The sequence below is a fragment of the Sceloporus occidentalis genome, unplaced genomic scaffold (genome assembly GCF_023333645.1).
Source record: "Sceloporus occidentalis isolate IW3139 unplaced genomic scaffold, rSceOcc1.0.p SCAF_19, whole genome shotgun sequence".
Lineage (NCBI taxonomy): Eukaryota > Metazoa > Chordata > Lepidosauria > Squamata > Phrynosomatidae > Sceloporus > Sceloporus occidentalis.
Genome location: NW_028316999.1, coordinates 2,572,941 through 2,713,925, shown reverse-complemented (window position 1 = coordinate 2,713,925; position 140,985 = coordinate 2,572,941). Strand labels below are relative to the sequence as shown.

Below are 140,985 nucleotides of genomic sequence, written 5' to 3'. Positions count from 1 at the left end.
GATGGAAAAAACTATGTATTCATGTTTTTGTTACTGTATATTAATTTAGGGATCGATCAGACATCTAGTTAGAAATAGAGACAAGGCAGTTAGTGACACGATTTAAGAGGAAAGGAAATCAAGTGAGGATAGGTAGATCTTGAGTGTTGTCAATATACAGGTACTAAAGGTACTAAAGGAGGTAGTGTAAAGTGAGAACAAAGGGGGTTCTATGGGCACTTTGAGGTATACCAATTGAGTGGGAAAGAAGAGAGGAAGAGTTACTGCAAATGGAGATGCTGAAGGTGCAATCAGAAAGGTAATATATCTTTATCTCTTCTTCGCATTATATCTCCTTCTCTTCATCTCTCATTCTCTTTATCTATTCCTTTTCTTCTTACCTATATCTATTCCTACTCATCTCCCCTATTTCTGCCCATCTATTCCCTTTCTCTTAATCTTTCCTCTTTAATCCTTCCCTTCCCTCATTATCTCTGACATTTCTCTTTATCTCATCTGTCACTTTTCTTCCTATCTCTCCACTTTCTCTTTATCATTCTCATTATATGCCTTTCTCTGTATCTCTCCTCTTCTTTGTTTCTTCATTTTCTTCCTAACTACCTCTATTCCTACAGACCTCAGTTTCAGTGCTCCATCACAGCTTTCAGCATCAATAGACAGGACAGTTTGTGAGGGATCAGTGAAACTAAGGTCCATTAGGAAAAGACCTTGGACTCCCTTTTTTTGGGCCTGTTAGAGGGACCTCTTGCCAACCGGCCCTGCTGCTTCAGTGGCGGGTAGTCCAGTCCGCCTCTGGAAAGAGCTGGCAGGAGGACAGACATCAATATCTGCATAAAGACACCTTGCCAAACCCTGAGTAAGAGTGTTGGAAGGAATGGAAAAAACTAAGAGGCAACATGAGAGAACAGAATAAAAGGGAATGGTCGGGGGGGGGGGTTAAAGACGTTAGTAAGTGAGCATATGCAAGAAAAAAATAAGGTCCAGAGTATGACCATCATTGTGAGAAGGGGAGTTGGTATACTGTATAAGATCAAAGAGGAGGTAATAGAAAGGAGCTTAGAGGCCACAGGACTCAAAGAGTTGTCTACTGAGATGTTGATGTCTCCACAGATGAAAAAGAGGACATCAGATGAGCCAAAGTGGGGAAGCCATGATGAGAAATAGTCAAGAAAGCTATTAGCAGGACCCGGGGGGCAATATAATCCAGTGATGCGTAAAGATTGAATAGCCGAATAGCATGTATAGTACTGTGCTTTCTGATTTAAGATGTTTACAAGGAGGGTAGATATAGCTTTCTATTGATGCCTTTTATAGTCATAGTTCATCATTTAGTATGACGATTATATTAAAAAAGTAACATAGAAACATTGGATTTGACAGCAGAAAAGAGCTATTCCACTCATCTAGTCTTCCTTTTTTTCTGAATGCGAGACTCGGGCTTTAATCAGTCCTTAAGTCAGTTTTTCTTACATTCAGGATAGTTTTATGCCTATTACATTACATGTATTTATATTGCGCCAGCAGATTCCGTAGCGCTGTCTCAAAAGAATCATTAAATAAATTAAAATCACAAACAATAATAAATTAGAACAAAATAGAAGCTGACAATTTATCCAATGTATGTTTAAAGTCCCTGTATTAGCCTCTACCACTTCTGATTGGTGGCTGTTTCATTTATCTACCACACTATCTGTAAATTAAAACTTCCTTACATTGCATCCAAGCCCCTGACACTCTAGTTTTCGATTATGTCCTCTTGTTCTAAGATTCCTCTTCCTTTGAAATAAACTTCCCTACTGTACTTTGTTAAATTCCTAAGTATTTAAATGTTTATTTTACATCTCCCATTTATCTTCTTTTTTCTCCAAGCTATAAATATTTTTATCCAGTAAACCACTTAGCAATTTTATCTCTCCTCTGAACTCTCTCCAATATGCCAATATCCTTCTGGAGATGAGGCTCCAGAACTGTACATAATACTCTAGGTGAGTTCAGACCAGACATCTGTAAAGTAGCAGAACTACCTCTCTCTCTTTCTGCTACTAATGCCTCTAGCTATACAACCCAGAAGAAGCCAGACTTTTTTTATTTACACTTTGTTTGAATATTTGTATTTGTTTTCCTCATTTGTGCCATAGCCTTGCAGTGCTGATTGCAATCTATGTGATCAGCCAGCAGGGGTCACAATCAAATATCTCAGCAGGGTCTGGACAGGAGAGTAAGTCTGGCTTCTTCTGAAATGAGAGTTTCATCTCTCATGCAGCGGCAGCGAGATGTCTCTGCCACTGCAAAAAAACAAAACATACAGTATGTAGCTTATTTTTTAATACTTTAAACATTTTGTTTTAATTTTTGCCATTTTATTTCTAGTTTTGAAATAGTTTTAATGGGTTATACTTTTTTGACTAGATATGCCTTTGGGGGTTTTGTGGACCTCATAAATGTCTCCTGTAATAAAAACGTACCCCTGATGATGTCATGGGACATCACTGAGGTCCATATAATTTTTTTCTTGTTCCCACAGTGTTCTCTCATGTTGAACACATTGTAATTAGAAAGAATGGGTATGTGTGCCCTGCATTCCTGATTACAGTTTAAGCCAGTGGTGTCCAACCTGCGGCCCTCCAGCTGCTGCAGGACTACATCTCCCATACTCCTCCGCCAGCCCCTTAACTGGGAGATGTAGTCTTGCAGCACCTGGAGGGCACCAGGTTGGACAATGGTTTAAGCAATGGGCCACCTAGGCATACCACTTTAAGGAAATGCCTGATCATATTATCAGCCTTACAGACAGTGAAGGTGTACCAACCCTACAACAGAGCTATCGGCACACAGCCGGTTATGTTGGCTTCTGATGACTTTTGCTAATCTCTTGTGTAGCAGCAGAAATCCTAGATGCTGCAAAAAAAATTAGCTCATAGTATGATGTCCTTATTCATTCTGACCATTGTTTAAGGATATCATAGTATATTCTGATACCTAAAGGTGTTAAGTGAGGTTTTTTTTAATTGTTCAGTTGGGTCTCTGACTTGAATATTATAATATAAATGCAGGCTAAGCAGGAGTCTTACCGGTTATTAACAATAGGTGTTGTGTTCATGTGCAGTGAATAACAATATAATATCCCCCATGCTTCATTCTTTCTTACCGTCATATTCTGCCAGTCTGCAATTCTGATTTCAACATTGGGAACAGGGACAGGGAGTAGCAGTGTTGTTGACGAGCATTGTGCCTGAGGAAAGAGACTGAGTGAGGTCCTGTAAGAAGAGGTAAACGAAGTTTGTACAAGTACAGTATGACATCCATGTGACTCCTTTATTGGGAGAGGAAGATGCTCCCTCACTTGTTCAACAGTGAGCTGGACAAGTTAATACACACACACAGTCTCTCATATATTTGAAGAGTTTGTTGGTAAATTAATTCCCCCAAGAATCTTTAAACTTTAAAATAATTCTTGGAACTTTTTTAATCATACTTAATAAATATGTTATCAACTGTTCTCTATGGATACAGAATTTTTCAATAAGATGCAATTAATGATTATTGTAAATGGTCATTAATGAACAGTCAGGACAGATCATGCAAATCGGTGTGTAGTGTTAAAGAGCCAGTAAACATTTGATATAACTGTAGCATCTCTGATAGAAGCCAAAGTCATACTTTATGATCTGTTGGAATTTTCAGAACATAAGGTGTATATATTAAGATACACCTAATTTTATTTAGCTGTCCAACTGACAGCTAATGCCCTGCAGAAGAGTGCTTATCGAATGATCTTCCTCCTGCACTGAGATTCAAGGGATATAGTTAATCTTGCAAAAAAAAATGTCATACTCTGCAGGGGACAGAATCATTGTCTGCAAGCAGTCTCGCTGTGCATGTCATTCTGGGAAAACAGCTTGTTACTTATTACAAGCTGTCTTTTCAAACTTTGAAGAAAGTATTAACATGAACAGGACTACATTTCACTTTATCCCAAACAGCAATAAGATTCAGCACATCCAGGTAAAGCCAGATCAAACTTATAAAATCTTGCTCCTCCCAACTTCTGCTTCTGTGTTTTTGTTCCTACCCCATCAGGTAATTACTGGATTCTTGGGGATCCTGGGGCCTTGGGCAAACTTTGGCTTTTCTTCTGGAAAACAAGATCCAGAATCTGAGCCCGTTCTAAGGACGCACAAGTACAGCCTGAGACTGCCCATGAGACTACTAGGACTGAACCAGCTTGGTTAGTCATCTCTACAGATGGCAGTCTGAGGGGCTAGGGTGCCTCATTGAGGATTTTCTGCAAGTCATCTCCACATCAATCTTCAAAGTTCTTGCCATCTGGAAAGCCCTACAGTCCTGACAGAACAGGCTCCGGGGAAGAGCTTTGAAAATCCTCTCATACAGGAGTTCCTGGCAAGGAGAACTTATCCAGAAGATAGGGAGATGGGCTGAAGAGAATGTGTCTCATCTTGCAGCCGTCTACATCAGAGGGAAGGAAAACATAACTGCAGAGTGTCTGTGCTTCCAGGAGCCTAGACCACGCTACATTTCTGAGGATTACAGAAGAATGGAGTATGCCAGTACACCTCATGCCTTCAGTAAACAACAGAAAGTTGAATCTATTCTGCTTCCTGTCAGCAGAGAGCCATCCTCTAGCCCTGAACACCTTCTCCCAGAAGTGGAACTTTAGGATGAGTTATATATTTCTCCTTCTTTATTATTATTAGTATTATTATTATCTTTTATTTATATAGAGCCAACAGTTTACGCAGCGCTTCTCACATTCAAAGGGTCTGACAAAACTAGAATTAACAGATTAAGACGAACCGATTCATCTGAGAAAAAGGATCCTGCTTACAATGGTCTGCCCTTTATATCCAAGGTAAGAAGAAAAATCCATGGTGATTGTCATAGCTTCAGATTGGACCAGAAAAATTTGATACCCAGAATTGGTGCCAGAAGAGTAGAGGTCAGACAAGGGTGTGTCCTCCGTCTGTATCCTACATACCTGAAATTGATGGCATAGTTTTCGAAAGGGAGAGATTAATTCTATCTAGTCTCTAAATTGCAGAGACCTTGATGCAAAGCAGGGAACAGATTACTAATCTACGATATGGCTAACTTTGGAGACTTTCTATACATTAAAACCTTATGTGAAATTTTTTGAACACAGAGAATTTATTTGCATGCCTCCAAAATGTATTCTCTCCTTTCCACCTACACCAGGACATTATTTTGCAGTTAGTTTGCCCTAGACCTAGGAATGAAGATCATCTAAACTATGTTTCATTTGCTGTAGCTTGGAAAGGACTTGCAGCTTCAAGGAATTTGATAGCATGGTAGCTAGTAGACTTGTGCATTCGTCTTCGGGCGAACACGGAAACGAACACGAAGAGTGCGTTTTCGTGTTCGTTCCGAAGACACACCGAAGAGAAGACGGCGGCGGTAAAACGTAGGCGAAGACGAAGACACACACCACGAAGATCTTCGTGATTGTCTTCGTCTACCATTCTCCCCCCCTCTTCTAACTTACCGCGGCTTCGCAACAGTTCCCGGAAGTGGAAATCCGCAGGTTCGCCGTCACGGGTTACAGGGCAGTGCGAATGAGCTTATTGGTCGCCTACAGGGACCTCCTCTGGCATCAACCAATTGGTAACCCCTGACAGCGAACCTATGGATTTCCGCTCCCGTTAACCCCTTCGATGCTGCGTTATCTAACACAGCATCGAAGGGGTTAACGGGAGCGGAAATCCATAGGTTAAAGGGCCGTGCAAGCGACCAATAGGCTCACTTGCACGGCCCCTTAACCCTTTAAAAAACAAAGTTAACCCCTAACTAATTGAACAGGGAGGGAGACCAGTGGTATCTGCCGGGTAAGTTGCAGCATTGAGGTTTTAAAACCCCAATGCTGCAACTTACCCTGCCGATGCCACTGATCTCCCTCCCTGTTCAATTAGTTAAATGTCCGTACGAGCGACTTTATTGTTCGCTCGTACGGACATTTAATTAATTAAACAGGGAGGGAGACCAGTGGGATGTGCCGGGTAAGTTGCAGCATTGGGGTTTTAAAACCCCAATGGTGCAACTTACCCTGCAGATGCCACTGGTCTCCCTCCCTGTTTAATTAGTTAAAGACCAGTGGCATCTGCAGGGCAAGTTGCAGCATTGGGGTTTTAAAACCTCAATGCTGCAACTTACCCTGCCGATGCCACTGGTCTCCCTCCCTGTTCCATTAGTTACATGTCCATACGAGCGACTTTATTGTTCGCTCGTACGGACATTTAATTAATTGGACAGGGAGGGAGACCAGTGGGATGTGCCGGGTAAGTTGCAGCATTGGGGTTTTAAAAGTCTGCACAAGCAACCAACAGAGTGGCTCGTGCAGACTTTTAAAACCCCAATGCTGCAACTTACCCGGCACATCCAACTGGTCTCCCTGTTCTATCAGTTAAATGTCCGTACGAACGACTTTCTTGGTCGCTCGTACGGACATTTAACTGATAGAACAGGGAGAGCAGTGGGATGTGCCGCGTAAGTTACAGCACCAGGAGCCTAAAAGTCTTTTAAAATCCCAATGCTGGAACTTACCCGGCAGATCCCACTGGTCTCCCTGTTCTATCAGTTAATAAATGATAGAACAGGGAGACCAGCGGGATCTGCCGGACAATTACGGCACAAGGAGTTTAACAGTCTGTACGAGCGACCCTATTGGTCGCCAGCAGGGGGCTCGTCTGCCATCAACCAATGGCAGACGAGCCCCCTGCTGACGACCAATAGAGTTGCTCATACGGACATTTAAACTCCTGGCGCCAGAGCGGCCTTAACCCCGTTTTAACCCCTTAACCGGGGAAAACGAAGAAAACCCGAACACGAAGAATGTCCGCGAATATTCGCCCGAAGAGAAGACAGGACCAGGCGAATATTCGCGGAATACGAAGTTTTTTTTTTTGCCGAAGACGAGCACGAAGACGAACACGAAAAGCCCCCTGGTGCCCAAGTCTAGTAGCTAGTACTGTCGATTTCAGAGACTTACAAGGCCACCAAGAAAAGAACTTTTCCCGTGAAGATCATTGCAATCGGGCTACCTCGCCATCTTGGTCTCAGGCAGCCGGAGTCTCCATGGACAAGCTTTGCAGAGCTGCATTCTGGAACAGTGTGCAGACCTTTGTGAAACATCAGCTAGAGACCTCTTGTGTAGAAGATGCAAAGTTCGGTACAGAGTGCTGGGTTGTTATTTCTTAGCCCACCTATTGGCTTTGTTATATCTCCTATGCTACTAGGAGTGACTTGGAACCAGTAAATTCTTACCTGATGGTTTATTTTCCTTGTCACTGGTAGCAATATTTGTCCCACCCTAATGGCATTTCTTTTTCTTGTTTAATTGCTCTTTTGTAGGGGGAGGTTCTGGGGACTTTATAATGTCCTGCCCTACCTGGATAGGCAGAGCTATCTCCTATGCTCTCGGAAAGTGACAAGGAAAATAAATTCACAGGTAATAATTTACTGTTTTTTTCTGGTAGCAGAAATTCCTGTGGGGACTTCTTTACATCAGATCAGGTCCGGAAGAGATTACTTTGGATCATTATGTGCTGTGCGACATCTGTCAGTGTTAGTCTACCATCTAGAATATTCATACTGTCCCTCCCTTTTTGAGTAGGTGAACATTCAGGACTACTTGGAACTAATTCAGGATTTCTGGGAAAGAATCGTTTTCCTTATCCCAAGGATCTGTGTTGCCCAACCACAAAGGTGGATTTCCTAAGTCACAAAGACTTTCTTGCCATGCTCACACTCCAGGAAGGTTTACATGTTATGGTCCGGGAGAATCATTGCCCTCCAAAAATCTCGTAGCTGAGAACAATCTGCAGTTCTATGCCATGCCTTTTGGATTTTCCTTTACCCCCATTTCCTCTCAAAATGATTTGGTGTTGAGACAACTCATCTTTGTTTATAAAAGTTTACCTATGACAAGTGATTGATGTTGGCTCCATCTCCTCTGATCTTTGCAAGCTTAAATCAGCAAGACACTGCAAATGCGTTATCACCTGGAATGGGTTTTCAACCGAGAGAAGTCACTGCCAAAGACTGACCTTTTTGGGAACCATAATCGACACCATGCAGAAGAAGGCCTCTCTATGGAGGGGTTTTGTCATCTGCAAGATCAAGTCAGGCAGGCACCTGTTGAAGTACCTCATATGTTAGATCAAACAGGTGATGGTCATGCTTGGAACTAATGACTGCCCTGATATCGCCCTTGCTTTTTCTTTCATGTCAAGTTCTGTTCACTGGTATATTTATCAGCATGTAAATAAAAAAATAGATATAACTACAGAACCATACATACACAGTCACAACTCATCTGTTACTATTCCATTCTCAATTGTCATGTTGCTACACACACAGCCAGATCACCACCCAAGTCTGTCTTGCCATCCATCCACAAGTCTCTTCTCACCACTATCCTTTGCATATACGAGGCACGATCCACATACTGCTCTAGAAGACGAGGGTGACATATCATGCTTGTTCTCATCCTTCTCACGTTGAAAATCAGAATCAGGATTATCAGAACATAGGCTCCTATAGGAAAAAATAATTTAATAATTAATGACTTGAGCATAAAACAATGTTATTGCTTTAGTAAAAGTAATTTGTTTCTAAATGGAAGAAATGATTCAAAACATTATCATCATCATTGAATCCCGTTTAATTAACCTTAAAACTCACTTCCTTATTTTTGTGCTCTTCTTACAGTTAAAATAATAAATGCTATTAAAATAACAGACATAGCTATTTCTTATTATTGTACACTCTTGTATATTGCAAAAATTCCTAAAATAAAAATAGCTTTGTAAAATAGTATGAGTGTACCCCAAAGGTCAGAACAGGAGATGTTAGCTATGACATAGCTGTCACAATTGGCTCCTGAGATTAGGACAGGATGTTGCAGGCATGTCACATAGGAGCTGCTGCAGGATGTAACATAATGATCCATTAATGTTGTGTTACAGTGAGGAACATTATCAATTGAAAAGATGGGAAAGGGCATTCACTTAATAAAGATTACTTTTGAAGATCTGACCTGATAACAAAAATGGAAATTGCAATATTAGATCAAGAGAACATGCAGTCTTTAGTCGAATTTGAAGCCTTTTATTGGATAATACAGAAAAGGATATTACCTAAGTTACATAAATGAATCATTCCAAAGAAGAAACCAATTAGATCCTGAAAGCAAATATAACTCTACATTTTTTTCTGACCCAATTAGTTGCTTTATGTACAGGGTAGTTTCTCTGCTGCACAAGACCAAAGACTTCAAGACGGGCTGGAGTCTGTGACCTGTGTGTTCAATGTAAGGAGCCTACACATAAAACTTTCTTAAGTGATCTATGATTCTTCTGTGCTATATCTTACCATCTTTTAGTGACAATTTAGCAGGTGTAAGCTATTAAGAGGGCATTCTAATGTCCCTGACACCCCCCTGTAAAGAAGAATGCATATTAACCACTTCGTGACACAGGATATATTATTACATCCTCTGAAACATGCTCTAGGTGACAGAGGACATAATAGTATGTCCTATGGTTTTTGCATTTGGCACCCTGACACCTTATCTTTCAGCATGGGTAACTTGCTGCCCACTGATCCAGTGTAACCCTGCTCGATGTGGGCGCCAGGTACAGTGGAATGACGTATTCTCTGCTGGCTGTGTCAGTCCTGTTATCACTGGAAACTATTACTTTCAAAATTGTTCCCTAAGAGCCTTTCCAGACCCTCTTGAAACATCTGATGAGGTCCCCCTGCAGGCTGTTCACAAGTACTGTGATCAGCAATGCTGTAGAATGGAGCCCTGCTTGTGGATCACTTTGTAATCAACAGAAATGTGAAAAAAAATACTTAAAGTATAGCCATATAAAACCCTTCAAAACTGCTACATGAATTGAGAGTGAAACAAGTCTCAATCACATTTTTACACACTTCAGAGAGGGCAAAGAACCGAAACTAAGAGACTCGCATTACTTGACTATCTATATGTCCAATACTCCATATTCATAGTCAAAGAGGTTGCAATCTTATTTTCGAAGAAGGCCAAAAAACTGTTGAAGTGGGCAGATATATACATTTTTTTAAAGGTTATATACCACGAACAATATACACCTTTGCTAATGTGCATGCTCCTAACAATGTTCTGTTTATTTCTAAAATTCTAACTAAACTGGTTTTGCAGAGGGGGTGGTAGCAGTGGCGTCTCCAGGTTTCATATTTAGGGGGGGCACATGGGGGGCCAGGGACCAAAGTAGGGGGGCCAATTATAAAACGGTACATATACACTATATATATATATATATATATATATATATATACACACACACATTAGACGTGCATTTTTAACTACATAATATGCACTTATCTCTTTGAAGTAAAGACTGTGATTAAAATATGATTTCAAAATAACAGCTAAAGTGACAGTTATTTTTCATTCTTTAATATTAGCCCCTGCTGACAATATATATAAATATTAGACCCTGCTGCAGATATATAGAAATATTACACCCTGCTTCCGATATATATTAATATTAACCCCTGCTGCGGATATATTAATATTAGCCCCTGCTGCGGATACATACTTATATTATACCCTGCTGCCGATATACATAGAAATTATACCCTGCTGCCAACATATATTAATATTAGCCCCTACTGCCGATATATAGTATTAGTCCCTGCAGCCAATATATATAAATATTAGCCCCTGCAGCCAATATTTATTGATAATAGGCCCTGCAGCCAATATATATTAATATTAGCCCCTGCTGCCGATATATATAAACATTAGTCCCAGCTTCCGATATATATTAATATTAGCCCCTGCAGCCAATATATATTAATATTAGACCCTGCTGCCAATATATTTGCCACACTGACTGCAGATCAGGGGAAGACAGTGAGAGTCAGTGCAGTGTTCCCTCCTTCTGACTGCACCGTTACATTGAGAGGTCCTCTCCCCTGTAATCATCCCCAGAGTCCCTTTGTCCCCTCATTCACTAAACCATAGCGCTCTTTTACTTACACCCTGTAGTTCAGGTATAGATCAAATAAACAACACATGGAAACAGCACATGCAACTGAATAAGACAAAAAAAAACTTGTATTTGCAGGTATACATAAATAATGTATGGAAACATAGCATTGCAGGTATAAACCAACAGAACACACAAACCCAGCATTGCAGGTATATATCAACTGGAAATCACATGTACACTCAGCACTGAAGGTTTAGATCAAATAATCAACACATGGAAACAGCACTCCAGGTATTGATCAACTGAATAAGACATGCAAATCCTATATTTCCATAAACATTAATAATGTATGGAAATATAGCTGATACAGATGAACAGAATGACACAAAACCCAGCTTTGCAGATATAAATCAATTGGAAATTACATATAAACTCTGCATTAAAGGTATAGATAAAACCCCCTAAATTACAGGCATAGATCACTGGTCACACACCCCAAAGCCAACCCTGGTGTCCACACTGCCCACATAGAACCTGACCAGCACCTAAGTTACACATTATGTCAACTTTGTCCCCAAACAGCTGAACGTACGCCGTTTTTGTCCCATAAAGACCTCTCCATCCCAATCTATCCTATCTACCCCCTCTCCCTCCCAAACTATCCTATCTACCCCCTCTCCCTCCCTATCTACCACATCTGCCTCTCTATCTACCACATCTGCCTCCCAACCTATCCTATGTACCCCTCTCTCCCTCCCAATCTATCCTATCTACCCCCTCTCCCTCCCAATCAATTCTAACTATCCCCTCTCCCTCCCAATGTATCCCATCCACCCCCATCTCCCTCCCAATCTATCCCATCTACCCTCCTCTCCCTCCCAATCTATCCCATCTACCCCCCTCTCCCTCCCAATCTATCCTTATCTATCCTTATCTACCCCCTCTCCCTCCCAATCTATCCTTATCTACCCCTTCTCACTTCCTATCTACCTCTTCTGACTCTCTAACCCCCTCCTAACTTTCTAACCCCCCCTTTGAAGTTCACTTACCTTGGGCTTGTCCAGCGGTGAGATCGCGAGGTCTCTGTATCCCTGGTTCTGCCGGCTTCACTGCTGGGCGCCGGATATGACGACATATACCGGCGCTCGGCTTGAAATGCCGGCACTGCGAACCAGGAAGAGGCCTCGCGGTCGCGGAGAAGAGTGAGAGGCGCCGAACGGTTGCTGAGAATTTATTCCTCAGCAACCGCTCGGCGCCTCTCACTCTCTCCTCCGGGTCTATTAAAAAAAAAAAAAAAAGACGGCGTTTCGATTGGGGGGGGCACACCGGGGGGCACAGCATGATGAAGGGGGTACATTGTGTGATTTTGGAAAGTCAAAATGCAGGCAGTGTTTTATTTAAATACGTTTAGTCACTGAATTTTATTTATGAAAGCTTCATATGGCGGCTTGCAAGAAAAATTCAAACTGGTAAGAAACTTTATTTGTTTGAAGGATTTGGTGCAGATTATATTGCACAAGCTGAATGCAGAGACACCAATGTCAAGAACCCCTTAATAAGCTTTTGTCACTATGATAAGATTAGAAAAAGCCCAGCTGTTCCTTGTTACTGAAGACGTGCTCGGAAATAGCATTGTGGGCACTTGACCTTGAAAAATAATGCCATAATGCAAACAATCAACAATTCTTGGTAACTCTACACAACATGGTGTGTAAAGTATGTGCCTACATCAGAAACATTGGTGCTCTTACTAAGAGAAAAAAATTAACTTCTAATAACGATGCAATGATTGTAGTTAAATGTATCTCTTCTTTGCATTTTATTATTTGGACTATATTTTTATTTTATACAATTATTTAAACCGCATCACCATTTAGCAGCCTCATGGACTAATCTTCAGGATTTCTTTATCCTAAGCCCAAAATTCATTAGTATCAATAAGAGCAGAAGTAAAAAGAAAAGTTCAGAGTTACTCTGCAACGTGTATCTATGTTTGTAGGGATCAGTGGTTTATATTCAGCAAAACAAAAGGAGTTGTCTTTCTACTCCTTGTAGCCTATTTAGTTTTTACAACAGCTTGTGTGGTCTTGTATAATGCATAGTTAAATCAGTGATGTTTATTAATTTAATTATGCATTATTATGCAGAAACCTGCTAGTTTTGGCCCTTTGTGATGAAAAGTGAAGAGAGACAGCTAAAACCGCAACTCTCCCTTTAGTGATTTAATTCCAGTGTGTATTTATTTATGTGAGATCTGCACGATCTTTGATATGATTCCTGTGGATGCTACTGTCAAAGAGTTTTCCAAATGCAGTCTGAATTTTGCTGTTAATGCCTAGGGGTGAATATAATTAAAGGGGTGAAGTTCCATAATTGTATATAGGAAATGTAGCAATCCTACTGACCAAACAATACTTTGTGTATGTGTACACTGATCAGCTATAACATTATGACCTCTAACAGGTGAAGCAAATAACACTGATAATCTTGTTATCATGGCACCTGTCAATGGGTGGGATATATTAGGCAGCAAGTGAACATTTGATCCTCAAAGTTAATGGGTTAGAACAGAGCAATGGAAGAAGGAGGCCTGCTCTGATAAATCACGTTTTCTTTTGCATCATGTGGATGGGTTGTGTGTCCCTCGCTTACCTGGAGAACACATGGCACCAGAATGCATCCATGGAGGCCTCACCTCCCAGCTTACAGGACTTAAAGGATCTGCCGCTAATGTCCTGGTGCCAGATACCACAGCACCTGTGGTCTAGTGGAGTCCATGCCTTGACGGGTCAGGGCTGTTTTAGCAGCAAAAGGGGGACCTACACAATATTAGGCAGGTGGTCATAGTTTTATAGTTGAGCAGTGTATATTTTTTGTGTAAATGGGCCCCAACTGATCTTTATATGGCAATGTATGTACTAAAGATATGGTCTTCAGTACTAGAATATGCAACGTGAAACCTGCAGTGATGTCAGAAATATAACTTGTACTTTCTGCTTTCAGTGTGTATCTTATTGAGCTTTCCTGTAACTTTGTTGTAAGGTTCATCACATGAAAGGCATAAAAAGTATACTAAATTAAGGATATTCCATTCCTTTCTTATGCATATACTCCTGCTCATGGTATTTAAATATAGAAGTAAACGGAGACCCTTAAAAATGTTTATGAAATCTGTATTAATACTAAAGTACTAAAGAAAGTGCAACTAAAAAAAAGTTGCATTTAGAACTCCTCCAAAGAAAAATATGGCCCGATGTTTCTTAGCAAAATAATCCTGTATTGTAAAATATATAAAATTGTGTGTTATTAGCAAACCGACAGTTACTCTACCATACATCTGAAGGTACCATAGCATATATCATATGTCATAAACTAATTCAGCACTGCTACCGTTTAGGAGACACACGTAATTCCTGTTTTGAGACACTTTGTATGGTATCTAATATTCAGATTAGCATGGAAGCTAACTCTGATAACTAAGAAGACGAAAGTGACAAGGCAAGGTCCCTTAACAAGCATTACTGGAATCATTTGCCTCTCTGCCCCTCCTGCTTCCTGACCTTATCTCTTCCAGGAAGCTATGTTAAGCAGAAGATTAATTGTTATTCTTTAGGACCCATAGCATGTTTTTCTTTTTGCTCCCTTATGTAGATTTACATTTAGAACACAAAGAAAAGATGTCATATTCTACACTGGTGTCATGCGAAGAGACAAAGTAGCAAAAACAACAGAACATTCTCCCAACATCATGAGTAGGGTTAACAGACAGGAAAAAAAAGATGGATTGCTGATGCACAAAACCAAAAGTCCACATATTGAAAGCTATGACAAATAGTGCCTAGTACAATGAGAGGTAGTACATTTTATGGGCCAACATTGAAAAAGTAAAGTTGTATAACATTTAGGAACTTAGAAGGTTCTATCCGTGAAAGAGGCTGCTGAGGTTGCACACGGTTATGTGACTACATCTATTTATAGTTATAGTGATATTTTCTCATAAAAGGTAGCGGTTTTGCCTAAAGACTCTGCTTATTGTACATAATTTTTGTTTCTTACCTACCTTGAGTTTTCTTTTTTTTAGTTTTACTCCTACTTTCATAACAGAACATCTAGATGTCTAAAAAATGTTCTTGTTTGCTTTTCTTAAACGTTTCTTCCAAAGGAAGCTCTTTATCTTTTCGCAAACCTCTAGTTGCTACTGTGTAACCATCATCCTTGGAACGGATTAGGTTTTCCCTCAAACCTGCAAATTCCTTCATCATGGGTAAGAAATTCAAAGTCTGCCTTGCTATACAACTACATTCCTTTCCTATGTGAAGTAACACCAGTCTTCCACCTGCTAGGTGATTAATTTAGGTGAATGAGAGGGCGGATAAAAAAGGGAAGCCAGGAGGGCAGGTAGCTCTCTGGCTGAGGACAAAGAAAGCCTGTCTGTGGGAGACACATTGGAGTAAAGTGAGTAAAGGTTGCTGGACATATTATGTTAAGTTGGCAGAGAGAAGCTCTCCAGCTGGTAGTGAGGGACATCCCTTGTGTAGTAAGTGCCGGACAGGCAAGCTATTTCTTTTGTTGCTGTGTTGTTATATTTCTTTTGTCTTTGCAACCTTTCTAATAAACCTGACCCTGTGTCAGATTGCACAAATTTACTGCTAATTGCCTGGTTTGAATGAATTGCACTTGTCCCTTGACCTCAGCGAGGGGCGATCCCAGACCTATCTCACAATACCTATTATATATATACACACCATCATTCAAAAGTTTGGGACCACTTACAAATGTCCTTTTGGTTTTTAAGACCAGAATTACAGAGTAGACATTGTTGATGTAAATGACTATTGTAGGGGGAAATTAGTAGACTTGGGCACCAGGAAGCTCTTCGTGTTCATCTTCGTGCTCGTCTTCGGGGGGAAAAAAATATTTGTATTCCGCGAATATTCGCCCATTCCTGTCTTCTCTTCGGGCGAATATTCGTGGCCATTCTTCGTGCTCGTTTGATCTTCGTTTCCCTCCCGGTTGCCTAGCAGGGGTTAGTACAGGGTTAACAACAGATCGGATCAGCAGCAGCTGCCGTGAAGGTACGTGTGTGCAACTCTATTGGTCGTTTCGGCAGGGGGCTGGTCTGGCATCAACGAGTGAATTGCAGAACGCACTTCATTCGTTGATGGCAGGTGAGCCCCCTGCCGAAACGACCAATAGAGTTGCACACACGTACCGAGGTGTACTGTACACAAAATGACCTAGACAAATGCTCCAAGGAACTTGGCCTCCGTTTATCATACACAGTCACACATCCATAGATGTTTAATAAAAGAATAGGGATTATTTTACATTTTTAAATTGATTTTGGACCACTTGTAATACATGCCTAACATTTGCTACCTATTTACAATGGCATACTTTGCAACCACCCAACTTTTACTGGACAGGACTGGAAAAAAGCTGGACTGTCCACCAAAATCTTGGGTGTGTTGGCAGGTATGCGGATGGAAAAATGAACTAAAAAATAGCTTAGGGTTAATGTACGGTTATGTTTAAGATTAGTAGCAGTGCACTGGTTTGGTTAAAGGTGTATTATGTCTAAATAATAATTTAATTTTAATTTTAATGGGTTTTTTAAAAAAAATTAGGGGTTTATTTAAATGTATTTTAAAGTTAGATTTATTATTTAGTACTTTATTATATTTATTTAATGTTTATACTAGTGCTACCTACCGAGCTATAACTACCTACGTGTATTTGCATACCTAGTTTAGCTAAATTAGATGGGACAGGACTGTCACTGAAAAAGTTGGGTCTGTTGGCAGGTATGTGGATGGAAAAATGTTATAGGATGAAGTGTGAGTTATAGCGTTAATGCTAGTGAGTGTAGAAGTGAAGGCCAGGACAAATAACAAGAGGAAAGGTCCTTGGGATTTGTGCATTGTACGTGTGTGTTATGTCCAGTGGCGACAATATATAGGGGGGGGCACACAAGATACCACAGTCAAACTGGGGGGCATTAATAATTTCCACCATTAAATCATACCACTGAAAAAAACACACACACATATATATATATATATATATATATATATATATATATATATATATATATATATATATATATTGCCAAAAGTAATGTGCTATGGAATGATACTTTTGTTATTGGACAATACAATACTTGATCATTCAACATGGGAAGCCTGAAGCCACAATTTAGTACGACTAATCCTTGAAATCCTTTAAACAACACAATACCTTAACTTTTGCACTAAATGATTTCAGGGCCTAATATTAGATCCTGCTGCTGATATATATGTATTAGCCCCTGCTGCCCAAATATATTAATATTAGCCCCAGTTGCCGATATATATATTAATATTAGTCCCTGCTGCCGATATATATATATATATATATATATATAAATGTATATATAAATATTAGACCCTGCTGCCGATAGCAGGTATAGATGAACACATTAACACACAAACCCAGCTTTGCATGTATGGATCAATTGAAATTCACTTGTGATCTCAGCACTGAAGGTATATATCAAATAAACAGAATCAGACATACAAATCCTGTATTTGTCTTGCGCACTCCAGGTTTGTACTAGAAACACATGCAGCCCCTCATTTGATGCGCCAAGGGATGTCGTTTTTGCAAATGTGTACTTTTTGTGGCATAATTTAACTTCCTACGTGAGCAGTAATGCCACGTCAAGGCTTCAACCCTAATTACTGACCATTCACATGCCTTTCATATCTCCATTCACTCGCAGAAGCACACACCATACTTTAAATACATTCACTCACAGAAGCACACACCATTCTTTCCCCTTACAATCCCAAAGAAATGATGGTAAAGGGAGAAAAAAAAATCACTTTTACAGCAAAAATAAGTTTTGCAGTAAAAATGCAAGGCGCTCCAGGGATGATATGGTTACTCACGTACCACACAGGCTAAATGGCTGATTTTAATAATATTTGCAGTTCATCAGGATTTCAAAAATTACCTCCCTCTACCGTTGGCTAAATTTAACCCCATGATCAAAGGGATCATAGGATTAAAAATTAGTATCGGCCATTTTTAAAAAGGGAATGTGACTTTTTATAGCTATATGATCGCTGTGGTAACATTGGCTACCACAGTGATCATTTAGCTAGAATACTTAAACTTTTTTTTTTTTTAAAGTTAAACTACTTTATGTTTAAATAATTTAATAATTTTTGTTTACATTTTATTTTTTTAACTTAATATTTTTTATTATTTTTTACAATCTATATATCGTTGGAAAGGTGAGGCGAATACCTTTCCAACAGTATATTGTGGGGGTATGTAGCTGCTTAGATGCCTGAGATACAGGCATCTAAGCAGCATGCCCCCATACCTCTTTAACTGACAATTGTCAGTTGTTAATAAAGTTGCGCGGTGACGTCATTGCGTCATTGCGCGAGACGTCACCGGGCAGATCGGGTGGCCCGGTGATGCCCTTCAGTTTGAGGGGCAGATAGCCGGGGTAGACCTCCATCAAGGTAAGGTAGTGCTAGTGACGGCATGGTGCTGTCGTTAGCACCTGACTGGGACTGCTAGCGGCGGCACCATGCCGTCGTTAGCAGTCAAGGGGTTAAAGTCCCATTGCGGGACTCTGCTGGGTGGTTACAAATTCGGCGGGGGGGCAACAGGGGGGGCAAGAAATAACCTAGGGGGGGCCTGTAGCGACGCCACTGGTTATGTCACTGTGTTATGTGTTATTTGTGTTATTGTGTGTGTTATGTTTGGTTGGTTGTGTATCAGAAGGAAAATAATGAAATGGAAATGGAAAAGGCGAATGAGTGGGCAATTGGCGACCCGCTCACCTGTTTCACCCCAGAGCAAAGCATCCAAACACTGTCAGTCTTAGACGTTTGGCAGCAGACTTCCAGAGCTCAGACACTAGGCCCTAGTGTAAGCTGCCTACTCCGGCGGAGGTAGCTGGCGTTGCCACACCGCAAACAGACGCAGCCAGGGGGGAGAAACTGCCCTTAACATTAGGGACATTTAAGGCATGACACCAGCCAGGAAGGGAACTGGCATTGAAGAGACGCTGGCACCACCAGCAGCAGCATCAGCATTGGGAAAGGCGAATGAGTGGGCAATTGGCGACCCACTCACCTGTTTCACCCCAGGGCAAAGCACCCAAACACTGTCAGTCTTAGACGTTTGTCAGCAGACTTCCAGAGCTCAGACACTAGGCCCTAGCGTAAGCTGGCCACTCCGGCGGAGGTAGCAGGCGTTGCCACACCGCAGACAGAGGCAGCCAGGGGGGAGAAACTGCCCTTACCATTAGAGACATTTGAGGCATGACACTAGCCAGGAAGCGAACTGGCAGAGAAGAGACGCTGGCACCACCACCAGCAGCAGCAGCATTGGAAAAGGCGAATGAGTGGGCAATTGGCGACCCGCTCACCTGTTTCACCCCAGGGCAAAGCACCCAAACACTGTCAGTCTTAGACGTTTGGCAGCAGACTTACAAAGCTCAGACACAAGGCCCTAGCGTAAGCTGGCCACTCCAGCGGAGGTAGCAGGCGTTGCCACACCGCAAACAGAGGCAGCCAGGGGGGAGAAACTGCCCTTACAATTAGGGACATTTGAGGCATGACACTAGCCAGGAAGTGAACTGGCAGAGAAGAGACGCTGGCACCACCACCAGCAGCAGCAGCATTGGAAAAGGCGAATGAGTGGGCAATTGGCGACCCGCTCACCTGTTTCACCCCAGGGCAAAGCACCCAAACACTGTCAGTCTGAGACGTTTGGCAGCAGACTTACAAAGCTCAGACACAAGGCCCTAGCGTAAGCTGGCCACTACGGTGGAGGTAGCAGGCGTTGCCACACCGCAAACAGAGGCAGCCAGGGGGGAGAAACTGCCCTTACAATTAGGGACATTTGAGGCATGACACTAGCCAGGAAGTGAACTGGCAGAGAAGAGACGCTGGCACCACCACCAGCAGCAGAATTGGGAAAGGCGAATGAGTGGGCAATTGACGACCCGCTCACCTGTTTCACCCCAGGGCAAAGCATCCGAACACTGTCAGTCCTTGGCGTTTGGGAACGGACTTACAGAACTCAGATACTAGGCCCTAGCGTAAATTGGCTACACCGGTGGAGGTAGCAGGCATTGCCACACCGCAGCAAGTGCAACCAGGGGGAGAAACTACCCTTTCCATTAGGGACATTTGAGGCATGATTTCAGCCAGGAGGCGAACTGGCAAAAGATGCTGGCACCACCACAAGCAGCAGCGTTGGAAACGGAAAAAGGTGAATGAGTGGGCAATTGACGACCCGCTCACCTGTTTCACCCCAGGGCAAAGCATGAAAGTCTGTCAGTCCATGGCGTTTGGGAGCGGACTTCCAGAACTCAGACACTAAGCCCTAGCGTAAATTGGCTACACCGGCGGAGGTAGCAGACGTTGCCACACCACAAACACGTGCAACCAGGGGGAGAAACTACCTTAAACATTAGAGAGAAAATAAATTAACTTTCCAAGCTAAGAGCTGAGTAACCCAACTTGGGCAGGTTGAATTTAAGAAAGGCAATCTGCTCCATCAGATGAGGTGCCATGCGTGAGCGCTGTGGACTCAGTATGTTTCCAGTCATAGAAAACACGCGCTCACTTTGAACAGTGGTTGGCAGACATGATAGAAGCTGCTGCGCAACCCATGAGAGTGCAGGCCACACACTCTTCTTTTCATCCCAGTAGCTAAGAGGATCAACATTAGGCGCAGAAGGAACTTCACAGAGGTAAAGTTTGGCCATTTCAGCAGCACTACTCTCCTTTCTGCTGCTAGCTCTGTCAGATGGTCCAACTATACTCCCAAGTGCCTCTTCCCAAAATGCAGCTGCTCCACTCAGCTGTGTTGTGCTGCTTGTGGCACTGCTGCTGCTGCTAGGAGTAGCAGACCACATCATCTCTTCCTCCTCCTGCACCTCTCTCTCCTCGGACAGCATTCCCATTTTACGCTGCCAGTCACGCACCTTGTTGACCAATTGCTCCCGGTAGCTACTGAGAACATTACATTTCAAAGCTAGCTTTCCCTTAATTCTTGGATCGCAAAGGCACGCTAGCATCATTTCGGGACTCTCTTCCATGCGTTTGCGAAGGTGTACTTTTAGCAGATCCTTCAGCTTCTTGACTATGGCTGCTACGTCAGAATGTAGAGTGCCACCTTGAACAGCCTCACGGTTTTCAAGGAACACATCCATCTTGCTGCCTAGATGGGAGAACCCTGGGATTACCTGGGCCAGACTGGAAGTGTTTGAGCTTAAATTTTCTGTGGCATCCCTGGATGGTTTAAGGACTGCCACTAGCTGGGCGATCACTGTCCAATCCTCCCTATTCAATGGAGATGTAATCCCAATATTATGCTCTGAGGCAAGATTATGGATTGCCCTCTGCTGCTCCAAAATCCTCTCCAGCATGTCTAACGTGGAGTTCCACCGTGTACTGACATCCTGACGTAGCCAGTGTACGGGAAGACCTGACCTCTCTTGCTCTTCCCTCAAAAGTTGGCTAGCCTTAACACTATGGTGAAAGTGCCCAGCGATCTTTCTGCAGCGGGACAGAACTACTGCTACCACATTAGTTCCTTCTGACATTGCTGCCTTCACTACAAGATGGATGATGTGGGCTGCACAGCGCACACCAACAATATGACCATCTCGCGGCGCTTTCACCATATTGGCACCTCCGTCAGTTACCACAAAACCAACTTCAACATTGGTGCCCGCCTCTGCTCCCACCCAAAGGCTAAACATTGCATGCAGAATATTTTGGGAAGTGTGCTTTTCATCCATCACTTCTGCATGGAGAAGGAAAGATCGGTAGCCTGCTGCAGCAGCTTCCTTAGACACACCGGGATGCCACCAGTGTGCTGTCAAAGAAAGAAAGGCATGCTGGCCGCTAGGTGCACTCCACAAATCTGTAGTGAAATGAACACACTGACCAGCAGCCTTGGAAAGCTCCTCTTTCACTGCTGCAACACAGGACCGATACAATGAGGGGACAATGTTCCTGCTGAAAGTGGAATGTGACGGAACTGTATATTGTGGAGCCACAGCCGCCATCAATTGTTTGAAAGGCTCCCCTTCGATCATAGAGAAGGATGCCCCTCCAACAGCAATGAACTGACCAATCAGTCGCGTTACTTTATTGGCCTGCTGTTTGGGCATTGACCTTTTGGATTGGAATGCCACAAATAGCTGCTGCTGCTGCTATTGGCTCAGAAGAAGCAGCTGTTGGGGTTTTTCCACGGCCACCAGCTATGCTGCCTGCACTAAGTTTTACTTCTGCATCTTTCCCCAATAGCATAGCGTTGTGTTGAGTGCTGAGGTGATGCTTCATGCTAGCACTGGTAAAATGGCCAGACACTTTCCCTCTGCTTATTAGCTTCCCACAATGTTTGCACTTTCCATAGCGCCCTTCTTCAACATTTTCAAAGTACTCCCAAATTGGGGCGCGCATAGCCTTGGAGTGCGCCTTGGGTGCTGCTTCTACTGCTCGGGGTGGATGAACAGAGGCAGAACTAGTGGTGGTGGGACTGGTGGTAACAGTACTGGTCATAGTGGGACTGCTAATTGCTTTAGCCTTCGATTTGCTAGGTTTTGCTGCTGGTGGTGATGGTGATGATCGTAGCGGAGAAGGTGGAGGCTCAGGAGAAAATTGTGCACTAGTCATTTGGACACTGCTCCCTGAGGAATCTGATTCCTGACCACTCATCTCCTCTACTTCCTCTGGCTCATAGTCTAGTTCTTCATTAGCCAGATCGAATGGAATTCCTGCTAGGCTGGAGCTAAGACTGATATTGTGGCGAGACTCGTGACTAGTAGTAGTGCGAGCAGGAAGAACAGACTCTGAACTTGGCCTCTCAGTTTCAGGCTCCTCTGCTACCTCGCTAGGTGGAGTTCCACTATGTGTAGCCCTCTCTCTAACTGTCTTTACAAAAATTTTGTAAGGACTTGGTGGCTTGCTAGAGGTACTAGGAGGACATGGTGTGGCAGTACCGGTGGGAACAGTAGGCGCAGCACTAGTGGTGGAAGAGGTGGTGGTGGTGGTGGTGGTGGTTTTCCCTACAAAGGAATGAGATCGCTTTGGTTTGGGACCCCTCTGAGTCTTGCTGCTAATTTGGCTTTGCTTGGTACCTTGCATGCTGCTCGTGGATGGGGAAGATGCTGCTTGGGGCAAAAGGCACTTCTTTTTACTCAAGTACTAGAAGTACTAGTTGTGCTACCCTTTAACTTTGAACGTGCTTCTGGTGCTTTAGGCTTTCCGTAAAAAAACATAGAGCTTGTGGGCCTAGCCGCACTACTACTGCCTGCTTTTGGTGCCTTTCCTTTACTTGATGATCCTTCAAGCAATGCTTCCCCAAATGATAAGCGAGAACTTGGTCTACTTGGCCAACTAGACTGACGCAAAGGCTGCATCTTAGAACTGGTGGTGGTGCTAGTGGTGGTAGATGGAGCTTGTCCCTCCTTAGTCCCAAAAGGAGGATCCATTTCAAATTTTGTGTTGTGTGTGTAGTGTAGTGTTTAAAAAAACTAAAAAAAAAGGGGGGGGGATAAAAAAATTAAAGACTTTGAATTTACACGGGCCTAATAGCTATGCTAAACCTAAAGCTATATTAGTATTCTAGTCTAACTCTAGGCAGACGCTCTCAAGCCCACTAAGCTAAAGTGAGGTTAAATTATATATAATATTATATTATTAATAGATTAGAATTACTTATATTAGGGATTATAGATAGACTATAGTTTATGAATTAGAAAGAATTACTTATATATATTATAGATTATGAATTAGAATTTATATTATATTATATAATATATTATAGATTAAGAAGATTAAAGATTTGAATTATTTTAGTACTACAGCTATTAGCTTGAATCTTTGCTTAGTACAGTTGTTGTCGTCACACAGTCAATTTTTCTTTAAAAGAAATGAGAAATAAAATAAAATGTCACAGCAAAACAGTTAGCTTCACTGCTTGCTGAAACACACAGCACTTATGCGGCTGCACTCACTAGCCCAACAAGTTCACTTCACTGATGGACTGAGGTGAGCAAAACACTAAGGGTACTTTTAATAAAATTGAAATAAAATGTAAAATAAATGAGAAAATCTTTGCAAAACAGTTAACGTCACTGCTTGCTGATCAAAAAAGAACACAGCACTTATGCGGCTGCACTCACTAGCCCAACAAGTTCACTTCACTGATGGACTGAGGTGAGCAAAACAAATGAAATAAAATGAAAGATTATTGACTTGGTCTCTTGCTGTTGTTAAAACAAAGCACAAACTATAGAGCTGCAGCACCAGTACTAATAAGATTAGCTGAACTATACGCTAGTAGTAATTAATTAATATTATTACGTTTATTTATAGCTAATTTAATTAACTATTAAGATAAGAATTATAGAATTATTGATATTAATGATTTTAGATTAGACACTAGTAGATGTCTTGAATGTCTACAGTACACTCTACACTAGTATACTATTACTAGCTATAGTATATATAACTGACAAATATATATATAATTTTATAATGTATTCAATTATTAATATTACTGATTTTAGATTAGACACTAGTAGATGTCTTGAATGTCTACAGTACACTCTACACTAGTATACTATAGTATATAATATATATATGACTGACAACTATATATATATAATATTATAATGTACTATTAAATTATTATATATTCTATTAAATTATTATTTATAAATTCTATTATTTAATTTATTTAAGCAGGACAGGCAGTAGGCACTAGTGCCAGCCCAGGGCAAGGGCACCCCAGTGCCACTGAGGCACTGGGTGCACTGTCAACTCAACAGCACTATACACTACAGTTGATGACAAATTAAATAATCAAATTATTATTATTAAATATATTCATTAAGTAGAACTGAAGTGAGGATGAAGTACACTGTGAGAAATGGCAGGCTAAGGCTTACCAGTCTCACACAGAACAGAACAATCTCTCTGTAACGCTCGGATGCAGCACAGCAGTGTTGCCAAAGCAGTCACAGAGAAAAATGAATGGATCTCTCAGGCAAGCTCTGGTCTTATAAAGGCGCCTTCAGAATTCAAAAAACAGCAGCACAGGCATTGGACGAGACCCTTAGCGTGACGTCACAAGAGTGAGCTGATTGGACAGACGAGATCAGCTCACTCCTGTTTGAAATTTTGGCGGCTGCTATCTTCGATTCTTCGTGGTTGTGTGTCTTCGTCTTCTCCTACGTTTTGCCGGCACTGTATTCTCTTCGGCGTGTCTTCGGAACGAACAAAAAAACGTCCTCTTCGTGCTCGTTTTCATGTTCGCCTGAAGATGAATGCGCAAGTCTAGAAATTAGTGATTTTTAATGGAATCTCTTTATAGGGTTACAGAGGTCCTTTATCAGCAACCCTTACTCCTTAGTTCGAATAGCATATTGTGTTTGCAAATCCAGGTTTAGGTTTAATAGGCTAATTGATCATTAGAAATCCCTTTCACACTTACATAAGCACATCATTAGCTGCTAATATAAGCAACGTACCCGGCCATCCACATGATGTGAAAGAAAACGTGATCCATCAGAGCAGGCCACCTTCTTTCATTGCTCCTTGGTCCAGTTCTTATGCTAACATGCCCATTGTAGGTGGTTTCGGCAGTGGACAGGGGTCAGCATAAGTACCCTGATTAGTCTGCAGCTACGCAGCCCCATACGCAACAAACTGTGATGCACTTTGTGTTCAGACACATTTCTATCACAACCAGCATTAACTTTTTCAGCAATTTGACCTACAGTAGCTTGTCTGTTGGATTTGACCACACGGGCCAGCCTTCACACCCACATGCATCAATGAGCCTTGACCACCCATGACCCTGTCGCCGTTCACTGCTTTTTCTAACTTGAATCACTTCAGACTGGGAACACACGAGATGCAGTTTTGTAGATGCTCTGACCCAGTCGTCTAGCCAATTTGGCCCTTGTCAAAGTTGCTCAGATCCTTATGCTTGCCCATTTTTCCTTCTGACACATCAACCTTGAGGATGAAAGGTTCACTTGCCGCCTAATATATCCCACCCACTGATAATGTTATGGCTGATCTGTTATGGCAGATTCTTAGATGTGTTTCACATATTGTCATAATATATTTAGACTGTTTGTTCTCTAACCGAGCTCTCAGTCCTCCAGCACAGTTCAGGACCTCTTGGAAGGAAGTTCTAGAGTAGCAAAACAAATTAAACTTATTTCAATATTGTTATGTCAAGAATCCTGCTTAAAATCCAAAGTATACAAAGTTTCCAATGATCACTAGTAATCCTAGGTGAAACATGCACCTATAAGGCAGGGTTGGCTTTGCGTTAGCCATAGAATTCCACCTGCAGGCTGGTGTTTTAACCTGGTGAGTCCTAGGAAGGATCGAAATAGCCTATAGCAAGCAAAATAGATGACAAATGAAAGTGCCCATGTAACAGTGGGTAAGAAATCAATAAATTAAATACCTAGTGCCCTTTTCCAGTGGCGTCTCCAGCTTTCATATTTAGGGGGGCACATGGGGGGCCAGGGACCAAAGTAGGGGGGCCAATTATAAAACGGTACATATACACTATATATATATATATATATATATATACACGTTAGATGTGCATTTTTAACTACATAATATGCACTTATCTCTTTGAAGTAAAGACCGTGATTGAAATATGATTTCAAAATAACAGCTAAACTGGTAGTTATTGTTCATTCTTTAATATTAGCCCCTGCTGACAATATATATAAATATTAGACCCTGCTTCCGATATATATTAATATTAACCCCTGCTGCGGATATATATTGATATTAGCACCTGCTGCGGATATATACTTATATTATACCCTGCTGCCGATATACATAAAAATTATACCCTGCTGCCAATATATATTATTAGCCCCTACTGCCGATATATATTATTAGTCCCTGCAGCCAATATATATATAAATATTAGCCCCTGCAGCCAATATTTATTGTTAATAGGCCTTGCAGCCAATATATATTAATATTAGCCCCTGCTGCCGATTTATATAAATATTAGACCCTGCTACCAATATGAATATAAATACTAGACCCTGCTGTCAATAAATATTAATATTAGCCCATCCTGCCAATATATGTTAATATTAGCTCCTGCTGCCAATATATGTATATATATATATATATATTAAACCCTGCTGTCAATATATAAATATTAGACCCTGCTGCCAATAGATAAATAAATATTATCCCCTGCTGCCAAAACATATATAAATATTAGACCCTGTTGCCAATATATTTTAAAGTGAAAAAATTGGACCCTACCCAAGCATTTCCTTGGGCCCCGCTCAATGCTCCCTTGCATGCAATCACTCCCTCCGCTACCACACCAAAAAAAATATATTTGCCACACTGACTGCAGATCAGGGGAAGACTGTGAGACTGCACCGTGACATTGAAAGGTCCTCTCCCCCGTAATCATTCCCAGAGTCCCTTTGTCCCCTCATTCACTAAACCATACCGCTCTTTTACTTTCACCCTGTAGTTCAGGTATAGATCAAATAAACAACACATGGAAACAGCACGTGCAACTGAATAAGACAAAAAAAAACCCTGTATTTGCAGGTATACATGAATAATGCATGGAAACATAGCATTGCAGGTATAAACCAACAGAACACATAAACCCAGCATTGCAGGTATAGATCAACTGGAAATCACATGTAAACTCAGCACTGAAGGTATAGATCAAATAAACAACACATGGAAACAGCACTGCAGGTATCGATCAACTGAATAAGACATACAAATCCTATATTTGCAGGTAAACATAAATAATGTATGGAAACATAGCAGATGCATATCAACAGAATTTGACAAACTATTTGACATCCAAACAACTATAAATCATTCTTTTTTATCACATTATTAAAATCCCAAAAATCAAAAAAGTTAGAAGGCCCAAATAAATTAAGGAGATTAGACATAATGGAATCAAAAATTTGCTACTGCAAACATTTTTAGATGAAAAAGTCCAGTTTTATTCAGCGCAACAAAACAGTGATAGCCTTATTCTTAATAATATTCTTGAAAACGAAATATGAAACTTCAACAAAACTTTTAGCCATTAATGCAACACAACCATCTTAGCACTGCGTCAACAAATGAACACCTCATCACAGATAACAAAATGCACACAGATAACAAAATGCATATAGCTAAGCTGAATACCACTTGGTCTCCCTTAACAGGGAAGGACTGTGAAACCAAAGGGGAATAGCGTCCTGTATAATGAAATCAAGAATTGAGTTTCACAAACTCTGAACTCTAAGTTTCCTTTTTAATAATATATTCAGATTGAAACAGAGTAAATAACACAATACCTTTACTTTTCCTCTCACTGATTTCTAGGCCTAAAAAGTTTTGTCCTCTGAAGTGACCACAAAATCTGCATAAATAAACATTACAAAGTTCTATTTAACCCTACAGCAAGTAAAGTGCCAGGAAACAGATGACCAAACACATATCAGGACAGGGTCTGCCACACTGACACCCAAATACATACACCAGGACAGGTTCTGCTGCCACATGGACCCCCACATCAGGATGGGATAACCTACTAATAGTATAAAAAATGCTTTCCACATTTCTCTGTTGTTTGTGTGTATTGCCCTCTTGTGCCCCCCCAGCCACCCCCCTTTGTTCCCCCCCCAGCCACCCCCCTTTGTGCATTTTTGCAATACACCCTTGTGTATTGGATTATTTGATGCCCCCAGCCAGCCCCCTCCCTTGTGTATTGATGCACCAACCCCTTGTAATGGTTAATATAATGGTCCACACACCCATGTGTATTAACCCCCCTGATGTGTAATTATGTCCCCAGCCACCATCTTTTTATATTATTTCATTTTCCCAATGCAGCCCCCCTTGTTAATGTCCCTCCTTCTGTCACCTCCAATATTTATTTAAAATAAAATACTTACTTTTTTGCTGGCCTTCATTCTTCCACTGTAACACCGCTGCTCTTCTCCCTCGTGCTCTTCTCCCTCGTGCTCTTCTCCCTGTCACGCAGTGACGAGTATCTGTTCCGTAAGAGCCCGCCCCCTTCAAAGGGGCGGGACGAAGAGCCCCAGTCAGTGATCGGCATGCCGGCAATCCATTAAGCGGCCAGCGGAGGCGGTTTTACAGCCACTTTGAAAGAAACTGTCAGCCGCATCGGCTGCAATTGGCGCTAGGTGTGCCGGCACACTGGGAAATGTCCCGGTTTCCCGGCGGTGGGCCGTGAAATGACCCATTAGTATAGCGTTTTGATTGGGGGGGCACACTGGGGGGCACAGCATAATGTAGGGGGGGCCATGGCCCCCTCTGGCCTCCCCCTGCTGACGCCACTGCCCTTTTCCAAATGTCTCCAAGAATGTAAGTTCCTTGATAACATTGTAAACCTTGCACTTTTTAATTCAGAGCAAGATTGTTTTAGAGGTATAGAAGTATGATGCTTTTTTAAAAAGTTAAATACCCTTTAGACTAATAAACTGATTGAACAGTACATAGCAAAGTGTCAAGTGAAATCAGTGTATAAGGCCAAGAAATATGCAAGAAGATTTAGACTGGCAACTCCCATTGAAAATATTTTTAGCTTTATTTGTAGGCTTATGGCCGGGCTGGTGTTGAAAAGGTGGCTCTGGCTTAAGGCCAGCGGCCGTCCAATGATTTGAGTGCAGATGACGATGGATATGCGTGGCCACGCTAGTGGTCGGTTGAGTATGTGGCACAGCCAGCCAGTATCCCACCGGACATTTGCCCGGTGTTGCAGATCGCCAGCCTGGGGCTGAGTAGGCTCTATAAAGCGACACTAACATTTTCAGATCTTAATATATTTTACATATATTACCTGAATGAGTCATACATTTAGCTGATTTCATGTCAGGTACTTCAAGGTAAAAAAATATACTTGCCAAAGGAATCTAGTTAATCATTAAACTCGCTAGCATACATTTTAGTTGACATGTATGCGTTTTCTGGGCTATTTGCCATGAGGCTTGGTGCCTATACCCAGAGCGAGTGGTTTTGAGAAGTACAACATTTTCATGGATTACGTACATTTTTCATCCAAGTAGCCATTTTTCCTGCCTTTTTAGTTGTGATGTAATGATCACATTAGCATATACATTATGACGCACCTACTATTATCTTCTAAATATTGCTCTTCACTTTTAGAAGAGGAATATGGAGTCAGATATATGAACTAGGGGTTGCCTTGTGATAATGAAAAAGATTAGAGAGCAAATTACAGGGTCTTTAAGATGCGTAGTGAATTTATTGCCCAGCGTATACATCCCCAAAATCTACATGCTATTGTATCCTTTAATATTTTAGGGGAGCACATGATGTGGCTAGTTCTGACATTTAAATAATTAAATAATATTGATTTAATATTTTAGGGGAGCCAAAATGTGGCTAGTTCTGACATTTAAATAATTAATTTGCTGATAACCAGCAGGTCACATGCGTTACTTTGGTTTGCAAAACGGGAAGAATAAAGTTAGTAGGAAAACAGAAACAAAACTTGACTGATTTGTAATCCACAGTACTTACGATTTACATCCATCCCCAGTGAGTTCCTATAGTGTCTCCATCATATTGCTGAAGGAAGCACAAGTATCTCAGTCCCAGGTCCATTTATACAGCCAGAGAAGATTTGTATTAGTGAATATGGGAGAATGGTAGGAATGGAAGCGAATGCAATAAAACAGAAATCAAAAAAACTTGTAGAACATAAAAGCTATAGTGATAAACAAAAACAATAAGAGATTTAAATGGAGAATTGCAGGGAGATGGCTTAAGTGTCAGCGTTTCTGACTGCAGAAATTAGAGACTTTGCAGACACAAACTCTGGACTTCTTGCCAAGCACAAGAAACATCCACATCCTGTTGTTCTGAGAGATGTCAGGGCATCGGGCAAAATGTGAACGTGGGTCCTTTGTGTGGGAGCGTGCATGTCTTAAGAGAAATCCCGGCTGTTAGGACATTGGGGGAGGAGAAAGAGGAGTAGACATCATGAGATGAATGCTGTAATGAACATCTCTTTATATGTGTTTCATATAACCACATAAAGACGCACATTACAGGTGTAATATGGGTAGCACAAGCTCAAGTACCAAATAACACACGTATGTAGACTGCGCTATGTTTGTCTTGCGCGACATCCCTCACTGGCTGTGAATTATGGACTTTCCTTGCTACAGTTATATTTAAAAGTAAGCCATCAGTGTAGTTGCATGCATCCATTAGATGGTCAAATGCTATAGGAGTTGACCAAGCAGATGGAAGGGGAGTTGGAGGTCAGTCAGTGGCCCACCAGGAATGGTCCAGTGCTGGTCAGTCCAAATGTGTCTTAATAGAAATATTTTATTTCATTTTCACAGAAGTTTCCACAAACCCAGCAAATCATTTGGTAACTGCAATCGGATTAGATGCCTTCCAATGAAAAACACACCTTAGATTTCTGCTGTCCAAAATGCTGCCTGTCTGTAATGTTGAGCTTGTAGTACTCTCAACTAAAACCATGACGCATTTCCACATCAGAACTAGCATACCAGGATCAATGATTCTTTACTTTTACATAGCGCTTGAAAGCATTCTCTTCTTGTAGCAAAACCATTTCTTTAATGTCTGATTACTTATTAAATATCACATGGTGATTAAAAAACATTTAGTGAGCAGAACGTATTTAGCCTCAGGAAGACATGGATAGCGGAAATCTAAGGTGGGTTTTTCATTGGAAGGCATCTAATCCGATTGCAGTTACCAAAGGAATTGCTGGGTTTGTGGATACTTGTGTTGTGTCGCTTTCCTCATTCTTGTAGCGTTTAAGCAGTTTTTCTATTGAATTCCCCCATAATATTCCTAGGGCCTCACAGTTTTTACAGTCACATTTAAACCACTTCCAAATGAGAAAAAAAATTGCAAAAGTATGTGTTGGTGGGAATTTGACATTCCACAGACAATCATTCTGAAAGAATGGGTTCTGGCAAGAAACAATTGGTATCTCTCCATTTTAATCATATTAAAATCATATATATCTATATAATAGATTTGAAAACCCCAGTCAGCTCCGTCCCCAGGAATCATATTTAAAGGGACCAAAACAAATTTAGTGGGACTTAATGTCAAAGTCCTCACCCCATTCCCTCAAGATTGTAAGCTTGCGAGCAGGGCTCTATCCACCTAATGTATCGGTTTGTCTTAGTCTGCCAATCCTAGTGAAACCCCTTTAATATATGTTTTGTATTTAAGCACTCCATAAAACACATCAAGGTGTGTGCAGAATAGCACGTCAAGGTTATCTCCTGTTTATTGCTTCTCTTTTTCTTTTCCTGAATATAAAAATCCCCCTAATGATGGTATTCAGTATTTTTAAGTGTTATATTGCTCAACTGGAACCTTTTTTTTAATAACTGCTTGTTGAAAGGCTAAGAGAAGAGCTATTTTCCCAACCCATTGGAGATTATTTCTTTAATCAAGATTACAAGCAGGGCTCTCTCTACCTAATATAGTCTGTCGATTCTAGTCTGGTCATACCCCTTGAATACAGGTATTGTATGAAGCGCTGCATAAATTGTTGGTGCTATATAAGTAAAAGATAAGAATTCCTTTTGAATCCTGGTAAGTGAAAATGGTAAGTGGAAAATTATCATTGAAACTAATAGGTAGACAGCATTTTAGCGTTACATGGAGATAGATATATTGGTACACAGAATTTTTGAGATTCAAAATCGGAATAACAGAACCAAAATGGCATAAGTGACGATAAACATAAACAGTACAACATACAGGCTAGCAGCTCCTATGTGTTGCTGTGTGTTGTGTAGTATAGCGGCTCCTTTGTTAAAGACTAGACTGTAAATAAATCATACATTGGGATAGAGTCCATTCTAAACAACAATTTGTACTCTGTGGTTGCCAAAAGGTCAAGATTTGAAATACCACTTCTGCAATTATATAGACTAACTGGGGCACATATTTCTGAATGTGTCAGCTAGGGAGGGGGTTATTGCAGAGTTAAGATTTGTGAATGTCTTTAATACTGCAACTGAATTCATCAAATGGGGGAAGAACAATTCTATTAGAATAATCTACTTTATTCATATTAAACCCAATTCCACATCATGTCACCAGGTGAACTGTAGAACTTGAAAACAAAGTGGTTACTCACATAGGTGTGATATACACTCCCCATGGACAAGCAGAGGAGTTAGTTGAAGAAATAAAATTGATATTAAATGTTAATGAAAAGTAAAGTTATCAATATGTAATCTCCCTGATATATACTGAACAGCCAAACAGCTGGGTCAGCTAGTAGAGACATCCTGAATTATGTGTTAGGCAATTGGTATAAGAGCCAACAACGAAGAAGGCTAGTCTTTGGGGCTCCAGTGGTCACCAATCAGTGTGGATTAACATAAGAACAATGGCTTTAGATATTAGAAAGGCTGATCTTTTTAAAATGGAAAGATATGTAGGGAGTCTTTGATGGTCTAGACATGAGACAAGGAGGCATTATTAGATGCACCAAACACATGGGCGTAGGAACCGGGGGGGACAGATCCCCCCCCAGTAACTCATGCGGGGGGGCGATAATCAAGAAATCCCCCCCAGGGCCGTAGGAACCCCCCCAATAGAAAAGACCTCGAGGTGCGGCACGCGTAAGATCGGCAGCCAGGGCATCTGATCTTAAGCGGTCCGCACCTCGAGCCCTGCTCCAACAAGAGCCCTGCTACTTACCTGTGGGAGGGTCTTCTGTACTGCACAGAGGAAGCGGAACCCAGCAGAGTTCACGTGACATCACATCCTGCTTCCTCTGTGCAGTACCAGAGAACGCAGAGGGAGGCTGCAGTGCAGGTAAGGGGGTGGGGTGGGTGTTTGAATCAGTATGCGTGATTGAGGGAATGAATCTGTGAATGAATGAGTATGAATGAATGAGTGTGTGATAGCATGGATGTGTAAGTGCTGGAACCTAGGCATGATGGGACTGTGATTGCTGTTAGCAATCACACTCCTATCATGCCAAGTCAGCCAGTACATACCGAAACCTAGCTAGCTGCCTCCCTTGTGTATTGATGCTGCCAGCAATATGGGGTCTGCACATCACTTACAGCCACCCTGTACCAGCATGTACTGGCTGCCTGGGCATGCCAAGTCATATTGCTATTTTTTTTGTCCAATTGTGGTGTGTTGCTTTTATTAAAAATGTGAGCTTTTATTATTATTTTTAAAGGTGGGGGGTTATTTTCGGTTTTGGCTAAGTGAACCATGAATGTTTTGGTCCAGAATTTTCATTTTAGTGCATCCCTAGAATAATTTCTAGGCATTTTTAATTATCCTGAGTCCTGAATTTGTAGTCACAAAACTTTCTAGTCCCAGAAATCAGTGAGAGGAAAAGTAAAGGTTTTGTGTCATTTACTTTATTTTAATCTGCATATTTTATTAAAGGCCATATTTTCTCACAGTGAAAAATAAGTGCGGCCTGCGCACGTATACAATTCTATTTAAGTGGCCCACTGCAGAAAAAACTTGGACACCCCTGGGGTAGACAGTGAGAAGGGGGGGTAGGGAGAGGGTAGCTAGTGAGAAGGGGGAAGGGAGAGGGTAGCTAGTGAGAAGGGGGGGTAGGGAGAGGGTAGCTAGTGAGAAGGGGGGTAGGGAGAGGGTAGCTGGTGAGAAGGGGGGTAGGGAGAGTGTAGCTAGTGTGAAGGGGGCGTTAGGGAGAGGGTAGCTAGTGAGAAGGGGGGTAGGGAGAGGGTAGATAGTGTGAGAAGGGAGGGTAGGGAGATTGTAGATAGTAAGAAAGTGTGAGAGCAGGGAGAGGGGGTAGATAGTGTGAGAGATGGGGAGAAAGTGGGGATCTGATGGGGGGAAATGCTGCCCCCCCCAGATTTTTAGGGGTTCCTACGCCCATGACCAAACACACAGATGAGGTAATTTCCAGGTTAACAAAAAAGGGTGATTTTTCTATAGTGTACTATTTGTGATACTACTGGCTTAAGGAGTTTGGGGTAGCGCAGGTATCGAGGAGGGGGAGGTCATATTTTTTTCCTTGTAGTGGCAATAGGATGGCAGAGTAGTTTAAAAAAAAAATACTATATTTCCTTTATATTTGTTTGCACTGTTCTCCTAAGCGGGGTCTTGCATGTACGTCTATAGAGGCATTAAGGGGTTGAAGACAAATTGAGTTATATAAATGCAGATAAATATCTAGCCAATAAATGCTTCTGTTCAGTATTTACAGATGACGGTGAAGGGGACGGACCTTAGAGACATGAGACATGCAAAGCTTTTGAAGAAGTTGTATCTAAACTTTACAAAACAAACAAATCTGTGACCTGATGGAATACATTCAAAGTTATTAAAAGAGCTTAGAGTGCCCAGGAAAACCATTAGTTATTTAACAAGTAAGTACTTCCAGAAGACTGGAAGTTGAATATTGCAGTACTACTTCACAAAAAAGTGTAGCAGGAAAACCAACTACAAACGAGTAGTTGGGAAATTAATAGAAAACATGGAAGAGGAAAGGTTTGTTAAAATCCTGAGTTGAGTTGGTATAATGAACCATTTACATGGGACATTTCTTGAATATCATTTTAACAATTTAAATATGCATTGTACAGTGTACATTCTTACAGTAGAACATCATTTGGGTTGGCCTTTCTGTGAAATTAAGATGTAAGCATAAAAATAATGTTTTTACTCTTCAGAAAATGATTATGCAAAGTTTAATTTTATTAGCATTATGATCAGAAAACAGGTAAGTCTCTATAACATTATACTCCATAAGTGAGGTTTGCAGGGCCAGGCACAAACTGGTCTAAGAGCACACCATGCAAATGCCCAGTGGGGTCTCCCAAGTACCTTTACTGCTGTTCGTGTGGCCTTCTGGAGATACTCTGCTGCACACCACAAAAATGTAAGAGTATAACATAAGTCATATGTATCCAGCAGGCAGATGCCGCAGTTCCTTTATTGAATGCGGGCATTAAAGGGCCAGGGCTTTTTTTTATTCCTAGTCCGTTCCTGACAAGTGTTATAGACACTACTGGTGCCTGCACTGTCCATTAAACGTACCTGTCAAATTAAATACTGCTGTAAACACGTAAAGCAATGCTGCATACTAATAAAGAGCAGACAGGAAAAAAGTTTTGTTTTTAGTGAGAATGCCTTTATGTAGCCCTCTCACAATCACATTCTATAACAGAACATACAAGAATATCCAGTCCTAGATACAACATAACTCTGAATCTGAATTATAGGTAGGGTTGATTCTTGAGCTCAGACATACAAAGCAAAATCACTTTTTTATTGGTGTCTGGAAATATTGGAATGATGTCTGAGCCATTGCTTTCCTTTTAACAGAGGTTTCTTAACAGAGGAGAAACAGGCGCGTGCTGGGTCATGTAACATGCTTTATTTGACCACACTGTAGTAATGGCTGCTCACATAAGGAGTGCGAACTGCACTTCAGGTAAAGGCTTTGTGCAAGGTAAGGGGAGGCAGAGTTATGCAAGTTACACTATAGAAGGAGAAAATGGTGGGGGATATAGGAGAGGAGGTGAGAGATGAGAGAGGAAGGGGAAAAGAAGGAGAGGGTGAGAGAGTGATTTTGAGTGTTAGTGTAAATGCATGTGATGTTAGTGTTTTTAAGCCTTTAATATTAAATGTGAGTGTCAGTGTATGGTGTTGGGGATAAGCCTAGGGTTAGGGGCCTCTGTCAGAGGGGGAGAGAGTGTGTATATGTATGCGTAATTGTATGGTGTAAGAGTGAGTTTGTGTTAGTGTATTGTGTTAAAGCAAGGCCAGATAGGTGATGATGGGGCGGCTCTGGGGCCTTAAGGCCAGTGGACGACTGATGACATTAGCTCAAGTAGCATGCAGTCAGCCATATTCACTAAATGTATGTTTTTTTAAAACACTTAAAATTACTTATTTTAGAGAGAAGCTGCAGCCCCAGGACTGCAGAAGAAAACACTCCCTTTGTTGGCTGGTGTTTTATGACAAAACAACAAACCATTAGCAGGAAATCTTTCTCCTGGAACACTCGCCTAGCCAGCTCTGGAAGTTGACAGAAGGTAAGTATATCATATGTCACAATGTTATGGGTTTCAGGCTGAAATAACTAGGATGTAGAAAAAAATGGTAAATGCCTATATAGGGATTCAGCAGAATTACCCCATTCATTTGCAACGGGCACCACAAAAATGTAAAGGGACAACTTAGCTAACATATGTATTAAAGTTATTTGTCCTGTTTGGCGACAAAGATGGCACTGATAAGCAGTTTGGGGGCAGTTGGGGGACTCAAGAGCTATCCGCTCCTGTGGTTTTTAGTTACGCTCCTGGCTGGCAAAGTAAGCCTTGGTAGCGGGACTGGTTGATATATATCATTTTATTTACTATATAATTGGCTTATGATATCTCTTTCAGCACCCTGTTAACCATCAAATTTAAAATAGGTCACATCTGATTTTTTTAGTTGCTTCTCAGTAGGATCTGACTTTTGTCCATTTCCTATTTCCTGTAAGCCGTCTGCAATCTGAAAAGGAAATTCATAACTGTTCCACCTAAGATACTGAGGAAAATTATTTGACTGTAAAGGAATAAATCACTAATTTTCTTATGTACCTTTGACTTTGTGCATTGAGATTAGCCATTTATATTCCATTTTTTTTCTAGGTCAGGACAAAGGTGTGTCTAAGATTATTACAGCCTCTGTACTCTTAGCAGATGGACTCCAGTGGACCTATTTTATTCCTTGCCTAAAATTAAGAGCGCGAGTTAGTGATTTTGTTTCAAGCAGGGCCAGACTGGCCCACCAGGATACCGGGAAATTTCCCGGTGGGCCGGCCAGTCCATGAGCCGATTTCAATCTCGCTCGCATCCGCTCAGCGGCTGTCAAGAGCTCCTCGTGACAGGGAGAGGATCGTCAGGTCGGAGGAAAGCAGGGAGAAAAAACACAAAAATTGAAGTATTACCAAAAAATAGGGGGTTAAAGGAAAGCAGACCCATATTCAAGGGAGGGGGGATTGCCTTGGGACATAATTAAAAATTAAATAATACAAAGGGAGGGCATCATAAAATATAAACAGGGGGTGTGTGGCCGGTGGGTAATACACATGGCAGTGGGGGGCATCCACAATAGACAAGAGTGTGCTTGGGCATCACATTAACCAATACAAAAGTGGTGGGGGTATTAATACACAAGGGAGGGGGTTAGTTGAGGCATGACATAAATCAATGCTGGGGGGCAATACACAAGGGTTTGGGGGAATAAATGCACAAGGGGGGCAATGCACAAGGTTATGTTGTGGGGGGAAGACAGTAATTACCGTATTTGCTCGATTATAAGACGAGGTTTTTTTCAGAGCAAATGCTCTGAAAAATACCCCTCGTCTTCTAATCGGGGTCGTCTTCTAATCAGACCTCAAATAGAGGTCTGATTATGAGACTAAGATCCAGATCCCCCGCACCGCTGCAGGGGACCTGGATCCTCCTGTCTCCCCCCCCACACTTACTTACCGGTGCTTCCTGCTGTATTGCCGGGGCAGCGGGTTGACGTCTACGCGATCCGCGTAGACAACGTCCGCTGCAGCCGGAAGGAGGTGTGGCTAGCAGCGGGGGTTGTCTGCGTCCGTCGCGGATACCTTCCCCGACTGTCAGAAATCAGAGTTCCCCGCACAGGTGCCGGAACTCTGATCTCTGACAGCCGGGAAAGGTATCCGCGACGGACGCAGACAACCCCCCGCTGCCAACTCCACCTCCTTCCGGCTGCAGCGGAAGGAGACGTCAACCCGCTGCCCCGGCAATACAGCAGGAATTTGGAAGCACCGGTAAGTGTGTGTGCGTGTGTGTGTTAAATGGGGGACATAGGGCATTTCTGGAATGCCTTATACCCCTATATGCCACTCTGGCACTTAGGGGGTTAAAAGGCATATTATGGGGCAGAGTGGCATATAGGGAGTTATAAGGCATTTCAGGAAGCAGAGTGGCGTTAAGGGGGCATTTAATAGAGCACTCTGCCTCCTGAAATGCCTTATAGAGTGCTCTATACAATGCCTTTTAACTCCCTTAATGCCACTGCCTCCTGGAATGCCTTATACCTCCCTATATGCCACTCTGCCCCATAATATGCATTTTAACCCCCTAAATGCCAGAATGGGATATAGGGGTATAAGGCATTTCTGGAGGCAGAGTGGCACATAGGGGGTCAAAAGGCATACCATGGGGCACAGTGGCATATAGAGGGTTAAAAGGCATATCATGGGCCACAGTGCCATATTGGTGTGGCAAGCCTGGGGGCAGATGTGCGTAACTGGGGGACAGGTTGGAAAATACAAGGAAATAAAAACAAAAAAAATATTTTTCTCAATCATAGCTTTTATTTAAAAAAATAGTTTACATGAATTAACATTTACTGGTAAAACTTTTTTCCTTTAGGGTCGTCTTATATTCAGGCTTTTTCTTTTTTTCCTAAGTTAATATTCAGATTTTGGGGGGTCGTCTTATAATCAGGGTCGTCTTATAATCGAGCAAATACGGTAATACTAAAGGGGGACCTGGCTGGGGCATCAATACACAAGGGGACAAAAATACAATAGGGGTAGTTAATGACAAAGCAATGTAGAAAATGCATTTTTTATGCTTAAGTGTGGCAGAGCCTGTGTTGGTGTGTATTTGGGTGTCTGTGTGGTAGAGCCTGTCCTGGTGTGTGTGTTTTGGTGTCGGTGTGGCAGGACCTTTCCTAGTATGTGTTTGGATGTGTCGGTGTGGCAGAGCCTTTCCTGGTGTGTATTTGGGTGTCTGTGGCAGGGCTTGTCCTGGTGTATGTGTGTGTTTTTGTGTCGGTGTGGCAGAGCCTGTCCTGGTGTGTGTGTGTGTGTGTGTTGGTGTCGGTGTGGCAAAGCTTGTCCTGGTGTGTGTGTTTGGGTGTCGGTGTGGCAGAGCCTGTCCTGGTGTGTTTGTTTTGGTGTCGGTGTGGCAGCGCCTTTCCTGGTGTGTATATGGGTGTCTGTGTGGCAGAGCCTGTCCTGGTGTGTGTGTTTTGGTGTCCGTGTGGCAGAGCCTGTCCTGGTGTGAGTTTGGGTGTCGGTGTGGCAGAGCCTGTCTTGGTGTGTGTGTTTTGGTGTCAGTGTGGCAGAGCCTGTCCTGGTGTGTGTGTTTGGGTGTCGGTGTGGCAGAGCCTGTCCTGGTGTGTGTTTTGGTGTCGGTGTGGCAGAGCCTTTCCTGGTGTGTGTGTCTGAGTGTCTGTGTGTCTGTGTGTCAGAACCTGTCCTGGTGTGTGTGTGTGTGTGTGTGTGTGTGTGTTTGGGTGTCGGTGTGGCAGAGCCTGTCCTGGTGTGTGTTTGGGTGTTGGTGTCGCAGAGCCTGTCCTGGTGTGTGTGTCTGGGTGTCGGTGTGGCAGAGCCTGTCCTGGCGTGTGTGTGTGCCTGGGTGTCAGTGTGTGCACTGTACTTACTGTAGTAATACATTGATTTATTTAATGTTTACTTATCCAGAGATAAAACGCCCTCCTGAATTTGTAGTCACTTCAGAGGACAAAACTTTCTAGGCCCAGAAATCAGTGTGAGAAAAAGTAATTGTGTTATTGACTCTTATTTCAATCTGCATATTTTATCACAAAGGATTAATCGCAGAAACTTGAATGGTGGTTGGGATCTTCAGAGTGAAACCCAATTTAGTTGTAAGAACGGATTTCATTATTTCCGTTGGTTTCACTGTCCTTCCCCTTAAGAGAGGACCTTTTACACAAACATACTGGCAGACCACTTTGCACCATGAACTGTGTTCATTAAAAAAAATAAATTAATAATAATGTATCTGGGATGAGGTATTCATTGGCTGACGCTGTGCTAGAACAGTTGTGGTGGTATTAATAGCCAAAAGTTTCTTACAAGAATATCATGAAGAATAATGTGATCAATGTTTTGTTCCACTGAATAAAATGGAACTTTTTCATCTAAAAATGTTTGCAGTAGCAAATGTTTTGGTTCCATTATGTCTAATCTATTTAATTTCCTTTGTGGCATTTTAATACAAATAATGTGATAAAAAGAATGTTGTATAGTTATTTGTATGGCAAATAGTGTGACTCTGGTATGTATAAGGGGTGCCTGTGGGTATAACAGCTCCACCACGAGATACAATATATGGGGCTGGTCTCCAAATGTTTCCAGGGCTGCTTTTCATTCCCAGTCCGGCCCTTGTTTCAAGGCACACAGGCAAAAACATTGCTAACTATTTAAATGCACATACATGCAGCACCCTTTTCTTGTCCAAACCACTAGGAAGCTAATAATACGGATAAGAAGTTTCCCTTTATTCTCATCACACACTTTTGCCACAGAAAAAGCATATTACAGCCAATCATAGAAAAATAATTGTTTGATGACTTTTCAAAGTAACCTATATAAACACCTACATATCCGTTAGACCTTACTTGTGTTTGGGTATTCATTAAGCTACCACACAGCACTAAAGGAAAGGAGAATAAAGAGAGACAGAGAATACATTCCATCCGATGTATTTGAGTGAGTGCGAGAAGGAGAGATCAACTTACAGATTCACATAATACACTTTTGTACATACCAAAAAGACAACATATGCCATGTTTAACATTAAACATTAATATTTAATAATTAATATTTTATTTTAAAACAAATTACATACTGGAATAGGTACCTCCACCATAGCCTATGTGTTTGTATACATTATTCCCATTGATCCCGCTATATTTTGTTTTCCCCATCCACACTCATATTTTATTGTACTTCCCAATAAACATTTCTCATTAGTATCTCACTCTACGATATACTCTGGATAGTTCTGTGATGTTCTGTGTTCATTTTAAGTTTAGTTATTTAGAGTGATGTCTAGATTTTGTTGCAAAATCTTATTTATAGTGAATAAAGAACTATTTGCAACATAGAAACATATAATATGACAGTCCATAAGAAGAATTCTGTCCATCTAGTCAGCCTATTTTTATTTTTTGTTTATGTAAAGACACAGATTTTAATTAGTACTTGGCCTTCAGGATACCCATATGCCTATCTGATGCATGCTTAAATTCCTTCAATGTATTTTCCTCTACCAATTCTGCTTAGAGACTGTTCCACCTATGTACTACCCTCTCAGTAAAGTAAGACTTCCTTACAAATATTTATTCTAAGGACCTCATTACAAGTTTGTCCATTCAGGGGTGATGAAAGTCAAGAAGAATTTCTGTTTTAGAATTGTGTAAGTAAAATTTGTTTTTTCATATTAATGTAATGAAATATTTCAAATAATACAGGAATTCATTATTAATAAACCTTATTATAAATGTATAAATGAAAATTATTATTTTTCTGTTTTACCATCAGTACATTTTAACATGTTGCCAATTAAATTAGTGATATTGACTACATTGTTGCTGTTTAGTTGTGGTGCCATAGAAAACAGCAAACATAAAGTGTAATGATACAAAATAAACACTTGGTGTCACTATAAGCAACGAAAGCACCAAGAATCCCACAGTTCAGGAATTTATTAGGATAGACTAATTAATTCAAAGCTGGTCCTTACATGGGTCCCATTGGGTCCATGGGACCCAGGCGGCACTCTGACAATCTGGCTTTGTATGTGTCTGGGTTAGCATGTTTTCTTGGTATGTGTGCCTATATGGGTATGTGTGTGTGTCTGTATGGGTATGTGTGTGTCTATATGGGTATGTGTGTGTGTCTATATGGGTATGTGTGTGTCTGTATGGTTTTGTGTGTGTCCGAGTATTGTAGCATGTGTGTCTGAATGTTATTCTTTATAGTGAATGGACCCCACTGTGCATGGAGCATTAGTGACCAGGAACCTCAGCAATACTAAGTGACAAGCTAAAAGCAATTGGGATTTTTTCAGAAAATCATCCAATGTCTTTAAGCACTGGTCCTTCCACTCCTTATAAAACTAATTTTAGGTGGTGTACATATTTGTTGAGTTTGTCTTTAACCTTTATATGATTTATATCCTCAATGAAATGTCAGTATCCATCCTTACTGCACTTGAGAGGGCATTTGTGATATCTAGGATTGCAGCTCAAATAATAGTAAAGGGCGTTTTTCAAAGGGATTTCCTGTGATTTTTTTTTCGTTGTTTTAGTAAGTTCAGATTTTTTATAGGGAAGCATGAAAACGGTTTGTCTGTATTCCACAAATTATTCCAGCTCAACCACTGTTCAATGCCATGTATTAAACAGATCATTCCAGAAACATGCAGTGAAAAACTTAGAATAAAATTATACTTAACTCTGCATTCTATGGAAATCCTTACCAATTAGATTTTCCCTAGACCCCTGTAAACACAAGCCAACAGAGCTACCTGTACAAACTTTTGAATGGTAGTATATGTAGTATATAAATTAATCCATTATTGCTTTATTTAGTGTGGGTTTTTTAATGCATTGTTTTAAAATTCATCCATTGCATTTTACGGTGTACTCATCTTGTATAGAGACATTTTTAGAAATAGGGCCTTAGGGGTTTATTCACTGAAATAGGAGCTTTCAGTTTACCAATTCTATTATGAAATGTTAACCTTAGTGAGCTTCTCCAAAAAGTACTGACGTAACCCAACATAATGTGTGTAATGTATAGATACATATACAACAAAGCAGGAGATCACTGCACACTCAGTCCAAACTATTTAGAAGAGAGATACAGTAGATAAATATATATAATAGTGACATCTAGTGTTGGTTTTGCAGAATTAAATTTTCAAAGCACATACTATTTTTTGCTTTTACCGTATTTGCTCGATTATAAGACGACCCTGATTATAAGACGACCCCCCAAAATCTGAATATTAACTTAGGAAAAAAAGAAAAAGCCTGAATATAAGACGACCCTAAAGGAAAAAAGTTTTACCAGTAAATGTTAATTCATGTAAACTATTTTTTTAAATAAAAGCTATGATTGAGAAAAATATTTTTTTTGTTTTTATTTCCTTGTATTTTCCAACCTGTCCCCCAGTTACGCACATCTGCCCCCAGGCTTGCCACACCAATATGGCACTGTGGCCCATGATATGCCTTTTAACCCTCTATATGCCACTGTGCCCCATGGTATGCCTTTTGACCCCCTATGTGCCACTCTGCCTCCAGAAATGCCTTATACCCCTATATCCCATTCTGGCATTTAGGGGGTTAAAATGCATATTATGGGGCAGAGTGGCATATAGGGAGGTATAAGGCATTCCAGGAGGCAGTGGCATTAAGGGAGTTAAAAGGCATTGTATAGAGCACTCTATAAGGCATTTCAGGAGGCAGAGTGCTCTATTAAATGCCCCCTTAACGCCACTCTGCTTCCTGAAATGCCTTATAACTCCCTATATGCCACTCTGCCCCATAATATGCCTTTTAACCCCCTAAGTGCCAGAGTGGCATATAGGGGTATAAGGCATTCCAGAAATGCCCTATGTCCCCCATTTAACACACACACGCACACACACTTACCGGTGCTTCCAAATTCCTGCTGTATTGCCGGGGCAGCGGGTTGACGTCTCCTTCCGCTGCAGCCGGAAGGAGGTGGAGTTGGCAGCGGGGGGTTGTCTGCGTCCGTCGCGGATACCTTTCCCGGCTGTCAGAGATCAGAGTTCCGGCACCTGTGCGGGGAACTCTGATTTCTGACAGTCGGGGAAGGTATCCGCGACGGACGCAGACAACCCCCGCTGCTAGCCACACCTCCTTCCGGCTGCAGCGGACGTTGTCTACGCGGATCGCGTAGACGTCAACCCGCTGCCCCGGCAATACAGCAGGAAGCACCGGTAAGTAAGTGTGGGGGGGGGAGACAGGAGGATCCAGGTCCCCTGCAGCGGTGCGGGGGATCTGGATCTTAGTCTCATAATCAGACCTCAATTTGAGGTCTGATTAGAAGACGACCCCGATTAGAAGACGAGGGGTATTTTTCAGAGCATTTGCTCTGAAAAAAACCTCGTCTTATAATCGAGCAAATACGGTAATTTTCCAATGTGATGAAAATGATTGCATAATTCTTAATGAATTACTTTTTCAGTGCAGACAGTATAACTGGCAGAAATCCCAGTCTCATACTTAGGAACACATACGAGTCAACAAATGTGTCTTAATACATGCTCAATAAAAGAAAATGCAAACTAAAGACTCCATAAGAAATCTGACTTGCTTTTGAAAAGCTGTTGATATATTGGTACATATGTAATGTGTAACAAACCACATTAGAGTGAACAACAATGAGCTGATATGTTCACCTGATTTGATTGAAAGGTAATCTCAAACTTGTCTCTACGTACTGCCCAACTTGCCTATAACAGAATTACTACATGAGAACAAAGTGAACTGGGGATGGAAGAAAGTTATCCATAGGGCAACTGGCAAAGTGGGAGCTGTGGATTATTAGGCATTGTCACTGCAGCCCCTATATTGTGAGTAGTGTATAGGGTGCAGAAATGGAAGGCCCTTATTTTATATCCTACCTAGGCAATGCTATAATAGGGACTTTAGTCTGGAAGTAAGATGAAGGGGGCTCTCCAAAACCTAAATGCAGGGCTGGGCTAACATCAACCTAACAACAGCCAATAAAATATCATGAGCGATACTTCATATCTGTAGGCTATCTGTAGGCTAGGACTTTTAACCCAGCACCGCCCAAGTAGCTGGATATTTACCAGTTCAGCAAACCATTCAGTTAAATTTGCATAGGTGGTTGTGCAAAGGAACCTGATGAATTTTTTTCTTGATTAAAGGCCAAGTAGGTTCTACAGCTACTTTATCTGCTTCATTAAAGAAGAAGTCCCAGCCTTTGTATTTTTTTCTTGTTTTCTTTACCATTGACTGCTACCTGCTTCCTGGGATGACACTGTTGGGTTTGCACCACTGGCAATGTTCCATATTGAACCGTTTGCTTGTCTTGTTTTATAATTAATTTATTTCATAGTATCTTAATGTTTTACATTTTAATGTATCTCATTGGTAGTGTACATAGGAGCAGCAATATGTTTTACAATTACCTCCACTTATAACAAAAGTATGGAGGGACAGCACAGTGGTCTGTAGTCGTCTCTATCTGGTAGTGTTGCTGCTTCACAATGTTTCCATGCAGCCATTGTCCCATCTTCTTCTGGGACCACACCTGAATATGGTGAGCTGCATTGTTTATAGGGGGGCCTCTTACACATTCTCTGTAAGCAGAAGAAGGGGTGATGCTTCCTTATAACAGCTTAGGTACTCACATAGGACAGTTTAAAGTATGAGAAGAAGTGCCTATATAAGTATGGCTTTTTAAGCTATATCACTGAAATATTTTTTAAATGTTGTAACGTGTGATTCTTTTTTTTATTGCTTGCTTTATTTATTGGATCCTACTCAATCATTTTGCATTGGGTCCCCAAAACTCTAGAGCTTCTCCTTGGAAGGAGATACCTACACTGGTGTGTTCCTATTGTTTACTCCTTCCATTCTCCTTCTTTGGGAGTGATCTCCTTTGTGTTTCCTCTCTGGATATACATGGACCACTTCACTGAGATTCTCAATGCAATATCCTCCACGTTGCTTTGAGACAATTCTGCCACCTATTGGTCAGACTAAATGATGCAGCAGCAACTATCACCACCTGCCATTCCTCATATCTGTAGATGGAGCAAGTGAGTGGTGAGAAGGATCTGCTATGTATATAAACAAGCAAAGAAACCCCCAAACAAGGATAAAATAGCTGAAGATAAAATAATCTAGGACAAAGTATGACAACATATTGCTAGATAATAATAAGGCTAAAATTGTTTGGAAAAGAGTTTGAATAAATCCTAGGGCTATGAAATTAAGTTAGTGATGTAGAATATATATACCGATCACCCATAACTTTATGACCACCTGCCTAATATTGTGTAGATCACCCTTTTGCTGCCAAAACAGCCCTGACCCGTCATGGCATGGATCACTAGACCTCTGAAGGTGTGCTGTGGTATCTGGCACCAAGACGTTAGCAGCAGATCCTTTCATTCCTGTAAGTTGCGAGGTGGGGCCTCCATGGATGCATCCTGGTGCCATGTGTTCTCCAGGTAAGCAACGCACACACCCTGCCATCCACGTGATTCATCAGACCAGGCCACCATCTTCCAATGCTCCCTGGAACAGTTGTTATGCTCATGTCAGGGCCGGCCTTTGGGGTGTGCGACCTGTGCGACCGCACAGGGCGCCACACTCCAGGGGGCGCCGCCGCCACCGTAGCGTACCGCTGCCGCCAGCAGCGTACCTAGCGGTGGGGGGGGGGCGAGCGGCACCCCTCCAGAGACGGACAGTAATGTCCGCCGCTGGAGGAGCAGGCTCGCAAGGGAGTGGTATCGGAGGTCTTTAACAGACCTCCGGCTCCCTTGAGTGATTTTAAGCCGTTTCAAGGATCTCCCTTGAACCCGGCTTAACATCACTCAAGGGAGCCGGAGGTCTGTTAAAGACCTCCGATACCGCTCCCTTGTGATCCGCGCAGCAACAGCTGCTGTGCGCCGGGGTTTGTTGTCAGATCCCGGCGCACAACACTGAAGCCGCGCCCACCGCTGTCCGTGCCCTCTGACCCGGAAGAAGACAGAAGAACTGAAGAAGAAGAACGAAGAGGAGGAAAAGGAGCTGTAAGGAGAAAAGAGGAAAGGTAGGAAAGCATTCAGTGAGAGTGGATTGGTATATGTGTGTGGATTAGTGTATATATGTGTGGATTGGTATATATGTGTGGATTGGTATATATGTGTGGATTGGTATATATGTGTGGATTAGTGTATATGTGTGGATTGGTGTATATGTGTGGATTGGTATATATGTGTGGATTGGTATACGTGTGGATCGGTATACGTGTGGATCGGTATACGTGTGGATTGGTATGCGTGTGGATTGGTATGCGTGTGGATTGGTATGCGTGTGGATTAGTATATGTGTGGATTGGTAAGTGTGTGAGAGTGATGGGTGTTATGCTGTACCATTTCCAATGTCTTTTTCATGATCTAATTATGCTCTAAAAGTACATCATAACTCCCATCATTCTATACTGTTCCATACAGTGGCAGAGCTGGGAGGCAGAGGCCTTGCACCCCCACCGCAGGACTCCTGAAAGGTAAGTGAACTTCAAAGAGGGAAAGGGTAGATAGTTAGGAGGGCGTATATAGGGAGAAGGGAGTGAGACAGGGGAAAGGGGGTAGATAGGGAGAAGGGAGTGAGAAGGGGTAGATACGGCAGAAGAGAGTGAGAAGGGGTAGATAGGGCAATCATACTCCTATCATGCCAAGTCTGCGAGTAAATCCTGGAATCTGGGTATGCCTGGGCATGATAGGAATGTGATTGCTGTTAATCATATATATATATGATATATATAGACTTGAAAACCGAAGTTGTTTGTGTGGTTATTTGGAAAGTCCCTGGAGTGCCGGTAACTATTTTTATATATATAATATTATTTAATTGTTTTCTCCTATTTTGGTGTGTTACTTACTTTAAATAAAAGTGTTAGATTTTTTATGGTGTTGGGGGGGTCATATTCGGTTTTGGCCAGGTAAATGCTGCACTTTCGGTTTCAGTCCAGAATTCGTTTCGGTGCATCCCTACTACTAAGCCAGACAATTAAGTGGTAGGCCTAGACCACATCAATGTTTGGCGTAGTATATAGTGATTGGGGTTTTGTTACAAGTTTTGTTACAAGTTTTTATTCCTTTCTTTTTTTGGGATGGGGGGGCGCCAGAGGAGTAGTCCGCACAGGGCGCCAGAACACCTAAGGCCGGCTCTGGCTCATGTGCCCATTCTAGGCGCTTTCGGTGATGGACAGGGGTCAGCATGGGCACCATGGCTGGTCTGTGCAACAAACTGTGATATGCCCATTTTCCAGGTTCTAACACATCAACATTGAGGACAAAATATTCAGGTGCTGCCTAATATATCCCACCCGCTGACAGGTGCCATGATAACCAGATTATCGGTGCTATTCACTTCACCTGTCAGTGGTCATAATGTTATGGCTTTTTTGTGCTTCTCTCCCCTGTGCCTAGCAGATGTCCTTGAGTGCCTGATGCCTAGTCTCCATGCTTTAGAAAAGTGGTCTCTCTTTCTTTGTGCACTTCTTTTCCATCCCTCCACTCCTCCCTTTAGGTAACCTGCCAAATGTCACTGATGTGTGCCTCTCTAAGTCAGTATGCATGTTCTCCCTCCATCCTGTTTTTCGGTTAATGCCTTCCCTTCTCTTCATCTGTTAAACTCTCACCTCTCCATAACCAGTGCCCTTTTTATTCTAACCTTCCTTCCATCTTCAATTCTCCCATCTTTTTGCCATAGTTTTATAGTCCATCTTTTTTATACATATAATAATTAGAATGAGCAAGTAGGACATTTTGGAACTGTTTGTGTTTGCATTTATTGTAATATGCATAACACTAACATCCTGCACATGGCCATGTAACATTATGACCTGCCTGTACCAGTCACTTCTCCTAGTACCACTGCCACAGAAGAGAATTAATTACTACACAAATGGTATAAATTTACCAAACAGGGGGTAAAAATGCAGTACCTACCGGTGGTGGTGTATGTTCATAGTAATGTAGCATTTAAGTATCTCAGCTCTGCCCCACACAACGTCAGCCATTTTTAATAGCTCACAAAAAAACATAATCTGCAAGTTGTTTGTCATTTTAATATAGACGTCTAATGGTGTACATGACAGGCCCACTTTAAATTCTATGTATTGTACTATGTAATGCAACTGTCCTCTAATTAACCTTTCAACCCAACTAGTCTGCTCATTATTACCGCTGTAAATACTCAAACATTAACCATTCCTTGGTTTTTTTTTTATACTGAGGATAGCCAAATGCTTATCCATTCATGTTTACATTCTCTTACTGTATTAACATCTGCAACTTTTGCTGGAGAGCTTTTCCATTGATCCACCACCTTCTCAGTACCTTCTCGTTACATTACCTCCAACCCTCTGACCCTCTGGTTTTAGACCATGGCCTATTGTCCTCACATGTCTTCTCCTTTGAAATTGACTTCCCTCCATTACTATGTTAAATCCCTTTATTTATTTAAATGCTATTATCAATTGAAGGTACAATTGTGCTCTGTGAATAAAGGACCTCTTTAATTGATACACACTCAACTCACACTCCAGTTTTTGGGGTAAATTACTAAATGTTTGCTGTTCCCTATTCCACATACATTTTATTATTTCAGTCAAAGCAAACATCAGCTAAATTACAAAACCAAAGAGCAGGAAATAAAGGACAATTATCAGGGACCTGGTTCACAAAACAAACTAAGCTGGAATGGCAAATACACAAACTGGTAAACAAACCAAATGTGTAAAAAGAAACAGGCAGAGTAAACAGCTGAGAGGCCTTCATTTTCCCACATATCTCGGTGAATGTGGGAGATGTAAGCCAATCCTTATTCTACTGTTCGTACAATGGTGGAGAAATGTCACTTAAATTGGATCAAATAGGGGAAATACCTCTGTCCTCTCAATTTTCCCCCTCAAGTTACTGTAGTACTCTTCTTTGCCCCTTAAGTTCAAAAATGTATCCCTTTAAGAACAGTTAATTTTGGACATTACGCATATATTCATATGTCATGTGACCTGATATGAAATACCCCCAGGGGTATTCATTCCCACATCCTAGCTTGAAGCAAAACTATTTTAAGGTAAATAGGTCAACATGAGACCATAAAGTTTGCACGCTGTGAAATGTCTCTACTTTTTTTTTTTTATTCGGTACATATCTAAATTTGTTGAAAATAAATTTGTAATTACTCTATTCACATTGGTAACTTAACTGCATCTTAAAATGCAATAATCAACTACATACACAACCCTTTGTAGGTTAAAGAGGATAAAGTACAACATTTGAGCAGATGTTAAGTCATGTGAGATAGATTGCCCTCCAGGGGATCAATGTTGAAGGCCTTCATCCATAGTCGTACAAGTTTGTGTTGAAACCGCACATTCAGAGTGGGAGATTTTGTAATGTTTTAAAGTGTCATGGGCTGAGTTTTTAAACTCATAACATTTAAAGTGGAAAAAAAATACTTAACTCAGTGTGTGCTAGAGGAAAGTGTGTATATTGCTATATTATATACGATACGATATAACTAGCCCAAACAAAGGCATTTTGTAGGGCAATGACGTATCCCGGCCTTAGCTGGCAGGCCCGAGGAGCAGCAGACCTCCTGGTACAAAACTGGGGTCAGAACACCCTATTGGGGGTGATCAACCCTCCTAGTGTTCCGCTGCACAAAGGGCAGGTTACAAGAGAGATCTCCCTGACTGGCCTATTTACGCTATGGAGGCTTTGCCGGCTCAGCACAGCCGCCATAGACTTCATTGAAAAAACAAATTCGCATCATCCACATCTACTTGTAATGTGATCAGTTGTCCATCTGGCTAAACCTTCAACTAAGTCGCTGTCTTCTTATTTAAAAAATGAAAAGAGAAAAGGTTGGGGAGGAAAAGGTACAGTAGTGTAAATTGCATTTGTTTTAATAAAAACTGAACGCTTTTCTTCCAATATCCAGAAACAGCAGTGAGAAAGCACACACTTTATTTCATCGGAATGCCTTCTAGACTGGTACAGATGTTTCTGTGTAGGACACATATGGTTGCTGATGTTAAGAAAAGATGTTCTCTCACAGCTCTACACTCACTATCATATCCACAACTGAGCCCTGATTCATTAAGTTTCACATGAACCAAAGCTAATACGTATATCTTTTCCTTACGGACCTGTTGTAGTGCCGAGGTAACCAAGACCATAGCTGGATTACCGTGAAGCCTTAACCAATTTGCACCTCTCCTCTCAGTGGCATGCCCATAAATATGGGCACCCTAGAGCACCCACGTGACTACACAGGTGCCTCGGTTGCCATGTGAATGATCCGGCTCTGCTATAGACCACAAAGCAGCCATTTTGTCTGGTTGCTTTCTGTGTCTTCAATGTTTATAACTCCCCTTCTCGTGAGTCCTTTTAAGCTTGATATAGCATGATAATATTTTGCAATATGTAGACGTCTTTGTTACGTAAAACTTGAATGAATACAGTTGGTTTTTATTATTATTATTATTATTATTGTTATTATTAATATTGATTTATATAGCATTATCATATTCAAGAGGGCTGTAATTAACAACAGAACTTGCATAAATGTTTATTCGGTGAAAAATTGTAGACCTCAGTTGTTTATAGCGAAACAATGAGCTAATTGTCAAACCACACGTTCCTTGGCAGTATCATACTGTAATTTTTATTCAGGACGATGAAGACCTACATAGCAATTACCGTCCAGCCTTGAATGATGAAGAGTGTTGTAAGCGCAGGCTTATGGGCATGTTATATAGTGATATGGGGTGAGAATACCTACTGAGCCACTGTTAAAGTAGTCCTTGTGCTGCTATTACAGCCAAAATAAGGCCCTGTCGCTAGGACCGGCTCAGTTAGAAATCCCAACAGGCTATTGGAAAGCATTTGCCCTCATCATCATTTTTGCCGGCGAGTCCCAGTAGACATGTGCAGATTCTTGGACTTGTGAATTTAGCAACTCACAATGTGTAATTTATTAACAATGAAATAAATACATTCTGTTAACTCTATCCCACCACTGTTTTAAGTATTATTGGCTGTGTGCAGATTTTGTGGAAATATAAGCAAATCGCATGCCTAATTTGTGGCACCAAAAAATGATTTCATGTTATAACCCCTTTGTCAAAAATATCGGCCACCCATGTACTGATGATATAAATATGTGAAGTTAATTAAGGACAAACCTTAGATCATGTATACTAATCTAATGTGTTCCATCTATATGTATGTATGTGTGTATAGATATTCCATATATAACATATATAATATATAATATTTAGTAACAGCTATATAAGGGGAACAATAACAATATTACTTTAGGGCCCTACCCGCTACTAATTTGTTATTATCAAGGTACATTATCTGTTTGAAAGCTTATTCAACGGTCATACTTTAAATACAAAATAAAAATATAGAGCAAATATTTCTATGTAAATAACACACTTTCACCATTATTTTAGAAGTTCCTATATCCTAATGGACATGTTTGAAAATCCATTGTATACCATTTAATTTTTTTTTTTTTTAAATGTTTCGCTTTTCAATCGCTTTGGTAATGTGCATTTTGGTAATTGGGTTATCCTTTGTCCATTGTTTTAATTTATTCACTCTATTCACGGGAACTTTTCTTAGTAGGTGAAAAGTACATAATTAAAATACTGAGGTACCCAATTCTTCAATCACTTTGTGGGTATAATACCATAGTGTATCTGATTACAAAAACGAGCCCTTCTCTTGAATGTGACAGTATCACACTTAGAAACAAGAAAATGAAATGCATCTAGAGGAGGGTGAGTGTGAGAGTTCTACTGTGATGTTGTTTGAGTGTGAGATTTCAAGACCTCCCAGTTCTCTTCAAATGTGGAGATGTTTGAGGTCTGGAAATCTCATGTACAAACATCTTTGAGGTGAACTTTCATGTGGCTGCATTAAAAGGTGTCACCGAAAACAGAGTAAACAGATTATCACACTTAACACTTCAAAGTGCATGTTCTCAGCCCGAAACATCTGCAGGACTCCTCTTGGCTCCCACATGCTGTATATGCTTACTTATGTACATAGTACACATTATGTTGCATTACAAAGATTTATTTTTTATATATACCATCCTGTACTATGCTGATCACCCATGATCGTGGGCTTTGGGACTCTTCTTTAGGGTGGAGTAAGGCTTTTTGATCACTGACATGTACATTTTCTGAGATGTTTAAGACCCATACAGTGCAGATACAATGGGTATTGTGTGATATCTGCCCGACTCGCACTTAAGAAGCCATTCAGCTCCTTTAGATCAACAGTGTAAGCAACCAAAATATTTGGGAGGTATTTACAGTTGTGTCTGTAAAAGACCAACATCTTGACTAAAAGAGCAGTGAATGCTTTTACCTTGGCTTATCACAAAATTAACTAGGCTCATCTTAGTGTTTAAGACAAAATCACAATTTCTCAACAATATCATTGTGTTTTTTAAACCATTGCTTATTGAAAGTGTTTATAGGTGTGTATGTTCCTTTCCAGTAGAAGTAGAAGGAGAAGTAGAAAATATTATTGGGCGAGAAAATATGTCCTTCTCCAAAAATGAGTAAAAAGTAGCAGGTTCCACCCCGAATATGTCCCATGACCTTTCCTACCCTCACAAGATATATGGCTTTTCAGAAAATGTTATGTGCACCTCTGGTAGCAACAATGCCACCTAAAAATGAGCAATGGTTTTACAACTATCCCTTTTATACTAGTTTTCAAGAAAAGGTAACAAAATAGCTTTTAGGAAGTGCCTGCTCGAAAGGTAACATCTAAGCTATGAAGACGATACGACTGCAACGAATCATGTAGAGAAAAAAAATATTTCTTCTGTAATTTAATCTTAATTTTTGTTTATAATGAGCTAAAACATATTTTTCCCATATTTTTCCCTACTTCTTGGCCAGCCTACAGCAGTAGTAACTGGTTTCACTAGGTATGACACCATATCATATGTGTTCAGTCTTTGAAATGAGTCCCATGTTACCATCCATGACCAATGTGAGCATGTATGCAAAGCTGGATCACAAATGCCAAGTGTTCCCAAATTTTTTAGATTTATTTTAACTTCTTTCTGTTTTGCAACAAGACCTATGGAGTAAATGAATACACCCTTTAAAGGTGCCAACTCTGTTGAGTTTAATACTTTTATAAAACCAAACATCATACCTAGTACTGTTGAAACTCTGCCATAATTTATCAGTCGATGCCTAATTGCCATGTGACACAAAAGCTGTCACTGTTACTAGAAACTAGAAACTGAAAAAAAAGGTTGTGTTGTTTTTATGTGATTAACATAGAGACATAGAATTTGACAGTAGGTAAGAACCTTTTGACCCATCTAGTCTACTTGTTTTCCTGCTGTAAAGACTTCAATCAGTTCTTGGTCTTGTCTTAGATTCAGGAAATCTTTATGTCAATCCCATGCCTCATTAAACCTTCAGAAAAAGAATAACATGTTGTGTTGTCTATATAATAATTTGACATATTCCAGCTTGGCTTTCTTTTAGGACACCCCTTCTTTAACTGATCTGAATGCGCACATTTATTACTCCTTTGAGCTATCAAAAAATACTAAGACATGGCACAAGAAAATATCACAATCAAAATTTTGTGGCAATCGAAAATACCCCTTAAATTGTGTGCTATGAACTATGAAGAATCCACCCAGGTGAGCATTACCTGCCAGTATGGAAATACATAGTTACATTGTCTTTATTTCTTTAATGTCACCTCTCCAATTTAAGTGTGCATGATGCAGGGGCAACTCGCCTTTTCCTGTACAAGAAACTTGCCAGTGCCCGCATTTCATAAATCATAGTGAAGTCTGAAAGCTGAATGTTTCATCTCAATGTAACTAGTTCACATTCACACAAATTCACATACACCTATATATGTGTAAAGTTTGGGTCGAAGATAGTGTGTATTCTTTGCATGAAGCATGCAGACTGAGAGTGTACTATCCTAATTCCAATATTCCATTGTTAAATCACCATATTGCTTGAAGAGTTCATTAGAAAGCATTGTCCAAAGCATTGTTAGTTTACATGTATTAATGGATTTCTGTGATACTGAAAACTGCAACAAAATTATTTTCATTTTAGGAGGAACTCGGTTCACATTTAATGTGGTTCTTTTGCGTCAGTTTTTGGATTATAATCCAAGTAGCATTTATGCAAAGGGACACTTTGGTATATTTTCAACGGAAGGAGCTAAAACACCCCCTTTAGTGATTAGAAACCAAATATACATCTTCATTCTGGCTATTCTGCTGTTCTTCTGTCCGGCGTTACAGCATCTTATCTAGACAAATAATACAAATAAAATTATATATATATATATATATATATATATATATATATATATATATATCACTAAAATATATGTATTGCAAGAAGCGCTCCCTAAAATGTTGGCGCTATATAAATAAAAGATAATAATATATATGTATTTATGTAGAGAAAGAAATTTATGTGGCCATCCTCCACAGATTATGACAGTTCTGACACTAATGAAATTTCCAAAATAATGAGTGCAAAAAAAGTTTTCTTTTTTTCTTTTAATAACCAAAGAAAATGCTTGTATTTTAAAATTATATATATATATTTGGGTGACCAATCAGGTAAACATACAATCACTTTTTTGCAACTGCCATCTTGAACTGTTGAGCAGACTAGAGTGTCAGTGGCACAGAAGGTCCCAGCTTGGTTTAGACCTTAACCCAGCTGATAGGGGAGAATGCATTTGGGGTGCTTGAATGCCCATGAACACACACAGGTAGCAGCTTGGGAAGTGACCCCTTAAAATTAACAGGTGGTGAATGTGTTAACAATTGTACCTGCTTAATAGTGTCCCTTCACATACTATTTATTCTAGACATTCTTATCTGGGCATTAATATGAAGATGCCACCCCACGCCAACTATTCTTCTGGAAAAGCTTTCCACAAGATTTTGGAGCGCGTCTGTGGGAATTTGTGGCTATTCAACCAACACAGCATTTGTGTGGCCAGACACTGATGTTGGACGAGAACTCATGGCTTTCAATCGACATTCCAATTTATACCATAGATGTTTAATGCGGTTAAGGTCAGGGCTGTATGCAGGCCAGGCAAGTTCCTCCACATGGACTACGTCTATAGATCTTGCTTTGTGCACAGGGACACAGTCATACTGGAACAGGAAAGGCCTTCCGAAAACTGGTGCCACATGGAAGCATACAATTATCTAAAATGTATTTTTATGCTAAAGCATTAACATTACCCTTCACTGGAACTAATGGGCCTAGCTCAAACCCTGAATAATAGCCCCAGACCATTATCCCTCCTCCATCAAACGTTACAGTAGGCACTATGCATTCCGGTGGATTCGTCCATCAGATATCTTATGATTAGGTTTTACCCAGACACAGTTTGGAACTCTGTAGTGAGTGATGCTATAGAGGACATGCGCTGCACACTTCAGCACTCAGCAGCCCTGCTCTGTCACTGTGTGTAGTCTACCACTTAATGGCTGAGCTGTTGTTCATCCTAGATGCTTCCACTTCACAATAATAGCACAGTGGATAGGGGTAGATCTAGCAGGGCAGAAATTTCTGATTTGTGGCTAAGGTGACATCCTATGAAAGTAACACGTTTAATGTCAGTGAGCTCTTCTACTGCCAATGTTTGTCTATGGAGATGGCCTCCTATGTGCTAAAATTGTTTGCAATGGCTATGGTTGAAACATCTAAACTCAATAAATATGAGTGGTGCCCTGTGTGATGCATTTTTATGTGCTCTTGCAGACATTTGGGCACATTATTTAGGGCTTTAACCATAAGGATAGACAACACAAGCTGTGTAATGCAGAGCAAGGTACTATAAAGGTTACGCTCAGTGTTTTGTGATCACTCAATTAATATAGAATGATGTTTATCAGTATAGGCTTAGGTAGCAATTGGTTTCTTATCTATTGCATGTAATGTCGAAGTGCAGATTATTTGGAGAGGCTCAGCCGGTGCTAGGTTTCTAGTACAGAGTGACCTTATGATCACAGATTAGCAATGTCAGGATATCAGTATAGAGGTCAAATTCTTCCTGACTACCTTAATGTACTTTGATGAATATTTCATTTGATCTGCATTACCCTACAGATTACCTGAGTTTTTCTAGGACAATAAAACAGTATAATACAGTTCAGAAACCACGGGTTTGATTAGATCCATTGTGATGACTACACAGCAGGGAGCAACTCAATGGTCAGAAGAGGGACCAAAACTGATGCTCTCAGAGCCTCTTCTCTCCTTTTAATTAGTACAATCACCATAATTGTATCCAATTAGTTTAGCGTGAAGTGAGTAACGAGGAGGCAGAGATGCAATGAACATCTTGTCACTCTGAAAGAGGATGAGCTAATTCGCACATTCACCCCCCCCCAGTCCATGTGAACAACACACCTGAGCGAATATGGCTTTTCACCATACACACAACAGTTTTATTTTACATTTGCAAATTAATAATAAACATTCATTCAGTGGATAAACAAATGTGCTGCAATCAACAACCATTTTATAATGGACAGGACCTATCTTTCAGACTGTAAGAGTGGTTGGTAAATAACATCCTGATGTAGTGTTCTGGGTATTGGGCGTCTCGTACGTTCTTATATCAGCTTAATACATTGGACAACCAGAGACATATTTATATGTAATTTATTGCAAAATTTAAGCAAGCTTTCTACCTAATGTATAGGATTGTCTTAGTCTGTCAATTTTAGTTTTGTCATTCCCTTTGAATATATGTATTGTAAGAAGCGCTGTGTAAGTTGTTGGAGCTATATAAATGAAAAATAATAAACCTGTGTATTAACCCAAGAATGCTTAAATGCCTACATTTAGAAGTCTGTCTATACAGATCATGTTATAACAATATGGCCCATAGCAGCATCTTTTTCATATGTATTTTTAATACATATGAATACATACATTTATATTCAAATAGTTATGTCTATTGAAAGTCCATGAAGCACTTAAACATGTTAATACAAATACATACACAACACTAACCGTTGATGAATATGTTTTTCTTAAAAGTTTTAGGTAACCCTTCTCCGTTAATTCTGTAGCCAGCCAAATCAATTATTCCAACCCTCATGGTGTATTACATCAAAATGTAATGGAAAAAGTGCTTTGTCCTAGTCTGTAGTAGAACTATGGCAGAAGACATTGTTTCTAGTTCCTAGTTAAAGAAGCCGTGAACTTAATTTCTTTATAAGAAATCATTTTCATTTTTCTTCACCTACTCCTTGAAAAAAATTGGGAAGATAATCTCTTGATTTCTAATTCGGAACTGATTTACCAAATAAAGTATTTCTTCAAGTGCCATAAGCCTATCATCCTCATCCTTATGGTTATCTTCCCCCTCCCTCTCTCTATTATTGATATCAATAACCTGATATTAATTAACTATATCACAATGTATATCACTCTTGGTCAGATTTCTAGCTCCATTCACTTTGATCATAGTACATAAATCATATAGCAGCACAATCTGTGCCTTTGGGTAACAAAATTTGTGGTGTCATGATTTTTTTTTGCCCCATTTCAAGTGTCGTGGAGACTCTAGTCTTCTTCTACTCTTGCTATAATCACAATTTTTAATAGGCACAGACTGATTTGCACCTGAGTAGGAACACAGTCTCAAACTGAATTAAAAATATGCAAGGTTCCAGAAAGGAGCGTACTCTGGACCCAGATTCAACTGATACATTTGGGTCCATACTTGCCCAGACTGGCCATCTGGCACACCTGGCTGATGCCTGGTGGACCAGTGGCCGGTAGTGCAGCATCCTTTTTGATACTGCTGTTCCAGACCAGGTCCTGGAGTACGCAGCCTCTGGCTGGATTTGCACAGCTGCATGTTACGCAAGTATAAAAATGTAACGCGAGGCTGTACATATCCAGCTGGCAGCCTCAGGTGTGTCATTTGGTGGCCACTAGACTTAAAGTTCCAGGGCCGCCTAGTCATCCCCAGTTCTGCACTGCAGGCCTGTTATTTAGTACAGATCCTTGTTTTATTTTTTGCTTCAAATATCAAACATCCACTATGCATTAAAAAAAAATTGTTTGGCATCTTTCTGGGATGAAACCATTTGTATTAACTACTGACTATTTTTATAACAAGTTATCCGTCCCTGTGCCTAATGGACTTCTCATCTGTTTGGTCTCCTATTTCTGCTCAATCATGACCTGCCTGAAAAATAGTTTTTTGAGTTTACATTGCGGTACAGAAAAAAATATTTTTGTCCTGCAAAGAAAGGGCTATAAATAAAATTAATATTTTAGAGCTTCTTGATCCAATGAGAAATCCGATTGCCTTTTGGAGTCAAGAAGGAATTTTTTCCCCTGATGGCAGAATTCGAAGTAGCTTCATTAGGGGTTTTTTGCCTTTTTTTGGATCAAGAGTAGGACGGTTAGGTAGAAGGGTTGAATTTTATGGACTTAGGTCTTTTTTCAACCTTATGTACTATGTAACTATACTATGTGACTATGTAAAGTGTATGACCTATTGTGAGAAATGCCACAAAACTTTAGAAAATGTAACCTAATACTTAACATAGGAATGGACTTCTGAAATACATCTTATTACATCTGTACTAGTAAATTGTGTAATTGAGGTTATTGATTCAATATTTACAGTTAAGATAATCCACTATTTTTCTAGACAGTATACACACTTTGGTGTTGCATTTAGACATATGACCAGCATCACCTATTATATAACACTTTATTCCAATGAGCCTAACCCGGGCATAGCCCTCTCATATTATCAACAGATAAAGAAGAGCAGGTTGCTAACTCATCTCCTACTGTTAATGAGGACAAGGTGTTTTCTTTTTCCTTCTAGACTGGAAAGATTGGTATTTTGGACACATTCGGCTGTATTCACTAAAAGTTGAGTTTTTAGGAATGTTGAACATTAAATCTGCCAGACTGCACTATGATTTATGGGTGGCCTTTCCTAGTAAACTTCTGCAAAAAAAAAAAAAGGCTGAGTTCACCCTGCATTAGGCTTTGTGAAAACAGTAACTTTCAGAATTCTCCCTCATCAACTTTGCATGATACATGATGAACTAAACACTTCTTGGAGAAGAAGCTCAGTGGGGTTGATCCTTTATAATGCATAATAAGTCAGGAAGTTGAAATCTCATGCAACTCTCGCTTTAGTGAATACACATCTTTTTAAAAGCTGTCTATCTATAATGTTAATTGGGCCTTGGCAAGTCTAAGCTTGTGGCACCCAGTAGCTTTCCAAGCTCCCTGCATACCAGCTTCTCTTTGTCTCCCCTGCCAACCTATTCACTGTTCCCCTCCCTCCATGAAAGCTCTCCATCGCCTCCTGTTCCTTCCAATTCTGTCCAACCTTTGATTTTCTTCCTTTACTTCAGAATCAAGCACCTTGGTAGGGTTCCTCTCTATCATCTGTCCATAAATATAGCATCAGTCCATCTTTTGTTGTGAATCAAAATTATATTAGTTGTGTTAGATTTATTTGCTGTACCAATTTAATGGAATCCTTGCCTCATTAAATCAGACTCCCCGTTAATTACTCTAGCTTTGAATGCTTATAGATAAATCAACCTGTTAAGTGAAGCATACACTCCATCCCCTTGATACCCCACAATCTGCATTCTCAAAGAAACTGCTTCCTCCACCTGCAAGATCAGAGAGTCCCTGTGGGCGAGCTTTCCCCAAATCAAGCCATCTTCAATAAGCAGTCCCATTCTCCCCCTCCATCCTAATAGACTGTGAGCCCACAAGAACAGAAGCTTCTTCTTCATCTGTACCAGTATCTCTTATGTGCGTTCTTATTATTGTTAATTGTAATATAACTGTTGATTTTGTATTCTCCCTCGATGTATAGCATGATGGTGCTATATAAAAAATGTAATAATAATAATAATAATAATAATAAGATAAAAGGGCTAGAAAATAGATGTCTATCCAGGGGTGATGAGAGGATCTTACAGTACCATGGGATGTGGAAGCTTTATAATAATAAATGAACAATGATTCAAAGCTAGGCACTATGCATGTGTAAAGCCTCATCTTATCTCCTTCCCTTGATGGCATCTGTATGTCAACCTACTGCTACTACTTCTTAGACTTTAAGGAGCAGGTACCGCCATTCCTAATGTTTCATACCCTGATAAAAATGTCTGTAGACTATTGTACTCATTATATGACTGCACTTATTATACCTTTCATTTTATTATAATGGAAACTATAAATCACTAAGTATATTTATATTAATTATAAATATACATACATTTTGCTAGGGGCAGCCTCTGTCACCCTTTTGACTATTTGGACCCTGGCAGGCATCCCCTTCCTTAAAGACACCCAGGAGGAAGGCAATTTTTCTGCACTGCTTATTAAAGTATAGCAAAGCCAGAAACTCCATATTCTAGCATATGGATAAAAATTCAAAATGTCCAAATAAAAGAACATATTATGTATATAGAAATTCTGGTTAGGGCAAAAACCTTTTCTACTTGCATTATTAATACAAACATAATATTAACACATTGTGAGTATAACATTGTTGAACTGTGTATATGTAATTATCTGTGATTATGCAGCTCAGTTGGGGACCTATTGATTGACTCTCTAATGGAATAGAAGATCAAGTGTGTATAGGTATCACTTCCTGATAACTAGACAAATATTCTTTTTTTAACAGCACCTCAATCGAGTAAACAGGAACAGTGAAAAGTGAATCAGTAAAGCTTGGACTCTGAGTGAATACACGTATAATTAATAGGTGAAATTAAATACAAGGACACCAATTAGCAATATGCATTAGATACAATGTACTTTTTTAATTTCACGCCAATGGGAAGCATTAGTTACTCTGCAGATCCAAAACTGTACCTTATACAATATTTATTTTAAGCTGTTAATGGAAAATAACAAAATAGCAACAAAAGAAATGGAAATGACAAAGTTGTTTGACCAGCTAAAGGCTGCCAGTTGACTATGAGAAATGTTGGTAAAAATGAGGGTTTCTAGGGCTGCTTCTCCAAGTCAAATTATTAAATGGCCCCAATATATCTTTGTTAAAAAGTGTGAGTGTATCGTTACATTTGTGTGCTTTCGTTGTGTTACAAATGCTGTGTATAACAGTACTATCAATAAATGATTGTCAATACCAGATTTATGTTAAAACCAAGCAATTCAAGCAATTCTTGCCAATGATAAGAGTCTGCATGTTGTCTGTGACAGTGAGTTTAATCTGGGCTCAGTTTTTTGAAGACAGAATGGAGCCTGAGTTGAGTCTGAAAACAAATACATTTTATTGGGATAACAGATTGTAGATTAGATAGTAGATTAGAAAGCAGTATGAGCTGAATGTGTGGACCCGGTAGTTGGACACTGAGCCTTGCACTCAGAGGTTTAGCAGAAGGGGTTCATGTGACGCACTACCTAGCAGAGAAAAACTTAAACATTAGCTACAAGCTTGAAATAAAGTTGTATCTTGATTAATGCATCATGTAGAATTAGAATGAGGTGATTGAAGCTCAAAATGTAATTTATTATACAGCTAGAACACTTACTGGGTCACCAATGACATTGGTGGCCTTACTAAACATGGCGTTAGAAGAAATGTGCTTGGTGCCATGGGGGACATTGCTCAAAATGCTTTAGACACACATCTTTAACAGAAAGTCTTGGCTGATCAATGGTCAATATAAGAGAAAGTATGGAACCTTAAGTGTGTGTGTGTAGCCATTTCTATCAATAAATATCATGTATTAGGCAAAAAGGAATAACTGTACCCAAAGTGATCTTTGTTGTGCACCAGGCATATCCTACCGGCACAAGAACAATAGAACAGGGCTTTCCTCTTTGAATGGTCCAATCTACAAAAGGGTGTCTAGTCTGTATGCACATGAGAACATTAGTTTGAAAGCATAGGTTTCAAAATGTTTGTGTCATTGTGTCAATGTTGATTGGCATAATTAGGTGCGAGCACACGAAAGTATCCCTTTGTGTCAATGTGATTTGTAATGTCTGGCGAGACATGGATCATTGTAGAAGTTCTAATGTATAATGTACTATAACTTTGTTGCAATATGTGTGAGTGTAAAAGTGTGCTAGATACTGCGCTGATACATTTTCATCATATATTGATTTTCTGATGAAATTATATCCACCAATAAAATATTTAAATTATTCAATTCATTTTGAAGTTGCTTCATGCAATAAAATTGGAATTATGTATACATTTTTTTCATCACATATTAAATTTGTCTGAAATTGGTCTGAAAAGCATAGGAAATATCTGGAAAAAACACAAAGGCAGTTTTGAAACAATGAGAAGTAATAATAGTAATAATATCTGACCGTGCTCTAATCGTGGTAAAATAGTGCTTATATTTAATGGAAGCATAGAATGTATAATATTTGGGGGTATTAGAGGTAACTGTCGTTTTGGGGAATCTTGGCACAAAATGAACTGAGTGAAAGTGTGAGGAGAGGGGTTATCAGAGGCAGTTACATGGAATAAGAGGGTGATTAAAAAAAAACATTGGCAAGTATATATTACATGTAACTTGACTACAAAATCTAACCATCACCAAAGCATTAGAGAGCCTGCTGGAAAAGGCGTATTTTCAACAATGAGTAATTCAGATGATTGAACAAAGTTTATTTGCAGCGTTTAATAAAGATGGACGTCATGCAAGAAGATACGGTGTATCATTTCATATGAATAGCATGAATATATCTAAATCTCTCTCTTGTCCTTTTTTTGTTTTTTTCACTCTCTCTCTGTATATATATATATATATATATATATATATATATATTCTCTCATACTAACATCATTTACTGCTCCCCATTTTTTCATCCCCCCTTTTTCATCCCCCTTAGACCCCATCCATCCCTCCATCTGTTCTCCTCTGACAATAACTTTCTCCTTCTCTCCTGCTCTTCTTCTCTGAGCTTATAACTTTTCCAGTCTCCCTGTGAGTGATCATCACCTCCCCTCCACATTCTTCCTCCCAGCAATACTTTTTTTTCTTCTGGACTCCCCATTGATTCATTTTCTTTGGCACCCCTACTTTTTTTATTTCTCTTGGTGGATCACCCCTCTTTTCGATCTGTTCATCCTCTCCCCCACCTCTTCCTCTTTCTGTATCACTCTCCCCTCTCTGCTCATCCTCTCCCCTCTCTCTTGGGTGGGTCCAGGCTGAGTCAGGATGCTGTGTCTAAAGTGTGGCTGGTTGGGGGGGAGTCTATAGTTCCCGCTGCTCCCCGCTGGGCTATTCAATGCTGTTAACAGACACTTTCTTCGGGCAGAGTCCCCGCTGAGCGACTCATCAACTCTCTGAGTGACTGCAATATACTTCGGGAAGATTGGAGAGGGGGCCAGGGGTGGAGGGGGGGTGGCTTTGTTTACTCATTGTGCCCCCGCCTTTAAATTCAGCGCTTGTCCCACTCAGCCATCAGAAGACACTTCGGACACAGAAGGAACTGTCCCTTTCTGGACACTGGTGACCTGCTGGAAAGGAGAGACGCGTAGAAAGAGTAACTGAGAGACAGCTGCCTACAGTGACTGGGGATCGGAGAGAGTGGCATAGTTTACGGGGCAGGGGACCACTGAGACTGTGTCACAGGCACATGGAGAGCGGACCTGAGTGACAGCCATACACTGAGTGCGATCCCAGACCGGGGCTCAGGATCAGTGACAGCCGGACAGGACTGCGGTGAAAGCCTACATAGCGTTAGCAGATTGGGGATCCGAGGTGCGTCTACGAGCTGCTGCCGGGTACCGGGAGATCATGGATGTGTCCGGTGTCCCTTTGCTCCTCATGCTGGCTCTCTGGATACTGGGGGCAGAAGCATCTCGTCCCAAAAGCCTTCTTCCCATCCAACCTGAGCAGGAGCCCTTACCGTCCAAAGCCCAAACAGGTGAGCGTTACCCGGGTTTCAACGTCACTGCTGCTGCTGTAACGTTGTGTGGTTCTCCAGGGGTTATGGGGGCTGTGGGTGCTCAGGTAGTTGTGGGATCCTCTGTGCCAATGGGGTGGGGTGTCTAGTTCTGCAGATGAAGAGTGAGTACAGTTTCATGTGATGAGTGAGAATTTTACAGGTGTTTGTAATGGGGTCCAGTGAGTATGAGTGTGTGTGTGTGTGTGGGGGGGGTGATGAGAGTGTTGGGGGGGCTCTTATAATTGGGTTTTTTTATGATGCAGGGCTCTTATAATTGGGGGCTCTTAAAATTGATGATTGTGAGAGGGGAATTTATTGTATGTTGGAGAGTGTGGAGTGGGCTCTGTCTTCCGCAGGTGAGTTTTAGGTGAGCGAGTGTTAAGGGGGATGCTGGGGCCTGTTCTGGATCCTTGCGAGCTCCAGCTCGAGGGCTGCTGTTAGCCGTGGCGGGGGGTCAGGCTGTTTCTGGGGGCCGAATGAGAAGCAGACATGTAATTCGAATGTAGCTGAGCTTGGAGCAGACTCGGGGAATGTGCTGTCACAGTAATCGCTCCCATAGGAAGACATTTGCTTATTAGTTGCTATGAGGGAATGTTTATGTAACTCAGCCCATTACACAGAGCTCTTCAGCTGCCAGAACTCCGCTCAGCCGCGTCCCAGACGGATATTTCAGGTTCTGACACAGATCTGCAATCGCACACTTGCTGGGCATACAGGGGTGCTTGACCCGGGCACACCGCCCTGGCACTCACTCCATAGTCCCGCATGGACATTGCATGTCTCTACATGTTTATTTTTTTACAGGTCTATTCACTAAAAGGAGAGTTGGTGAGAGAGCTGCGGTTTCAACTCCCTCATGTCACAAGGAGGCGAACACTAGAAAGTTTCTACAGCACCAAAGGCCGAGCTGGCCCTGTGCAATGCATAATTCAATGGGTGAGGAAAACTCCCTAGTTTAACTATGCATTATACAGGGCCAGCCAAACTCTTTCTGCAGCAGAAGCTCACTGGATTCAGTGAAGAGCTGCAGCGTGTTTCTCCTCATGCGTAGCCTGCGCTGCGTGCTCCTGTACCTGTCGAGCTGCATGGCGCTGCAGGGGTTAGCAGATCTTTACATGTTTTTGTTGGATACGGTCGTTTTTTTTGTCTGTTATGGTACCTCAGAGGCAGCCTCTGGCTTCCACGGCTTCCCCTCACACACCCCGAACCTCTGCCAGGAATCAGCATAGTGCAGAGCGGCCAACAGCTGCACCAACCTCAGTGTAATGTCTTCCAGAAGGGAGAAGAGGCAGCTTACACGTGTGCTGTCCGTGGGGCCATCGGCAGGAACATTCCACTGTTTCCATGGTGATAGCACCAAGATTTTGCCCCAGAACTGCCCGTTATAGACACGGTTCATTAGATGTTCTCACGTGGATGAGATGTTAAGTAGTCTGCGCTGTAAGTCATTGTGTGTCATACTTTGTGGGACTCAACCTTGTGCCCTTTTGGTTTTCTTCAGGTTGTACGTTCGGAGGGAGGTTTTATTCCTTGGAGGATTCATGGCATCCAGATCTAGGAGAACCATTTGGAGTCATGCACTGTGTGCTGTGCTACTGTGAAGCGGTAAGAAGGGGCAATAAAAGAGTTATTGAGAGGGCGGCAGATAAGTAGAAGCGAAGTGATAGAGGGAAATTAGACATGTAAGGCATAAGGCTGTCCTGATTCTTAGATGAGACCAAGGACTGATTAAGGCTTGAACGAGGGAAATCGAGCAGACTAGAGGGGCTGAATTTTTTTTATCTGCTGTCAAATTCTATGTTTCTGTGATTATGGGGAGTGGTAGATGCCTGGAATCACCTTCTAGTGGAAGTGGTGGCCACAAACACTGTTAAGAAGTTCAACTTAAAGGATGCAGGTGATGAGCATGTGACGGTAGCTGTAAATACACTGGAATAGATGCATTTCAAATGATTGGGGCCGCGCAATGCATTGACAAGCGAGGAAGCAGTAGGGAGAAGGCAGCCTTTGGGTGAATAATCACTCATTACAATATGCATAATGAATTAGCTGGACAGTAGAAACAGACAGTAATGTGTAAAGGAAGTTTTTGTTTTGTGTATCGCAGGCCTTTGTGTGGAATATTGTGCTGCCTGTTAGTAGTAATTAGTGAGTGCTAATAGGGAGATTCACTCAGGCATTATCAGCTTATTATCCCCTTGTCAAGTATGGGCTGTTGGGAGCGGAAGCTTTTCATTCAAGACCTGCTGGGTGGGCATGCAAATTGACAGCACTCTTTCTCTCTTGTTTCCTTCACCCCTTTCTATTATCATCCCGGTGCTCCCTCGCTGTTATACACAATGCACAATTCTATGTCACCCCAGTAAAGGCAATTCTTCGTTTTTTTGTTCATGCAGCAGAGAAGCCGTCGAGGAAAGCCATCGGGGAAAGTCACCTGCAAAAACATCAAACACGACTGCCCTGCTCCCTCTTGTACTAATCCCATCCTACTTCCTGGACACTGCTGCAAGACGTGCCCTAAGGGTAAGCGCTGCCTGCAACCTAAACATGCTTCTGCCCCAAGTTCTATGGCGTTTTCAAATACTTTCCTGCCCCTGGTTTCCTCTTGTGATCCAGTCTTATGGCACATAAGCTTCCAACACAATTTGCTTTGTGTTTCCGTGAAACTACACGTGCGGATGTGTCTCTTTTCTTTTTGCACTCTCACAATGTAGAACATACAGTATTAATCTAATTCTGTTGTAAAGCAATACAGCATATGATGGTGCTATATAAATAATAATAATAATAATAATAATTCTTTTGATGCAGTTCCTTCTCCATCTCCCGTGAAGAAAGAATTCATTTTTGATGGGTATGAGTATTTTCAAGAAAAGGATGATGACCTTTATAATGATCGCTCTTATCTGAGCTCAGATGATGTCACAGCTGAACACAGTCGAACAGGTAACAATCACAAACATTTTACCATATCAATTTCCATAGACATTTATCTGGACATGCAGGTAGAACTGCATTGTGTTTAACGGTTCACCAGATACAGCGCTTATATATCAAACTTTACTCCCTTATCCAGCAAAACTAAGTCCACTAAACTTTGCCTCACTACTAACATATAGAAGTTTTCCTATAGAAAACAATGTATGTATAATATATGCTTCCAATGTACTACACATACATATTAAGTTATTATTGGAAACATCTTGTTTCTTGCAGATTTTGTTCATTAGTTGTGGATTTAGGGGGGCCACGAGCCAAATCCTTGAAATATATGAAGTGGTATGTGTAATGAGAAATCTATATTAATCTTTTGTTCTTCTTCTACAGAGTATGTGGCCCTGCTTACAGCACCGAGCAATGTGTGGCCCCCTGTAACCAGCGGTGTTGCCAAAGCCAGATTCAACCTGCAGCGTTCTAACTTGCTTTTCTCTATCACTTACAAATGGTAAGCAGCCTTTTTTGCATTCTCTTCTATATGGTTCTTTCTTTTTGCACCCAGATACACCTTATCTCCCTTTACTTGCCCCTTTTTTCTATGATCCCATTTTTAATCCATTTTTTCTTTCGCAGTTTAATATATACTCCTGTTGATTTCTCTCTGACTTTGTTCTGTTCCTCTTTCTGTAGGCTTGAAAGACTGTCACGTGTTCGCTTCTCTGATGCTGAAGGCAATGTGTTGTTTGAGCACCCAGTACACAGAATGGGATCCCCACAGAGCGACACGGTAAGAAAATATTCCATCACCCCTCCACATTCCCTCTATCATTTATTTCTCTCGTCTTCTAACGATGCACTTTTTCCATAGATCTGCGGGATGTGGCGATCTGTCCCCCGTTCGTCTCTGCGTCTACTTCGAATGGGTCACATTGTGGTTTCATTAGTGACAACAACTCTTTCTGAACCTGAAATTTCTGGCAAGATTGTTCGCCACAAAGCTTTGTTTTCAGGTAAGGAACTACCCTAAGCTTAAAGAAAATCATAGCAATTGCTTATGTCATTCAGGAAAATACCAACTATAAATTAGTGTGAAAAATAAACCAAGAAGTACAGACTCACTACACTTAGTGAGAGTTAGAGATTGAGTAAGAGATGAAAATACTTCTAGACCAGTTGGAGACAAGTGTGTAAAGATGTAAACTGAAATAAAAATGTTCCAGACTAGATGTGGATAATATATGAATATGGAGATATGACCTTTTTTGTGTCCCCAGCAGAATCTTTCAGTGCCCTCCTAACACCAGAAGTTCCTGACATGGCAGGGGGTGGTGGACTTGCCATGCTGACGTTAAGTGATGTAGATGACAATCTGCACTTTATCCTAATGCTCCGAGGACTGCAAGGAGAACAAGGTGAGACTTTAAACAAAATCATATCATTACACAAGCAATAAAGGGAATCAGGTTTATATTTGGTGAGGGCAGGATAGGTGTGTGAAAGAGTAATATGAAAATTGCATTTTTTGGGATGGTTGAGCGATAGGAGCGAAATAACAGTATATATATATATATATATATATATAAATATAAGTATAATATATATATATATATATATATATATACATATAAGTATAATATATATATATATATATATATATATATATATATGTGTGTGTTATATAAACAAATCTGAAAATGTGGTCAGTCAGTGATGATTTCTTCCTCTTACAGACAGGATTCCGATACTTGTACAAATCCTGCATCAGAACCATGTGATTCGCGAACTCCATGCCAACATGACAGCTCAGGTAAGTCATTAATAACTCGTATGGCTTGCATGTTTGTTGCTTTTCTTTATATCCTTCATTCATTAGTTTATTGCTACTCTGCTCACTTCTTGGTATTATTCCGCTGTCCCACCCGCCATCTGTTATCACGGTTTCCCTTTTTTCCCCTCCTCTTTCGCATGATTACAGTTTTTCCCATGCATAGTTTCCTTTCTTGTGCTAGATTTCCACTGTATTGCCAAGGTGCCTGTTTCATTATTGTTCTGCTTCATTTATAAAATTCCGGCACACTCTGCAGAGCAGTACATTGTCTTTCAGTATCTCAAGTACTAAACTTTACTCTGTTTTCTATTTCCCAATATGTATTTGTACTGCTGCCATATCCCTCCGTTGCCATTTTCTAGCGCTCACTGTTATTGTCTTATTATTCTTGTGCACCACAACAGGACTTAGACTTCGCTGAGGTTTTGCCTGACTTGTCCAGCCGAGAGATGATGTGGTTGGCTCACGGAAAGCTTGAGATTGCTGTGCAGGCAGAGGGAAAGATCGGGCAGCGCTTATCAGGTTCCATCACAGTCCGTAAATCGTGTGACAGTACGTATCATCTTTACAAACATAAAGATTTTGTTGGGGGGGATTACTGGTTAAGAATGACCATTGGCTTTTTACTAAATAAATGTGTGTGTCTCCTTTTTAATTACAGCACTGCAGAGTGTGTTATCGGGCGGTGATGCTCTGAACCCAACCAAAACTGGAGCTGTGGGTTCTGGGACTGTTACACTCCATGAGAATGGGACACTGGAATATCAGGTATGCTTTGTGTGAAAAGTCCACATGTGTGACCTGTGTCTGCTGCTGGGGGCTCCGGGTGCTTTTGAGTCATTTTCTGTGAATACATGTTGCATGTCTATTGTCCGCTGAGACCCATCATAATATATTCTATTTTTTATAGATCCAGGTTGCTGGTGTCATGAGTACGGTGACCGCAGTCACTTTGGAGACTAAGCCCCGCCGAAAGACCAAACGCAATGTTCTGTATGATTTGACCAAAGACTATCATGATGGCAAGGTAAGAGAGGACTGCAAGTGTGTGATATAGACAGCAACTAAAGCATAGGAAAAAAATGACCAGTGGTCTAGAACACATATTATATGAAAAGTGAGAGGTACATAACTGGTACCATGGGAAACCAAACATACTTGCTAAATTAACGTATTTGTATTTCCACCCTAGGTATGGGGACTCTGGGTAGATGCTAATGCCCGTGACCTTCACATGCTACTTCAAAGTGAACTGTTTTTCAACGTGGCAACAAATGATTACCCAGAAGGAGAACTAAGAGGACAGATAACTCCTCTGCCATACAGTGGCTTGTGGGCCCGATATGAGAGTACGTATAGTAATCTTCATTGTACTGGCATTTTATCTATTCCATTTCCTTCCCTTTCTCTCAATTCCCCATTTTTGATTGCTGTATGATTCTTGCTTTGTGTAACTCAGAATGCGACCTTTTTTTTTCTTTGGAGCACTACACCTTTCTGTCTGTTTATGAGCAATCTCTATCTCAGTGTAGGCCTCTTGTCACGGTTAACTGACACTTGTTTTTATTATGTATTCAGAACTCCCGGTTCCACTGGCTGGACAGTTTGTGTCGCCCCCTCTCCGAACTGGATCTGCAGGCCATGCATGGGTGTCTCTGGATGAGCATTGCCACCTGCACTATCAGATTGTAGTGACGGGTCTGGGACGTGCCGAGGATGCTGCTCTGAATGCACATCTGCATGGCTTTGCTGAACTGGGAGAGGTCAGCGAGAGCTCCCAGGGACACAAGAGACTGCTGAAGGGTTTCTATGGGTCAGAGGTAAGAGAAAGGAGAGATGCTATGGGAAGGGGTTACAAGGGCCTTCCTCCCTATATAACTGGGGTAGTAAAGCTCTCATGATAATTAACAGAATCAGCTCCTGGCAGAAGTAGTTAAAGTCAATCCAGCAAAATAATTGAAGGAATGCTTAGATAACCAAGGGGAGCATGTTGGGTATATTTAGTATACATTTTGCAGTTAAGATTTGCTTATGCTAATGTATGCCTACTTCAGAATTAAATTATATAACTTTGGCCGGTAATTGAAAATATCTTAGATTTCTTGACTTATCAAATTTACCAACATATTATGCTAAATATCATTGCATAACATATATTTTTGTAATCTGGAGATCATAATTTTTTATTTCTCATCCCTCTCGCTGTCCCTCTTAGGCCCAGGGTAGTGTTAAGGACCTTGATTTGGAACTGTTTGGTCATCTGAACCGAGGAACCGCATTTATCCAAGTGAGCACCAAGCTGAACCCAAGAGGAGAGATTCGGGGTCGGGTAAGTAACATACAGTAAATATATAATGGGCGCTTACTGTCATAACTTTCAAGCTTATAAATGCATTTTTAAAAATATTACACAAAATTAAAAAAGGTAGTAAAGAAACATCATAACAAACAAGTAATGCCATGTCCCTAAATCTGTGATCACACAGTCATAAATGACTTAATGACTTATAAATGTCATAATAGTACATGAACAATTCAATCTATAGCACATAAGCACATTTCTCAGGTATCTACCTCTATAATGTTAATTGAGTGGCACGTGGTTCATTTGATTATTCTCTTTCTGAACAGGTACACATCCCTAACACGTGTGAGTCTGGTGGCGTGTCTTTGTCTCCAGATGAATCCGAGTATGAGTATGAGCTATACGAGGAGGGTCGCCAGAAAGACCCTGAAGACCTACGGAAGGACCCTAGAGCTTGCTATTTTGAAGGTCAACTGAGGGCTCACGGTTCTCGATGGGCACCGGATTACGACAGGAAGTGCTCTGTGTGCAGCTGTCAGGTGAGCAGAGGCCAACAAAAGAGGGGAAATGGGAGTTTAAGTTGTGATTATGGGATAAGAGAAGCAAAATGAAGTATAAATAGCTAAAGCATGTGCCTCAGTGTTAAATTGATTGGGAAATATCTGCATGCAACAAATGACCAGTCCCAACTCATTTCACTTACATTTTGTATCTGTTCCCCGCAGAAACGCACTGTGATCTGTGACCCTATTATATGCCAACCTCTGAATTGCTCCCAGCCTGTCCACTTGTCTGACCAGTGCTGTCCAGTGTGTGAGGGTAAGTGTTCTGATGGAATCCATGATACTGTTTTAACCTTAGCCGTGTTAATTCAAGAAGAATCAATCATATAGTCAAACAAGAATGGAGCAAACCTTTATTAATCCAAATAACCTTATCTGGGGTCTTTTAGCATAATTACAAGCTCACAATCAAAAACTGATACATAAATTAACATTGTATAACCTCAGTAAAGGTTTGGCATTGCGTCTAACACCACTGTAATGTTTTGGTTGTTTCAACAGAAAGGAAAGACAGCAAAGAATTGAAGAAACCCGAAAGGACCCGAGTAGCAAATGAGGGTAGGTACCTCAAAACAACGCATTTTTGTCTAAAAATTGTTATTGAAAACCTCACCTTTCCGTCATTACCATAATAACAATTTGTATTCTTTCTCCCAGGCTGTTATTTTGATGGTGACCGATCATGGAAAGCAGCTGGCACACGTTGGCATCCTGTGGTTCCTCCTTTTGGACTGATTAAATGTGCAATCTGTACTTGCAAGGTAAGTCCTCCACCCAGTATACAAACTGATTTATTTGCAATATATATATATATACATTTCAGAATTTTCAATAACCCTCCCTTGTTTGTCTATCAGGGCTCCACTGGCGAAGTGCATTGTGAGAAGGTAACCTGCCCAAGGCTCACCTGTGCCAACCCTATCCGTGCTAACCCATCTGACTGCTGCAAACAATGCCCAGGTGAGAGAAGAAAACAGGAATAGATTAAAATGCATTGGTAGCATAAAATGGATAGATGAGTTACATTAGAAAAAATACGTGACATAGCTGGATAGAGAGATAGCTACAGTGGGTGTAGAGGAGAGGGTGGGGAATTTGGGGGTGATGTGCAAGGCTCCTTGCAGTATAGCTTATTTTGGTGGGAAAGGGTTACAGCCATATGATCTGATTTCAGAGTTTGTCTGGAAATCTGAATGTGTTTACAAATGTATTAAAGCAAGTCTTTATATTTTGCCCCTCACAGTGGAAGAACGGAGCCCACTGGAATTATCAGATAGCATGCAATCAGATGGTCCTCGGTCATGCAAATTTGGACGTCATTGGTACCCAAACAATGAGAGGTGGCATCCAACTGTGCCCCCTTTTGGAGAGATGAAGTGCATCACATGTGCTTGTGTGGTAAGTAGAATGTTTGAGAAAGAAAGATCAGGAAAGTGAAAGGAATAGGTTTAAGACATAAGGATTGGATACATATCTGTTGAAAAGAATAAGGGTCACAAATCATATCAGGGAGGAGCATGAGAGAACGAGCAGTGAAAAGACCACAGAGAGGGAAGGAAGGGGATGGGGAATCTGGAATGGAGGGAGGAGAATGTGAGGATAATATAGTCAATGGGTGACAATGTGAAAGGAGATAAAAGGAAAATATATGGCACGTGGCCTTGAGGAGCAGAACAGCTGCCTTTGCAGGGGATGCTGGAATCAGGAATGAGGCATGATGTGTATATATATATATATATGTCCACAGGATGGTGTCACTCAGTGTCAAAGACAGGAATGCACAGCTGCTTCATGTACTACTGGAAAGCGTGACAACAAGTGCTGCCCCAAGTGCAAAGGTGAGTGTCACATTGTTTTAATGTTTATATGAATCGCTGTTTGCTGTGCTGCATATTTTTATTGTCAGAAATATCTTGTATGGTGCTTTACATTCCATAGCTCAATAATTAATTTGTCCCTTCCACAGATGCAAGTCAAGATGAGGAAGACAAGGTGAAATCAGAAGAGCCAAGAAGTACATGGAGTTATTAGCCTTATGGGCAAGAGAGACAGGAGGACTGAAAATTCATGCCCACACTGACACACCTGGGTGCTCTCTCAATAGTTTTGTCCCATGCTATGATGTCATAGCTCTAGTGTCTCCTGTTTTATTTTCTTGGACACTGTGAGGACGTAGGATCCAATGGAACCAAAATGACATGACTCCTGTGAGTCCATCTTTCAAAACTCTCAGCCCGCTCTGATAGAAGCTGCTCCCAATCAAGGCTTACCAGGATTTCAAGGATAAAAATCTGCTTTGCTGAGATAATCAGCAGGATCACTGAAACAGCATGCGGGGCTGTAATATGCTGAGCAGATGTGGATGTAATGACCTGCTCTGCAGGTCAGGATGAAAATTTTTAAGTGACAGACAATTGCATTGTGACTGTGGAGAAGGCGGTGTGTGTGCACATGTGTTTCTTTATATAGCTAGTGTGGGTGTTATATAATAAGCGTATGAACACACACACATCTCTCCAGTCCCCGTGCACACTTTGGGGAAACTTGTCTTGTACTATTTATGATGTTTTTTTAGTGGGTACCACCACTACATTAATTATTAAGGATGGTCGTATTTATTGAATGAAAATAAACTACAGAAAAAATATTCCACTTTTTTATGATTTTGAGTTTATTTGATAGGGTATGAAGAAGAGTCATATTTTTTTAAGTTAATAGGGACACAAGAGTGTGAAAAAAGCAGGTTACTGATATACCTCCAGATATGGTAAACACGTTTCGTTTAAAACTCAGGATACATTACTGGCACCACTTAGAAAAATTATGTTGTACATAGTTACCTCCGGTAACCAACAGGTATCTCTGCAGTTTTTGTGCAACTACAAATCCTATGATGCTTTGACAGCTGAAGGCCCAATAAGAATTGTTTTTCCACAACAGCTGAAAAGCTACCAGATGGCAAACCCACTGAACAATATGAAATGCAGAGTATGCATATCGGAGCACACGCATTTTCATGGGAGAATACAAAGTACACACAAGTCTCATCTTATACAAAAGTATACAACAAAAAAGTGTATAAAGTACATATACATTGTACAAATACAACATGAAAGATCAAAACATCTGCTACGCATAATTCAGAAGACACTGTGCACACATATAGCTTTTCACATAATTGCAGTTTATAGAACACTTTTAATTTAGGAGATTCCATATAAGATTAAAGGCACATGTGTGTTGGGGCTGTCTGTGTATGCAGGTGTGTAACACTTCTTCCCTTGGGCCATCTCTGATTACATTCAGATGTACCCAGCTGAAGGCCATGGTATAACTTTGCAGATGGTATCCCCAAAGCTGCGTCCAGTGGAATTCAGTAGCCTACAACTTATTAAGATAGTTATGTGTTGTTAGAAGCTCTACTTTTCTTTGAGACCAAATAGTTGTATTACTTTGAGTCAAAGTGGCATGAAGCAATTGTAAGACCATGGAGTTTTCTGATTGCTACAGTTATTTATTCTAGTAGGACTATGGGTATATGATATGTTTTGAATGGTCTGTTTTCTCATACAAACACAATTAATATCAAAATTGGCACCAATGAGCTCAGGATTCTTTTCTCTCTAGTCTTGACAGCAGTGAGGGGATATCTAGTTCAGGTTCTGCATTTAGACTGTACACCAAAAGTATGACCAAAAGTATGTGGACACTTGACCATAATACCTATATGACCTTGTTGGACATCACATTCTAAAACCATGTCCATTTATATGGAATTGGTTCCTATTTTGTAGCCATAACTCCACTCTTTTGTGAAGGTTTCCATAAGATTTTGGAGTGTTTCTGTGGGAATTTGTGCCCATTCAAAACAGCATTTGTGAGGTCAGGCACTGATATTGAACAAGAAGATCTGGCTTGTGATCTGCATTCCAATTCATCCCAAAGGTGTTCATTGGGGTTAAGGTCAGGGATCTGTGCAGGCCACTGGAATTCCTGCACAAAAACTTGTAAAACCATGTCTTTAGGGACCTTGCTTTGTGCAGGGACACAGTCATGCTGGAACAGGAAAGGGTATTCCCCAAACTGGTGCCACAAAGTTGGAAGCATACAATTGTCTAAAATGTGTTTGCATGCCATGACGTTATCATTACCCTTCAACATTACCCTGAAACAAAGGGGCCAAGCCAAAACCTGGGAAAGCAGCCCAAAACACATATCCTTCCTCCGTTGTCAAAATGTGTTGGTATGTCCTTTTCAGCATACCAAGACATTTTGGACAATGCTCTGGTTCCAAGTTTGTGGGAAGAGATTAGGGAAGGCCCTTTTCTATTCCAGCATGACTGTGCCCCAGTGTACAAAGCAGGGTCCATAAACTCATGGTTGGGTGAGTTTGGTGTGGAAGAACTCTGCACAGGGCCCTGACCTCAACCCGATTGAACACCTTTGGGAAGAAATGAAACAGAGATTGCAAGCCAGGCCATCTAGTCCAACATCAGTACCTGACCTCACAAATGCTCTGTTGGATGAATGGGCACAAATTCCCACAGATACACTCCAAACTCTTGTGGAAAGCCGTCCCTGAAGAGTGAAAGCTGTTTTAACTGCAAAGAGGGGACCAACTACATATTAATAACTATGAATGTGGAATGCAATGGCATAACAATATCTTGGTATAATGGTCAGATGTCCCAATACTTTTGTCCTTATAGTGCATATATAATATATATATGCAGGTATACAAGTTTGCAGATTAAGGCAACCTGAGTGCCCCATCACATGATATGATGGTAAAAGCACAAACAAAAAAACATTCTCCCGATTAGTTCCTCTATACACATGTCCAAATGATCCCTGTTTAGGAGGGACAAATCCCTCTGTGCTTCTTCCCTAGTTCAATGCGCTTCTTTTCTAGGAGTATTTGTTGGCTATTAGTGTTCTATAGTTATGAAAGTCATGCTAGCATCAGTGATTATCTCAGACAATAAGGGCATGTTGGCTCCATGTGCCTTCATAATATATAAGTGAGATCCAGAATACTGTATAATTAACAGGGAAATTAAAAATGTATGTGACCATATGGTTTGACTATACCATGAAAGACTGCAGTAAGGCTAGGTTTCCCCTTGGTTGTTTTTTTGCTAAAAACGCCCATAAAAATGCCAATTCAGCCACACAGCGTTTTTTTTTTTTAAAAACGCTGCAGCCAGATGTTAGCTGTTCTTCATTAGGAAATCGCACAATGCCATATCCACTTGGCGTTTTTCTGTTTGGCGTTTTTTCAGTCCTTCTTGGCGTTTTACTGCTTTTTTGGGCTCTGTGGCAGTTTTTCAAAATCGCAGCATGTTGACACTCTGGTGTTTTTTGCAAGGAAATCTTGGCGTTTTTCTCCAATAGAAGTCTATGGGAGAGAAAAAACACCATAAAAAAGCCATGTGGGTTTTGCCTTGGCGTTTTTTATGGCGTTTTTTTCCACAGTTACAATGCAGAGGATGTCCTACGAGAAATAGGCTGGAAAAAAAAAGTTTCACACAAAACAAAGTTCATATTGAATTTTACACCATTTGGAACAAACATGCCATTACAAACAAACATACCCAACTGGATCCTGCGTGCCAAAAGCAACAGCAAACAATTTGCACCATCATTTGGGGCCAATCTTCCTAGAGGAGCAGACATTCGGAATAAAGCATGCCTTACAAACCACAGAAAAGAGACAAAAGGGTCCGCCGGGGCGTGTTTAAGTAGAACTCTACCAAGGAAATGACATCAGGAGGGGGCAGATACTTGCCTTTTATCCTAATCCCTTTTAGCTGGGTGACAATTCTAATGTGTAAAGGCTGGAAAAACTGCCTAAGGTCAAAAAAAGCAATTTCCACAGAAAGGCTAAAACGCCAGAAAAAACTCCAGAAAAAACGCCAAAACGCAGGTAAATGCAGTGGCAGTTTTCTTGGCGTTTTTCATCAAGAAAATAACGCAGGACAAAAACCCAAGTGGAAACCTAGCCTAAAGGCGATACTCCAGCTATCATATGCATTCATATGCATTTTAATGCATATAACAGCTGTCACCTTTAAAGTGACAGGTTGTTTTTGCATGGAAATGCATTAAGTCATGAGAATTCACACCTTATGCATGCACTCTCATTTCCCTCCCCCGCAGCTATTTACATTGCAGGAAATTTTTATCTTTTATTTATATAAAAGATAACAACAACTTACACAGCGCTTAATACAATACATATATTCAAGGGGTATGACAAGACAAGAATTGACAGACTAAGACAAACCGATACATTAGGTGGAGAGAGCCCTGCTCGCAAGCTCACAATCTTGAGGGAATGGGGTGACAAACATAAGGCATAGAGAAAGGTTGAGAGGTAGTGTGGTTGTATCAATGACAAGGAAGTTCTAGCAACTAAGATGGAATGCTTCTCCGAAGAAGTGGGTTTTGAGATGTTTCTTGAATGTCGGGAGGGAGGGTGAATGCTGAAGGTTCAGCGGGAGAAGATTCCAGAGATATGGGGCAGCCCCAGTGAAATTTTTTAGCAAAAGTTTGCAAGTTTGCTTGGGCTTCAGTTGTTGTTAGGAAGATGGAGGAGTGTATTGCAGGCTTTGAGGGCTTTTAGCAAAAGTTTGCAAGTTTGCAAAATGCATTTTGCTGAATACTTCTCCTGAAAGGGAGTGGGCATGCGCCATTACTCATTGTCAACTAGCTCCAGCGCTGACTTGAGCGAAAGTTCGAGAGCGTCTAACAAGTCTTACATGTATGTAGTATATTGCCGTATATTGCATATGCATATCATATACCGTACTTTCATACCAATTTTATGTAGTACCAGAGTCTGCCACTAGAGGGGGCATAAAGACTATATATAAATGAGTGCAGCACAACCTGATCATCCAAAAATGCAAGGTCTGTAATGACATAATGATGTGACCTTACACTCATTAATTTATTAAAAGTGCCTATAGCCAATAATGCATTCTGTCCTAGGCCTAGGCTGGCAGGTCCAGGGGGCCAGGCATGGGGTCAATAAACTGATTGGGTGTCTAGACTCCGAAGTGGACTGGTTACTCAGGACTGGTTGCCGGCTGGTTGAAAAAGTCAGAGATCTCATTTGTTACAGGCTCTGAGGAGGCAGTGTTTAGCTGGCACAAGCTCCAAAGCATGCAGTCTTCGGTCAGGGCCCAATCTAAATTATTTGTCCCTTTTACCTTTAAATCAATATAATTACTTTTTGGAAACAACTATTTTAATACTAAGGGATTGTTTAACGCCATAATCTGTGGCAAAATGATCTTATGAAAGAAGCAATACTCTACACTTCATATGTATTTAAATCATCGGATACCTTACGATTCATGCAAATATATAGTGGGATCTATCAAAATGCTGTCTATGCATTCTCAGGCACCCCGTAGTTTGCCTTGCAGGAGATCCAAAGATCACCTCCTGCTCAGCATTGTGCATGCATTGAATTCTCACTGCCTGCCTGCTCCAGCAAAAAGTTCCAGGGGATCTAATGAAACCCCACCGGATATCCACAGAATGAGCCCCTGTTGATTTCAATGGACAGGCTTTCCTGACAGTGATTTAGCAGCCAACACAAATTACAGAGCATTATCGGGCGGTACTCTGTAGCTCTGCTATCAGTCTTTCCTGCAAGGTGAATTTGGGTCCCCAAATAGTCGAGTTTAAGGCGTTGACTTAGCCTCCAAGTTCCCCAGATCTCAATCCAATCGAGCATCGGGCTGTCCTGGACAAACAAGTCTCATCCATGGAGGCTCCAACTCGCAACTTACTGGACTTAAAGGATATGCTGTTACGTCTTGGTGTCAGATACCACAGCATACCTTTAGAGGTCTAGTGGAGTCCATGCCACAATGAGTCAGGGCTATTTTGGTGGCAAAAAGGGGGACCTATAGAATATTAGGCAGGTGGTCATAATGTTATGGCTGATTGGTATATATAATATTATGTTGTGACCTAAATTATATTTTTTGCTAATTGGCCCAATATGAATGGGAATGTTTTGACCAGGAGCTATGTGCCACTTGCCAATGTCATAACAGATTGGCACTTCAATGGCTGCATATGCACAGTGCTTATTTTACAGTGAAACTTGGTGGGACGTTTTGTGATGCCAGTGCTTAGTATGAAAAGAGAGTGACACCAATTATGTTTTATTTGACTTGACGTGGAAAAATAGTTTAGCACAAGAAAAGAAGGGCCCTTTTTGTATAAGTGATCCATAGCACTAACCGCCTTAATCTGGCCTTGGATATATGTCCATTAAACATGTATATATATCTAGACAACATTATTCATATAATCTGGGAATGATTTACAGGCAGTTTCACCATTTTGTACCTATGTTCCAATAGCATGTATCACAAATGGTTAAAAAAAATAAATCTCTAGCAGGGCAAATCTCTGGAAATCCTATAAAAGCCCTGCTTTCAATAAAGGAGATTTGTTTAGATAATTAGCTATATATGCTAACATGACATTTAAGATTATTTTTGTGGTTAAATACCTTCGTCACGGATTGATAAATCTAGGTCAACACGTACAGCCCAGAATCCTCAGTACAGCAATCCGTTACCGCTGTAAAATAACTTTTACTCCTTTAATATTTAGGAGGCCCAAGAAATACAGTACTAATAAAGGGAACACTTTATAAAAACTGAAAATCATGAAAGCTTATGTTTAACATACTGTAGTGGCTTACCCAGTTAACAGAAATTCTAATAAAATCCATGTAAACTGCCAAAGGTGCTTGGAACCAGAAAATCTAAAACGTTAAACATTATCCATCAGACTGGGAGTACAAGCAAATGGTCAATAGTAGGGCGAGCTGACCATCAGAAGAGCATTTCTGCTAAGTGTCCCAGTTTTGATGGACACTGTCTTGCGGAGCTGCCCCACTATCCCTCTTTTGCAAGCCTTAGAGAGATCCACTCATCTCTCTTGACCAGCCTAGGCTACAGTGAAATTAATGGATGGCTGTACTATTGCAGCCCAAACCACCACAGCAGCTCTCATGTGAAGATGAGCCTGGCAAAGTTATCCTTTGTATAAGATTGGTGGCCTCGCCCCTACTCCTGCCTTCAGCCTGCCTGCTCCTACCTGTGACCCTGTCCCAACACAGAAATATTGAGTCTATTAAGTTGTAGTCAACGATAACTAGCATGGCAGATCAACCCCGGGTCCAGAGGTGGTGCCATCTGATATCACGGCTGACTCAGTAAAAAAAACAAGAACAAGGCAGTGCGTCATTCAGGAGCATGAACTCACATGAATGACGAATAGCATTAAGACCTTCTATAGTTAAAGAGGTTGAAAAAACTCAAGTCTAACCCTTGGGTAAGACATCCCTGCCTATGTTGATCCAGAAGAAGGCAAAGAAAAACATCTCCCAGGATAAGCCTTTATTCATTAAAAATGGTGTGCCAGTGGGTGCACTCCCATGTCAGAACTGAGTGCAACTCTTTCTTAAAATGAGATCACATCTGAGGCATCTTTTTTCCAAGATAAATAAACCAAGTTGGCCAAACAATCATCATAATTCAACACACCCATTCCCATAATTTTGTAGCCCCTATGCTGTATTCTCTCCAAAAATATCTTTCTTATGGATCTATGACTAAACCATATGGCATACTCTAAGTGAGGTGTAACCAATGTTTTTATAGTGGAAAAATATAATTTTTTGTTCTTGTATCAATACCCTTGGACCCAGAATCAAACCATGAGATACCATACTTACTTATAATTACTTATTAATAACAGCAGAGTATTTACTGGAAAAAAGAAAAAGGGGTAAAATCTGGCAAGATTAAAGAAATATTTCTGGACAGTGTTTGGCCATTCAGGAGTAAGAAGGATGATTTCTCCAATTTTGTATTTATGACGTAAAAGTGTATACAGCAGCATTGGTGGAATAATATTTTCCGGGCCAAGATAAGAAAAAACTTTAAAAGACAAATCAAAGCAAGTACTGTATACTTCAGTTATGAAAGCCGACATATTTATTCAGGGTCATATAGCTATATCAATAAATAAATCAATAAATAAAAGAAAATCTGTTGAGACATTATCTATTGGCCCAGGCAAATACACGTACAGTTTAAAACTGTGGACTGTACCCCTGGAATCAAGTTCCACATGGCATAGCTTGAGTTATTCTAACGTGCACACATACCAAGCGTTTTAAGTAGGAAATTCAGCTTTTGCGTACAGAAGTGATCATGGCACTGTTGAGAAGGTCAGAGGATGTCCTCTGACCAGTCCACTGAGCCGCAAAATCGATTGAAGGCTGTATTTTTTGCTGCACAGACCTCAGTTGCAGGTCACACATGGTTAATTAAGCAAATCGCTGCAATAAAATATCATACACTGGAATTTTGCTTCAATGCATAAAGAAAACTGGAAACTTTCTGGCTCCAGCTACCCAGGGTCCCCCTTGCGTAGGAGGTCCCGTTGACATTGTGGCCGGCCCTGCGGATGTTAGTTTGCGGTCCCACTGACGTCATAGGACACAAGATATTGTTAATGGGGGAGATCATCAGCTTTGGAAGTAAAAGTTTTGAAATGAATCCTGAAGCAAACAGGCAGCCAGTAAAGGGCAGAGGTGTTTGTAAAGTGATGATAGGGGAAACATCTGTTTTTATTTCCTTTTATTTGCCAACCTGCCCCCAGTTATGCACACAGCCATTGTACAGCACTACGGAATTTGATGGCGCTATATAAAACAATGAATAATAATAATCTGCCCCTCAGATATGCCTTATATGCCACTCTGCCCCCAGAAATGCCTTATACCCCCTATATGCCACTCTGCCCCAGATATGCCTTTTAAACCCCTTTATTCCACTCTGCCTCCCTGATATGTTGTGTACCCCTATCTGCCACTGAAAACCATTAAACCCCCATGCCACTCTTTACCCTCCGTTGCCACTCTTAACCCCTCCTCCAACTTACCAGTGCATCCCTTTACTTGTGACCCATGCTTCAGACTCCCTGGTGTCTAGTGGGGCAGCCGGTGGAGGTCTGTGCCATGCAGACCTCCGCTGCTGGTGGCCAGTACTTCTGCCGGGGCTTCTATGATGGAGCAACCGGCATCACATGACCTTCTGATGCTCCACCATAGAAGCCCTGGCGGAGGTCCCAGCAGCAGCAGAGGTTGTCTGTGCACATCCCGCAAATGTTCACCGACAACCTACACTGCTCCCGGCACTTCTATGGTTGAGCTCTGGAAGGTCATGTGACGCCGGCGCTCCATCATAGAAGCCCCCAGAGGAAGTGCCGGCAGCAGCAGAGGCTGCCATAGAGGAGGATCCAGATCCTCTGCAGCGCTGCGGGGGATCTGGATCTTAGTCTTGTAGTCAGACCTCTATTTGAGGTCTGATTAGAAGATGGCCTCGAATATAAGACAAGGGGTATTTTTCAGAGCAATGTCGTCATATGATGCCAGCCAGTGCACTCGGTTATGGCCTTCATGGAAACGGAAAGTATATGGCATATATTCACTTAAAATGACGTTTGCACAAGAGTTGAACAATTTAAGTTGCTGACTACATTATACATTACAAAGCACCAGAAGAAGAAGAAGACTGAACAACTACACAGTCTAAATGACAAGCCTCATTTGCATTGGTTACACTATTATATTATTTATTAGTGGCTAGGAAGAGGTCTCCAGACACTAACAATTTATACTTTTAAATAACAGCCTGCCAAGATAATTACTACATTAAGTGTAAATTCATAAAACCATTCATATGATTGGCACATTTGCTAATAAATAAAAAAATGAGCAAATCATTAGCTAGCAATTTTATCAATAACTGATAAACATGGTGTTATATTGCACGTTGATATAGCCAGATATTATTACAGTAATATGGGAGGATCAAAGAGCACATGTTCCCCCACAATCAATGCTATGACACTTACCCTGTCTTTTCTGAGCTACTCTTGATAATTTGCTGTAGAAATTGAATTGTATATATATATATATATTCATAGTCCCAACTTCATAGTCTACATTAGCAGTATCCCTGCCAAGTGTCAGACATGCCATCTCTCCAGTTTGTGAAACCATCACCTAGAAGTCTTTAAGATCTGAATAAAGCATTCGATATAAAGTCATTTGTAATGAGGTTGCATAATATCTCTATCTATCACATAATGTCCTATTTAAGTCCAAATTTAGCTAGGAAAATTAAGACTGCCCGGTGAGCCTGCATTTATGCTCAACATCCAAGTAGAATACTAAAACTCTGGTGACTAAAATCATTTATTGGAAGATAGAACATGCATGCCACATGGATCTGCATTTTTCTTTACATGATTTTCCTTCGGATCCCCTGCTTGTGATGAATCCTGCTACATGCATCAACTGATGGGTGAAAAATCTTATGGTGTAATGTTTAACATTAGCAAAACTAGTACAGCTAAATGGAAAAATCAATTTCTTGTGAACAAGAAATAATCCTTACTTTATAAAACAGAGGTCACAAAAATAGTCACAGCCTTAGTTGCAAGTACAGTTCAGATATTGATTGCAGATTTGTAAAAGCTCTTTAGAGAACAAAGATATGGTTGCATCTTGGAATGCATGTCATTAAAGGTACACAATTCTGGCATGGGATGGTAAAAGAATACTTGGTTTCACAACAGTTGTGTGGCCTTCAGTAAGAAAGAGATAAGATATATTTGTATTGATGGTGTTTATTGTAGGAAATTTCCAGAGTCTTTGCTTCCCTTAATATGGCCTGATGTAGCCATTATGCAGATTATCGTGTAAAGTGTATTGTGAACTTTATGGAAGATGCCCCATGTTGTTTTGCATCTCCTGGCACTCAAAGGGTTAAATCCATGTAATTATTAACAATTATGTGCAATGATAGCAATATTAGTAGATTCAAGGTCATAGTGTTGGAGATTGTATTTATTATATCATACTGCCACTTTGAAAGAAAACATGATTGTATGACAGCCAAAGATTTCCACATATGTTTTCTTTTCACAGCAGAGCTCTTAAACTTTATGCGGTAACATCCTAAATGTCCACTCTAGCCGTTTGGCATGGAACCCAATGAATTTTAGGCTTGCAAATCAGTTTAGTTCACTTATTGGTGTTAGAAAATTAGACTTTTCATATAACCCCTCCCTCTACTGAAAGCAGGAAGCATTCTTCAGTACACTCTCTGCACATGCCCAGTCGCACTCCCATTCTCATCAATTGGGAGCCGAGAGCCCATTATAATTTACTGGAGGTTTTTTTTTCTTTTTTTGGAAGCCCGAGTGTTGTGCTTCTCATGGGGGTGCTCTGTGTGCTCCATTAAGAGCCGCAGCACAGCAGAGGTCTGATCCTCCGTTGTTTTTCAGACTTGGCATTCCCCGAAGAGATATGCCAAGTCTTCCTTGCCTTCCCGGCCAGAATGCCTGCAGGAGGGCCGGATCTTCTTGGTCCCCACCTAATACTAGGAGGGGAACCACTGTAACTGTAAGGAAGCCATAAGGCATCCACTATCTCTTCCAACAAAAAAGCTGGAGTCTAGCTTCACTGCTGTGCAATGCTCAATCCAAATCAGTGTTGAAAATCAGTGTCAGTGTCCTTATACATTTTCTGGTTCAGCCGTGATATCAAAAGAAAAATCACACATGTCTGTTTACAAAAGGAAAAAACTCACAGTCACACGTGCACACAAACAAGTGTTTGTGAGGTTGAATAAATAAAAAAAGCCATTCAGCCTTGTCAGGATTCAAAAAAATTCTTCACACACAAGCCCATAAAGGTCAGAAAGTGATGGAGTGCTGTGTAGCTGCCCATGGTGCTCTTCATGATTCACTTATTTGCTCCTCCTCAACAATGATCGTGCAAGGTTGTGAGTGCGTCCAGGGGGCTTGAATAAGACACTCCAAGCTTCAAGCTACCTCAGCCCTAAGGCCAAAGGACCAAGTCCCCCCCAGTCCAAGGGTACTACACTTGATCTTAGCCAAAAGGCAGAGAAGCAACAGCCAATCACATGTACAGTATGTTACCTGAACACTGATTTTTTTACTAGCACGCATGTGATTGGTTGCTGTTACCCCACCAAATTTAATGAGAGCTCAACTCCCATTGACCTCAACAGGAGTGATACTGAGCGTGAAGTTGATCCCTGCCTACCCATCCAGTTTCCAGTAAAAGCAGCTGGTGGATGAGGGCTGAAGCAAAACAACCCTAAGGCACAGCACAAGGCCTAGTTAGTTGGGGAGATAGTAGTGTTGTTAATGGAAATCGAGCATTCAGTTACTGGAATGAAGATGGATATTTTGTATTTTCTACTTATATAGTATTTCTTTAGCATATATATAAAGTGCTGTATTGTGTCCTTACCCAGAAAAATATTGTGTTCTATCACCTATATGCGCTTTGTGCTCATTCTACAGCCACATCACAATGGGGGGAAATTAAGTTGGTGATTTCCTTTGTATTCTATGTGATGGGATGACCAGTTTGCTTTAATCTATAACCAGAATTAGTTTAAATTGTCCTGGAAAAGATAGGTGTCTGTAGTTAAAATGTAAGGTGCTTGTAAGATTGTCACCTAACTATAGCAAAGATTTGAAAATTGCCACATCTTCCCACAGGGAAAACTATTTACTGATCCAAGGCACTCAAAGAGTTTAATGTCAGGTATTATGGATGCACTGGATGCTTTGCTACTTTCAGCACCAATTTTGCAAAGAGCTTTATAAAAAGGCAGACAAGCCCCAAACTTTTCTAGGTGACAGGGATGTATGGTAAGTATGGCAAACAGAATATTAGATTTGATTTTCCAAATACAATACCAAACAATCACTGATAGCTATCCTGTGACTCATACATTGTTTTAAATGGCATCTACCAAGCTAGAGCAGTCTAGGTCTTACACAATCTCAGGGTATACTTTTACATGTCTAGTTTCTAGCTGTCACAGTAAAGGCAGTTATGGAGAAAAAGAGAGACATTTTCAAAACAATTTATTATTATTTTCTCAGCATAAATAAATCTAAAAACATACACATGAATATCACTGCACTCTGTGTTGTAAAGCTTTGTTGTGAAATAAACTTAAACATCATTGACTGAAGAGAGACCAATCCAAACTCATCATATCTGGTGAGATCTTTGAGATGCAAGGTAGCAGCAAGAGACCTGACTCAAAGCAGAAAAGGTGAATTCTGATAATATACATACAGTATTACTTACAGCCGAGCTGTGTGAAGTGCCAAAATTCATTAACCCAATTTATTTGCAATCCTTTAAAAGATACTGCATTTAAAGTGAAAATATAGGCACATAAAGGGTTAAAGAGAACTGTATTTTAAAACAAAATGCAGAAAGCCATTAAGATAATTTAACGCAACCCTTAAAAAATAATAATGAAATTAAAAAAAACACTTGTATATAACGGGTAAAACAAATCAAAGCATTAAATGGAATATTCTACCCTTAGAAATGTTTGCATGACACTATTATGGGTATTGCTGATGCACACTTTTCAGATGTGTACGAAAGGGAAACTGCCATGTTTTGTTTTTCAAGAAATCTTACAGAAATGTGAAAAATGGTCCACTCTGTTTCTCACTCCTCGGACAGACCACCGTGGATTTTGTTTTCGTGTTTTACAGAGGAAAATGAAATGCACAACTTGGGTCTACTTCAAAATTATATTTCTCATTAAGAACTTAATTAGTTGTTCATCCCATATCCCTTCCCCATGGTAAAAAGTCACATTTCAAGAAACTGTTCAGCCTGTATGACCTCCTATTGAGAAATGTAATTCTGCCAGTTGAGTCTAGTAGACAAGAGAAGCAGTTGTGACTTTTCAGTTCCAGTGAACCAACACTTAACCAAAAAAACTATAAGAGGAGGAAATCCCTGCTCTCTGACAGCAGTGGAGGCAATTTCCCTGATGACTATAAATGTATAGCCCTGAAGGGCTATAAATAGAATAACATTAATAGTTTAGAGCTTCTTGATTCAAGGAGAAATTCGATTGCCTCTTGGAGTCAAGAAGGAATTTCTTTCCCCTGATGGCAGAATTCAAAGTAGCTTAATTATGGGGTTTTTTGCCCTCTTTTGGAGCAATAATAGGAAGGTTAGGTAGAAGGGTTGAACTTGATGGACTTAGGTCTTCTTTCAACCTTATTTACTATGTAACTATGACTACCACCTATTAGCTCAGGACTCTTCTACACTGATCAGATTATGACCACCTGCCTAATATTGCGTAGGTCCCATTTTTTCTACCAAAACAGCTCTGACCTGTCAAGGCATGGACTCCACTATACCTCTGAAGGTGTGCTGTGTTATCTGGCACCAAGATGTTAGCAGCAGATCCTTTAAGTTCCATAAGTTGTGAGGAGGGGCCTCCATGGATCGGACTTGTTTGGATTGAGAGATGGGGAATTTGGAGGCCAAGGCAACACCTTGAACTCATTGTTTTGTTTCTTAAACCATTCCTGAACCATTTTGCTTTGTGGCAGGGCGCATTATCATGCTGAAAGAGGGCAACGCTATCAGGGAATGCCGTATGCATGAAAGGGTGTACATAGTCTGCAACATTGCTTAGGTAGGTGGTATGTGTCAAAGTACCATCCACATGAATGGCACAACCCAGCAGAACATTGCACAAAGCATCACACTGCCTCCCCTGGCTTGCCTTCTTCCCATAGGGCATCCTGGTGTCATGTGTTCTATAAGTAAGAGATGCACACACACCTGACCATCCACGTGATGTAAAAGAAAATGTGATTCACCAGACCAGGACACCTTCTTCCATTTTTCCATGGTCCAGTTCTTATGCACAGGTGCCCATTGTAGGCGCTTTCGGTCAGTATGGGCACCGTGACTGGTGACACACTGCAAAGCACTGTGAGTTCTGACACCTTTCTATCAGAACCGGTATTAACTTTTTCAACAATTTGAGCTTCAGTAGCTCGTCTGTTGGATTTGAAGACACGGACCAGCCTTTGCCCACCACGTGCATCAATGAGCCTTGACCGCCAATGACCCTGTCGGACAGTTCTTGGCTTTTCCTTCCTTTTTTTTCTTCTTTCGTACATAATGTTATAGCTGATCGGTGTACCTCTGGTGCACTTATCGATGATGTGGCACCATGTGAACAGTAGGTAAATGCCATAATGGCATTTCACATTGAAATGTCATATACAATTAAGAAATTATAGGCGTTAAAGCTACATACCGTATTTGCTCGATTATAGGACGACCCCCCAAAATCTAAATAATAATATAGGGAAAAAACAAAAAGCCTGAATATAAGACTACTCTATAGGAAAAAAAGTTTTACTAGTAAATATTAATTAATGTAAAAAAATTTCATATTTAATAAAAGCTATGATTGAGAAAAATATATATTTTTTTATTTCCTTAATTTGTCAACCTGCCCCCCCCAGTTATGCACATCTGCCCCCAGAAATGCCTTATACCCCCTATTTGCCAGTCTGCCCCATGATATGCCTTTTAACCCTCTATATGCCACTCTGCCTCCAGAAATGTCTTATACCCTCCTATATGCCACTCTGCCCCATGATATGCCTTTTAACCCCCTATATCCGAGAGTGGCATATAGGGGGTTAAAAGGCATATCATGGGGCAGAGTGGCATATAGGGGGTTAAAAGGCATTTCTGGAGGTATATATATATATAACTGCTAACAGCAATCACACTCCTATCAAGCCAAGGCAGCCAGTACATGCTGGGACCTGGGGATGAAAGGAGTGTGAGTACAGCCTCCCTATGCCATGCTACCACCTCCACGCCCCTTACACATCCATGCTATCACACACACACATTCACAAACATTTAAATACTCATTCATTCCATTAATCACATATACTTCACACATTAATCACAAAAACCCTCCCCCACCCCCTTACCTGAACTGCAGATCTCCCACTCACAGACTTCTGCAGGGGCCCGGCTGTGCGAGCAACTTCTCTGGCCCCGCCCCCAGAGGAAGTAGGGGGGAGGTAGAGTTATGTGACACTTCTAGCTTCCTGTTCTCCTGCCGCTGGTAGAAGAGAAGCTGCTCGCGACCAAAGCACCGGTAAGCAGCCTGGCCCCAGCGGAGGTCTGATTAGAAGACGACCTCGGTTATAAGACGAGGGGTATTTTTCAGAGCATTTGCTTGATTTCAAAAAGGATGACTATTCCTTCCTATATTATACCAAATAAAGCATCTGTGTGAAATGATACAAAATGTGGGGAGGTAAGTGCCTCAGACAGTTTAAACAAATCCAGTGGGACTGAAAGGCATATTTTAAGATATAGTTAATGATAAACTGAGTGTTAGCCTTTAAATAAAATAAAGGCATTTATATTTGTATTTATAGCAAGATGAAATGCAAATCAGAGAAACACACACTACTATAAATAATAAAAAATATACATATTTATATATCTATATCTCTATCTACATCTCTATGACAGATCACATAGTGGAGAACAGAAATAACAAATTAAAATAATTAAAAGAACACGCCAAGTTAATAGGGCCTGCTAGACAGTCTAATCACAGCTTTAGAGTCTTAGAGGCAAAACTGTGCTAGGTCATATAATTTGTAATGTTTCCAAAAAATAATGAAGTAATCCTGGTGTGAAATCCAAAGCTGGATTTGAATCTCATGCATACCTACATAGAGGATTTCTCCCTTTTCTCCATATCCTGTTCTCTAAGCTAAAAATGTGTTGTGAACTAAACACAACAATATATAGGATGTTAAAACATCATATTGTAGAATGTTTTTGGTTTTACAGCTGTGGTGTTATGCAAAGCTTTCAAAGAACAAAATAAACCCACGGAAGCAAAAGTATAACGTAGCAGTGGGTAGCCAAACACCTGGCCAGCCGAGACACACCTACCAATGTACTTTATTTGTTTAATGGGAGAACCAAGCCTGATACAAATACCTAAGAACATTGTATGGGGATAGGACACTGACAGTGTGAATGAGATCTGAGAGGCAAGTGGGTGACAAATGGGCTCATCAATATCAAAGTAGGGTGTCAGGGTATGCGATCCCCCACCCACACAGAGAATAGTGCACTGCCCCCAAGGAACAAGTCAGCTGGGAAGAATTTGCGTTTGTTCGGATGCAACCATTGAAATATCCGGAAATTGAAATCAAGTGAAATGTGTGTATGGATGTCTTTATGAAGAAGAGCCTCCCTAGTGTCTGATCGATATGGACTGAGGGCAAGCATGATCTGAACTGGCAGAGGTGCCTCCCATTGTACAGTACATCGATGTGAGAAAGAATGTGTGCAGCAGAGGGCTTACATGTATGTATGAGTGACCACCTGAACATGGCTATGGTGCCACTGGTGGCACTGTTGGCATAGACCCTTAGACAATCACTGTCTAGTTGCTATATATATATATATAATTATGATATAATTAACAATTATTTAAAAAAAAAATCCCAGGTGGGCCAAATGAAAAATGGGCCACATAACAAAACAAACAAGGTTAGACTGGCCCAGACAGTCATATAACTCACACTATGTAGCCAACATCCCACTAGACTAGAGTATACTTCACATAGGCTCCCATAGGGCGAAGTGAGACCCAGGTCCCTGTAATCCCAGTGTCTATTAACAGAGGCTGGTTTTCAGTCTGTTATCACGGTGAAAGGCATTGACCCTTGGCTTCTTTTCTTGCTCCGTTTGCCAATGGACTTAGGTGGGTGTACTGGGCCGCCAAAGTCGCCATGAACACATTAACACTGGAAACACCAGCTGAACACCTGGTTGTATCTTATTCTCCATGCCCCTAAGACCACATTTTGGGACCCAACAATGCCATATACCACTGACAAAAATGAAAGTGTATATTTGGACATTTCTTTACAGAAATGCACACTGAACAATCAAGCAGGAAACAAGATAACCCTTGTTCAGCATAGGTCAGTAATTTTATGCCCTTGTCCTTGTAAACTGGATAAGGTATAAAACAAAACAAGATAGTTGCATTCAAAATATAGCATCAAGGAAAACGTTTACGATACCTCCATAATATTACAGTTTTATGTCATGGAAAGGGTAGTAGATACCAGTAATTACTTTCCAGTAGTAGTGGTACCGTTTGGCTAATAAAAAATGATATTTCAAGATATAAAATACATTTAAAAAAACAGAACATTCTTATGGGTACTGTCGGAATAGACAGCGAGATTTATACAGGATCGGCCCTTGGCCAAAAAGGGGCCAGGAAAGTATCCACTCGGTTGCCCCACAAACCCACACGGCGTGTTTTTGTTTTATACATTCTATGCCACAGAATGCCCAAGCTCCCTTATGGAATAATGCCATTAATTAACATATGTACAGCATTCCTTCATTAAATACATTCTCTTAAATATCCTTGTTTAGGGCCCATTGTTAATGATTACACATCAGGGCAGTGTGTCCAGTCTACAAATATCTGCAGTCCTGACAGAATATTGAGTATTTGGGCAATTAGCACGAAAACCTCCGGGCCCTGATTCATTAATTGTATTCTATTAGCTGTTCTTGTGTAACTGGCTGACATAGAGCTGCACTCATACCCTGCTGCAGTCACAAAAATAGGAAGGTTACCGGCAGAAAGGCAAGCAAATAAGACTGAGCAGAAAGGAGTCACGGAAGGCGGGAGAGGGAGGGGACAGGCAAAGTCTGAGAGGGGAGAGGGAGGAGAAGGCTGGGAGACGCGGGGCAGACAGGGGGCTAGCTCTGAATGAGAAAGAGCTGGAAAACGGAGCCAGCGGGAGAGGGGAGAGACGGAGAGACATACACGGAAAGCAGGAGACATGTCCGGCAACGGGATGGAGCAGCGAGCCCTTAAATACGAGCAGACCCTGGTGAGTGCTCTGCCAGGACACTGGGATTCCAATACTCCACCTACACGTATAATACCGCCGCTATATACCCTGTGCAGCCCGCTATATACCCTGTGCAGCCCACTTCTCTGCACCAAGTCCTTGTTACCACCTGCCAAGACAAATGTTATCCCGTTATGTGCTACTTCTACTTGTCTGCCATGCCATAGTGAGTAGCCTATATGTAGACCCTGTATCTGCAGTGCCCATTACCCTGTATATTCACACAGCTTCTCTCCAGGTGCTCTTATGTAGGGACATGATCTGAGGATATGTGAATAATGTACACAATATGTGTTGCCCCCCCGATGTTCTCTGTGACCCCTTAAATTAGTGGGTGGTGACACCAAGAGTAAGGGCATGGACTTTGCTGTGTCAGAGCATTGTGTTTGTGTGCAGGTGAACTTTACAGCTCATCAAGGATGGTGTTTGCACAGAATATATATATATATAATGTGTGTGTATATCATAAAACACACTGTTTAAGCATGAAATACAAAAATCCACAATACACAAAATAAGTGAAATGTATTATGGGTCTGATATAATCACAACTGTGCCAACCATGAAGTCATCCATCTCAGTCCAGGACCTAAAACAGGGGCTTCATCTACAGGTAATGTTTTGGTGGGATTACCCACAAGTCGCAGTCCGGGACCTGGGAGTGGGTGCCGTGTTCCACAGCAACAATTTAAGAGGTTATGCATAGTATTCTTAGTTTTATATAGCGCTATCATATTCCATAGCCCTGTACAGTGGCCCCCTGCGTACTGATTAAAGTGTAACTACAAGAACTGGGGACCTCAATTTGATGACATATGCAGACTAGACATCATTTTAAATGGTCGCCATCACCTACACATTGTTCCAGGTCTGATTTAGAGACATAGTTACAATAGAGATTCACAGGTACATATGTAAAAACAAATTCATGTCTTTTATTGTGGAATGTTATTTCACATTCGGGGAGCTCTGTATGATAAAGCGCTCCCTCCAGCCGCCTTCTCCTCTTCGACGTCTGCACTGCATTTAAAGGCCTTCCAATGCAGTCTGTGCTGAGCATAGGATGGTGTAACCGGCCCATTGAGCAGTGGGTTAATGGGGGGGCCTGATTGCCCAAGAGGATGTGCAAAGAGCGTACCAAGGAATGCTACCTGCTTTCAGTAGAGGCTTCTGGGGGAGAGGCTAAACAAGTCTCAAACTCCGATAACTAAAGAATCCACCAATTTGCATGCAGTAAAATACAACTGAGCTCATGCAAAATGAAGTCTTATATGCATTTAAAATGAAAACCGGTCTGGAGTGCTCCTTTAACTCAGAATCACTGCCGCCGACTCAGGCACTTTCACGCACAAGGTATTTTAGATGGTACTGGTTGGGAGAACTATGGGCGCCTAGACCACTACAACTTTCCCTGAAACTTGGTAAGTTAAGAGGTATAGATTATATATGGCTCTGTAAGCTTACCAGGTGCTGTTGGCTAACGCAGTGGAGTGGAGATGGAATCCGTTTCGTCTGTCGGATATTTTCACTTGTATCACACTGTGAATTTGTAACATGATGTTTATAATGTGGACACTGCAGTTGGCCCCCCACAGATTACATTTTCACAGATGGCCTTTTATACCACCGCTTCAAGCTTAATGTTTTGTTTTTAATTCAATGTGAAGCTGGGGTTTATTTCTGACAGGAAGTAGAAATCCCTGCTTGAAAACAGGTGATCCTTTAAGAATGTATTAATATAAAAATATAACGCTGCTCCTCAGTTGAGTTGTACCAAGAATTTGAGTTTATTCCAAGAATATTTGAATCTCCTACTCCTTTACAGAGCACCTCCACTAGAAATCGGCCTTAGTACAAAGTAATTATTGATGTTATTTGAAATAGCAAATCATATTGCAAGCAAATATTTTTTGGGGATGTATTAGCATCTCATAGAGCCAGTTGTAGTGAATCCCCCCTCCATGCCCATTTGCCCCTCTCCCCACCACCAAGCTGTCTTCCAAGCAGGAGATGTGTTCAGTGATACGCTGGCTGCCAGTGGATCGGTGAACCGTTGATTTCGGAGAGAGCACTTTCTTGCCACTGATTAGCCAATCAGTGATGAGAATCATTGGACCATAGAAGAGACAGGGAGCTGCAGCTTCTACTAAAATTATTTTTTAACCTTTTCAAGAAAGCATTATTAAAGTACTTTAATACTTTGAGGGGGTATATTTTTGCCCAAGGTGAGGCATTGGCAGGTGCGGTAAGAATTTATGGTAATATTTCCATCTAAATTTGTTACATTAATGTTACGTCACAGAGTAAGCATCGGTAAAATTATTTATCAAAACTACCTATAGTTACGGCTCTGTTTTTCAACATGTCTTTGCCTTATAGAAGCTGAGATGTATGGCAAAAGGTGACACTGTCAGCATTATCTCATCAAATTGCTCTCTTGAGGTTATGCCATTCCCCCTCCCCATCCTTAGAAGAAGACCTTTAGTGGGGAGGAATAATCATACAGATCATGGAGAAACAATATGAAAATAGATTCTCCCATGTCTTACCTAAATGATGGGTTTCAGATACACATTTATTGTATACTCCATTTTGTAGATGCAAGCTTTACTTTTTTTATTAAATTTTTTTTTTAAAGAAACCTTTTTTAGTTTCTATGGCATGAACCTATCAGTGCCTTCCTACGTGTTATGTGATACGCATTCTCGAAGGATTTTTTTCTAGAAAGGGATTCATTATTCAACAGTACTAGGAATTATGTTTCCAATGCTACATTTAGTTAAAAAAAAATGTAAAATTCATCATAGCACCTTTAATATGAAATTAATTTAAAATAAATGATCAAGCAAAATAAGCTTACAAATCCTGAAAGGGATATCACGGGCATTGAGAGATAAAGTTCACCTATGCATTGATTATTTTTATCTATGGACAGCATTACTTAGATTTGCTATATATACTCTGCTGTAAAAGTGTTTAGGGAATTTATATTTAACTAGTTTCATATTGTATCCTCTATCAACAACTTACTTTTCTGGCTTAATAAACAGAGTTTGCAGTGGCCTTTACCCTCTTTAATCCATTGAGGATAAAAAAAATATTTATATATATATATATATATATATATATATATATATATATAATCAGACCATTACAGACCAGGACAAACGTCTTCCTCCTGCTGTTAAATTATGTGACCATTCTGGGCTTAAATATGTTTGTGTGTGTGTGTGTGTATATGTTTAATATAAATCTACAAGGCTTGTAGACTGGACATTGTTTTTAGTGTATTGGGGGGTACTTTCTACTGCTGTTAGCAGAGGAGCTGTCTAATTAATTCAAAGTTTGTTTAAAGCCCTTCTCCATGGTCAGCCTGTTCTTGCCACCAATTGGCTACTTGAAGCTGTCACTTAGTGGCAGGAAAGTGCTCTTACTAAAATGAATGGGTGCACTTTCCAGACATGCATGCGGTATTCACCAAGCCAGCGCTGAAGCAGACTTGAGGGGAGTATATCACGTGCAGGCATGTAGCTATGGGTTAGAAAAGGGGCAAACACATATGGGGGATACTGCAGAATCCTCACGTGCATTTGCAGAACGGACCACATGAAAATTTACAGGGACTACCCACCTATCATATACGTTAAAGTGCATATGATGGCTGGAGTGTCTCTAATTGTAAGAATATGTTGTACACTTTAAAGGCAAAATGGATATGAAAGCATATTGTGGTTTTATGTCTGGTGTACATAAATACTATTGGAGCATGTCCATCATATTTGTGATTACTTTGAACACCATTTTGGACATTTTTTGTATGATATAAAATATTTGAAGGGTTATTCCATATAATATGTGCCCACTAAAATGTTTGACAGCCCGAGCTAGTTTCCTGAGACATGCGGGTGCCTTTTCCAGAAGTCTTTGGTATGCTAATGGTTTGGGATTTACAAGTATTTTTGTTTATGAACATCTGAATAATCCCTGAATCCTGAGCTGTTGGTGGATCTAGAAACCAGTTCTCAGCACATGACAGCTTTATGTCAGAGCCTTTATCCAAGGGTGCATATTTACATGTGAAATATTTTCATTGCTAATCTCACATGTGCTTTGATGTTTGTATTTGTCTTTCACATGTTCCTCTGAAGCAACAAAATATGTATCTATAGCTGTATCTTCTCTCTCTTCAGAAGTCCACAGTGTTTACTCCAACACTGTGAAAAGTCCACATAATAATGTATGCACTCCCAAGCTAATGTGATGGACAGTAGGGTTTATTGGCTATAGGTCTTCTTTGCAGAACGTCATTGACATAACAACCACAACCAAAGCTTTCCGTTTGTGGTGGCTGATGTGCCCAATGAAAGATTATTAGGCTTGTGGTCATGTTGTTCAAAAACAGAGCAAGATCTGATCTTTCAGTGGACGTGTGTAGGGAGGACCCCCAGACACCACACTCTAACCGTGTAATGGCAGCATGCTACACCAAGGCTCATCTGTGGTGAAAATGTTTTGGTAATCGAAAGGAAAGGTTGAAGCTTCTACCTACTGTTCCAAACAATGTTTCGTTGTCTGCAAAGAACTACTTGAGTTAATGGCAAATTTATGGAACTGATATGGCGTTAACCTAAATAATGAAAAATGGCCTGAAGATGTGTGTAATGTAGAGCTCCGGGATACTCATAATTTTAGGTATCCTTTCTGAATGTCCTTAGATATTGGCCTGGATTACAGATTTAGTACCTCCTTATTTTATATAATTGTCTTTCTGTTTAATTAGCTCTCTGTGTTCTAATCTGAGGGGTTTCCTCCCCCAACAGTTTGACTCTGGAACTGGATCAGTGCCAGCTTTGGACAAGAGTCTTATTGTAAGCGGAGCACGTGGTGTTTTGAGTGGGAAGGAGGGGGGGGGTTATGTCTTTTCAGATGTTTGTTTTCTGTTTTGGGCTGACTGAAGCTGGAACAGATTGTCAGTCTCTACCATTCTCCAGCACAGTTTTATGTGCTCGTTTTATGAATTAACTTCTCCTTCTCTCTTTACTCATTTTTTTTCTTCTCTCTCTTTATATAAGCTTCTTTGACCCTGCTTGACCAGTTATGTTAAGGCTCTTACTGTCTGTTGGTTGCATGTGTGTATAGGGACCAGCTAGGGACTTGTTTTAGTAGGGTGACTGTTAATCAAATTAAAGCCCAGAGCCATACCATTTGACGTCCGTAGATCCCTGTATGCCATTGGCTTTGTGTATTAATGCTGTTACAATTGTAAAGTACTCTGTGCCAGTGTGACACTACGTGTATGTTTCCTCTTGGCTGTTGTGTTGAATGGTCAGTATGTGACCTGGCAGGGTCAGGGCTTGTTTTGATATGACTTGTGTGCGTCTGTCACAACATGGCTGCGTAGGATCTGACTTGGCAGCACAGGGCTTGATCTGGCACCGCATGCCCTGTCTTGGCAGCGCCCACGGTGCAGTAAGAAGGAACATTCAATGCATGGCTGTTAATTGTGCAGCTGATAAAGGTTGCGAGGGAGGGAGGGCGGTTGTGTAACTTCTGTTAATATTATTCTGTCCACATAACCCCCTGTAATAGAAAATATCCCTGCAGGCTGCACCTGTACCTGAGTTCAGTAAATCAGTGTTGGTGGTTTCAGTACAAAATATATGTATTGTGATGGAAGAACAAAGTGTGATTTAATTGATGCTATGTACTAATATGATGTCGTCATTTCTCGAGTCAGCATGGAGACATAATTTAACAACTGGTTTTTTAAGCTGTATTAAAGAATAAAAAAACTCTGGCATGATTAGATAATACTGTATTTGCTCAATTATAAGACAACCCCCCACAATCTGAATATTACTTTAGGAAAAAAGAAAAAGCCTGAATATAAGACAACCCTATAGGAAAAACGTTTTACTAGTAAATGTTAATTTATGTAAACTATTATTTTTTTTTTTAATAAAAGCTATGATTGAGAAATTATTTTTTTTGTTTTTATTTCCTTTTATTTTCCAACCTGCCCCCCCTCCAGTTATGCACATCTGCCCCCAGGCTTGCCACTCTGCCTCCTGAAATGCCTTATACCCCCTATATGCCACTGTGCCCCATGATATGCCTTTTAACCCTCTATATGCCACTGTGCCCCATGATATGCCTTTTGACCCCCTATGTGCATCCAGAAATGCTCTATACCCCTATATGCGTATCTGGAGGCAGACTGGCATTAAGGGGGTTAAAAGGCATATCATAGAGCACACTGCCTACAGAAATGCCTTATGCCCCCCATTTAACCCCCCCCCCCCCAAACTTACCGGTGCTTCTGACTCCCTGGTGTGTAGTCGGGGCAGCGGGTAGACGTCTAATCGATTCGTGTAGGCAACTTCCACTGCAGCCAGAAGGAGGTGCCGTTAGCAGCAGGGGTTGTCTGCGTCCATCGTGCATACACCCTCCGGCTGCAGCGGTGCGGGGAACTCTCCTCTCTGACAGCTGGGGAAGGTCTGCGTGATGGACGGAGACAACCCGCGCTGTTAACGGTACCTCCTTCCGGCTGCAGCGGAAGTTGCCTACGCAAATCGCGTAGACGTCTACCTGCTGCCCCGACTACACACCAGGGAGTCAGAAGCATCTGTAAGTTTGGGGGGGGGAGGTTATTATTATTATTATTATTATTATCCTTTATTTATATAGCGCCAATAGTTTACGCAGCGCTTAATACAATACATAAATTCAAGGGATATGACAAGACAAGAATTGACAGACTAAGACAAACCGATACATTTGGTGGAGAGAGCCCTGCTCGCAAGCTTACAATCTAGAGGACAGGTTACCAGACAGGAGGATCTGGGGATCTGGATCTTAGTCTCATAGTCAGACCTATTTGAGGTCTGATTATAAGACGACCCTGATTATAAGACGAGAGGTATTTTTTTTTAAAAAAACCTTGTCTTATAATCGAGCAAATACATTTAAATATTTACATTTTCCTGTCTTATAAGTTACTTTTATTTCATTTTATTCTTTTTTTTATCCTTATTATTGTTTACTTTCTAATCAATCGTAAGTATTTCCTTTAACACTTTAGGAGCTTTGGGGAAAGGAAGTTTTTTCTATGTTTTGACATCATGAATGGAAATCCAGATGTGTTATTTATATATATATATATATATATATATATATATATTAGGGCAAAAAAGTATTTAGTCAGCCACCAATTGTGCAAGTTCTCCCACTTACAAAGATGAGAGAGGCCTGTAATTTTCACCATAGGTACACTTCAACTATGAGAGACAGAATGAGACAACAAAGTCCATAAATCACATTGTCTGATTTTTAAAGAATTTATTTGCAAATTATGGTGGAAAATAAGTGTTTGGTCAATAACAAAAGTTCATATCAATACTTTGTTATATACCCTTTATTGGCAATGACAGAGGTCAAACGTTTTCTGTAAGTCTTCACAAGGTTTTCACACACTGTTGCTGGTATTTTGGACCATTCCTCCATGCAGATCTCCTCTAGAGCAGTGATGTTTTGGGACTGTCGCTGGGCAACACGGACTTTCAACTCCCTCCAAAGGTTTTCTGTGGGGTCGAGATCTGGAGACTGGCCACTCCAGGACCTTGAAATGCTTCTTACGAAGCCACTCCTTCGTTGCCCGGGCGGTGTGTTTGGGATCATTGTCATGCTGAAAGAGCCAGCCACATTTCATCTTCAATGCCCTTGCTGATGGAAGGAGGTTTTCACTCAAAATCTCACGATACATGGCCCCATTCATTCTTTCCTTTACACGGATCAGTCGCCCTGGTCCCTTTGCAGAAAAACAGCCCCAAAGCATGTTGTTTCCACCCCCATGCTTCACCGTAGGTATGGTGTTCTTTGGATGCAATTCGGCATTCTTTCTCCTCCAAACACGACAAGTTGAGTTTCTACCAAAAAGTTCTACCTTGGTTTCATCTGACCATATGACATTCGCCCAATACTCTTCTTGATCATCCAAATGCTCTCTAGCAAACTTCAGACGGGCCCGGACCTGTACTGGCTTAAGCAGGGGGACACGTCTGGCACTGCATGATTTGAGTCCCTGGCGGCGTAGTGTGTTACTGATGGTAGCCTTTGTTACTTTGGTCCCAGCTCTCTGCAGGTCATTCACTAGGTCCCCCCGTGTGGTTCTGGTTTTTTTGCTTACCGTTCTTGTGATCATTTTGACACCACGGGGTGAGATCTTGTGTGGAGCCCCAGAACGAGGGAGATTATCCGTGGTCCTGTATGTCTTCCATTTTCGAATAATTGCTCCCACAGTTGATTTCTTCACACCAAGCTGCTTGCCTATTGCAGATTCAGTCTTCCCAGCCTGGTGCAGGTCTACAATTTTGTTTCTGGTGTCCTTCGACAGCTCTTTGGTCATAGTGGGGTTTGGAGTGTGACTGTTTGAGGTTGTGGACAGGTGTCTTTCATACTGATAACAAGTTCAAACAGGTGCCATTAATACAGGTAACGAGTGGAGGACAGAGGAGACTCTTAACCCCTTGATGACAGTTGCCGGTCCGGGCACGTCACCGAAATTCAAGTCGTTAGCGACAATTGACGTGCCAGGACCGGCACGTCTTTAAACGGGTGTAGAAAGCGATCTATTTTCGCTTTCTGCACCGAAACGGCGTTGCTGTACATTCAGCAACGCCATGATCGGCACAAAGGGGCCATCTCTGGCCCCTCCCCGGGGCGTCAACCTCCGCCATACTTTGTATGGTGGCAGGCGCCCGTTTTAAAAGTGTTTAGGAGGCGATCAACGATCACAGGTCACAGCCGCAGCTGCTGGTGATCTTCGCCATCAGCAAGATGGCGGCGGCCTGGGAAAAAAACCAATAAAGACGAAAAAGTTCTAATAGTACAAGAAAATAACACCTTCACGTGTCTAAAGTGAAAATAATATATATATACTTCCCACAAGTTCTGCAGCTCCCAAACACAACACTCCTCACAAGTGTATCAACAGCAGTATATCGAACAAGGGGCGCAAGAATATGTGGAGAAAAATAACAACACAATAGTGTAGCAAAATCAAACAAAGTATCTGTGTGGTGAATATATATTGCATAACTGGTAATAGAGGCTCATCAGATAGTATCAGATCTTGATCAATCCTGAAATGCAGATAAAAGAACCGCCAATGGTGCAGTATAATTTGGAATAAATTTTAATAAGAAAAAACTGGATAAACTCACAAGTCTGTTGGCACAACACAATGGTTATGCTAAAAGCGCAGTGTAGAAATAAAAATCCAGCAGAGTAAGAAATGTCCGTATAGCAAAGTCGTTCAAAATCTCTCTCAACGCGTTTCACCAAACTAGTTGGCTTCTTCAGGAGCAGAATACAGATATTACAAATGAAATACACTAAAGTAAAAAGCTGCAGTCTATACATATCCGTCCATTTGATCCATTTTTAAAGATTCCCGGTAGTGTTCCCGTCCAATCCCGTCCTCGAGCGGCTGCGTCATCACGTCCTCGAGCGGCTACGTCATCACGTTACCACGCATTGACGCGATCACGTTACTTTCATCATCCGTACAGCGGCGCGATCTCGTCATTGTACGTGTTTCATCACTCCCTCCCGGCTATATTTGCATCTTTGTTCCTCAACAACTTATTGGATAAAGTGGATTCAATGCAACGGAGGAAAACTTCTTCTCTACGGTCGGATATTTTTAACCCTTATGTTTCGGACGTCGCGGACACAGGAGTTGTAGATAGACACTCCGGGTGAAAATAAAGACAGTCAAAAAAAAAACATATTTAAAAACTAAATAATGTGTATGTATTAAGTATCCAATATACTAGGACCAAGAGAAAGGTAAGTAAAAATATAGATATAAAACCAATAGAGAATAAAATGAGATAAAAAGTAAAAATGGGAAGACAGACAAAAAGGAATATCAAAAAGGAATGCATTAATCGGTGAATTAGGACAATCTAATATTACATAACATAGTAATATAATAATAATAAATAAAATAAATAAAATGAATAAATATGTATAGGAATAGTAAAAAAGGCTGAATGGATATAAATAGGAATAATCAACCTAACAAAAGCCCTACTACTGACCCTAACACTAACCCTATCGATAACCCTAACCATAACCCTAAAACTAAGCCCTAACACTAACACTAACCCTAACCCTAATCCCTAACCCTAATCAATATCCCTAACCCTAATGTTAACCCTAATACTAAGCCCTAACACTGACAACTAACTCTAGCCCTAACGGTAACCCTAACCCTAATCGCTAACCCTAACCCTAACACTAACCCTAATTATTAATAAGAGATAAAATAAAATAAAATAAAAAGATAAAATAAAAAATAAAAATGATAAATATAATACAAATATTAAAAAATATATAAAAATAGATGTATGTGTGGATATATAGAATATATATATAAAAATTATGTATACGAAATATAAGTTAAAATACATAAATAAATTTAAAAAAATGTTAATATGTCCAATTCAACGTTTAAACCTTCCTTTTTGTAAGTTTGAAATTTATATATCCACTCAGTTTCTCTTTTACTGAGCATTTCTTTAATATCTCCACCTCTCCAGTGAGGGGATACCATATCAATCCCCACCATCTTAAAATCGGGGAGGGAAAATTTGTCGCAGTTTTTATTTTTATTTATTATTATTATATTACTATGTTATGTAATATTAGATTGTCCTAATTCACCGATTAATGCATTCCTTTTTGATATTCCTTTTTGTCTGTCTTCCCATTTTTACTTTTTATCTCATTTTATTCTCTATTGGTTTTATATCTATATTTTTACTTACCTTTCTCTTGGTCCTAGTATATTGGATACTTAATACATACACATTATTTAGTTTTTAAATATGTTTTTTTTTTGACTGTCTTTATTTTCACCCGGAGTGTCTATCTACAACTCCTGTGTCCGCGACGTCCGAAACATAAGGGTTAAAAATATCCGACCGTAGAGAAGAAGTTTTCCTCCGTTGCATTGAATCAACTTTATCCAATAAGTTGTTGAGGAACAAAGATGCAAATATAGCCGGGAGGGAGTGATGAAACACGTACAATGACGAGATCGCGCCGCTGTACGGATGATGAAAGTAACGTGATCGCGTCAATGCGTGGTAACGTGATGACGTAGCCGCTCGAGGACGTGATGACGCAGCCGCTCGAGGACGGGATTGGACGGGAACACTACCGGGAATCTTTAAAAATGGATCAAATGGACGGATATGTATAGACTGCAGCTTTTTACTTTAGTGTATTTCATTTGTAATATCTGTATTCTGCTCCTGAAGAAGCCAACTAGTTTGGTGAAACGCGTTGAGAGAGATTTTGAACGACTTTGCTATACGGACATTTCTTACTCTGCTGGATTTTTATTTCTACACTGCGCTTTTAGCATAACCATTGTGTTGTGCCAACAGACTTGTGAGTTTATCCAGTTTTTTCTTATTAAAATTTATTCCAAATTATACTGCACCATTGGCGGTTCTTTTATCTGCATTTCAGGATTGATCAAGATCTGATACTATCTGATGAGCCTCTATTACCAGTTATTCTTGTGAGTGCAATATATATTCACCACACAGATACTTTGTTTGATTTTGCTACACTATTGTGTTGTTATTTTTCTCCACATATTCTTGCGCCCCTTGTTCGATATAAGACGAAAAAGTTCGCTAGATGGTCTCCAGACCCTCTAGAGAACTCTGGCTCCACTTGCAGGTTGAATACAGGTACTGCATTCAACCATGCAAGTCAATGGAGCTCAGCTTTCTAATCACAGTGTGATTAGTAAAAATAAATTAAAAATAAAATAAAATTAATAATAATTAGAAAAAAATAGTAAAAAACTAGTAAAATGTAAAAATAATTTTCCACTGATGTCACTATCAGGGGAACCTTCAAGTTGAAAAAAAATGTTAATTTTTTTTTAAAAAAAGGCAAAAAAATAAATATATATATAAAAAATATATTTGTGTGAGCAAGTCCTAAAATTAGCATATTAGCTTAAAACAATTCTCGCATGGAAAGAGTTAAAATACTGGCATATTAAACGCCCATGGGGTGTCTACTTTAAAAAAATTTATGATTTGATGGGGTAAATTGAATGGGCTGGGTTCAACAAGGTCCCAATTAACACGGGGGGAAGGATGGCCACACATCTAATTTCCAATTAGAAAAATACCAAATGTGGCGTTTTAGTTCCCCCCAAAAATGACAAACCCATGCATGTGGGGTATCACTGTACTCAGGAGATGTTGCTGAACACATATTGGGGTGTCGTGTGACAGCGGCATATACCAGGAGCTGTAAATTCATACATAAATTAGGTGTGTGGGAAAAATACACACACAAAAATACTACTGCAAACTTTGAAAAAATGCTGGTGGTAAAATGTGTGCATGCAAAGAGTTAAAATACCAGCATTTAAAATACCCTGTGGTGTCTAGTTTTCAAAAATATATGGTTTTGTTGGTGATAGTGACATATACGAGAACTTTTTAATTCATACCTGAAGTAAAATGTGTGTGTGAAAAAACAAATGCAAAAAAAATTACTACCATAAAGTTTGACAAAGACTGGTGGTAGATATGGTGCATGGAAAGAGTTAAAATACTAGCATTTGAAATACCCTGGGGTGTCTAGTTTTCAAAAATATATGGCTTTATTGGGCACACTGAAATAGCCCGGCTCAAAGATGTACCAAATAGGGCATGGGCAGTGGATCCCCAAATGCCAAAGTTCAACATTGAAAAATGTGCATGCCCCAAATGTGGCCCTTTTGCCCCCAAACAGCCAGGCAAAATCATTCATGTGAGGTATCGCTGTACTCAGGAGATGTTGCTAAACACATATTGGGGTGTTTTATGATAGTGACATATACCAGAACCTGTTTATTCATACCTGAAGTAAAATGTGTGTGAAAAAACAAATGCAAAAAAATTACTACCATAAAGTTTGACAAAGGCTGATGGTAGAATAACTGCTTGGAAAGGGTTAAAATACTAGCATTTGGAATACCCTGGGCTGTCTAGTTTTCAAAAATATATGACTTGATGGGGTAAATTCCATTGGCCGGCTTCAAAGATACCGGAAATGGCACATGGGGGGAAGAATTACCAGATTTGGAAAAAATCGCTTTGAAATAGCAAAACGCTACCTGTACTTATTGCCCCATAATGTGTAGAAAAAAGCAAAAAAACATAAAAACATTGGGTATTTCTAAACTCAGGACAAATAGTAGAATCTATTTAGCAGGTTTTTTTATTACCTTTTATAGATGAGTAAAAGATTTTTCAACTAAAAGATTTTTTTCTAAATTTTTCACCATATTTTATACTTTTTTTAATAGTAAATAATATGATACAATCAAAACAATGTCATCTAAAGAAAGCCCTTCTTGTCCTGAAAAAAAACAATATCTAATGTGTGTGGGTTCAGTAAACGGGAAAGAAGAAAATTACAGCTAAACACGAGCAGCGCAGAAATATTAAAACGGCCATTGTCACGAAGGGTACAAAAAGTTAAATCAGCCTTTGTCACGAAGGGGTTAAAGATGTTACAGGTCTGTGAGAGCCAGATATCTTGCTTGTTTGTAGGTGACCAAATACTTATTTTACCAAGGAATTTACCAATGAATTCATTAGAAATCCTACAATGTGATTTCCCCATTCTCTCTCTCGTAGTTGAAGTGAACCTATGGTGAAAATTACAGGCCTCTCTCATCTTTGTAAGTGGGAGAACTTGCACAATTGGTGGCTGACTAAATACTTTTTTGCCCCACTGTATATATATAAACCTTGTAAGAGTGTTATCATATTCATTTTATTTGCCTATTGATAATGCAAACATAGGTGTAGACTGTTGACTTCTTACTATTCAGAATCAAACTAAGAAAAGCATGATTTGGATACCCACTTATTTATAAAACATAACTTTTAATCATTTGCTGCCTTAAAATAATGTTGTGGATTTTAAGTCTGCTAGTCATTCTAATTGGCTTTTGGTCTGCCACCTTGACATTAAACAATATTAAGTATAAAAATCCCAATTTATTATTGAAATACGTCACTAGTTTAAGGTAATATTGAACTCATTTAGGTAGTTATCGTATTCAATTGAGGATGACATACCAACACTCTTTTGGTTTAGTCTCATTTTGGCCAGCATCCATTTATCAGTACAACTATATGAAAAATTATGTTTTAGGGCAGCAAATGATTTTATTTTTAGTGGGTATTCCAATCATGTGTTTCTTAGCTTAAAGATATAATCTAAGGGTTATCCTTTAATAAGTGACTGGATGACTCTACGAAAATGGCTACATATACATAGAGATACCTTTCCATCCCTTTAATGTATTCTGAGAAAATATAAATAAAGAATTTTATTGTAAAATAGATACATTCCTTCTAGTTCTTACGATGTTCAAATCATTCTCTACAGCTGAAAGCCTTAAGCAGGCAGAATTAGTGTATACTTAAGTATGTGTGTATAAGGATATATTCCCTGTACGCTCTAGAAAGGTGAACTTTTTTTAATTGCTTGTATTGAAGGGACGCTCCAGCCATCATACATTTTGTATAATGTATAACCAGTTCCAGTATTATTGATCTCCTTTCTTAAGCATATGTCAGCTGGTTAACCCACCTGTGTCTAAGTTTAAACTCTGTCCTGTGAGTGTTAATTGAGGACAAGTTTGGGCTTCCATACCCACAAAATAATATATTTATGGCATCTTGCATATTTAATTAAAGTATTCATGCCTTGCCTAGAAACGGGTGTGAATTAGGCAGAATCATATGCATGAATTAGAGTTCATTCACAGCTGAATTGGAGTAATCAGTCCTGCATCGTAATTGAATCCTACAAAAGATTAGATGCATTTACAATAATGGTAGTTTAAATACCGCCGTTAATGATTCTTGTCAACAGCTCTAGAAATGTGCCCTCGCTGTCTTTTTTTTTTTCAGTAAGGGAAATATTTATCTACCAATTAGATGCTTAGACAGCAGAATCTGGTGGCAGTGCTTTAGCATGCATAATATGGGAAACTTTGGGAGTGCAAAAAAAAACTGGAATAGAACAAAATATTCTTTAGGAGTGTTTACAAGACTTGGTATTACTTCATTTGCAGACAGGAAAAATACATAAATAAGTTGCCTATTCTGGCCATTCCGTGCATGTTTGAGACCCCTTCAGACCTCTAGGCACCTGCTACATCAATTCTAAATCCTCCAAGGATTCACTGCTGGAGACCATTAAAACAATTAACTTTTTTGGTTCTGACTTAATCTGCCTACAAAGTGGAAGATTCCATTATTGTTAATAAAATAAAAAAAGTGAGATTTTGTTTCCTTTTTTTTTTTCTACCTTTTAAAATTCTTTAGGGTAAATTAGAACATCTGCTATAGTGCTTAACTCTCCTCAACTGACATTATGGGCTCTGAGAGTATTCCCTCACACCCTGTGCATTGGATTCCCAAGCCCAGTGTCAATAGAGAAGTGGCCTGCTCTGGAAAACCACGGATGGCCATTATTCTTGTGCCTGGGATGTAAGAGGAATGCCAGATAGTGTGGAAAACACTGAATTGTATATTGGATAGTATTTTCTAAGGACTATGAAATATATACTTCCTATATAGGACTAAGGCTCTATAAATATTTTTGGGATTGTTGCCTTCAGAGGTCGCGTATTAGTAAGCCAAAAGGTAAAATATTATATGAAGCTATAATATTAAGTGACAAAGAATAAATAGAAAATAAAGGTTAAAGTACTCAACACATTTGTATTAACAATATTGTCACTGCATTCCTTTTTACATTCTCTGGTTTTGAAACGGTTTTTGAGTCACCATATTTACCCAGTGAATATATAAAAAAAAAAAAACATATGTGTAGGAGTGATCCAGATTTGCGGAGCTATGTAAGGTACAAACTGATGACTGCATCAATGTGGTTTCTGTTCTTTATGCAAGAAGTGATCTGTGGGGATATTTGTGAAAATATTAGTGAAGTCACTTGGAAAGGCAACCTTTGGAAGTCCAGCTGCTGTGAGCCAGACTCCGATAATGCTTTGGTCAGCGTTTGAATTCCAGAGACTACATGCCCCTTGTTAGATTGAAACATCAAATGTTTGGTGTATAGTTTAATCTATATGATTTCATATTATCTAGTTGTCTACTCCTGTTTTATAATTGTGTGTGTATTGGGAGAGGGGTTGCAGATTATCTTGGTATTTTCCCATTTTCATTCTACGCACCATCTGTCTACTTCAGACTCATATCGAAAATCTGTAGTGTAACAGACATTGGTGAATAGAAGTAATGCTAGATACCATCCTCTATGTATAGCCATCCCAAATTCCTGTTCAGGATTTATATTATCTCCCCATCATTAATTTATTTTCAGTCTGCCCTTCTACAATGAGAGCATCAAGATAGATAGTTAAATTTGATGGCCCCTTTTTTCATCTTAGACCTCATTGTACAATGGTGGCGTTATATAAATCAATATATTTTCTGCACTGTGATAATGTGATTGATTTGTGATAAGCTTAGAAAGGTACTAGGTTAAGTTTTACAGGTACCCGAGAACAATGTGTAGTTATCATACAATGTGTTTTTTCCAGCTTGATGTTTGCCTACGCTGACCAGCTATGACCTTATAAAGAGTGCTATAGGACGTTGCAAACATGCCCTGTGTATGACTTTGGTATGAGACCAAGCCCCTTAAGTAACACGAGTAGAACTAATGACATTGCATGGGATTAGAAACACGACTATAATATAAGAGCAAACAATGCAGATGTATATATTTTTGTATTGCTTTGTGTATCTGAGGATCTATATTTATCACTAGGATGTCTAATTGTGTGGTGGACCATACAATGGAAACAAAATGTGTGTGTGTCCGTCCTGATAATACACAGTGTGCAGTGCAGTTGTGGCAGTGCCTCTATTAACAGAGTAACTTGTCTCTCAAGGGCTTCCAGGTCTTCTGACTGTGTGCTGGACATATATGAGGCTGATTGTTGTCAGTATTAACAATAGTGGGGTTAGTCACTTGTTTGTTTTTTTTAGTTCCACAGCTACATTTTAGCCAGATTGTAATGTGTTCCGGAGCTGAAAAAGTTAAAATAATTTCATATGGAAGTCCAACGCCTACCCTCTGTGCTTCAGTCTTTTTGTCTGAGTTGTATGCTGCGAATGTGTGTTCTAATGAGTAATCGTTTATGAGTTGGAGTTGTGTGGGAGACGCCAGCATTTCCATAGTCTTATTTGCATGTCGATATTTTCATAGCCCTATTTCGGATCTCTGAGGATTAAGGCCAGATGAGGGAGTACCGTGTTAGCCGTTGGAAAAACAGGAGAAAAGTATAGTTAAAATCAGGGTTTGACAAATTTTTTTTAAATCTAGGAGCCAGTTAAAAAAGTTAGGAGCCAGGACTTTTTTTTTGCCCTACACTCACACTTTGCCCCAGCACTTTGCCCTGCACCCAGGGGCGTAACTAGACGCCTCAGGGCCCGGGTGCGAGAATCTGTTAAGGGCCCCCTCACCCCCCCCAAAAAAACATGATTTTTACCCAACAATTTTTTTTCAACAAATTCAATTTACATATTGAATCATATCTGTAAAAAAATCTAAGAAAAAGGGGCGCATGTACAAAGGGCATAATCCAGGGGTGTCCAATTTTTTTCTGCAGTGGGCCACTTCATCAGAATTGTATACGTGCGCGGGCCGCACTCATTTTTCACTGTGACAAAAAATATGGCCTTTAATAAAATATGCAGATTAAAATAAAGTAAAATGACACAAAACCTTTACTCTTCCTCTCACTGATTTCTGGGCCTTGAAAGATTTGCGACTACAAATTCAGGATTCCCTAGATTTATTCTAGGGATGAACTAAAATGAAAATTCTGGACCAAAACATTCAGGGTTCACTTAGCCAAAACCGAAAATGACCCCCACCTTTAAAAATAATAATAAAAACTCACATGTTTAATAAAAGTAGGTAACACACAATTGGACAAAATTAGCAATATGACTTGGCATGATAGGAGTGTGATTGCTAACAGCAATCACACTCCTATCATACCCAGGCAACCAGTAAATGCTGGTACCTAGGCATGATGGGACTGTGATTGCTGTTAGCAATCACACTCCTATCATGCCAAGTCAGCCAGTACATGCTGGTACAGGGTGGCTGTAAGTGCAGACCCCATACTGCTGGCATCACTACACAAGGGGGGCAGCTGGCTAGGTTTCAGCATGTACCGGCTGACTTGGCATGATAGGAGTGTGATTGCTAACAGCAATCACAGTCCCATCATGCCTAGGTTCCAGCACTTACACCCTCATTCAAACACCCTCCCCACCCCCTTACCTGCACTGCAGCTCCTCGATGCCGCTCACTTCAGCAGGGGGCGCGGCCTCCCTCTGCCTTCTCTGCTAAAGCACAGAGGAAGTAGGATGTCACGTGAACTCCGCTTCCTCTGTGCAGTCCAGAAGACCCTCCCACAAGTAAGTAGCAGGGCTTGAGGTGCGGCTCGCGTAAGATCGGTTGCCCTGGCTGCCGATCTTATGCGGGCCGCACCTCGAGGTCTCGCGGGCCGCATTTGGCCCGCCCCTGCCTTATTTAAAAAAAAAAAAAAAAAACGGAAAAAAGATTTCGGGCGGCCCCTTGGCTTGGGCCCCCCTGCCGCCGGGGCCCGGTCGCAGCCGCGACCCCTGCGACCCCGGTAGTTCCGCCACTGCCTGCACCCACACTTTACCCTAGCCCTCGCTTTGCCCCAGCACTTTGCCCTGCACCCACACAAAAAAGCACGAGTGCATACTTTTAATCCCATTAATTAACTCTGTCCCCAGTTTCCCATAGGCATCTTTGTCACTAAATAGCTTCCCATAGTCCCATGTTTAGTGACAAATAGGCCTATGGGAAACTGGGAACAGAATTTGCCTTTGCCCCCAGTTTCCCATAGGCATCTTTGTCGCTAAACATGGGACTATGGGAAGCTATTTAGTCACAAAGATGCCTATAGGAAATTGGGGACAGAGTTTGCCTTTGCCCCCCAACAAAAATAAAGCCAAAATGGAGAAGCCATGTGTGAAAAAACTAAGTACACCCTGCTTCCATAGGAATTAATTTGCTAAGTAGCAGAAGGTGCTGCTAATCAAATTCCCTTGATTATTTGATCAGCAGCAAGGGTAACCACCTCTATAAAAGTTGAGATTTTATCAGTTTGCTGGTCTGGAGCATTCAGGTGTGTGTGTGTTAACGCAATGCCAAGGAGGAAAGACATCAGCAATGACCTTAGAGCAATTGTTGCTGCCCATCAGTCTGGGAAGGGTTATAAGGCCATTTCCAAAAAATGTTAAGCCCACCATTCTACAGTGAGAAAGATCATTCAAAAGTGGAAAACATTCAAGACAGTTGCCAATCTTCCCAGGAGTGGACTTCCCAAGGTCAGACCGTGCAATGCTCAAGAGTTACATTTCACACTCTACAGGCCTCAGTTATCATGTTAAAGTTTATGACAGTACAATTAGAAGATAACTAATCAAGTATGGCTTGTTTGGAAGAGTTGCCTGGAGACATATTCTTCTCTCTAAAAAGAACATGGCAACACAGCTCGGTATTGGCTGTTTATACACATATACATGGTCATGTTGTGTTGTACAATGTTTTCCTATGACTTACTACATATTATCGTATTGCATGTTTGTGTATTTTATTCAAGATTTCTTGGCTAGGACATCACCTAGCCAGTTAGTGTTACTGATGGTTGTGAAACTTCAAAATAAATGGGGAACATTGAGCATTGAGAGACTGTTATACCATACATATTATAATACCCATCATGCTAGTTAAATACTAGACAGATTATTATTGTTTTATATAGCATCAGCAGTTTACACGGCACTTCTTACAGTAAACATATTCAAGGAGAATGAGAAGACTAGAATTTACAAACTAAGGCAAACTGAATGAGGTATAAATGTATTTAGAAAGGTGGGAGAGAGTGTGGTAGATGGATGTGGGAGTTGTATTAGTGAAAGTTAGTGTTAGCCCCTTTCTGATTTCTTCTGTTTTGCATATTTGTCACACTTAAATATATCAGATCATCGAACTAATTTTAATATTAGACAAAGACAACCTGAGTAAACACATTTTTTATTTTTTTTTAAAATTATGATTTCTGGCTCTATGTTAAAACGTAATTGCCCCTTTAGTTACTAAATGCACAAATGAACTATATTTAATTGATTTAATTTCACTAGATGCATGATTACTGCCATTTAGTGTGGTAGTAGTGCGATGGTCTGGGGCAGCTCTGGTGCTTCAGGACCTGGGCGACCTTCCACAATGGAATGAAACCATTAATTCTGCTTTCTGTGAGAAAATCCTGAAGGAGAATGTCCAGCCATCAGTTTGTGACCTTAAGCTCAAGCACAGTTGGGTTATGCAGCAGCTGATATATACGAAGCACACAAGCAAGTCCACCTGGGAATTGACTGGAAAATAAAAAAATCAGGTTTTTGAGTTACCTAGTCAAAGTCTTTACTTTCGATTGAGCACACTGTGGCAAGACCTTAAAAAGGCAGTCAATGTTTGAAAACCCTCCAATGTGGCTTGGCAAGAAGAGTGGCCAAAATTCCTCTACAGCGACCTAAAAGACTCATTGCCGGTTATCACAAACTGGCAATGACACAACAAATGATTAGGTTTAGGGGGGCAATTACTTTTTCATATGGATGATATAGGTTTCAATAGTCAAGGCAAGAGGTAATAAGGGAATGAACCAGGGTTTTGTGGCTTAAGAATAAACTGAAATAATTCTTACTAATATCACTGCAAATGGTTGGGACTGTTGGTTACAGATGTGGTAGGTGGACACAAGCCGTGAGTTACAAAGCTTGTGCTTCCTAGGAGGTGTTTATTTAAGACTTGCATGCGGTTTGAGCAGACAACGGGGCTTTGGCTATCTTGAAAAACTCCTGTCACAACTTTAATAACCGCGATAAATAAGAGTACTGTTGATTTGGTTTGTTTGGAAGATGGACACATGCTGTGCGTGTTTTTAGAATGAGTTAAGAAGATTGTCTTTGCTACCACTGGAGGGAGATCTTGCACTATGCAGGCTAACAGCGGCTGTGATGGATGTGTTGAGATTATGGCCTTAAATTGATGGTACAGTTGGGTGAATTTTTGTTTTAGCAGTGATTCAAGGTCATGAAATAAAAAAATACATTTATCCACTGCATATTTATAAAATATGTATAACATTTTAAATATATATATATATATATATAATATAGATATAATAAAAGCTTTTGTTTGTTATACCCCTTGACTGGCTAAGATGGGGCAGTCCTGGCACTTTTATTCTCTCTTAGAGTTCCCAAAATCCAGTCAGGGATGTAATTGTCCATTATGCAATCATTGATGAGAAAATCAGTGTAGTGAATAGATTCATAAGAGTGGGGTTTTGATGATACTTTATGGTTTATTGTCATAGCCTCTCCATGGGCAGTCCATGGGACCAGCTTTAAAGATCTGTGTGAAAATGCCCAGCCCAGGTATAATACCACATATTCTGTAGATTATGCCCTGATTGTGGTCATAGTAAAATAACAGTATCTGAATTTTGCAATTCTTTATATATTGTCTTTCAGATGTATGGTCGATACACTCAGGACCTTGGAGTATACGCCAAAGAGGAGGCTGCCCGGATCCGTCTAGAAAAGGACCTGCGCAAACCAAGCCTAGAGGACAAACCGCGAGGGGCAGAGCTGAGAGAATATGATGAAAGTCGTTGTGCCAAATGCAGAAGTACGTATGAGCGTCCTCGCAAGTGTGTGTGTGTGTGTAAAGTTCAGCATGGTTGGTGTGAAAACTAGATGTGCCTTGGGTACTTTTAGGTTAAAGATAGTATGCGGGGGCTTGATCCCTATATTTAAGTTATAGGAATTCAATGAGGATGATTATGGGAGTAGGGATATTTTCAAGGCGAATCAGAAAATATATCTGTATAAGCATGGCTTCCTTTAGTTTTTGTTTTTTTAAGTTGCCTATTAAAAGGTTAGACAGTGTTTCCACTCACGCCTTGTTTTTTGGGTGTTTCCATCCTTCCCAACAGGTGAAGTTTTATTCTGTGCAATACCACAACAAGATATATACATATATATATATATATATATATATATATATATATATATATATATATATATAAAGAGAGAGAGAGAGAGATTTTAATGTAGTAGGTTAGTAAATGTTATGTATTATATTGGTATTTTTGCCGCTCTCATAGTAATTTTAACATGAAGTATTGAGTAATGTATCTTATTTTAGCTGGAAGTATTTGAATGCAGGATGTAGGCGCTATCTAAGCACATAGACTGAGATACATCTGTAATTTTTTATACACTTGCATGCATGGCTGCTTATGGCTGTTTCTTGTACATCGAATTTGTTTGCAGATTCCATATTCTGTAAATTCCACTTTTGAAGTGCATTGGTTCTTGCATTAACCACTTTCTCCATTCCCTTGTATTATTTCTTGCACTCTCCGTTTTTGGTTTGTAATCTAAATTTGAATTACCTGTCTGTTGCACCCTTATAGAGGATTATGTGTAAAGGTGTTGCCAGTATGCGTAGGTGCAATGCCTAAAGCTGTGCTCGCAGGATATTGGTGTGTATAAACCACTGGCCTTTCTACCTGAAGATGCAATACTGCGACTGTGGCCAAATATGATACTGCCACTTAGGTGGTGATGATTAATTTAGTATGATGCAAAAATATTTATATATAATACACCCACAATTGTATAATATAATTTTGTGTCTTGTGAATTAAACCTAATTTTGGGATGTCTATAAAAAAGAATTCACAAAATACCTTTTTTTTTTTCTTCTTGATTGTGACACCTTTGTGCAGAACAGAATACATAGCCACGCATGTCTGTATCTTGTATTGAGAACTAAACCTCCATAATATTATATGCTACCATAATCTTCCCTAGAATTGACACTTAACTTTTACTGGAACTGGAGTAAAAAGTCAGAAAAATGCATTTAGTAAAAATAGTACCCTGATACGGAACAAAGTGGAATGAAGGGGTTCATTTGTAACTAATACTTAGTATCATTCTACATTTTTTTGTAATTTAAAATATTGCATATACTGAATCAAACTCAACTCTGCATCTTATTTCACTAATGGTGTTTTTCTTACTTTTTTTTTTTAAATTCTAGCTCCATTTAAGGATGAGTTTTAATTTTAGTGAAGATTTTGCTTTTCCTTTGGTAGTTTGTAACGCCTTTGGACATAACCCTATTCTCTTAACGCCTTTGGACATAACCCTATTCTCTTAACGCCTTTGGACATAACCCTATTCTCTTAACGCCTTTGGACATAACCCTATTCTCTTGCTTCTGAGCCAACGATGTGCACATTGAAACTTTCTGTTTCTGCACTCTGTAGGTTATGTTCCTATCTGCTCATTCTCAGGCTTGGTTGGTCCTCTAACAGGGAAAACTTATTCTGTCTGATGCCTAAACGTTCTTAGGTCCTTATTTTGTGTTCCATATGTCCAAGCTTATCGTGTAAACTTCCTTGGTGCCCTTTTAGCTTCTTGCTTTGTGACCATTGTAGGTTTGCTTTGCACACTTCCATCAGTTTTTGTTCCTGGTGCGCAGTTGTGCACGTTTAGTGATTCTTTTCTCAGTCTCCTGTGTGCACTTTCAGTGGCTCCTGCTTTATCAATCTACTAAGAAAGAGGTGAGAAACTTGTTCATGCATTCTCTGTATGTGTTGAGCACTTTGATTGGCTTTTGCGATCTGCCATGAGCTGGTACCTTGCATAAGTGGTTTCGTTTCCATATCTTATTGGGTATACTTCCATTCACTTCTGAGCTGGCTATGCCTTCCCTTTTTTCCATGTGTGCCCAGTTACTCATACTTTCTTAATGATCCACATGCACAACAACTTGGGCTTTCTTAGTGTATTGCTTGCCCTTATAGTTTGCATCTTCATTCATTGATTTGCACAATGTGGCTCTTGATATTCCTCCCTGCTATAAGCACTCAATGGTTCTTGCTTTTTAAGTCTGCTACATGCACTCTCAGCAGCTCTTGCTTTTTCAGTCTGCTGTGTGCACTCTCAGCGGCTTCTGCTGTCTCGTGTTGGGGAGGACTGGATATTCCTCATTCTCCTGGGCTTGCTGATGGCACTAGTGAGCTGGGCCATGGACTTCACAATCGCTGTTTGCCTCCAAGGTGAGAATCAATGGTTATGTGCCAAAATACTCATGATGCTGTATTAAGAACTGCACATTTGGTATATTTCGGTTCCTTTATTAAGTTCCAGGGTTATTCCAACCCTGGAATTTTAACAATTTCATGCAACTAACTAAAGAACTGAAATACATCAGAATTGTGGTGATCAAAGCAGACTTGTGGTCGGCAGCAAGTATGTCCAACACAACCATCTAGAAGGTTGGTGCTTGCCAGAATGTGGAATGTATTTGTCTTAATCAATGCAACCAAAATAGTTAAATGATAAATGACCATGCATGATAAAGATTTAACCCACAAAGTTAAAAAAATAAATAAAAAGGAGATGAAGGTTAGGGTATATCAAAACTGTTTACTACCTAGCCCCAAGATAAAACGACAAACTTAATTTTAATTCATCATTATCATAATATCCAATCGGAAAACATGGGGGTATCCCGAGAAATATAGTCAAAAGATAAAATTGGTTGTACTCCTTATCATAAATCGAATAAAACTTTTTTAATAAAACTGTTAAAAAAAAAAATTACTAAAAATATATTATAATCCCCATAATGAATCCTAAATACGCTATAATTTTTTTTTCTTGTAAGTCATTAGATGAAAGTGGTAATGATTTAGTTAGATATCTATTTACTTTATACTAATATGCTTTTATCTTTATTTTCCCGGCATCAATTCATTGTAGTAATTATAATATATCTTGTGTAATTTTTTTTTTTGATTTATTAGAGGATGTCCAATCAATTTCATCTTCTGAACATATGAAAATTGTTCTACAATATTTAATCTGTCATTTAACTCATACACTACAAAATGCTTGTTTGTACGGTACATCATATGACAACTCTCACTTGCCCTGTGCAAGCAGTAAATATGCTATGCAGACACGCTGTATATTCCTTATTAGACGCTTTCTTAAACCTATATTTAGCCACTTAGATTTGGCCCTCAGCAAACCTCTGTCTGAGGGATAAGAATGGATGGCAGGTAGGATGACCACTTGTACAACTCATAATTGATTATACATACTGCAGGACAGCACTTTACACGCTCTGGAATTTAGAGACGATCCACGTATGTTACTATAATGATGTTTTTTTTCCTCTTCATTCTGCTCTCTGTTAGTAATCTTGTGTTCTGACCATTGTCTTTTTTTCTTCCCTCTCAGCTCACAAGTGGATGTATGGTGGCTTGGAAAATAATGTTTTCTTGCAGTACTTGGCCTGGATCACATATCCTGTGGTGTTGATAACATTCTCTGCCGGGTTTACACAGATACTTGCTCCGCAGGCTGTAGGCAAGTGTGTTGTCTATGTATAGCATCATTCTATTGGACATTCATTTAAAAAGTGATGTGGAAAAAAACCATAACCAGTCATTATAAGTTCAGTTCTTTACAATGTGACATTGGGTTTTTATGTATAAAGGTAACTCTGATAGTGCTTATATTGTCTAATTACCATAGTATCCAATACAAGTTTTACTATATTTTCCGCAACATATACTTTACATCCGGATTTCTCACTTTACAAAATCACAAAAGACGGTTTAAAAAAAAATATCTTATACATTGGTTATTGTAACTGATACCTCCTCTGACTCTGATATGAAAATCTTATCTGCAGCCTGAAAACTCCTTGCATTTTCGCAATCTGCTATAATCAAACGTAGCACCATCTTCAGGAAAGGGCTGATTGTGGGGAAAACCAAATATTTTTTTTTAGTGGCATTTAACTGTAAGACTGAACCGTACCATAGGCAGAACCAGATCATGCCTTCTCAGTTCCTCATGGTCTGTACTTGTTCTGTTGGCTTGTCTTGTCCCATTTATGATTTCACTGCTCTTTCCCAGGTTCTGGTATTCCAGAAATGAAGACTATCCTTCGTGGGGTGGTGCTGAAAGAATACCTCACTATAAAAACATTCATTGCCAAAGTGATCGGGCTGACCTGTGCCCTTGGCAGTGGGATGCCACTGGGCAAGGAGGTAAGTTCTATTGGTACATACAATCACCACTTACTTTATAAGTAAAATGCATTCTGGACTAATTCATTTTATTGCATATATAGCTGTGCAGGCATTCTATTGTTGCACACTTCAGTCTCATTTTCCTCAACCCTTTCTTCCGCTAATGAAGAAGGATACACGGTTCCTGCAAATTCAGTCCCATTTAAATCAAGATAATTTCAGCTTGCATACTTGTGAATTGAACATCAGCCAAATACGTGTATGCCAGTTAAACACTCTTTAAAAATCGCATTTAATTATTTTCATTTTTGTATTGAAAAATGTGGTTTAGAGTGGCCCTTTATACTTTTTATGGCCACAAAATATCTAAATTTGCATCTATTTCATGAAGCCACTTAAACCACATTCACCAATGATCTAAACCCTTTACTTGATAGAATGACTTGAATGAAACTGATGGTCTTACCTCATTTCCACAGGGCCCATTTGTTCACATTGCCAGTTTGTGTGCTTCCTTGCTTAGCAAGTTCATGTCTCTGTTTGGAGGAATATATGAGGTAAGTTCTAACTGTGTGTATCTCTGTAAAGAGCGGACTCCTGCTGAATGGGATATTGCACCTCTTACAGATGTAGAACTAAGTTAGAGAGAACCATCCTTTCCAGTGAAGTGAATGGATATGTTCTGTTAAGGGTCTTTGTTGATGATGAAGGTCCTCAAAATGTTGTGTTCTAAGCCCCCCCCCACCCGAAGTAAAGTAAAACATCCTTACTTACATCTAAGCATCTAGCCTTCTAGTTTTAGATTTCAACCTCTTCTGCTCTCCTTCTTTGAATTCAACTTCCCTCCTGGGCTTTGTTAAATCCCTTTGTGTATATAAATGTTTCTCACATCTTCTTCTCTCCTTCAATGAGATATTGAGGTCTAACACCCCAGTGTAGGACCAACACTGTGAGGTAATACTATATATTTACTTGTATATAACTTGCTGTCTCAGAATGAATCGCGTAACATTGAGATGTTGGCTGCAGCCTGCGCTGTAGGAGTTGGATGCTGCTTTGCTGCTCCCATCGGAGGTGAGGTTCTTCTGAGCGTGGACATGTGAATGATCTAAAAAGTCAAGTCTGTGTTTAAAATTAGTTTCTGAAAGTATAGAGGAAAGGGTGTTGGCTGGAAACAATGTTTGTAGCAATGCATCACCAATACGTCTTTTACTCTAGGTGTCCTGTTCAGTATTGAAGTCACCTCTACGTTTTTTGCTGTAAGAAATTACTGGCGTGGCTTCTTTGCTGCCACATTTAGTGCGTTCATATTTCGAGTTCTCGCCGTGTGGAACAAAGATGAGGGTACACACAGCTCCAGATCATGCTGAACACTGTCAGGTCTTTCTCTGGTTCACTTTCTGCTGTCTTATTATTACTATCTTTTTATTTAATTTTCTGCCTTTGTTATTAAAACTTAAATTCGCAATTGTTTCTGATTTCCCATTGTTATTTTGTTTTCGTAATTTTTTAATTCTTCCTTTGGGTCATTTATTGTTATACCTTTCCTTTTTTTTTCTGGGCTTTATTATCTGCACATGATCACTATTACTTTCTTTGTCTATATAAGGTTCTTCTCATTTTCTTATCTGTATGATTATTTTAGCATTATTTTGTGTTGCAATTTGGGATAATTCTTTTTCTGTGATTTCCTACTCAGAGACAATCACTGCACTATTTAAAACTCGCTTTCGTCTCGACTTCCCATTCGACCTACAGGAACTCCCGGCTTTTGCTGTGATTGGGTGAGTACTATAGGGTGATACTTGAAGACTTAATGTTCTTCACAAGTGGCAGCTGTGCAACATACTCTGTATACACTCTTTTTTTAGTTCTGACACGCACAACACATCATATTTCACTTTTTATTTTGCTTATGTCAGTTTACAAATATTTAGAAATGTCTTCATGTCTTTCTATATTTTTTTTTTCTTCAACCTGTTTCTAGAATTGTCCTTTTTTTATAAAATATTCCTGTGCAATTTGTGTTCTACTCCTACCTCCTGGTTGTCGTATCATTTGGTGTTCTGCTATTCCTGATGATCACACACACATTTTTCTATTGATCATCTAACATCTCCTTGCCATCATCTAGTTGCTATCCTGCTGGCCTTATATCCACAGACTGCACTAATATATAAACAGATTGAACAGCAGTTTAGGGCCCCCATTGATTTAAGGGTCCCTTCCTCCTTAATTGGTATCACTATAATGTATTTGGTTCTTAATAGACCTTTTGCAGAACTGTGTTCCTTTTAAGTTATGTGTAGTTATCCCTTTTATCACTTGTACTCGAGATAAGGGCCCTAAGCAAAGATTTCAAGTGGCCTCAAAACATAGAGCTGTCTCTTCTACAGTGACGTTCCTTCCACTGGTATTCTCTACAACTGATCCATCTCTGTCTGTCCCTTTTTTCCTACTTTTGTCAACTGAATTACTTTGAAAACGTAAGGTGAATGAGAAGATTAGCTAGGTCCATTGCCACTGATCTACTGTCAAAATGCCACTTAGTCTGTCCTGCTGCACCAACACTATATCTTTTTTCTGGCTGCCTGTCTTTCTCTCTCTATTTTGCTAGCTGGCAGCTAATTGTTAACCAGTAGTTTTTTATTTCACTGATCTTCTGTTCCATTGGTAATCTGCAAATCGGTTCCAATCCCTCAGGATTGCCAGTGGATTCGGCGGTGCTTTGTTTGTGTATCTCAATCGGAAGATTGTTGAGTTCATGAGGAAACAGAAGACAATCAACAAATTTCTAATGAAAAAGTGAGTTACATGAGGAATAGCTTTGTGTGAAAGTGTACATTGAGTGAATTAATAATATTTGATTTTGGATAATAGTCTAAGGACCTCATGTAATCTCATCCATTGAAATATATGCACAGGAGAAGAATTAGGAGGTATATTGTATGGTTTTAAATTGGGGACAGTGTACAAGTAACCCTTGCTTGAAATTGTTAGCCAAAATCTAGTCCGGAATGGCAAAGAAATATGATTGAGATGGAAAAGGCAACTTCATGAAACTGGCGAGGTGGCTCAGATGGTGCTTCTTTAGTCAAGAAGTGTAGATGCATGTATGTTTTGATGGCTATTTATAAGTGCAGACATGGCCTTCCTTCCCCATTGTACTTATAATCCATAATCATCTGCACTGTGTTCATGTTGGATCCCTCTCTACTATCACATCATGAACCAAAGCCCAACTATCGAACTCCCTACCACCTAGTATTTGTCAAACTAAAAATGTTGGCCTCTTTAAATGCAATACTGAATCTGAAATGAATGACCAGAGCAGATAGTAAACTATCCTCTTTAAGGATATTATTTATTCTTGTAGCATCAGTGGTTTGCACAGAGCTTTACTGTGTAGGCAGGTTATGACAGACCTGATATGCAAGATAAAGGGAGCCTGCATATGTTGTACATACTGCTGTACAGTATGCTTGTTTTGTTTGCCATTATATGATGTCCTTGTACCAGTTGTAGTCCGAGGACCACATTAGTAAAAGGGTACATAACTGCTGAAGTCATTCTATGTTGGCGGTTTCTTCCCTTGCTGTCTTCTACATTTAGATTGTTTGTCTCTCTGTCCATCAGCTTTCTGACTGCCATCCTTTTTATCTTTGTCTTTCAAACCCTTAGGCGTCTGCTGTATCCTGCTCTGGTCACGCTGCTTATATCGTCCCTTACATTCCCACCAGGATTTGGACAATTCATGGCTGGACAGGTCAGTGCCTAGCTGTGGTGGGATGAAGCTAAAGCTAGAGGGAAGGATGCAAAGTTTCTTGTCACATCCTAACTGCCTGTTTGCATACATTTTAGCTAACACAGAAGGAGACATTGGTAACACTTTTTGATAACTCCACATGGGCTCAGCAGGGCATCTCTGAGGACTTTACGTACAAGGGTTTCACCAGCGCCTGGAAACACCCGAAAACCAACGTCTTTGTCACTCTGGTCATATTCATTGTTATGAAGGTCAGTGAGACACCTATGCAGTGTTCCAGTGGACTGATATGTTTTATTGTAAAACATTTAACCTACCACTTATGTTTGTATCTAAACCCGAGACGTAATCATAAATAATGGCAGACTTCTATATGTGTGTGTCTAGTTACCCTATTTACCCCCATATGGTTTGCTTTGTGCTGCGAAGCCATTCCACATGTCAAGCACACTTTCTTTAAAGTATGACTCTCGCGATTAACAGTGTTAGGAATGTTTGTAGCTGTAAACATTCATCTAAATCCACTTTATATATTTCTTTTTCTCTGACCAATCATTCTCTCTCTAATAGTTTTGGATGTCAGCTCTGGCGACTACGATTCCTGTACCGTGTGGAGCGTTCATGCCTGTCTTTGTGATTGGTGAGTTGTCAGTCCCGGACAAAGTAACATATTTTTCATATGCAACATTATCATGCCAGTGTCCTCCATGTGTCACAATCTACACATCACATTTGCAGTTCATCTAGTGAAGCAAGCTGGGCTATACACCCAAAGGGCATTAATGCCCTCATTTGCAGTTTATTTTTCCATGCAATCATTTTGTTTTGTTTTTTTGTACAATTCTTGGTAAGGGTGGAATTAGGCTTTTTGGTCCACAGGCTCCAAGATATGTTGGCACACTTTACATTGCACTGTGGATTTCCACTTTAAAAACAGATGGTTATGCATATGTATGATAAACTGGGATTTGTATCAAGATGTGAGTTGGCAGAACATTTTATTTCTGCTATTTGTGCAAACTGTTTAAATGTGCAACAGTGAAACTTCTGTTGTAATAATACTAAGAAACACATTCCCTACTTCCATAAATAGATTATATTATACATCACTATTTAAGAGGGGGCTTGTTGCCGATCCCACATAGTAGTTTGTTTGCAGATTTATATGAGGCATGGCAGGCTTTGCTGATATAGTGAACTCATGTCTTTTGATCCATGATCACTTTGGCAAAGTCTACATGCACTGATCAGTTCAGTTCTGCACTGATCAGATTGTAGCAGAACTTAGTTTTATATAAAAGTTTAGAAAGCAATTTGTCTTTTTTCCCATAGCATACTAACCCTGACAACGGTAACGTCAAGGTCAACTCTTCAAATCTTTGATTTGTTTGTGAGTGTCCCACCTGTGTATGCTTTTATATAAGGTAGATACCGGCACACTCCTTAGCACTAGGGGCAATGTAGAATAAGGTGGTTGCGTACCAATGAATCCAAATAGTAAATCTTTAATCGGACTGTTTCAATGTTTTGGGAGTGCACAGAACCGCATTATCAGGACATAACACAAATAACACACATGCAGACTAGTGAACATTCAAATACCTGTGTACCACTTATATATGCAGCCAGCACTATTAGAGGTGATTCACAGATTCAGATACCCTAGTTCCAACATTGTTCTGGCGTCTTGGGGTTAAATGTAATGAAATCATATGTTCTTTCTCCCCTGTATTTAATTCTGTTAAAAAGTTTCGCAGATGTATCTTTCCAGCAATTTCAGCGCAAAGTAGTAAAAGTGACAAATTTGCCATGGGAGATAATGGAATGCTCTTGACAATTGCTCCACTGTTGTTCCATGGTTGCTCTTAATACATACACTCTATGTCTCAATGTGCATTCTCAATTTAATTAACCTTTTGATTAGCTCCAACAAGGCCAGAGCACAAGTACACACATACAAACACATGTATATTCATATGGTGAGTGTTTTAGTGTGCTTAATTTAAAGATGAATATGATCCATTTTCGTCTGTTTTGTGCTTTATTGATCTTTTTGAACCCTCATCAGTATTTCTCTGTGTCCGTCAAATTACCATCCCTGCAGGTGCTGCATTTGGCAGGTTGGTTGGCGAGAGTATGGCAGTATGGTTTCCAGATGGTATTCATACTGATGGAAGCACATACAGGATTGTACCTGGGGGTTATGCGGTTGTTGGTAAGGACTCAAAGCTACGCTAAAATAAATTTTCTCGTATTCTATAGGATTTTCACTTTTAATTATCCTTTGTTTTTCCCTCTATGAACTAGGTGCTGCGGCTCTCTCTGGAGCGGTGACACACACAGTGTCTACAGCTGTCATTGTATTCGAGCTTACAGGGCAGATCTCTCACATTTTGCCCGTCATGATCGCTGTCATCTTGGCAAATGCAGTGGCTCAGAGCCTGCAGCCATCACTCTATGACAGTATTATTCGTATAAAGAAATTGCCGTACTTGCCAGAACTAGGCTGGGGACATCAAGAGTAAGTACATCCTTTTGAGATGCAATGATAGTAGTAAATTGATACAAAAGATGCATTTCCTTTTGAGAGATATGATCATGTTAATACAGGGTGCAAGAGCTCTGATGTATTGGGGGCCTTGTATTAAAATGGAGCCAGCATGAGAGGGAAAAATGAAAGTTCTGTCACAGTGTGTTGTGAGATTTATGGAGAGCCTGCATTGTTAAGAGTGCTGTAGGCCAAACTGTGAATTGATGTTTTGAAACAATGCGCTATATCGTTGGTCAAGGTTGGTCAATTGTTGTTGGTCAATCCTCCAGGCCTGAATAGGGTAGGATCCTCCATCAGGCCCCATATAAATAATAACAGAGTAAATAATGGTGGCATCTAATGGTTGTAAACCTCTGACCAGGAACACCAAGGCACTGCTGCGGGTATGAGAGGGGCCTTATCTTCAGGACAGCGGGCCTGACTGCTGATGAATAGCACTTGATGGAGTAGTATTGGAATGTAAGGGTGGAATGGGACAATCAAATATGTATAATAAGGCAGGAGAGAAAACAGGACAATGTGTCCTCTGCTCGTCTGAAAGTACCCTTAATGCTCTCCTTTAGTGCAGCGATGTCCCACAATGGATTTGGGAGAAAGGATGCTACCGACCAATGTATGTATTTGTATATTTTTTGTATCTACAGGAGGTATAATGTGCGGGTTGAGGACATAATGCTTAGAAATGTCCCCTTTGTCACTCTGAATTCAAAGTACCGGGATCTTCGAGAGCTGTTATCAAACTGTCGGTTAAAAAGCCTGGCTCTGGTGGAGACTGCGGGTAAGTTTCTTTTTTTATGTTTCTAAAGGTAAGCCTGTGAGAGGAAAGTCTCCTTTTTAATTTCTGGCTATATGAGTTGCTCTATAGTTAGCACTACATGACATGGGCCATGACTGTAATGTAATGTCCCATTTCCTAGAAATAAAAACCATTATACGCGATACATTAACAAAGAAAAGGCTTGGCTATGGGGATTGCTTGAATATTGCCATACTAGGAATAAGGGGACACAGTGGCCAGTATGCCTGGTTGACTTCTCCATTAAACGTGTGGGCTGATCTCATGGCTTACTGGAAATAAAGGCCTGTACATTGGGGAGAATGCCTGAATCCAATAATTTTTTGGATTGTGGAAGAATCTGTAGAAGAATCCAATAAAATTGTATTTGTACCAATAGGCTTATAATTATTCCCAATACAAACTCTGGAACGTATTAAGCACAGTAATTAATTAAAATTAATATTGCCTTCACCTGCATTTGAATTTGAATACATTGGGGCATCACACGGAAGTGTCGTAAGTGGCCGCTGTGTATGTGTCCTTGGCTCCTGGCAGATGCCTCTTTTGCCCTGTAGCAAAGGGCGGAATATCAACTGCATAGCTATTTTTTGCCTTTTTAATGTAGTTTAAATAATTCCGTGGGGTGTTTATGCAGCTGAGCTTCCTTTGCTAAACTATCATTTCTTTAGTTATAAGTGTTTCTCTGAGGCTTTTAGCAACTGTACAACTTATTTGATACTAAACCTAAACTGTGTCAGGGCAGCCCTGCTGTTATAAATATGTGTATGGAATGGCTCTGTGGCTAAGCTTTCCATTTTAGTGTTTGATCATATACACTTATTTGTACGTGAAAAGGGCCGCACCAGCCCTATTTTCACATCAAATAAAATGAATAAAAGGACTGATCAGCTAATATACGTGCAATTGCCTGCTGCTTTTCCGACTGCTTTAACACCATATTTACTCGGGGGGTTTTGTGCCCAAAAACCTTTAGACTTTAGACTCATTTTTACACTGTCTCCTTTTTCAATTTTTTTGTGTACCTACACAAATGTATATATTGGGGGGGGTTCTTAAAAAACAGAGCTTTCTGTTGATACCATTTCTTTATATATATGTTAAGTTCCAACATTTTGTATGAATTATACATAATATTAAATCGGGGTTTTTTTTAATGGTTACTTAGCACTAAATGAAACATGTGGGTTGCCTTATTCAGACTGGAAATCTTAAAATTCTGTGAGGTTTGTATCTCATATGAGACTATTTTGCAGCTCGCCAACTCTAAATACCTCTGCAAGAGTATGTATTTTTGGAAAAAAGACAGCCTAGGTATTTCACTAGGAGCTTTTAGACCTTATTGGCCACAAATCTCAGGCAAAGGGAGCCATAACGTTTAATTTTTGTTTGCACAGATTGCACGTAACTGCAGAAAAACCCACCAAAATTTATTCAGCTAAATCTCCAGATTTCAGAAGTACCCTGCATGCTTAGGTTTTTGCATATTTTTTAAATGTACTGGATGCCCTACATGACACTTTATTTCCCTGTGTAACAGCACGCAGAAAATAAGGGGTTAAACGATAATACTTTGTACAAACACAGTTTAGATAAAGATACATTTTGTCAAGAATGCCAGCCTTCAGCTTGTGTGGGCCACAACTACCATCACCCTTATCAGCTTGGCTGATAAAAGCAAAGGTTGGCGTCTAAAAAAAAAGAAAGAGATGATGTGATCAAAGTATAGATCGGTTGGCAACCTGTTGATAGACTTTTTAATTTCTTTTACTTTAGATGACCTTCTATGCCGTCATGATAGATTTTTGGGCCACTTTTATCATGACGCCATGGAATGTCATGAAGCTTTTAAGTGAAGTGGGAGCTCAGCTGCCATTGACTAGTATAGGAGTGTTACAGAACACGTCCTGGATGCATACATGCGTATGCTCCCTGCTTATACTTTCTGGTTTCACTAAAGGCAGCCGGGGAGCAGAAGTCTAATTTTGTAGCTCAAATCATTAAAGAATGTCTGCACAGATTTGCTTGCAGTAGAATCCATTGGCTTTCATTCAGATGTACTGGAATTTGTATTACAAAATTGGGGGACAAGACTGCTCCTTTTAAGTTTTTTAGCTGGTCGGTGGCTTTCATAATTATACAACTACATGGACAATACCAGCCCCTGTCTGAAGACCTTTTCATTAAAAGAACAAGAGGTCATCCATTCTGACTTAAAGACAGAATTCTCACTTAAAGCATCCAAAAAAATTCTTTATAGTAATAACTGCAAAGATATGGAATTCACGACCCACATATTTCTATCAAATTCAAAGGATGCCTTTTAAGTATGTGCAGAGGATGTTTAAGCAAAGAAGAATATATGGGGATAAAGTTGGCTATAAGGACAGGATTAGTTATGACTTATTGATCCAGTGAGATATAATTTTTGAGTATAAAATTTATTTTTTTTTCTCTTTTGAGGCACAATTGGAAATCGATTCAATGTTTTAAAAAATTGTGATATTTATAAAAACATTAAATGGTAATGATATGACTCTATACAGTGTCGGTTCTGACCTGACAGTGTCGGTGTTATGCACGATGATTCTCCTTTTATTCATCCAGCCGGTTTTCTTGTTACTATGGTAACAGAAAATGCCTGGTCACCACAGCAACAGGAATAAGAGTTGTATACTTTTCAGTGATCCTCTCGCTGTGCGGCATAACAATTTTGTGTGGGGGTGGGGTGGCTTTACTTAAATTCTGTAAGAATAGTAAAGGTGTGGTTGGAATTTATATTAAAACTTTTGAACTGAAAATAATACCGTATTTGCTCGATTATAAGACGGCCCCCCAAAATCTAAATATTAATTTAGGAAAAAAACAAAAAGCCTGAATATAAGACTACCCTATAGGAAAAAAAGTTTTACTAGTAAATATTAATTCATGTAAAAAAATTCATATTTAATAAATGCTATGATTGAGAAAAATATATATTTTTTTATTTTCCAACCTGCCCCCCAGTTATGCACATCTGCCCCCAGGGTTGCCACTCTGCCCCCAGAAATGCCTCATACCCCCTATTTGCCACTCTGCCCCATGATGTGCCTTTTAACCCTCTATATGCCACTCTGCCTCCAGAAATGTCTTATACCCTCCTATATGCCACTCTGCCCCATGATATGCCTTTTAACCCCCTATATGCCAGAGTGGGGCAGAGTGGCATATAGGGGGTTAAAAGGCATTTCTGGAGGTGTGTATGTATATATATATATATATATATATATAACTGCTAACAGCAATCACACTCCTATCAAGTCAAGGCAGCCAGTACATGCTGGAACCTGGGTATGATAGGAGTGTGAGTACAGCCTCCCTATGCCATGCTACCACCACCACCACCCTTACACATTCATGCTATCACACACACACTCATTCACGAACATTTAAATACTCATTCATTCCATTAATCACGCATACTTCACACATTAATCACAAAAACCCTCCCCCACCCCCTTACCTGAACTGCAGATCTCTCACTCGAAGACTTCTGCAGGGGCCCGGCTGTGCGAGCAACTTCTCTGGCCCCGCCCCCAGAGGAAGGAGGGGGGAGGCAGAATTATGTGACACTCTACTAACTTCCTGTTCTCCTGCTGCTAGAAGATACGCTGCTCGCGACCAAAGCACCGGTAAGCAGCCTGGCCCCAGCGGACATTTTTTTATGTCTGATTAGAAGACGACCTCGATTATAAGACGAGGGGTATTTTTCAGAGCATTTGCTCTGAAAAAAACCTCTTCTTATAATCGAGCAAATACGGTACTACGGAGGATGTAAGCAAATTATCTCCAACCTAAGTGGCATGGAGATTGGTGTGTAGGCTGCATAAGCACATGCCTCATTAGCGTTGTATGCGCACCATTGAATATCGATAACGGAGCGGTTAGTTTTGCATTTGGGATTCCTCTAGTGTATGAATAATTTGATCTGCTATTTACTTTTATGTCGTTTTATTGAAGTTGGAAAAAATATGTAGTATTGCATTAATTTTTTTATTTTTTTTAAGTGATTTAAAAAAAAAAAAAAATTAAACGGCACATTTACACATAGTTTGTGTTATTTAGACACACCAGAAGAGTTTAGTGTACATTCTGGAACATATTGGTTTTCCAGAGGTGGATTAGATGAGGAAACAAATAGCATTTATTTTCATGTACTCATTATTTTCGGCATAACGTGGACGAAAACCACAAAATCCCTTTTTTGAAATTTCCTGTACAGCATTGGTTTTGTAAAATGTAACAGGGCAACAATAATCTACGGTTCTCTGTAATAAATATAGCTCTCAAGTATTTAATGGTTTCTAGTAAACAGTGCAAACTAATTGAATTAAAGGTCTTGGATGATGTAGTCAGCTGATATTAGAAAGTGCATAGACAGCAATTAACTAGATTAATAAAGTATATGAAACTCAATCTCAGTTCCAGCTAAGGGACTGCGAGTATTCTATTTACAAACTCTACTGTAGATACAGCTTCACATATTTTTTCCTGTCTGTCTGTAAGGTGGGAAAGTATTTCTAGTTTTATACAAAGCAATATATACACATTCAGTTTAGTATCCCCTGATTAAACCTGCATTGGCTTAGTACATAGTAAGCATGTGGAAGAAAAAAATAAGGTACACCATCCCATTGCTCCTGCGATTACTTTGTTTTGCCGCTTGCTCTGTGTGCTCATGGTTTGTATGGAGTAGAAATGAAAGGTTGCATCGGACAAGGAGAAAGCACAAAATAACACTTAATGACAAATGCAGAGCTGGTCAAATGTGTCTGGCATTTGGGAGTGAGAAATATTGAGTCACATTTATATACTTTTAGTAGCCAAGAAAGGTTGTTTTCCTACAGATCAAATTCTAGGATCACTTTTCTTTCATTCTAGAGTCCATGATCTTGTTGGGCTCCATTGACCGCTCTCAGCTGATGGCTCTGCTGCGGTTTCAGCTCAGCAGAAAACGGCGCCTGCAGCAACTTTGTGACATAGAACACGGGGGAAAGAAACCATCTGAGAGCACTGTGCGATTTCAGGTCTGTATCCATGTTCTGTGTGTGTCAGCTGTGAATGTTTCTTAGTAGTAAATGTGAGCTATGCATAAAGAATTATATTCTTCACAATTGTTGGATCTTTTACATGAGGAGGGCCCTTTTGAATTTTTTTAAAGACATGAAGTCTTGTTTTTTGTATGCATGCTCTGTATATTCAGTATTGAATGGAGTATTTATATATGTGAACTGTTTCTGAAGTGTCAGAAATTCCATTACATATCTACTATATGTTCTGTAGTTTGAGTGACCTCCTGCAATTCGCACTACAGGCAAAGCTAATGTAAGCCTAGAAATAATAAGCACTATTCATAGAAGGTGTCCAGAGCGTTGTGTTGACAATTAGCTATGGAATCAAAGTTCCTAACTATTGAGACTTCATCTTCTTTCAAAAGATCACCTGGTTCAGGAAGCCTGTATATAATTCTATAAATGCCAATTCAGGAGTTATGTGTAGCATCTTTAAGTATGCATTTAGTATGTTTTCATTATCATTTTTGTCCCACAGATAGCAACAGAGCAGACCACATTTTCACCATCTCGGGGGGAGAGTCGAAAACCTCTAAAGCCAGCTCTTAAGCGAAACACCAGTAGCATGTCGGACCAACAACCAGGTATGTTAAAGGGCTTGGCATAAGCATGCCAACCCCTACTACGAAGCAGGAGTGTGAACATTAGATTTTCTTTCTGTACAGATGATTCAGAAAACTCTGTGAATGCCTTGAAGAGCATCTTCTGTGCCAGAGATTTCAGCGATCAGATAGAGGTCAGAACCTATACCCTACAACTATGCCTTTCACCCTTCATTGCCGATTGCTTCTATATATTTTTATTGCTCTTCATTATACCTTCTGTTTGACCTTCATCCTCTGTTTTTCTGCAGTTTAACACTGTTCGTCACAGCCCCTTCTTCATTCATGCTCACAACTTAGTTCCCATCATTTTTTTTCTCCTATGTTGTTGCTAACACAAAAGTCTCCCGTGAATCCCGAGTCTCCCACAAAATTAAAATCCAAACGACCACAACTTGGCATGGGGGTAAGTGCTGGAAAGCTCCATATTCTGTACTAGGACGTATAATGAACTAAAAGTTAACTTATCGCACACACATATGTAGTACAGGTAAGTTATGAAAGGCACTGGATAACGGGGTAGCCAACAGGTAACTATCCAGCTGTTGTTGAACCACATCCCCCCATGACGCTTTCTTAGCAAACATTTTTGGTGTTGTGGCCTTGCAGCAGCAGGATGGCTGTTGTCTCACACTGCCAGGGAAAGTCAGGCATGATTGACATTTTGTGGCATGTTCTTTCACATTGTGCCTTAGGGAAAATAGGAAATGAAAAAATGGCAGAATCTAGTCCCCCAAATTCTTACGGGCTCTTAAACATTTTACTGCACTCCCACTTCCCACTGCACTTCCCACTGAATGCAGGAAGCGTACTTCAGTATGCTTCTCGCACATGTGCCGTAGCGCTTCCATTGAAGTCAGTTGCAGCTGAACTCCAATTAAGATCAATGACAGCCAATCAAAGTTTAGCTGGCATACATGTGATTGGTTGCTGAAAGTAGGAACACACAGGTGAAAAAAGAAAAAGACAGAAGTGTGATTTGAAAAAAATATATATATAACTAAAAATTACCAATGCATAAATGAGTGGAGTAAAATGGAAAATTAATTTTACCTGGAACTAGGGCTGGGTGGTTTTTTAAAGTTCGGTAACACCTGTTATTTTCCCAGCTATCAGTGAATCAAATTCTACTCATTTTTCATCTTGACAAGCAGCAACACTAAATCCTGGCGCAGGTTCTCCATGCATTCCCCCTAGTGATAGGGTTCAGAAATGAACCCTACCAGGTTCTGTTCATAGCTTGCTTAACATGTTAACATACCATCAGTTAGAGAGCGCCAAGTCCATGTGTCTCTGCAGAGATTTTCTTTGGGAATACACTGCACAGCATAGGAAGGTTGGAGGGGGTACTTTCATGTAAGTGATGATCTCAGCTCATTTTTATGGCTATACACTTTCATTAAGATTACTCTGTTACAGGGCGAAGACATGGAAGAGATGGACACCATGACTCAGTCACAGGTGAGTGATTTATTGGAACAATTAAAAGAATCCCTTCAATGTGGCTAATTTTGGTGATTGGCGTGAGATGAGGTTTCTCTGCTTGTGCATTAGTTATAGCCACATGGGCACTGCCTGCTGATTAGGGACATTTCAACAATGGGATTTGTGTGTTAGACTGGTACTTGTTTTTCTAACAAATACTGAAGCAAAAAGGGGCTGCTTGGTTACTACTAGCATGCTGCCTGATATCTTAACTCATGGCTGGGCTCAGGCCTGAAGCCAGTGGCATCTTGTCAATGCCTTTGGTAGGGGATGTTATTTAAATGGCGGGATTTGGATTTCTCACTTGGCTTTTTTTAATCAGATTTTAGAATGGGAGGAGGTTCAACTAGATGAACCAATCAATTTTAACAACTGCAAAATAGACCCGGCACCCTTCCAGCTGGTGGAAAGAACCTCTCTACACAAGGTACTAAAATTTCACAGCGCCATCCTTTGTTTATATTTTCTGCAACCTTACAGGCCACTGTAACATGTAGTTTTCCTTTTATTTTCTCTATTTTCCTAATCCAAGTTTCTTTCACTTCTGCTCCCATTTAACTAAATATCCCTCCAGTATTATTCGCTTACAGTCATCCTTTCCTTAGGCACACACAGTTTTCTCCTTACTTGGGATGGACCATGCGTATGTGACCAGCATAGGACGCCTTATTGGAATGGTGACACTGAGAGAGGTAATGACTTTCAGCCCAAAAACATAGAAGAAAAGGGAAATATTTCATAACTGTTTAGCAGTGGAAGAGGCGGTGTAACTCTATGTGAAAGGTCTTAGAAGTAGTAGGTGGACGTATGCATGAATGGTATATCTATTGTGCCATGTGATGTCACTGATATGCAATGCACATGTAATACTTAATGCTTGGATATTGTAAATATTTCAAGGGTACATTCTTATATTTACAGCTCCGTAAGGCCATTGAGGGTTCAGTGACTGTCAAAGGAGCAAAGGTGCGCCCACCTCTTGCAAGCTTCAGAGACAGCGTAACCAGTAGCAGCGAGACAGAGACCACTAATATCACCAAACTGTGGGAGAGGAGTCGTCGTCATCTCCTTCCTCGTGAATCCAGTCCATCTGACAGTGATGATAAATGACAGAGTGTCTTTCATATCCCCTTGATCTCAAGCTCATTCACCACCCTGCCATATTGAGGATGATGATGTGTCACACAGTGTCTTCCACTTGGAGCACAGGAGGGATGCAATAGTTTGGTTACCATTACTTGATCTACCTTCTAGAGTGCTGTATTGCTTCCCACCGAGGTGAACTCCAAGCTTGTGATGACCAGAGGAATTTAGCACTAGATGGGGCATTACTATCTCGTGAACAATGTGACATAACAGAAGAAGGTCTGCCATAAATCCGTTTCCACACTCCCTACAAGACAGCTATTTGAATGGGGAAAGCATAACGACTGCAACTAATTTTTTTATAGTGATTAATAAAATAATTTAATGCATTGCATTGCACTGTCAAGCAGCCTTGGTGGTATAAAGATGGAAGAACCCCACCACTGCCTCAGCGACATAGGAAGATTATGTGTTGTCGACACTGCAGGGGTAAAAAGGAGCCTCTGTATACTGAGATGGGAAAGTCATGCAAGAAGAGTGGCATATTCTATCAATGCTATGGATCAGTCATGTCCTCGTGAATATGGGGACACAAAGGGACCTGCCACTTGACTCCGGAGCATGCAAGATCTGCCATGTGTATGTGAATCATAGTGACTGTAATATAGACGTGGCAAATCTCCAAGTCTGTGACCTCACCTGTCCTGGGATACAACTGATGTCTGAAACCAGGTGGCTAAAAACACAAAAGCACACGTCACCTTAGAAATGAAAATTTTACCTACAAATGCTTTTGGGACTTAAGGCATTTAAGAATTTCATGTATTTTGCATTAATGCACATTTTAATTAAACAGAATATAAACAAATCTATTAGATGAAGTTATTTATTAGCAGGATTGCTACTATGCGTGCAATAATATATGATATAAATGAGAGGTTTTTGGGTTTGTTTTCTTTATAAATATATATTGCAAAAAGTAATGTGCTATGGAATGATAGTTCAATAACAAAATACCGACACCCAAACCATGGGCGTAGTAACTCATGCGGGGGGACAGATAATGAAGAAATCCCCCCCAGGGCTGTAGGAACCCCCCCAATAAAAATGCCGCAAATGCAGCCCACGAGACCTCAAGGTGCGGCCATCGTAAGATCGGCAGCCAGGGCAACCGATCTTACGCGGTCCGCACCTCGAGCCCTGCTACTTGTGGGAGGGTCTTCTGTACTGCACAGAGGAAGCGGAACCCAGCAGAGTTCACGTGACATCACATTCCGGTTCCTCTGTGCAGTACCAGAGAACGCAGAGGGAGACCGCGCCCCCTGCTGAAGTCTGTGAGTGCCATCGAGGAGCTGCAGTGCAGGTAAGGGGGTGGGGAGGGTCTTTGAATCAGTATGCATGATTGAGGGGATGAATCTGTGAATGAATGAGTATATGAATGAATGAGTGTGTGATAGCATGGATGTGTAAGTGCTGGAACCTAGGCATGATGGGACTGTGATTGCTGTTAGCAATCACACTCCTATCATGCCAAGTCAGCCAGTACATGCTGAAACCTAGCTAGCTGCCCCCCTTGTCTATGGATGCTGCCAGCAGTATGGGGTCTGCACATCACTTACAGCCACCCTGCACCAGCATGTACTGGCTGACTTGGCATGATAGGAGTGTGATTGCTAACAGCAATTACAGTACCATCATGCCTAGGTTCCAGCATTTACTGGTTGGATGTGTAAGTGCTGGAACCTAGGCATGATGGGACTGTGATTGCTGTTAGCAATCACACTCCTATAATGCCAAGTCAGCCAGTACATGCTGAAACCTAGCTAGCTGCCCCCCTTGTCTATGGATGCTGCCAGCAGTATGGGGTCTGCACATCACTTACAGCCACCCTGTACCAGCATGTACTGGCTGTCTGCGTATGATAGGAGTGTGATTGCTGTTAGCAATCACACTCCTATCATGCCAAGTCATATTGCTAATTTTTTGTCCAATTGTGGTGTGTTACCTACTTTTATAAAAAATGTTAGTTTTTATTATTATTTTTAAAGGTGGGGGGTCATTTTCAGTGTTGGCTAAGTGAACCGTGAATGTTTTGGTCCAGAATTTTCATTTTAGTGCATCCCTAGAATAAATAGAACTATTTAATTTTTACTTATCCAGAATCCTGAATTTGTAGTCACAAAACTTTCTAGGCCCAGAAATCAGTGAGAGGAAAAGTAAAGGTTTTGTGTCAATTACTTTATTTTAATCTGCATATTTTATTTAAGGCCATATTTTCTCACAGTGAAAAATGAGTACGGCCCGCGCACGTATACAATTCTGATGAAGTGGCCCACTGCAGAAAAAACTTGGACACCCCTGGGGTAGACAGTAAGAAAGGGGGGTAGGGAGAGGGTAGCTAGTGAGAAGGGGGCGATAGGGAGAGGGTAGCTAGTGAGAAGGGGGGTAGGGAGAGGGTAGCTGGTGAGAAGGGGGCGGTAGGGAGAGGGTAGCTGGTGAGAAGGGGGCGGTAGGGAGAGGGTAGCTAGTGAGAAGGGGGCGATAGGGAGAGGGTAGCTAGTGAGAAGGGGGGTAGGGAGAGGGTAGCTAGTGAGAAGGGGGCGATAGGGAGAGGGTAGCTAGTGAGAAGGGGGGTAGGGAGAGGGTAGGTAGTGTGAGAAGGGAAGGTAGGGAGGGGGGTAGATAGTAAGAAAGGAGGAGAGGGGGTAGATAGTGTGAGAGATGGGGAGAAAGTGGGGAACTGATGGGGGAAAATGCTGTCCCCCCAGATTTTTAGGGGTTCCTACGCCCATGACCCAAACGCACACACCAGGGCAGGCTCTGCCACGCCGACACCCAGACACATGCACCAGGACAGGCTCTGCCACACAGACACCCCAACACACACCAGGAAAGGCTCTGCCACACCAACACCTAAACACACACAGGATAGGCTCTGCCACACCGACACCCGCACACACACACAGGACAGGCTCTGCCATACTGACACTCGAACACACACACACACTAGGACAGGCACTGACACCCAGACACACACACACACCAGGACAGGCTCTGCTACACTGATAACCAAAAACACACAGCTGGACACGATCTGTGGCAGACATATACATCAGGATGGATTTTCCACACGGCATTGTCGTTTATACCCCCCTTAGTGTTTTTGCACCTTGCGTATTGATGCTTCAGCCAGCACCTTTTTAGTATTGATTAATGTGTTGCCCAACTCCCTTGTATGATTGCCTCCAGCCACCACTATTTGTATTAATGCCCCCAGCAAGCCCCTCCATTTATTATTGATTTATGTGATGGCCCCATCACATATACGCGTTAGACATGCATTTTTAACTACATAATTAGTACTTATCTCTTGTAAGTAAAGAATATGATTGAAATATACTTTCAAAATAACAGCTAAACTGGCAGTTTCTTTAATATCAGACCCTGCTGCTGATATATGTATATATATAAATACTATCCCCTGCTACCCACATATTATTAGTCCCTGCTGTCGATATATATTATTAGCCCCTGCTGCTGATTTTATATATATATATATATATATATATATATATATATATATATATATATATATATATATATATATATATATTATATTTTAGACCCTGCTGCTGATAGCTGGTATAGATCAGCACATTAACACACAAACCAACCCAGCACTGAGGGTATAGATCAAATAAATACATGGAAACAACATTCCAAGTATTGATCAGCTGAATAAGACATACAAACCCTGTATTTGCAGGTATACATAAATAATGTATGGAAACATAGCATAGCAGATATGGCTCTACAGAATAACACAAAAACCCAGCATTGCAGGTATAGATTAATTGGAGTTCACATAAAAACACGGCATTAAAGGTATAGACAAAATCCCCCTAAATTACAGACATAGATCACAGGTTGCACACCCCAAAGCCAGCCCTGGCGTCTCACTGCCCACATAAAAGCTAACGAGCACCCAGATGACACACATAGGATTTGCCATCTTTGTCCCCAAACAGCCCAGCACAAGTCAACTTTGTCCTCAAACAGTCCGGCCTGTGCCATCTTTGTCCCATAAACACCCTGCCTGTGCCATCTTGGTCCCCAAGGCTTAAACACCCTGCTAGTGCCATCTTTGCCTATCCACAATTATACATCTGATACACACAAACACTTTTACAGTCACTCACTACTTCACTACTTTCATTCAGACAATTCATCCACACATAAATTCATACTCTCCCTCATTCAGACAATTCATCTACACATTAATTCATACTTAGTCATTCACACTTTACTTATTTCAATATTCTTACTACCCTCTTTCTCACTATGTACCCCCTCTCCCTCCCTTATCACTTTCTACCCCCTCTCCTTCCTTTATCACTATCTACCCCCTCTCCATCCCTTATCACTTTCTACCCCCTCTCCCTCCCTTATCACTTTCTATACCCTCTCCCTCCCTTATCACTTTCTACCCCTTCTCCCTCCCTTATCACTTTCTACCCCTTCTCCCTCCCTCATCACTTTCTTCCCCTTTTCCCTCCCTTATCACTTTCTACCCCTTCTCCCTCCCTCATCACTTTCTTCCCCTTCTCCCTCCCTTATCACTTTCTACCCCCTCTCCCTCCCTCATCACTTTCTTCCCCCTCTCCCTCCCTCATCACTTTCTTCCCCTTTTCCCTCCCTTATCACTTTCTACCCCCTCTCCCTCCCTTATCACTTTCTACCCCTTCTCCCTCCCTTATCACTTTCTACCCCTTCTCCCTCCCTTATCACTTTCTACCCCTTCTGCCTCTCTTATCACTTTCTACCCTTTCCCTACTCACTGTCTACCCTCTCCCCCTTTATAGTTCACTCACCTTTAAGTCCTGCGGCGGGAGCACGAGGCTTCTGTCTTCCTGCTCTGCCGCGGCGTGCACTGCTTCACTGCTGAGCACCGGAATATGACATCATATTCCGGTGCTCAGCATGACACGCCGACCCCGCAACGGAGGTAGAGGCCGTGTCAAAAAAAAAAAGAAAAAGCGTTTGAGGATTC

General features: G+C 40.5%; 2 protein-coding genes across 2 annotated transcripts; both read left to right on the top strand.

Annotated features, from left to right (window-relative positions):
* The first annotated feature begins 65,542 nt into the window (after positions 1-65,542).
* Positions 65,543-75,345, top strand: LOC149302312 (chordin). The gene is made up of 23 exons (XM_089482601.1): positions 65,543-65,660; positions 67,183-67,286; positions 68,078-68,204; positions 68,493-68,627; positions 69,009-69,126; positions 69,309-69,405; positions 69,487-69,628; positions 69,896-70,030; positions 70,349-70,425; positions 70,851-70,998; positions 71,108-71,214; positions 71,357-71,473; positions 71,639-71,795; positions 72,025-72,266; positions 72,662-72,775; positions 73,078-73,290; positions 73,477-73,570; positions 73,816-73,872; positions 73,972-74,075; positions 74,172-74,274; positions 74,558-74,712; positions 75,062-75,152; positions 75,281-75,345. The coding sequence occupies exons 1-23, from the start codon at positions 65,561-65,563 to the stop codon at positions 75,343-75,345; spliced, it is 2,802 nt and encodes a 933-aa protein (XP_089338727.1). The 5' UTR covers positions 65,543-65,560.
* Positions 75,346-105,418: 30,073 nt separating this feature from the next.
* LOC149302311 (chloride channel protein 2-like) lies at positions 105,419-135,959 on the top strand. Its single transcript, XM_089482414.1, has 23 exons — positions 105,419-105,496; positions 115,947-116,103; positions 118,418-118,549; positions 119,739-119,867; positions 120,423-120,556; positions 121,018-121,095; positions 121,534-121,612; positions 121,757-121,882; positions 122,238-122,322; positions 123,242-123,343; positions 124,220-124,304; positions 124,400-124,555; positions 124,875-124,944; positions 126,409-126,519; positions 126,612-126,825; positions 127,500-127,633; positions 132,572-132,721; positions 133,245-133,346; positions 133,428-133,498; positions 134,784-134,825; positions 135,172-135,276; positions 135,455-135,541; positions 135,771-135,959. The coding sequence occupies exons 1-23, from the start codon at positions 105,419-105,421 to the stop codon at positions 135,957-135,959; spliced, it is 2,616 nt and encodes an 871-aa protein (XP_089338540.1).
* The last annotated feature ends 5,026 nt before the right edge of the window (positions 135,960-140,985 follow it).

What these genes read in the sequence shown, in the direction of transcription:
- LOC149302312 (XM_089482601.1), top strand. Translation starts at nt 65,561, where the DNA reads ATGCTGGCTCTCTGGATACTGGGGGCAGAAGCATCTCGTCCCAAAAGC. An exon ending in AAGACTATCATGATGGCAAG is followed by an intron (nt 71,474 to 71,638) that starts GTAAGAGAGGAC and finishes TTTCCACCCTAG; the next exon opens with GTATGGGGACTCTGGGTAGA. An exon ending in GACCCGAGTAGCAAATGAGG is followed by an intron (nt 73,873 to 73,971) that starts GTAGGTACCTCA and finishes TCTTTCTCCCAG; the next exon opens with GCTGTTATTTTGATGGTGAC.
- LOC149302311 (XM_089482414.1), top strand. Translation starts at nt 105,419, where the DNA reads ATGACGCAGCCGCTCGAGGACGGGATTGGACGGGAACACTACCGGGAA. An exon ending in CGTGTGGAACAAAGATGAGG is followed by an intron (nt 121,883 to 122,237) that starts GTACACACAGCT and finishes TTTCCTACTCAG; the next exon opens with AGACAATCACTGCACTATTT. An exon ending in TGGGGGTTATGCGGTTGTTG is followed by an intron (nt 126,520 to 126,611) that starts GTAAGGACTCAA and finishes TCTATGAACTAG; the next exon opens with GTGCTGCGGCTCTCTCTGGA.